General features: G+C 56.4%; 2 protein-coding genes and 1 pseudogene across 2 annotated transcripts; 1 reads left to right on the forward strand and 2 right to left on the reverse strand.

Annotated features, from left to right (window-relative positions):
- Positions 1-1,189: 1,189 nt before the first annotated feature.
- On the reverse strand, positions 1,190-94,892 carry LRP5 (LDL receptor related protein 5). The gene is made up of 23 exons (XM_075545254.1): positions 94,697-94,892; positions 55,085-55,481; positions 50,062-50,259; positions 48,114-48,310; positions 46,923-47,054; positions 34,606-35,002; positions 34,304-34,475; positions 30,681-30,897; positions 28,577-28,866; positions 26,321-26,547; positions 25,197-25,381; positions 23,325-23,648; positions 21,593-21,792; positions 13,922-14,130; positions 13,217-13,407; positions 12,458-12,667; positions 10,889-11,014; positions 9,811-10,047; positions 7,510-7,620; positions 5,800-6,036; positions 4,264-4,403; positions 3,378-3,475; positions 1,190-1,654 (listed from the first exon to the last, which is right to left on the reverse strand). The coding sequence occupies exons 1-23, from the start codon at positions 94,785-94,787 to the stop codon at positions 1,393-1,395; spliced, it is 4,848 nt and encodes a 1,615-aa protein (XP_075401369.1). The 5' UTR covers positions 94,788-94,892; the 3' UTR covers positions 1,190-1,392.
- A 20,111-nt stretch (positions 94,893-115,003) lies between these two features.
- On the forward strand, positions 115,004-123,165 carry C4H11orf24 (chromosome 4 C11orf24 homolog). Its single transcript, XM_075545255.1, has 4 exons — positions 115,004-115,160; positions 118,817-118,995; positions 120,010-120,180; positions 121,745-123,165. Exons 3-4 carry the CDS (start codon positions 120,072-120,074, stop codon positions 122,821-122,823), a joined length of 1,188 nt encoding a protein of 395 aa, XP_075401370.1. The 5' UTR covers positions 115,004-115,160; positions 118,817-118,995; positions 120,010-120,071; the 3' UTR covers positions 122,824-123,165.
- A 1,105-nt stretch (positions 123,166-124,270) lies between these two features.
- LOC142445565 (interferon-induced transmembrane protein 3 pseudogene) lies at positions 124,271-124,920 on the reverse strand (annotated as a pseudogene).
- Between the last annotated feature and the right edge of the window lie 16,834 nt (positions 124,921-141,754).

A 141,754-nucleotide genomic window follows, 5' to 3' on the forward strand; every position in this document is an offset into this window, starting at 1 on the left:
CAGGTGGGAGCTGGGGCGCTGGCCAGAAGGAAGTTGCAGGATGTGGGGCGGGGAGCCCTGACTCAACCCTCCGGTCTATTCTGGGGCGAGGGCCCCTCCCCAAGTCACAGGAAGCCGTTGGAAACTCTGTATGGGGCTCCTGCCCTCACTGCTCCGCTGGCTGAACTCTGGCCAGAGGGCAAGGCTGGATCTTCATTGTCTCTGGATTGCAGCGCCCCCACCTCCCCCCACAGCCCAGCAGAGCAGGGAAGTTAACTGCCACAGGTCTGTCTGCCCCAGCACATCCCATTCTCTGCCCCAGCTGGGGAGTCACTCATTAGGGCCCCCACCCACGCCTGCTGCCTTGAGAGGGGGCCTGAACTAGGCCATGACAACCCTCGCCGCCCCCAGCACCCAGCCTGAGTGGGGTGGGCTCAATGCTTTCACTGAAGCCCCCCTGATGTTGCATGTTGAGGTTCTTGTGACACACACCCAGCACCCAGGACAAGTCCGCTGCCCCCCACCCGAGTCTGCTGTGACAGCCTCGTCCCTGGTATATGGGGTGACCACAGGCCAGCCCAACGTCAGTCACACCACTGCTTGCTAATTACCTGTCTCCTCGCCACTCGGGAGGCCCAGAGGAGACATCAGGCCATAGCTGTCTGCTGCAACACCACCCACACACGGCCAGAGCTCGGGGGAGGCTGGCTGGCTGAGTGACAGCCAGGCCATGAAGCCCACCAGCAGACATGGGTAAAGGGGCGGGGGACGTCGGGGACTGGGGATTCCCTCCCTAACTGGAGCTTAGCTTGCCGGGTGACCCCACCCAAGGAGGCCGAGTCCAGGTGGTGGGACCAGGAGACACCGCCAATCCCCAGAGCAATCTCCACAGACAGCAGCTTGGGGAGACACACAGGGCAGCCGGTGGCGGAAGCTGCCTGGGCAGGCTGGTCACTCACCAGGCACAGGGAAAGAAGTTCAAAAGGGGACTAGGAATTCCAAGAGGGGGGCAGCCCAACAAAGAGGCGGCTGTGGGCCCTGCAGGAAGCCAGCCTGTCCTGAGCCCCTCCCTTCTGCCCATCCTGGGGGCGAGGGCAGGTCCACGCCCCAGAGGGCAGTCCCTCACGCAAGGGTAGACACCGCCCTACTGCTCCACCCCAAGTGCACAGCACACAGGAAGGGACAGCAGTTCCGTTTTAAAAAAAAATTAAATTTATAAATATTTTCTTCACTGTACAAAGTTCGCCCCGCCCACCCCGTCACGGTTCACATTTCTTGCTGCTTGTTTTGTTTGTATGTTCTGTTGGAACCCCCAACTATATTTATTTCTGAAGTCATAAAATATATATTTTCTTCTTTGCTCATATTTAAAACTATGTACAGGGGCGAGGCGCAGAGGGCAGCCGGCTGAGGTCAGGAGGAATCTGTGCAGGGGGAGGGCGGGGGCGGGAACAGGTGGAAGTAGCTCCTCTCCGTGGCGGGCGATGGCGGGCAGCTGTCTTCCGCGGACAGGTACTGGCTGTGGGGCGTGGGCGGGGGCGGGTAGGGGTCAGAGTCCGAGTTCAGGTCCAGGTAGTACTTGCCGGCCTTCCAGCGGCTGGCGCTGTAGTCGCTGTCACACAAGTCGGTGCTGCAGGGTGTGGTTGGGGGCGCCACGCCTCGGATGATGTAAGGCCTGCAGGGGACAGAGGAAGAGAGGGTTCTCATAGCACCGCAGTAGAGGCCTGGGCTTGTCATACCCATGGGCATCTACGGCCATTGGCATGCCCATGCCCAACCCACCGGACTGCCTGCTCTAAGCCCAGGGCCCGGCAGGGCCCTTCCCTGCAGTCAAGGTCACCCCTTGGTGAATGAAACCCTACAGACTGCCTGTCAGGGCTGAAGCTGGGCTGGGTGACCTGGGCCCCTGAGGCCCACTCAGTGCTTCAGGTTCCTGGAAGGTGAGCTAATGAGTCCAAAGGTCGTGCTATCAAGCCAGAGAAACCTTCGATCCACACAACATCAAAATGGGAAGCTATTGTTTCTCAACAGAGCCCCACCTAGGTCCCCACTTGGCCGAAGGCGGTGTTTCCTCCCCCTAATAGCCCTTCTCCTGGTGGTGTCGTGGTTAGGAGTCGGGCAGCTGAGTGTAGAGTCAGCAGTTCAAAGCCACCAGCCAACCCTCAGGAGAAAGATGGGGCTTTCTATGCTGGTCAAGAGTTACCATCTCGGGAACCCACAAGAATTCTACAGAAGTAGAACTCTACGCCGTTCAACTCTGTCCTGAAGATTCTGAGTTCCTTGGTTGACAAGACAGACAACCCCCCTGCCTGGTCGACTCAGGGCGGAACTAGCCCCATGGGTTTCTGAGACTGCCGCTCTTGACGGGCCTAGAAAGTCCCATCTTTGATGGAAGCCACGTGAAAAAGGCAGTTTGCCCCCGCCCCGCAGGACTTCAATCTTGTTTCTTTTCACTACCCTGAGTTTGGGGAACAAAAGTCTAAAAGGGCCAGGTCATTGCTGGGGGTGAACAGGGGTGGGCTCTCCCAGCGGCAGTGCGCAGGGCAGCCCTCGCAGCCCGTGAGGGGCCAGCAGAGCCTCAGTGGGGCTCCCTCGGCCTTTTCCTCAGCCGTGCAAGTTTCCATTTCCCTCTGACGGCTCCTCGTCTGCGCTCACCATCCTCCTGTGTGCTTTGGGAACAGCGTTCAAGACGCCCCTTTTGAGATGACCCCCTCCCTCTGCTTGGGTTGACCTGGCCCAGCAGACTTTCGCAGAAGCCACTGGTGTGACTGGGCCCTCTTTTGACGCCTCCCCTCAGGAAATTGAGACAGGCGGTTCCTCAGGGAGGGAGGAAGACGGGGCTTTCTACTCCCAGTGAGGGTCCCAGTCTCAGAAACCCACAGGGCAGTTCTACCCTGTCCGGCAGGTCGCCGTGGACTCGGAGGCAGTGAGTTTGGCCCTGGGTTTGTCCCCGAGAGCACCGGTCTGCAGCAGGGTCAGGTGACAACACTTTTGTTGGCAATAAGGGCGTGTTCACAGGAGGCCCGGGAGTGAGGCCCTTTGGCCCCCAAGGCCTGAAGAATTCTGGAGGGAGGGAAAGGAGCTACACCCAGGAATTCTGTCCCCGGATAACCCGCCAACTAAGGGGATGGCAGTGGCAAGCAGTGCGGTGGCTTGAGGAGGCCTCCGTGGCCTGCTTCAAGGCCCATGACTCCACGCCCACTCCACTGTACAAGGACCACATGAGAGACCTCCGGCCCCTTCAGCTCGCCGGGGGGGGAGGAAAGGCAGGCGTGGTTGGGGCAGAGCCAGCAGAGTGCACAGCTCCCTCCACCCCCAGCCTCGGGGGAGCCCCTCGGTTATCCCGCCTGTGAAATGGGTCTGTCTGCTTGTCTGAGGGTCACGGGGCGGGCTCTTACCTGTACGGTCTGGCAGAGGCAGGAATGTTGGAGGAGTAGAACATGTCCACGTTGTATAAGGAGGGGTCCGTGGCAGGGGATGGCGGTGGGTTCAGGATCTGTGGGGGGCAAAGAAGGGGTCACCCAGGGCTCCCTGGGAGCAGCACGCCTTCCCCCTGGGATTCTCCCAGACCAGCCTGTTATTGTGAATTCCGTGCTCGGCTGCTCCCATAAAGAGTTACAGTCCTGGAAACCCACGGGGCCAGTTCTGCCCTGTTCTGTAGCGTCACGGTGAGTCGGCAGACTCGATGACACTGACGGTTTGAGCATGCCTGTCATGGGCGGAGCCCTGGGTGAAGGTGGCCCCAGGGCTGGCTGGCACACAGTAGGCCCATGTGTCGCTGGTGGGCACCCCAAGAGTAAGCTCGCCCCAGGCTGTTCCCAGAAGCCCTGTCCAGATAGGCCTGCACTTAGAGGCAGCCCGCCCCCCATGGGGGACCTCGGGACGTGCTCAGCAAGAAAAGGGCTGTCAGGAAGCCAAAGGGCCCAGACAAGTAGCATGGAGTGAGGGCCCATCTGTGGGCAAGCCCTGCCCTCTCTAGGCACAGAAGGAACCAAGGACCCCTGGGGCAGGCGCCAGGGGAGTGAGCACACACATGACACTGAGAGTGGGGTGTGTGTGTGTGTGTGTGTGTGTGTGTGTGTGTGTGATGGTCAGAAGCCCTGAGGTCACAGAAACCCCAGCCTGTGTGTGGGGTATGTCTGTGCGTGGTATGTAATATGTGTGTGTGTGGTATATAGTATGTGTGGCATGTGTGTATAAGAATGACAGAGACCCTGGGGTCACAGAGCCCCAGGACCGGCCAGTGCGGGGCCCCAGGAGCGGGCGGGTCTGGGCAGCACTCACGGGTGGGTAGAGCGTGGCCTTGGTGCTGGACGAGCTGCTGGATGAGGCCCCGGTGACGTGGTTCCGGTCATAGAGGGGGACCCCGGCCCGGCCCCCCATCAGGCTGACGGAGCTCATCATGGACTTGCTGCAGGAGATGCCTGTGGAGAACAAGAGGGGGCGGGTCAGGGCCTCCAGAATGTCCTGTGTGAACCTCGGCCCTGAGGGCCCACGATGCCGCCCTGCAGGTCTTTCTGGCCACCTCCGGTGCCAGCTCCCTGTTTTGATCTGCAAACCCGGCTGTGCAAGCAGTGCCCCCAGTGGACACTGTGAGAACTGCAGGAGGGTCTGAGCAGAGTCCCTGGGAGCAGATGGGCCACGCATTCTTGAGGGTTCGGGTGTGACCACTGCCACGACGGAGCACCAAGTTCCCCGCTGGCCCCCACTTCTGCCAGGAGACACAGGGCATGGGTGCACATGGATGTGAAGGTCTGCGTGAGGCTGGTTTTAAGGAAGGGCTGTAAGGGAGGAAGAAGCTGGGCCCTGAAGGTGCTAGGTGGCCCTGGCCTCACTGTGACCCTCGGGGGCTTCTACCTTGAGGCCCCACCTTGTCAGAGAGGCTGTGAGTGTGATGTGACAGGGCCCTAGGGGCCAGTCCCTGAGGACCAGGGTGTGGAGAGACTACCTGCTCGGCCATGGGCAGCAATGGGCTCTGAGGGAGCCCAGCCGACACCCGGTCATTCCAAGAGGGCTTGAGGATGGAGGGCAACTCAGCACTTGAGAGCGTGCTGATTCATAAGCAACGCCCGTGGAGGCAGCAGCCCCAAGTCAAACGGCGGAGTATGGTGGGCCAATCTGCAAGACAGGCCTCATCAAAGTGCTTACTACTTGGGGGGCTCGGGTGCGCCTGACCCGAGCCCCGATCCTGTCGACCACCTGGCATGCACATGAAAGCTGGATCAGGAACAGGGAAGACCACAGAAGCATCGATGCACCTGAACCACGGAATCGGCGGAGATTATTGAACGCACCACCGACTGCCAGGAGAACGAACCAAGCCATGTTGGGGCCAGTAGGGGCAATTGCTGCTTAGAAGTCAGGCTGCTGAGACTTCCTCTCACGTACCTAATCGGGGTGGGCTATGAGTGCGCACTACCTGGAGAAGGACACCGCGCTGAGTAGAGGTGAGGGGCCGTGAACAAGAGGAAGACCCTCGGCCAGATGGATGGACAGAGTGGCTGTCACAATGGGCTCAAACGTCACAAAGATTATAAGGCTGGGGCAGGACGGGGCGGCATTTCCTCCTGTTGCATGGGGGTGCCCCCTACCAATGGGGGGACCACCACTATGGGGCACGAGGCTATCCAGTCACCCCTCCAATACCGCAGGTGGGCAGTGGTTGTGCAGGACCACGTAGAAAGTGATTCTGATGACAAGTGGAAAGCCCGAGTGCGGGGATCGATTAGTGATGCCTGCCACCTACTGGGGGAGGGGGACGGGGGTGCACCCTGCATCTCCCACCAGTTCAGCCCACGCCCGCCCATCCTGGCTCCTCACCTGTGAAGGGGCCGTGCTGAGCGCCCCCGGGGGCTATGAAGTTGAGGGGCACGTGGGGGGCCCCGCTGACGTACTCGTGCGGGAAGGGCCCGTTGGCCCCCGCATAGCGCTGGCACACCACACGCTGGCACACGAAATAGACGCCGCCCATGACGAAGAGCGAAAGGACGATGCCGATGACGGGACCGATGGCGCTGCTATGGGCCGGGACGTCGTCCCCGGGCGGCCTGGTGATTTCTGCCAAGGATGGCAGAGGAGACAATGACGGGAGAGGGAGTGGTGGGAAGGCTTCCAGGGGAGGGGCAGCGTGGGCACCGAATGGAGAGTGCCCTAGGCGAGGATGTGGGTCGGGGGCTCCTCCTGCCCAGGCCCCAGTGCCCACAGCTGGAGAGTGGGCGGGAGGAGGGAGAGATGGCACTAACCCCAATACCCCTGACCTGCTGCTCCCACTTCCTAACCCACCTCACCCCACCCCACTGCCCAGATAACTCTCACTGACACCAGGCTCCCACTTTCCCCAGGGACCACGGGGGGAGCGCTGGGGGGGCATGCATCTGCTGGGTTCTTCCATCATGTAACTCTGAGGCAGCTTGGGGGCTGAATCCTGGCTTCAGGTAGGGGCAGGTGCTGGGGTCCCCAAGCTCATTCATCAGGGATGCCACCATGTGAGGGGCTGGGAGGGACAGTGGGGGCATCTAGGGACTCGTAGGCTTCCCATCCTAGCCATCACAGAAGATTAGGAGTCCTGAGTGGCCCAAGGAGAGTGACCAGGTGGGGGGGTGGGACATGACCCTCGTCCCCTCCCGCCGACTGGCAGCCCAGAGAGAAAGCCTGGACTTCAGGTGACAGACCAGCTGTGGGTGAACATCAACCCAGACCCAAGGTACCAAGGGCAGACCCCCTCCACTGTCATCTGGGCTCGACCCTGAGGTAACTGGCCAGGGGGACATGGTGTAAAAGCACCCGGGGCCCTTGGGATGCCACTTACTTCTCCCGTCCCCCAGTTGTCCCTCCCGAGGTCAGAACTCTTAGCCAGGCCTCTTGGGAGTGAGTGGCCACATCACCACCCACGCCTCCACATTTCCACTTCCTTTCGGAATCTAAGAGCCACCGCCTCCTGGGAGCCTTCCCTGATGCTCTGGGCTGGGCCTAGCAGCCCAGACGGTAGAGGCTGTGGAGGGTGAGGTGGCCTGCATGCTACACTGTTTGTGTGTGTGTGTGTATGTATGTGTGTGTGTGTCTACAAGTAAGTCTATGTTTCTGTGTCCATTACACGTGTGTGTCTGTGCGTGCATGCACGTACCTGTGTATGTGGGTGTGACTATTCTTCTGTGTGCATGTATGTGAATCGGTGTCTGTAGTCCATGTATGTCTACGCATGTGTGTGGATGCACATGTGTCTGTGTCTAAGTGTGACTATATTAATCTGTGTGTGCGTGTCAGTCTGTATGTGCCTGTCTTTGTTCCACGTGTGTACGTGTCTGCTAGGCTGGAGCTGCAGGCTCGATGCTGCTGCTGCCGCCGCCACGGTACCAGGAAGAGCAGGCCGTTCGGCGTTCAGACGTGCCCAGTGGCCTCTGTTCCTGAGCCCTGTGCCCTGAGCTGGAAACACTCAGGCTGGGCTCTCACGCACCCACTCCCCCCCCCCTTCCATTTCCTGCCAGCGCTGCCCGAGGGCCTCCCAGCCTCCCCGGCCCGCAGCCCGCTCACCACACAGGAGCTCATCGGAGCCGTCCATGCAGTCGGGGAAGTTGTCGCATTGCTGCTTGATCAGCACACACTGGCCGCTGGCACACCGGAACTGGCTCGGCAGGCAGATGGCTGCAACGGAGGCCGCAGGCTCAGAGGGGACCCCCATGGAGAGAGGTGGTCCCAGGCATGGGTGGGTCCCCTCGTGGAGGCCAGACCCACCACACCCTGAGCCACAGCCTCCACCCCCTCTGAGTGGTGAGTGAACTGGAGAAGCTGCTGTAGCTTCTCAGCGGTAGCCACGTCCATGGTCCATAGCCGCCCTCTCGTGCCACGAATGACCTCAGTGCACAGGGCCCAGGTGGCATGTCGGAAACAGCCCCCACAACCAGGGGTGCTGGGGAAGGGCCATAATCCGGGCCCGCAAAGGGCTCAGTGGCAGTCCCGGGGCCAAAGGGCCAGTAAGCAGGGCAGGAAAGCAGTCAGCAGACCAATTATGAATAGACTCAGGGGCAGGCGCCAATCCCACAACCTGTCCCCTCCATGTTCCTGTGGGCATTTGGAGGGTCCACTGCCTGGGGCCTAGAAGAAAACCCTGCCCGGCAGAGTGGGCTTGCGACCTGCAAACAACTCCCTACACAGCCGCTATTCCAGGGTCAGCCTGCCAGAAACCAGCCAGGGTCTGGGCTATCATGTGGCCAGTTTCTCTAAGATTCTCGCCCTCCTGAGTCCAGACCATTCTCATATCCACTGCCCAGAGGACATCCAAGTGGACGGACACTGCACCTGTGACCACAGGCTCAGACCCGAGACCAGTTGGGAGGAGGGCGCGGGACTGGGCGGGTTTTGTTCTGCTGTGCATCGGCTGAGTCCAACGGACTGGATGGCCCGCCCCTCCAGACAGCGCTTTTCCTGTCTGCTCACCAACAGCACGGAGGGTGGGCCTGACTGCGAAAGACAACTCGGTAAGTACCTGATGGCTTCCCACAGGTGGGGGGGCCACCTGACCTGCCTGCCTGACCACGCTGGTGTGGCAGCAGTGCACGCTTGGCCCCTAATGGAAAGCTTGTCTGCTGGACTCAGCCTCAGGGAGAACGGCCTGAGGGTCTGCTCCCATGAGGCCTCAGTGCCATCAAGTCAATGCCGACTCACTGCCCCTGGGGGTGTCCCAGACTGTAACTCCATGTGGTCCTTACACAATACGGTGTCAAACTGAGGATTCCGAGTGTAGGGGTGGAGTCTAGCCTGTCAATCAGGAGATAGCCAATGAGGCCTCTGTGTGGGCGTGGCCTTCTCCTGAGGATTCTGGGAACTCCAGTAGTTCCTCCTCGGAGGGGGGAGACTCTCTACTGACAAGGCTGACTCCCTGCAAGACATCCCTGAGGAGAAGCCACATGGACCTACCCTGATGCAGTTATAACCCTGGACCTGGAGAAGCCATGTGGAGACCCCAGCCAGTGCTGAGATGCTTACAGCACCACTGGATCCTCAAGACTTCCCACCCACTGGCGTCGTTGCATGTGTTTCGTGAGCTTGAGGAGGACTTTATAGATTGGTATCGGACATATGTTCTAATATTGGACTTAACCTTATAATGCCTGAATTTTTAAATTCAGGAAAAATTTTTTTGTTCTTATGCTTTACTTTCATAGTTATATATATATTAATATATACATCTTAATTAAATGTTACAAAAACGGCACACTCGGCTTTATAGGGTTAATGAGTTGGTCTGGACTGGGCTGGGCGGTTTTCTCAATATTCAATTGCTCTCTTCCTTATACACTATGCATGTCTATGGGTTTGTTTCTCTGGTCTACCCACACTGACACACTCCCTAAACCCAGACCAAACTCACTGCCACTGAGTCATGCCAACGCACAATGACCCCACACGACAGGGTGGAACTGCCCAAGATTGAGACTCTTTACAGGAATAGAAAGCCCAACCCTCGCTGTCACTGAGTTGATTCTGATTCACAGCGGCCCTACAGGGCAGGGTAGAACTGCCTCTGTGGATTTCGGCGGCTGCAACTCTTTGTGGGTACAGAAAGCCTCCTCGCCCTCCTGTGGAGCGACTGGTAATTTCAAACTGCTGACCTTGTCGTGAGCAGCCCAGAGCATGACCACTGCTGTCACCAGGGCTCCCATGGAAAACGACTGCCTAGGAAACCCTCTGAGGACAGTTCTGCTCGGTCACGCAGGCCCTGCTAAGGGTCGCAAGAGCATCCGACGACAATGGTGACAAAGGTTCCCAGAGCTCCGGCTGGACCCCAGCTCTGCAGGCTGGAGCGGGCGGGCAGCCAGCTGGCAGAGTGCTCACCGTCGCAGTCGGCCTCATCTGAGCGGTCCTGGCAGTCGGCCTCGCCGTCACAGCGCAGACGCAGGTCCACGCACTGGCCGCGCTCGCAGGGGAACTGGGAGGCCGAGCACACAGGGCAGGCTTCCTCATCGCTCTGGTCCTCGCACTCGGGGAAGCCGTCACAGCGCCAGGCCGCAGGGATACAGTCGATCTCGCCCGTGGCACAAGCAAACTGGTCAGGGGAGCAGGTGGGGGGCTCTGGGCGGGGACAGAGAACAGTGTTACCCCTGCCCACCTGGTCAGAGGGCACCTGGCAAGGGGAGCACGCACGAGCTGGGGCTTTGGGGTGCCAAGTGCGCCCTGGCTGCTGTCCCGTCGCTAGCTCAGCATGCAACAGAGGCAGAAGGCTAACACGTTCAGGCCACTAGAAGAGGCCACCTTTCTTTTCTGAGTAGGAAAGCTGGCCCTGCCTGCCAAGAAGCCAGGGGCCTCATCCCTGGTCTCTGCCTCTACGTCACCACAAGGGCGCTGGACAAAGGGACCCAGATCTGTCCCTCCCAGCTGAGCTGGACTGCCCAGACATCACCCACAACCGCTCATCTGTACGTGGGTGAGTGCTACTGCCCCCCAGTGTGGGGTGGGTATCAGAACACAAGTTCGGCACCCACTATGTGCTTGTGGTGGCTGCTGGCTTGGATGGGTGGGAGGGCCCATGTGGAGACGGAGGATATAGTCCTAATGTCCTTCAGTTGGAGGTCAAAAGGGAGTGGGGCAGGGGGAGGGCAGGGCAGGGCAGGGAGGGGGAATTAGACCCAGAAAATGACAAGGGGTCAAAGAAACCTCAAGAGATCTTTTAAAAGCTCTCTTAAATAAATGAAAACGGAGGCAACTCCTCAAAGCTTGTGAGGTGCAGCAAAAGCAGTGCACAGAGGTAAATTCATAGCATTTGATGCCACGCGAGGAAAGAAAGGAGGGCAAGCAAAGAGACGTCTGCATTGGAGAGCTGATGCCACAGAGGTCTGTGCTGAAGAGAGACCTCAGGCAGAGCACCAGTTCCTTGTCCCCCCATCGCCCCACCAGAAGGGCGGCTCACACCTACCGCCACACGTGAGGAGGTTCTGCAGGAGCACGAGGTGGACGGGACAAGAGCAGCGCGGCGTGCCGTCACCCTTGGCGATGCAGATGTGTGAGCAGCCACCATTGTCCCGGGCACATGGGTGGGCTGCTGTTGGAGTGTGGGGGGACACACAAAAGAGGGACTCAGGCTCTAGCTTCTACTGCAGGCATGGGGGATGAGGGCCAGACAAGAGCTCGTGGGAACCGGCACTTCCCATGTGCCAGGCAGGCACAGTCGACCCCTTGGCCTCTTCCCACGGCAGACAGCGGAAGGGTGTTTGCACCCACACTCCCACGTTACGGAAGAGCACACACAGCGAACGAACGTGTCGCGCTTCAAACACCAGCCCACCACGCCCACCCAAAGCCGGCCTCTCTTGCAGTGGTGGTGGTGGTAAGTGCGGGCCAGTCAATCTGACGCATAGTGACCGTGTACAACACTGCCCGGTCCTGCGCCATGGGCACTGGGAGGTTCGGTGGTGGCCGTTCTGTTGGCCAGCTATCCTGGAATCTAGGCCTTTGCTGAGGCCGGCATCAGGGGCCAGGGAAAGGTGGGTGTCTCCGGCTGTCCAGCAGCCCCCATGAGCCAGGGGAGAGACAGAGACAGAGAGACAGGGACAGAGAGGGAGAGAGTGCCCGCAGAGGGCCCAGCCATGGAGGCCCCTGACCGAGCCCCAAGTTGCCGGCTCAGGATGTTGGTCAGCAGCCTATACACCAGGATGTCCGCCCTCCCCTCCCCTCCCCCACCAGCCCATCCCCAGAGCTGGGAAGTGCCTGCAGCTGTCCCCTGGCACAATGAAGGGGTCAGCAACTGTAATTAAGGGCGGCAGATGCTGAGCTCACCCCCGGAGATGACCCTCAGGTTCACTACGTCCCCTCACTGGCGCCTCCACAGCAGAGAACCGTCAGAGAGGTTGGTGTGGGGAGAGGCGGGGCCTGGGGGTGACCTGGGCGTCAACAGTGCCCTGGCCTGAAGTCTTATGGCAGTCCACAACTGAATGCCTGTGGGACCCACTGGTCACCCTACTGACTTGGGCTCCTACAGCCCCAGTGGACCCAAACCTGAGACCTGGGAAGCATGTCCCAGCAGCCAAGGGCAAAGCCATTGGTCCCGCTGCACCAGACGGGCAGTAGCCACCCAGATCATTAAGGGTAGCTGAGCACCTCCCTGAAGCACACTGCCCAGCCGTGTGTGTGTGAAAGTGAGAGAGAGAGACGGTCACACAGCCACAGCCGCTGAGCCTGCCTCCCACCTGAGGTCAGATGGGCCATGGTTCTGTCAAGCCTGCCAGGCTTCCAGCCAGACTGCACGAGGGCAGGGCTGCATGTTGAGCAGCACCCTAGCCTGCCCTGCCCCTACCCCCCCCCACCCTTCTACCTAATGGATCCTGACTCCACCCCATGGCCCCGCCCAGTCCTCCCACCCCGAGCACACAGAGGCTCTCCCCGCCTCTCATGTCCCCCATCCTACCCAGCCTGCTTGTCTACCCTCCCCTGCCCACCCCGCCCACACGCATTCACAGACAGCCCATCCCCTCGCCGGCCCACGTACAGAACTCCTCCACGCTGACTTCCTCAGCGGCGTGCAGGCTGGTGAGGTGGGTGATGCGGCCCTGCACGCGCGTCCGCTGCTCGCCGCTGGTCTTGTCCACGCGCTCAATCATCTGCTGCTGCCGGTCGGCCCAGTAGAGGTGGCCTCCGAGCACGGCCAGCCCCACAGGCTGCACAATGTGGGCGTCTGCCAGGGTGAGGCGGTTGGCGCCTGTGGGGACAACAGCCCAGGCTGCTGGTGACTGACCAACAGTGCTGGACCCCTGGCTGGTCCAGGGGCAGGGAGGTCAGAGCGAGGGAAGCTGGGTGGGCATGGAGACACATTCTCCAGAAGCAGGCAACTCTGCAGACAACCTTCTACCTGGGTCAGCTCTCCGTGAGGCCAGTGGCCGTGAGGGCAACAGAGGGGCCATGAGATCCAACGCTGACCAGCCACTGCACCTCTCGCCTCCCCTACTGTGGAGAATCCACGGGGACCCCATGCCCTTTGGGGCAGAGTGGCCATCAGCATGGGCCTCACAGGCCGAGTCCAGCTGGGAGTCCTGCTCTGGTCCCTGTGCTGTGCAGCCTGGGGCAGCTTGCTCACCCTCTCTGAACTTCAGCTATATTCCTGCCACGTGCACATGCTCAGGAAACCCCAGGCACCCATGGGGTTAGGGTCACAGCATGGGGAGGGCCACTACGGACTGGGGGACTATCAGCGTGGCTAAGCGGGTTGGGCGCTGTGGGCAGGGAGCCCCGGGGTGGGGAGAGCAGGCACCTGACAAGTCACAGCTCTCAATGCGCTTCAGGTCAGCATCCACCCAGAAGAGCTTGCCCAGCGCGTTGTCCACCACGAGGGCCACGGGCCGGATGAGGCCGGTGGTAAAGAGCACCTCGCGCTCCGTGCCGTCCAGGGCGGCGCGCTCGATCTTGGCCGTGTGCTCCTGCAGGTTGGTGAAGTACAGGTACCTGTGGGCAGGACAGGGTGGGGCGCTGAGCAGGCCTGGGGACCCACAGACGCTCAGGCTGGCCCCAGGCTGAGTGGCCCCGCCCCCTTGAAGCTGCTCAGCTGCAGGTGCTCATTCGGCTCTGGGGCGGCCACATTAAATACCAAGTGCTTCCACCTGGCAAACAGGAGCCCTGGCGGGATCGTGGTCATGCACTGGGCTACAATCCACACCAGCAGCTGCTCTGCGGGACAAGAAGAGACCTACTCTGGGACCTCACAGGGCAGCTCTACCCTGTCCTATTATGGTCATTATGACTCACAGTGGGTTTAGTTTTGGGTTTGAGGGTCACTGATGTATGGCACCCACCGCTGGCTTTCTGTCAAGCTTATCCTGGGGGCTCCAGTTCCTATGGTGGCTGGTTTCTGTTCTGACTGTGGGTGGAATGCTGGGGCATTGGCCGAGGGGGGTCACACTGGGCAGCAGGTGCACTTGAACGCCCGCTGGGGTGCAGGTGGTCCCCCCATGCCTCCTACCCCCGCTCTGAGTTGACGACGATGGCCCGGGGCCTGTCCCGGTCCCCTCGGAGCACCACGCCCATGGCCTCCCCGCTCAGCCGGTGGACGTTGATGGTGTTGGTGGCCTCGCACGTCCAGAACAGCGTGCGGCTGTAGGCATCGATGCTGAGGTCGTGGGGCTGCCGGTCCGGGTTCTGGCCCTGGCCGGGAGCCGTCAGAATGGAGGGCTGAAAGACAGGGGCGACGCCCAGCTCGGCCGTCAGAAGCTGCGCTACCGAGGCGGCGAAGACCAAAACACCGAGAACAGCAAGGGAAGCAGGCGAGGGCCTGGAGACCCAGCGCCCTTGGGCGCTGCTGGTGGAGATGCCACGTGGAGCGGCCGCCACGGGGACGGCTGGGCGGCAGTTCCTTCAAAAGGTGAAGAGGCCATTACCACGTGGCTCACCTTTGCTTCGGGCTTTCAGCATTTGGAAATACTTCAAAGCTACGCATAAGGTTGGGCGCTGAATAAAGGAAGGGTGCAGACCTGGTGCGTTGGAATGGTGGTGCTGGGAAGAATACTGAAAGGACCACGGACTGCGGAGCGGGACAAACCGATCCGTCTTGGAAGCAGCACAGCCAGAGGGTCCTTAGCGGGAAGGATGACCTGACTCGTCTTGCATACTTTGGACATGGGGTCAGGAGAGACCAGCCCCTGGAGAAGGGCAGCAGGTTTGGTGAGGTGGAGGGCGGGGAGAGTGGGGCGGAAGGACACTGGATGGGGGCGTAGGAACGTTGGTGAGGATGGCGCACGGCCGGGCGGCTTTTCGATCTGTCGTGTGCCCGGGTTGCGACAGGTCGGCTGACTCGATGGCACTGAAGGACAACAACGTGTGGCCCACCAGTTCCACTCCTGGGCCACTGGCCAAGGGGCAGCAAGCAGGCACAGGGCAGACAGCTCAGTGTGCACGGAAGCACGGCTCCCAACAGCCACGAGGGGGAGACAAACCACACGCCCCTCTCGGGTGATCCCACAAACCCACGGGCTGTGTGCTCACGTGGCCGGTCCTCCGCTGTGGAGACACACGCGCGCAGGCGCCACGGAGGGGCGTGTAGAAAGCGTCACACTGACAGTGACAAGGCATCCCTAAGGGAGGCAGCACGACGCAGCCCCACCTACATGGACTATCTCCAATAGGCAAGTGCAGGGACAAAAATAGATTGGTGGGTGCCACGAGCTGTGGGAGGGGGATATGCCACCTCCCCTCCCAATTCTCTAGATCTCAGTCCTGCCTCCAACCCATCACCGCCTGAGCTCCACACCTGGGGATGCGCGAGCCGGCAGCCTGTCCTCTGACCAGCACACCTGGGGATGCGCGAGCCGGCAGCCTGTCCTCTGACCAGCAAAGCTCAGGCTCGTCAGTCGCTGCATACTGGGAGTCCAGAGCAGCAGCCTGATGTCTGAGCCCCGGATCGGGACGTGCCGGTCTCTAGCACTGCGTGAGCTCTTCCTTCTACAGACACACAGCCTTCCTGGTCTGCTCCCCCAGAGAGCCCTGCTGAGACATCACGCTCCTCACACGAACCTGAGCCTTCAGGTCCCACTGGCCAGAGTCCTCCTGACCCGGCACGCAGCCCCCAGTTGTTCTGTCTTCTTGGTTGGCCCTTGTGGCTCACATCAGCCCCATGGTCACAGCCACCCCCTGCCCCCCAGCTTGTGTCCTCTTTCTGGACTTCCCGGGCCCCTAGTTTTGCATCAAAGACCCTTTGATCTTTCTTGCTTTCTGGTGTTCACCTTTAGAATGAATCTGAAACTGCAGGGCAAAGAGGTGTGGAGACGAGGTGTCATGCCAGGGGCAGGTGAGGGGCAGGGACGGCCTGGGAACAGCAGCTCTCGCTGCCCGCCTCCCTCCCTGCATTCCTGGGCCACTCGGGATGTGTGCCCATGGGGTCCAGCACGGCCTCTGCGGTCTGCACGTGCTCTGCGAAGTCCCTGCACCCGTGTTCTGTGGGGGCTACACACACTCCAGGGGATCTCTGGGTGTCCTGTGGGGTTCCCCACCTCGTCCTGCAAGGCCTCAGCACACACATCCTACAAAAGGCTCCACCACGCAGAGACCGAGAATCACCAGAAAGGATCACGTGACTGCAGAGGACCCGTGTAAACTGGGAGACCCCCATGCTATGGAGGGACGTGATGGCCGGACACGGGTTCTAACATGCCAGCAACTTGAGAGCAGGGATCCTCTGGGGCAGAAGGTTGACGTCAGACAGAGTCCGTGAGATGGCAACCAGGCAACCCTGGACCACCAGCCTCTGGAACAAGGCTTGAAAGGCTCTCCACCCCTAATCAATCAATCAACCTTTGTGGCAGTCACCTAATCTGGTGTCAATTTGAGGATTCTGAGCGTAGGGGTAGAGTCTAGGCTGTCAATCTGGAGATAACCAATGAGGCCTCTATGTGGGCATGGCCTTCTGCTGAGAATTCTGGGAAATCTGGTACTTCCTCCCTGGAGGCAGGAGAGACACTCTGCTCGCACCCTGGGAGACAGAGGAGCTGATAAGACACATGGAGCCACCCTGATGCAGCCCTGGGTGCTGGAGAAGCCATGTAGAGACCCCTGCCAGCGCTGAGATGTTTCCAATGCCACTGGATCCAAAGACTTTCTACCCACTGGCCTGTGATCTTCTGCACATGGCATCATTGCATGTTTGATGAGTCTGAGGAGGAATTTATAGATTGATTTCGGACATGTGGGCTAATATCGGACTTAAGGACTTGATCTGGTCTGGGATGTTTCTCAATATCTAATTGCTCTTGTATATAAACCTCTTTCTTATACACATATATATGTCCATGGATTTGTTTCTCTAGTCTACCCAGACTAACACAACCTATCCGCCTATTATCTATGACTCTGTTTCACGCTCTCTCTCTCTCTCACACACACACAACTACTACACATAAATGATTGCATGTGGTTCTTCTTGCCAACATCTGTAACTTCCGCCAAGTGACGGGTTGCACCTGCGAATAACTGTAAACAGGATTCCCTGGGATGCCATCCCGCCGGGTGTAGAAGGAGCCCTCTGTGAAGCAGGAGGGGCACCGCACTACTACCAGCGAGTGCCAGGAGCAGAGCCCGGAGTCCATGCCCGGAACAAAAGCGTGGGCATCCCAGTCCACAGAGCCAACAAACTTGAGTGTTTGGGGGGCTGGGAGGCTGTCCTGTGGAATGGGGTGCCTCTGGGCACTTAATTTGCTGACCCACAGAAGTGGAGCTGAGTGGCTTCGGCCTAAGGCTTAATGGGTGCCTCTGGACACGAACTCAGGGAGCAGGGCTTGCTGGCCCATGGAGCTTGGGCTGAGTGCTTTCAGGTGGAGGCTCCCCAGAGTGGTATGCCCTTTGGGCATCTACTAGTAGTCCCGAAAGCACTTTGTAATGTGTTCTGATGAATAAATAACTTCACTCTGAGCATTTCTCACGCACATCCCATTCTGCTCACCTCTTTAATAAACCCTTCAGCTGTGACTATTACCTGAGTCCTGTGCAGCCACTGCAAGGGGTACTTGAACCTAGAAATAGAAGTAGAGCCTTCTAGACAGTCTCTCTCTCTCTCTCTCTCTCTCTCTCTCTCTCTCTCTCTCTCTCTCTCTCTCTCTCGTCCAGCCCCGGGCAACTGGAAGACAGTGCAGCTGAGGCTAGACTCTGACTGCAGGTGGACAGGGACCAGCCACGATGAAGGTGGCTCTGAGAGCTTGTACCTTTCTTCTCTGCGCTCCTGATCCCTTCACAGGTGACAACATCCACTCCCAAGACTTGGGGCCACAGCTCCAACAGGACTGGCTCGCTGCTGTCCCCAAAGCTCCGGGGACCACAGCCCAGGGCAGCGAGCCTCCTTCGGCCCTGGCTGACTCAGGCTCGGTGGGGGTGGGAGGGCAGTCTGTGGGACCCCAGGCATCAGAACCACCATTTCAGAAATGGGCCCAGAGGAAGCACAGCCACACTACGGCCCCAGGCCGAAAGAGTGAGGAGGGAGGGAGGGAGGGAGGGAGGGAGACGCTTGCTGGCTGTCCAGTCTCACAAGGACCAAGCCCAGCGTTAGCATGAGCGAGATGCCCGGGTGCGGACGCAAAGCTCTTCCCAGGATCCTGCGGTCTCTCCGCTGCTAGCCCGTCAGAGGCTGGCTCGGGGAGAAGAGGTGAGCATGGCAAGAATCTGGCTGGAGTCCGAACAGAAAAAAAGGTGGAGGGGTGTTTTGGCACCTACTCCACATACTCTGCCCTCCCTCCAACCCCCCAGCCCAGCACAAAGGAGGGGGATGGGGAGAAAACAACACGTTTCCTTATCTATGAAGAGACCAGAGATCCTGGAGCAATGAAAGGTCCGGGGCAGAAAGACAGGATGTTCACACAACCCTCCCCATGACACGGGATAGACCTGAGTTTGGGGTCTGAGACAAGAGCCGAGCATGGCAGAATGCACATTCCTGAAAGGCAGAGGGGCACTAGGGACGCTCCAGATGCAAGTCAATCGTAGAAGAACCCTCCAGAGAGCCAGCCCACTGTGGCAAAGTCCACTGTTACCAGGACACACACACTCTGCTTCGTCTTCCTGCTCACAAGCCACATGGAGCTATGCTGATGGAGCCAGAGCCCTGGAGCTGGAGGAGCCACGTGGAGACCCACACCAGCGCTGAGATGCTTTCACCAACCACTGGGTCCACAAGACCTCCCGCCCATTGGCCTGTGATCTTCCTGCATTCGGCATCATTGCCTGTGTTGTGTGAGTCTGAAGAAGAATTTATAGACTGGTAGCGGGCATATGGGCTAATATTGGACTTATGTTCTTGATCTGAACTGGGCTGGGGTGTTTTCTTACTACATGGCTACTCTTTGATATAACATTCTCTCTTATACACATGAGCGTCTCCAGATGTGTTTCCCTCGTTGGCCCGGATTGACACAGCGAGGATGGTGCGCGATCAAGGGGAGTGTCCTACTGGACACAAGGCTGCTAGGAGCTGGGAGTCAATGGCACCTGAGGACGACAAGGAGCCGAGAGGGAAGGCTTGATGCCTTGGCACTACGCTGCTGATGAAGCCCGGTGCGTGCACCGTGGGCAGCCAGAGGACCCAACAAACCACTCCTGGAAGGGGTGGGGGCAGGTTGTTCCTCAGAGGGAGGAGTCTCACCTGCTCTGGACATGCCACCAGGAGGGGCCATCCCTGGAGAAGGCCAGCACGCCAGGCCAGGGGAAAAGAGTTCGGTGAATCGACACGGAGGCCGCAGCCACGGGCTCAGACCCAGCAACCACTGTGAGGATGGCACAGGGCGGGGCAGCGGTCCACTGGTCTGCACGTGGTGGCCCTGTGCGCGGGAACCAACCCAATGGCTTCCAAGGACAGCGCCGCTGCAGCATTCCGGGGCAGAACTGCAGCTTTAGGGACCCGTACCGTTAGGTAGTCCAGCGAAGGCCTGGGGCGTCCGTGACGCATGCCCAGAGGGCCGAGCTACGGGAACACAGGAGTGGCACCCTGCACATGCCCAGCGGTTCAGGTTTCCCGCCAGGTATGCGTGGGTGGGTGCTGAACCTGGATTGGCCTATCTGGGCCAGGTGAATTCAATTCAGCCAGTGGGGTCGACCCCAGGGTCTGTCCACCACGCCTCCCGGCGGGATAATTGAAAAGGCAGGAGCCCGGAGTGGACCGCAGGCTGCACGTTCGGGGGGAGCCCCGCGGGTGCCTGTGGAAACCCGGAACTTCTTCTACTGCTCACAAAACTCACTTGGATCACAAACCAGGCTTCGGCGTGAATTCTTTCTCGCGCGGAGGCTAGGACCGAGGCACATCTCTCCCTGAGAGATCTAGCAGTACCACCGTGGGTGGTAACAGAGCGAACCGTGTAACTTCGTGGGGCATAGAAGCCACCAGACTGACCAATGTCCACTGTCCCCATGGGGGGAGGGGGGCATGACCACAACTCCAACGGTCACTCCCGTCTCTATATATCACCACGGTCTGCCGGTTTCTTACCACTCAGGGGCGTACCCCGAAATTACATGACAGGAGCCCAGACCTGTGCTTACCCAATACTGGGTCCCGTTGGCACTATCCTCCCCGCAAGAAAAGGGTCCAGACACACCAGTGCCCCCCAGGATCATCCAAACAGCACCCCTGCAGCTACATTCACAACAGCTAAAAGGCGGGGGGGGGGGTACAACCCCAGAGCCCGCCCCCAGGTGAACGGATGAACACACAGTCAAGCGTAATGACGACCGCCGCACAATCCTCACTATCCCGTCACGAAGGGCAGGAAGTCCTGCTCCGAGCACACGGGGGAGCCGGGAAGACACCAGGCTGGGAGGAGGGGGGCGGCACACAAGCACCAGCCTTTATGCTGTCCCAAGGAGTGGTGCCCCGGGGGCACAGTGGGTCAGGCCACCCGCCACCCTTTGGGAGAAACACAGGCTGTCTGCTTCTGCGAGAAAGGACCGTCAGGAAATGGGCGCGTCCACTCCAGCCTGCAGGCCACTCTGCGTCGGCCTCGAAGGAGCAAGCAAGGCGGTATTTGTATGCTCTGCTTTCTCGTGAAATGCTAGCCGCTAGGAGCCCGGGGGTGCAGTGGCCGTGCATGGCACGGCGAACAGTTCAAAGCTACCAGCCGCTCCGTGGGAGGAAGAGGGGCTTTCTACTCCGTCAGAAACCTACAGGGGTGGGTCTACCCTGTCCTGCAAGGCCATCATGAGCCAGCTCAAGTGCACCGCAGTGAGTTTGTTTGGGTTTGGTTTCTGAGAACAGCCCAAGCAGGCCAGTGGCGGAGTGGTTTACACATTGAGCTTCGAACCCCAAGGTGAGCGGTTCGAAAGCGCCAGCCGCTCCTAAAGAGAAAGACGAGATTTTCTACTCCGGTAAAGAGCGACAGTCTCTGACCCTCACAGGGGCAGTTCCACCCTGTCCTGTGGGGTTAGTGAGCCAGCATCAACTCGATGGCAGGGAGAGTTTGAGCCAGTGCCCGCGACCAAAGTTGAGAAGCGATTGCCGGGGGCGGGAGGGTGAGGGGATGGAAATGACTGCTGAGTTCCCGTTCGCCTCAGACAAGGCAAAAACTCTTTGCCACGGAGTCCATTCCGACTGCCCCGGGGACCCCCGCAGGACACAGGCGATGTCCCACGGCTGCCATCTCCCCAGACAGTGCCACGTTCTTCCTGGGGAGTTCACATCGCTGACCATTTGCTTGGCAGTGGTGCACCCAAACCACTGTGCCACCAGGCCTCGGAGCAGCTGTTCGGGGTGAGGAAAGCTTCCGGAATGGGGCAGCAGTGACGACCCCACAGAGCAGGTCACCCACGTGACCCTCAACAATTCACCCTTGTTTTGCGTCCCCTCGTCCATCCCCGCCCCACCCCCTCGGTGGACCTTCCCTCATCCCAGCCCCTCCGTGTTCTGTTCCCGCACCTCCTTCCCTAAGATGGGGAACTTTTCCTCCGACGAGGGGGTGTCAGGGAGTCCGAGGGGGACCCCCTTCATCCTCTAGTTCCATTGTTGCACAAGCTTTGTGAAGACCCCCAGTGTGTCTTACCACCATCATCTTTCTTAGTAGCCAACGAGGGGAGTGAGGAGGTAGCTTGGAGACTGCCAGGGTGCAGCGGCCCTCACAGAGCCCCCACCCCCATCCCGAGAGAGCCCAGTCCGTGTTGGAGTTCTGACCTGGGTCCCGTCGTCCTTGGCTCGCTTGATGTTCTGCCGCCCGTCCACCCAGTACAGGAACTTGTCCAGTGGGTCGTAGTCAACGGCCTTGACGTTCCTCAGCCCGTGCAGGGGCAGGATGAGGTCGGGGCTGTGAGGGTCATCGGGGATGACCCGGCTGATGGCGCATTTTTGGCTGAACAGTAAGAAAGCTGTGGGTGCTGGCGGGAGACAGGCAGACGGGGGGCTGGGTATCAGCACAGGGGACTGGAGTGAGAGCCAGTGGGGCGTGGACGGGGTCCCCTGCCCCCCAATCCGTGTTGGGAGTCCTGACCCCATGGCCATGACCCTCTTTGGAAACAGGATTTCCCGAGGGTGTGAATGAGGCGGCCATCAGCTCTGAGGGTGATGGGTAGAATGGCACCCGCAGTGATGACAAGACAAGACAAGCAGAAAGGTGGATGGTCCGTGGACACCACCAAGAACTGAGGCACTCTGCCGGGACCACCGAAGCCGGGACAAGACCCTCCCTGGAGGTGTAGGACGAGCTTTCCCCCCAGGCCGGTGCCCGGGAGCCAGACTGCACCGTCCTCAGCCAGCGAGTCCGTCGTGGAAGAAGTACGGGCAGAGCGCCTTAGAGGCAAGGCTGTTGAGACGTGGTCTCATGAGCTTTGCACGTGTTGTCAGGCCCTGGAGAAGGACGGCAGGCTTGGTAAAACAGAGGCCGTGAAAAAGAGGAAGCCCTTGGCAAGATGGGGGGGGGGGCACAGTGGCTGCGGCCCTGAGCATAGGGCAATGGTGAGGATGGCGGGGGACCCGGGGCTTTGTTCTAGTCTGGGTCGCTAAGGGCACCTACCAGCAGCCATGAGCCAGTAGAGGTTCCCTCTTTATAGCGCCCTCTGGAAGCACCCGTCCCTGTAGCCAACCCCTGGCCCTCTGTAAGCCAGGGCGTCCCCAAGCACTGGAGGGGTCACAGCCTCTCGGGGTGGGCCCCCCAGAGTCTTACACTCCACATGAGATATGACCATCGGCTGAATGCTGTGCGGGGCCCATGTGCGACGGTGATGTCGGCACCTGTGATTTTAGGCCAGGAACGTGACAGGTGGGAGCTCAGACCCACACACGCTCATGACACTCGCTGCTGGGGGTGGGGGTGGGGCGTGGGGACAGGACAGGACAGTCTATGGTGCCACAGGCTTGAAGGAACCATGTCACCAGAAGGGACAGCCCGGGCTGAGGAGGAAACGAGCCCAGTGAAGAATGCACCAGACTTGTGCGAGAACCTCCAATTTTGAGTGAATGCTCACTCCTGGGACACCCTAAGGCAGTGCTGCCGCAACCCTTTCACACATGTGGTGGTGACCCCGTATGTGTGTGTATCGGCATGTGGGGGGGCCCACCTGGAGACGGATAGGGAGGGTGTCTGGGTTCCTAAGACCGTAGGAAATATGGTCTTAGACGACCCCTGTGAAAGGGTCATTTGGCCCCCAAAGGGGTCACGACCTACAGGTGGAGAACCGCTGTCCTGAGGTATCCACCTGATCGCCTCTGGGACTCAAAGACCCCCTAAGGATCCAGCAGTTCTGGGCACGACCACCTAATTGGGTGTCAATGGAACAACAGGCTCTGCACCCAACCGGGGGCCCCCAGCTGGCGTCAGAGTGCACCACCTGGCCAACTGCCCATTACCTAGCCCAGCGACCTCAGCCTGGCAGCCGCCCACAGCCCTCCCCCGCTGGCTCAGGGCACGTACGGCTGCAGTTGCGCCCGCTGGGGTCCAGGGCGTAGTGCGAGGTGCAGCCACAGCGGTGTCCGCCGGGCACGGCGAGGCAGAGCTGCCCACACTGCCCGTTGTTCTGTGTGCAGCCGTTGAGCCCGTTCTGGCGCGAGGAGTGGAAGACCAGGATGTCCATCACGAAGTCCAGGTGGCCCTGGATGAGCGTGCGGTTCCGCCCGCTGGTCTTGTCGGCCCGCTCGATGCTGTGCAGGTTCCAGTCGGTCCAGTAGATGTAGTCGCTGTACTGGGTCAGGCCGAAGGGGTGGGGGAGGTCGTCGGCGATCACCACACGCTCCTGACCTGGAGGTGGGGTGTGGGCATAACACGCGGCTCAGGTTTGGGGTCAGCGGCCTGGGAGCCCCACGGGGCAGCGCTGCCCCGTCCTACCGGGGGGGCCGTGGGTTGGGATCAACGCAGTGGCAGTGGGTCTGGTTGTTAACCTCGGATGAAGCCAACAACGCCACAGGCACCAGAGGTGACGCCAAGGTGCATGAGCTGTCACTCGGCTCAGTGACGAGTCCATGCTGCCGCGTGACCCCCATGTACGGAGTTTCAGACATCGGGGCAGTGGTGACCTCTGAGCTGGCTGCAGGGCGCCCGAGGCGCCTTCCAGGGCACTGGAGGTGTCTATAGCTCAACGACTAAGCCACCTGATCAGGGTGACACGCACGGACATGCGTGCGGATGGGAGACTCACGCACGCCTTTGCGGAGGGATCTCCTACTGTGGACTCACTGCCAAGGAGCCCCTGGCGACTCATGAGTCACTGTGAGTCTCCATGGGCTCGGCGGCAGTGAGTTCACAGCGACCCGATGGGATAGGGCGGAACTGTGGGTTTCATGACACGGTAACTCTTTACGGGAATAGAAAGCTTCTGCTTTCTCCCGAGGAGCAGCTGGTGGTTTTGAACTGCTGACCTTGAGGGGAGCAACCCAGCGTGTAACAAGTACTCCACTGGGGCCCTCGCATATGGTCTACCCTTGAGTAACTGTTAAAGCTAGCCTTTTAAAAGTAGAGAGCAATGCAATCATGGGTGGGGGGTGGGGGAGGAGGGCGGCAAGGGAAGGGAGGTAGAGTGATGGACTAGAGTTGGGGGGGCGACCTCTGGTGCTCGGGCTGTGTCCTCAGTGCCACTGAGTGGACTCCAGCTCACAGTGACCCTGCAGGGGAAAGTAGAACAGTCCCTGGGGTGGGTGGGTGGGGTCTGAAACTGTAACTCTTTATGGGAGTAGAAAGCCTCCTCTTTCTCCCTTGGAGCAGCTGGTGGTTTTGAACTGCTGACCTTGGGGTTAGCAGCTCACCATGTAACCACTATGCCACCCAGGCTCCTGTGGGTTGGGTGAGGCTGAAGAAACCTCTCACCAAAGTGTGTCAGCTCCCGCCGGCTCGGTCGGGGTGGGTTCATGAGATGCTGGACCAGCATGGGCTCGATGATGCTATGACCCTTGGAGGACCATGGATCCCCCACCTCTAGAGACTGATGAGAGAGGCTGGTCCTTAAGAGGAGAGATAAACCAAGGACCAGGGAAGTATAAGCCCTTGGGGGGGGGGTGTCATGGGGGGCTGATGAGTAGTTTAAACTGCTGACGACAACTCTGACAATATCTGACACAGAAAAACCCCCATGTGATCGAAAACACTAAAATGATTCGTATTAAAAAAATAAATTAAAATAGAGAATAAGAAAAGAGCTGTACAGTAAGCTTTTCTTCACGAAGGATATTTTCAAATGATGCTACTTTAAAGGGGCAAGTCCTGAGCAGCACTGAGCGGTGGCAGCACCTCCCCCCCCACCCCCCCACCCCCCCACCCCCAGCTCTGAGCGCTGGGGCCCCGCCAGTGCCTCACCCAGCATGTCAGAGGCCTCGATCATGTTCGTGTCCAGGTCGGTCCAGTAGAGGCGCTGGTCAGCATAATCAATGGTCAGGTCGTTGGCGCGGCCGACCTTGTCCACCAGCGTCATGCAGCTGGTGCCGTCCATGAAGGCCCGCACAATCCTGGGCTTGCCGCCCCACTCGGTCCAGTAGAGGTAGCTGCAGCAGAGCCGGGGGCCCATGAAGACCGACAGCACCCCACAAACCTGGGCACCCTCTGCCCCGGACCCCAGCAAGGGGCCTGCCTGCTCCCAGACCTGCTCACTACCTCCTGGCCATTCCGACTCCAGAGGCCAGACGGGCCAGAAGAGAGCAACTCCCCACCCCCACACTCACCCCCACGCCCACCTCCCGCCCTGGGTTTCTGAGACTGTCTGTCGATCTGGACTGCAGCAGAAAGCCCCCTCTTTCTCTTACGGAGACGCTGCCCTTGTGGTTACCAGCTCAATGCTTCCCAGAGCCCCGTGGGGTACCTGGGACTCCTCCAAGGGGAGGACAATCCTTTGTTATGTGAGGGCCCCTCCTCATTGGTTAGGCTAAAGACGTGTGTCACGATGGGGAGGCTGGGCCGGCCGGAAAGACCCTGCACCAGCTCATGGGAGAGACGCGCTTCAGCAACAAGGGCATTCAGTCCACAAACCAAGTCACACGATGCGGACCGGGGAGCACCTCTGCACCCCAGACTCTGGGGTGGCGATCGTCAGCAGGCCGGCCCGGAGGTACTGGCAGCCCTGGACTCCACGGGGAGTGAGTGGGCAGCAGTGGCTGACCCCTGCAGGGTCCGGTCTGCCGCCTCTGGCTAGACAAGCAGAGCTGGCTGCCTCACTCTCATCCTTCACAGAATGGAAGGTGGGCGGCCTCTGTACAGCGGGCAAGTTTCCAGGGTCATTCTTCTGACCGCGTGCACCCCCTTCACGTTCCTGCATCCCACACGGGGCACAAGAGTCCTAACTGTCTCATCCTGCCATTGCCTGCCTCAGAGACCCCAGGGAGACCACCCACGGGCACCCAGATGCACCAGGAAACCAGTGACCTGCTTGAAGGCATGGTGCCTGCGTCGCCCAGCCTGCAATCCTCCTATCTCCCCGGGCTCCTTACCCTTGGGTGGGGTCCAAGGCCAGGGACCTGGGGTTGTCCAGGTCCCTCCAGACGAGCACCTGCCGGAACTGCCCGTCCAGCCGGGCCACTTCAATCCGGTTGGTGCCAGTGTCTGCCCAGTACAGGTTCTTGCCCATCCAGTCGACAGCCATGCCCTCCGGGTAGTCGAGGCCAAACTCGATTACGTGCTCCACGGAGCTGCCGTTCATGAAGGCTCGGCTGATGGTCTGGGAGAAGGTGGGAAGGAAGGCCCCCCTCACATCAGGCACTGCCGTCCGAGATGCCTGGCCCACCTCGGGCAACCACTGACCACACCTGGGGCTAGACAGTCAACAGCCCGGAGGCGGAAAACCTGCATTTGAATGTCAGCCAAGAACTGCCTTTCAGCAAGCCACCTGGGGGACGTCCGTCTCAGGAGCTCTCCACACACCTAGACCCCTAAACTCCTGCAGCAGGGCCTCGGGGACCCGGTGAAAACACAAAAGCCGGTGTGCCCATGGGGCTGTTGGGGCTGGGGCGATAGGTTTGAGGGGAAGCAGCAGGGGGTAACTGCAGCGAGGGTCTCACGCCGGATAAGACACACGCCCCAAAGCTCACGGCGGCGGTTTGGAGACTTGGCACCTTAACAACAGCTGTGCAATGACGTGGGGTAAGGGCCCTGGGGCATGCTGGGAGACGCGCTGGGCTGCTCACCGCAAGGCCAGCAGTTTGAAACCACCAGCTGCTCCTTGGGAGATGGATGAGCTTTCTACTCCCACAGCCAGTGTCACAGTCTAGGAGACCCACACGGGCACTGCTGCCCTGTCCTGTGGGGCTGGTCGCTGTGAGTCGCCATCAACTAGATGGCAGTGAGTGGGGTTTGGTTTTACATGGAGAAAAAAATGACCACAAGGACACAAGGTTCTGTGAAGGACAGGGTGTGTCTTTCCCAACACTGTCAGGAAACAGGGTAGAACACATACGGACTCACACCCACACAGACAGATACAACCACACACACAGATACATACATACACACACAGAGACAAACAGACGGACACACAGACATACACACACAAATACAAACACACACACACACAAGCAGAAAGACACACACAGATACACACACAGATGCATACACAGATGCATATACACAAATACACACATAGACATATACACACACACAGACACACACCCATAGACACAGACACACCCAGGCAGACAGGTACACTCACACACACACACAGACGTGCACACACACTGAATGTTCAGAGGAGCTGTGGGAAGTTCTTACTCCTTCTTCTTTCCTGAACATTCCCCATTTTCCACCTGGATCCTGTTGCTGTGGGGTGCCCTGGCACGTATCCTGACCACAGTGGCCCCGTGCCCGTGATGGCGGAGGAGCACTGCCCCTCCGGTGTCTCAGGCAGTCACCCATGCAGGAGCAGAGCACCCAGTCTTTCTTCCACAGCACCGAGAGGGGTTGAACCACTGACCTTAACCTGAGCAGCAGAAGGCTCCAGTGCTGCAGCACCAGGGTGCCAACCAAGCCAGAACCCAGACTCACTGCGGGCACCAATGCTGACGCGTGTCCCCTACAGGGCAGAGACCTGCCCCCTGTGAGTTTCTGAGACTAACTGCAGGAGCGGCTCCTGGGTTCAAACTGCCGACCCTGCGGTTAGCAGCTCAGCGCGTCACCACTGTGGACTTTTCTCAAGGCGCCTCAGTGACGACTTGTAAATCACTTTTAGAATCAAAGGAGACACATGACTGGGCTAGAGGGTTCTGTCCCCAATGAATCCAGCTGTCCCACGGAGGCAGCTGCAGGGGACACAGGAAGGACAGGCCTGCCCGTGAGCCACAGCCCGGCAGGCCTGGGGTCCTTGGGCTGTGCTCCCCTGCAATGTACAGGTAACCGACCGTTTGACGACTGGGAAGCTGGGGGCCGACCGGACCATCGTCCCAACAGTGCATGTTCACCCGTGCCTCTGAATCCTGCTACTGCACCCTGCAAAGACTCCAGGCGGGAGGTGTCGCCCTAACTGCAGGAAGCACCCGGAAACCAGGCCCCTTGTGTGATCTGCTTTCTCGCAGGGGTTGGGAACTCAGGGTGCAACGCCTCTGAGACCGGTCAGTCGGTCTGCCGGGAGAGCTAGGGCTGGAGAAAGGCCGAGACAGCAGCCCTTGTCTAGTCTAACGGGGTGAGCCTGTGCGCGTGCGTGCATGCGTGTGTACCTGCTTGCGTGGGTGCCAGAGAGGCCCGGCGCAGCAGCGTACCTTCAGGCTGACGTCTGTCCAGTAGATGTGGTTGCTGGACACGTCGAAGTCCAGCGCAGAGGCCTCCTTGACGCCGGTGAGCGGGATGGCCACGTCGTTGTTGGTGGTCTCCAGGGAGATGCGGTGGATGGCCGCTCGGCTGGTGAAGACCAGGAAGGCCTCGGGCACGATGCACGTCTTCATGTCGCCCAGCAGCTCCAGGCCGATGGGGCAGCCGCATTTGGTGGCCCGGGGCGTGAAGAAGCACAGGTGGCTGCAGCCCCCGTTCCTGTCCGCACACGGGTTGGTTCCTGGAGGCAGACACGCAGGCTGTGACAGCCACCCACCCAGCAGAGCGAGGAGGCTCTCTGCCAGCTGAGGACCTTGGGTGGGAGGAGGAGGAGGAAGCCCCAGGCTCTGGGCAGGGGGAGGAACCAGTAATCACAATGGGCTCGGGCTGGTGTGGGCCAGGAGTGGCCTTTGTCTTACTCACACCATTTAAACACAGTGTCTCTCTCTCTCTCTCTCTCTCTCTCTTACACACACACACACACACACACACACACACACACACACACTCTTCTTCAGGCGGGACAATTAAAGCACAGAGAGGTGGCCAACGCCACGTGGTTAAAAAGCAGCTCAGAGACTGGTAAAAGCCATCAGAGGTGCCGTGCACGTTGCTCTCTCCCCACCGGGCTGAAAGGAGAGCACAGGACCAAAGATGTGTGGAAACACACGGACTGCAGTGATCCAGAGACCGCCCAAATCCCAGCCTCCACGACCCTGAGACCTGAAGAACTAGCTGGTGCCCAGCTACCAACCACCGACCCCTCTGGGAAGGCTCATGTGAGAAAGTTCTGGAAAGAGCAGAAAGAAAATAGGGAATGAAACACAGAGTCATACCAGACATGCTGGTTGGAGAGACTGGTGGAAACCCTAGACTCTGGCTCTTAGGCCCCGACCCCCCTTCAAGCCTAGAAATACTCACCCCGTGGCTCGGCTGACGGCCTGTAAGGTGAGCAATCACACCGGGAGTGACCCGTCTCAGAGCCACCCACCCCATGAGACCAAAGGGCAGTGTCTGCCCAGTGACAAAGCTCAGAGGACAGAAAGGTCCGGAGAGCGAATGAATGGAAACAGGACATGTAGGGAGGAAGCAGGCCGTGGGCTGGTTCAGCGACGCGGAGCGGAGAACCAATTTGCTCTCTACCAAACTGTGGTAGTGACATCATCTGGTGTCAATTTGAGGATTCACAGTGAAGGGGTGGAGTCTAGCCTGTCAATCAGAATATAGCCAATGAGCCCTCTGTGTGGGCATGGTCTTCTGAGGATTCTGGGAAATCCTGTATTTCCTCCTTGGAGGTGGATGGCACTTTCTCTCTTGGCTCTCTCTGAGAGACGCTCTACTGAGAAGACATGGCGCTACACTGATAGACCCCGTGCCCTGGGAGCTGAAGGAGCCATGTGGAGACCTCTGCCAGTCCACAAGACTTCCCACCCACTGGTATGTGACCTGGCTGCATTCGGCGTCATGGGTCATTGCATGTGTTTCGTGAGTCTGAAAAGGACTTTATAGATTGGCATCAAACATATGGGCTAATATGGGACTTATGGACTTGATCTGGACTGGGCTGGGCTGTTTTCTCAATGCTCCATTGCTCTTGTATATAAAGCTCTTTCTTATACACATATGTGTATTTACGAATTTGTTTCTCTAGTCTACCCGGAATAACACACAAACCAAAAACCAATCTCCCTGCCATCGAGTCGATGCCAGCTCACAGCACCCCTACAGGACAGGGTAGAACTTCCCCTGTGGGTTTACAAGACTGTGACTCTTTATGGGAGTAGAAAGTCTCCTCTTTCTCCCTTGGAGAGGCTGGTGGCTTCCAACTGCTCACCTTGGAGCAAGCGGTCTAATGCCTAAGTCTCCACACCACCAGGACTCTGCAGGTAACAACAGGAAGTCAATCTCCCTGGTCAGTATCCCATCCCGCTCCATCTTCCCTGAACCAGAGACTGTTACTGACGCCTGTCTCTTTCTCCCTTCCTACTCCATCCACAGAGTAAGGGGGACGCGTCTGTCCCAGGGCTGGCCCAACAGGGCTGTCCATGGGCTCACCGATGACCTTGGCCACGCTCACGGCCTTCAGTCCCATGAGGTCGGGCAGCTGGTCGACGATGACGTCACGGCTGGCCTTGATCTTGTGCACCCGCTCGATGCTCCGCCTCTGCCAGTCAGTCCAGTAGATGAAGTCCCCCAGCAGGGTGAACCCAAAGATGTGCGGGAGCTTGTCCTCCAGCAGCGTCCGCCTCTTCGTCCCATCCATGTTGACCATCTGTGAGTGCAGACACAGACCCGGATGAGCTGTGCACCTGGCCAGGTGCCAAGGGCTCACGGGAGAAAGGAGAGCTTCACTATGACACTTGTCACCTGGGCTGACCCAGCAGTGACAGGGCCTCTCTGTGGCCTCCCCTCCCTGCAGGCACTGTGCTTAGGCAAAGAGGCCAGGCAAACAGGCATGCTCTCCTTCGGCATCACCGAGTGACTAGCCTTGGCTGCCTGGAGTACCAGTGTCTAGGCCCAGGGCTGGGCTCTGCAGAAAGGCTCTCTAGGATCGATTAGCAATGCCTGCCCTGGGTACAGTGGGGGCAGTCCAGGAGGGTATTCACATCACAGCGGGAGGTTGTAGAACCAGGGCCAAATTTTTCCACCTCCTTAGAGGCACATCTTACTTAGCAAGGAGCAGGTAGGGGAGTCTAAGGGTGGGGTGGGGCGCAGTGGTTACGCACGGTGCTGTGAACTAAAAGGTTGGCTTGCTCAAAGCCCCCGGCAGGTGCCCCTCTGCTCTCCTGAAGATTACAGCACAGAAAACCCCGTGGGGGCAGTTCCTACGAGTCAGACTCACCTCAAGGGCGCCCGACAGCGAGCACCAGGTGAACTCAGAGGGTACTTTTTATGATGATCTTTTTATAAAACATTCTCTGGGGTGCGCGACCCAGTCAGCTCTATGACTTCTCATTTTGCCCTGTGATTCAAAATGGCACGCGTACTCTCAGTAAAGAGCTTGGCTCTCTCATTACGCTGACCCTGCCGCGCTGGGTGGCCCTGAGACCGGCCGCCGCGTTTCCCGCGCGGCTTTTCTGTTTTCACGGTCCTGAAAGCCAACTTGCACTCAACGGTCTTGGCGGCTCTCTTCTGAAATCGCTGCTGCTGCTGCTGGTCAGTCGATGCCGACTCACAGCGACCCCACAGCACAGGGCAGGGCAGGGCAGCCCTGTGGGATTCCGAGACTGTAACTCTTTACAGGAGTAGAAAGCCCCGTCTTTCTCCCAGTGAGCAGCTGGTGGTTTCAAACTGCCGACCTTTCTGTTAGTAGCGTAATAATGCGTAATCACAACACCAGAGCTTCTGAAATTAGGAAGGGAAAGCGTCTCTCTTTCACTCTGACATGTTCCAAATGGCCCAGGAAATAGAGCAGGATGACAGACAGGCACGCATCCCACACAGATTGGGATGAGAGATGCCAGTATTTTGTCACAGGTAAGACAGCTCGCATTTTAGAAATAAAAGTCACGGAGTCTCCTCTCACAGGTGAAACAGCTGCCTGGATTACTCTTAATTATTATTAATACCTTTTTAAAGCCCTTAAGCGGCTTATAAAAGACCAGGACACCAAAAACCAAACCACAGTCGAGTCAATTCTGACTCAGAGTGCCCTGTAGGACAAGGGAGGATGGCCCCATCAGATTCCCAAGGCTGGAAATTCTCACAGAGGTGCCCTGGTGGCAGAGTGGTTACACACTGGGCTGCTAACCACAAGGTCAGCAGTTCGAAAGATGCGGCTTTCCACTCCCATCAAGAGTTGCCGTCTTGGGAATCCATAGGGGCAGCTCTACCCTATGAGTCAGAATGGACTTGATGGCAGTGATTTTTGTTTCTTTTTTTTTCTTTCTTCTGAATGATATAAAATGATGTAAAGGCCACACACTACTCTCAGTGACAAAGAGCAGTGATGACATGCTTGGGGCAATCCGACAAATGCAGACTCAGCCTGGGAAGGCCGACTATGTCTCCCAGCATGAGCTGGGGTGGTCTATCACATCTCCACTTCTGAAATCCCCCAAGATGCACCGGAGCAGCCCTGCTGACTGACCCCTGTGGGGGTAAGCTGCTAACCACAGGTCTGCGGTTTGAGCCCACCAGCCGCTCCGAGAGAGAAAGGAGAGGCCGTCTGCCCCCATAAGGAGTGATCATCTCGGAAACCGCACGGAGCAATTCTACTCTGGCTGATAGGGTCACCGTGAGTCGGTTTGGAGGGTGAGGCTTAGAAAGACGGCAGAAATCGGGCAGAGTCCACGTCTCTTGCACCAGCTTCCCCTGAAGTTGCCACCGGACAGTTAGATCATTTCATGTCAACTTGAAGATGTGCAGGGGTGGTAGTCAACCTATCGACCAGGTCATGGCCTGATGGTGCCTCCTTGTGGGCGTGGCCTTCTCATAAGGAGGGTCCTGGGAACACCAAACTCCCTCCCTCCCTCCTTCGCTCTTGCTGTCAGCATTCACCTTGCTGCTGGCAGACCCTGGTTGCAGTGAGCCCCACAATGCTACCACCGCCAGCTATCCACATGACTTTGTGCCCACCGGCCAGTGCTCTTCCTGCATCCTGCATGTGCTGCGTGCGTCTGGGGAGGGACTGAGGGACTAGTATGGGACTTAGGGGCTTGAGTTGTTCTGGGCTGGGATGAGTTCTTGACATACGGTTACATCTTGATAGAAAGCTCTTTCTTACACATCTATGAGTGTCACTGGGTTAGTTTCTCTAGTCCACCTGGCTTCACACAGGTGTCACTGAGTCATCTCCAATCCAGAGCAACCCCAGGCACGACAGAACGAAACACTGCCCGGTCCTGCACCAGCCTCACCTTGTTCCTCTATCTGAGCCCATGGCTGCAGCCACCATGCCCATCCACTTCGTCAAGGGACTTCCTCTTTTCCGCCGCCCCTCCACTCTACCAAGCATGACGTCCTTCTCCAGGGACTGGTCTCTCCTGAAAACATGCCCAAAGTTCATGAGACTGAGTCTCGCCATCCTTGCTTCTAAGGTGCCTTCTGCTGCATTTCTTCCAAGACAGAGTTGTTGGTTCTGCTGGCTTTCAATATTCTTCTCCCACGCGATCACGCGAATGCACCGATTCTTCTGCTGTCTTCCTTTATTTGATGTCCGACTGTCACATGCTTATGAGGGTAAGTGAGAGCACCATGATCTGGGTCAGGGCGCCGTAGTCCTCAAGGTAACCTCCCTGCTTTCTAAAGAGGTGGTGTGCAGATTTACCCACAGTACGTGACATAAGCCCAGCACACTGTCCATACCAGGAACGAGCTGGTTTGGGCACTGCACGACACATGGACATCATGCTCGGTCAAGTAGAGGGGCAGCAACAAAGGAAGACCCTCCGTGGCTGCAGACAGGGGCGCAACCTAAGAAAGACTGTGAAGACGGTGCAGGACCGGGCAGTGCTCCGTGCTATTGTACATGGACGGGGTCGCTATGAGTTGGGACAGACTTGCCGGCCCCTGACAACATGTTAGCATCGGCTGTCACTCCAGATAGGCCCCCCAGTGCCTCGCCTGGCAGGAACCCCCCATCTTACAGGCCCCATCTGGAGACTGACGGGGCCCCATACCTGCATACATGACCAGGCTGCATACCCCTGGGCAGGACCTGGTCTTGGATGACTCACCTCGATCTTGTCTGTCTTGGCGTCGCCCCAGTACAGCCTGCCCTCCTGCAGGTCCAGGGCCAGGCCATTGGGCCACCCCAGGGAGGTGTTCACCAGGACACGCCGCTCCTGCCCATCCAGGTGGGCGCACTCGATTTTGGGGTTCTCGCCCCAGTCCGTCCAGTACATGAGGCTGGGGAGGAAGCAGAGGTTGAGGCTGGGCGCTGGGTTCTCATGCTCTGTGTATTCCCAGCAAGGAGCCACGCCACGCCCCCACCCTTACCCCATCAGGGGTGCAGCTCTGGCCCCGCCCCCCACCTTACCCCATCATGGGGTGCACGACGATGGCACGTGGCTCGTCCAGGTCCTCGGACACCAGGATCTTGCGGGAGGTGCCGTTGAGGCGCGTCACCTCGATGCGATCAGTGCCTGTGTCAGTCCAGTAGAGGTTGCGAGCCACCCAGTCGACCGCAATGCCATCGGGATCATTGATCTCAGTGTTGATCAGCGTCTGGGCACCCAAGCCGTCCAGATCGGCGCGGCGGATGGCCCGCACCTCGTCGTCCGTCCAGTAGACGTGGCCCTCCAGGGGGTCGTAGTCGATGGCAATGGCATGCCGGATGTCGTCCACACGCAGCACGATGTCCGTGAAGTCGGGCGTGTCCAGCGAGATCCTCCGCAGGTCTGTCCTCCGGGCCAGCAGCAGCATCTGCTCCGCCCCTGGGGACATGAGGCCCGGGTCAGAGGCCAAGCAGGGGCACTAGTGATAAGACCTCGCTCGGTGACATCCAGAGCCCCTGCCACACAGCCACCTGCTCATCTTTGAGGCGCTGTGAGGACCACGATGCAGCACCTGCCCCCCTTTTACAGAGGAGGCACGAAGGAGTGATGAAGCACAGAGAGGCTATGCAGCCACATGAAGCTCTCCAGCTGCCTGCAGAGTCCCCTCCAGGACACAAGTCGGCCCAAACACAGGTCTCATCCAATTCAGGGTCCAGGCCCATTCTCTTGGCCAAACCTCCTCATGACCCCCCAAAAGCCTTTTCCTACACTCAGGGCTTCGAAACCAGCTCGAACAGCAAGACTGGAACAGATCCAGAGCTTTATGATTGGGGTGAAGCCGAATGCTAACAGAACAGGAAAAATCAAGGCCAAAGGGGGACTGGGAAGAGCCAGCCGTTGAGAGGCTGGTTCAGGAGCCAGGGCTGTGACTGAGGCCATCTTTGAGCTGGTCACTCATGTTTCTGACTGTTGTTCAAGAGATCTCGTTGCTATGTAACACGCACACACACACAGTCCAGGGAGACTAAGCTTCGAGCAGGGTTTTGCCCTGAGTTTTCCCTGATCCGGTCAGCATCTTAGTTCATGTACATTTTACAAATTCATACCTGTAACAGGAAGGAACTTGCTTGAGGCTTTGCTTAGACTAGTTCACTTTGTGGCCTGAGCCCAGACACCGTAAGTCCTCTGAAGCCCTCTCTCCCCTTCCTCCTGTCCCCACAAGGCCACCCTATTAGGTCACTGGACTAGGGACACAGGAGGGGGCGTCCCCAGTGCCTGCATGGGGCCAGAACAGAGGGGATGCAGGGATCGGGCACACTAATTGGACACCTGTGGGAAAATTCAGGACTAGGCATGTGCCCTCCCCAGATGCCCCTGAAACCATGCCCAGACACATCAAGGATGCAGTCGGAAGCTTGGAAGATTCTGGAATAAAGCAGAGTCTCCTCCTCCTCTAGCTGAGGAGGTCAGGGCTCACCAGCCACAGCTGTCCCACCCATGTGGCATCCCCATGGAGGGCCATCTGTAGGGTCCACAGCAGGCGGGCAGCCCACCAGCCACCGCCTGACTCCATGTAGCTGCTGACTGAGGTGCTTCAAGTGTCTGCATTGTGATGTGGCAGGGAGACTTGGGGGTGGGGATGGGGCTTCCTGGTCAGTTGTGCTGCAGATTCCCTCTGACCCCAAGTTTGGCATCAGCCACAGCTACAGGCCAAGTGGGGACCCCATTGGCAGTTACTCTGCCACACCTCCTGGCTACCTCCAATAGCATCTCAGCATCCAGAGCCAGTGTAGGGTTAGGGGAGGAGGGGTTGCAGGACCAGGGCAAGAAAAAAACCCGCCCACTCTCCAGGATCTGCCCTGGAGGGTACTCACTCGGCTGTTACCAGAAAGCCAGGGGTTCGAGCCCACCAGCCAACCCACACATGTACCCCCTGCCACGGAGTGGACTCTGCTGCTTAGCGGCCCCTGGGAAGGGAAGCCTCCGGGCCAGTTTGTGTCGGCCCTGCAGGGTGCGAGCACTCTTGATGACTGTGTGGGTCTTTCCTTTCGTTCCACCTGCTCGATTTATCAGCGGGCCTCGGGTGTTGGGTCCCCTTCCCTGACACTGCCTCCTACGGCTTCCTGGGGACTAGATGTAGCTCCTCTGTCCCCCAGAGTGGAGGGGCTTGCCAGAGCATAGGAGGTCAAGGTCAGAGGCCATTTCCTATGCTCTGGGCCACACGTCAGCTGGATAACAAGCCCGGAGCAAGCAGGCCTCCTTCATACCCCATCCCAGCCAAGCCGAGCTCTCGGCTAAAGGGTGGTCTCCTGCACTGGGTGCCTGCTTCCCACCGGGTCCAGCGCAGCATTAGAAAGACAGGACAGTTGCAAGTCCTGAAATGCATACCCGATTCCTCCACTAGAGGGCGCATATGCACAGCAACCTTGGCATGAACCCAGGGCTTGGGTGGGGAGACAGAGGCAGACAGGTGGACAAAGTAGGAGCCAACCCCACTGCATGGAAAGCCCTATGACCCAGGTTCAGAGCAGCCGAGAATTGGGTTTCAAGGTTCTCTCCCTCCGAATATCCTCCCTTAAAGTCCTGTTGACCTTCCTTCTGCCGGGGTTGAGTCCCTCCACAACCTCCATACCATCTACCCCTCTACCGCACTGCCCTGTCCGGCAAGTTCCAGGGCGAGTCTGGTACATGGCCTCCCTTCTCTGCAGCCCCCAGCACAAGGCCACACCTGGGGCAGACAGTGGAGACAGGGCGAGAATCTAAGGCAGAAACCGCCTGGCTCTCTCTTGCTGCTGGGTGACCTCAGGCAGGACCTGGGTCTCTCTGGACCCGTTTATTCCTCTGTAGGAGATGGTCATCTGGACCTGATGGAGCTTGGGGCCCCGGCTAGCTCTAACACCAAGGGACTATTAACTGTCCCCAGGAGCCCTCCTTCCCTCGGGAAGTCACCAGCCCAAATCCACCAATCATTCCAGAGGCTTCTAGATTCCCAGCTGAGAGCCGGGGGGGTGGGGGCAGCCGCACTGTGTATCAACCTCCACAGGGGCTCAGACACTATTTCCTCCCTAACTCAGCCAACAATGCCAGTCCCTGAGAAGGTCCCCATGAGGCCTGGTCCCAAGGTCCTCAGAGTATGCACCTAGGTCTCCCGATCTTCACTCAGCCCCCTAAAGGCCTAGACACATCATCGAGCCGGCTCAGGAGGAGCTGGAGGCCCAGAGGGGTAAAGTGTCCGGCTCAGGGGTACACAGCCGCCAGGGGGAATAAGAAACCAACCTCTGTGGATAACTTGACCCCTAGAAGCGCGAGTCTCCCCTGACACCCAGCTGCTTCAGCCCCTCCCCTCCACCCGTCTCCCTGTGGCCACCCACTTTCAGGGCCGCCCTACACCAGATGCTGGGTGGAGGGGTGGCCCACACAGAATCTGACGTTTGGGGTCATGGGCAGAGGCCATCAGTGACCTAATGACCACTCTCTATCATGGGTACCCTGAAGGAAAGACGAAGGGGACATATAGATTGGGGGTGGGGTGGGAGGGGGCTGGAGTCTGGTCTCCGGCTCCGAGAACCTATGGGACTCCTGTGCTGTCACCAAGGCAGGACTCTGGCCTGGTCGTACACAAGCCCGGTGCCTCAGGAGACGAGTAAACACGCCTGGCTCTCCCATAGCCAGGCCCTCTGGAAGTCATCACAAACCTTTCCCAACAGGTGGGCACCAGTTCCCTAGACTAAGGCTGAGTCAGCGATTACTCAGACTGATAACTCAATGCCATCGAGTTGATGCCAACTCACGGTGACCCTAAAGGGCAAGGTAGAACTGCCCTGTGAGCTTCCGAGACTCTAACTCTTTACAGGACTGGAAAACCCCACCTTTCTTCTAAGGGTGGCTGGTGTCTACAATCTGCCGACCTTAGGGTTAACAGCCCAACTCGAAACCACTGCACCACCAGGGCACCTGAGGTGGACATTAACCCCTGGGGAAATTGTCTGTGGGCGCTAGCCGACCCCATGGGGGGCCTTGGACATCTCCGGGGCTGCAGGGCTCCACAGGGTTTTATTTCAGCTTCTTGGAGAAAGACTCATTGCCCAGGACTTAGGACTGCCCCACCTGCTGCTGCCCAGATCTGGGACCCCACAAAGACCCTGTGTACCACAAGGTTAGGGGCAGCCCTGGGGCAGTGGGGCCAGGCCTCCTCAGCCTGGGACCAGGGGTTTGTTTAAACACATGGAACTAAACTGTTTGAAAGAGAAGAGCTTGGCCAGAGGGTGTCCTTTCAGGTTGTTCAAACACCTTGGCTGCCCAGCGCAACGCTGCCTGTCGTTAAAGAAGCAAAACTGTCCGGACGAAGGGCACAGTCCCGGGGAGCCCTACCCGGCAGCTCCAGACCATCCTTGCTCCTGGGGCAGCACACACAAATCGAGGGGGCTGCCTTCCCAGTAGAGGCGAAGGGCAGCCTCTCATTGTATCCAATGTGTGGCCTCCCTGTCATCATCTACCCAGACCTGGTTGCACATGCCATCCCCACACCAGGGCTGGCACCAGACCTGGCATGTTCCGTGTGACACCAGCACAGATGCCGAGGGAAGGTTCTAGAAGGACCGGACTGGAGAGCACCGGGGCCAGCCTGCAACTAGGTAGACAGGGCTAGGGCCCACCTGTGGATGCCCACTGGGTCTGCCCAAGGGGTCAAGGCTGGGCATGGGGCACAGCTCCTGTACAGGGCTCTGGGGCTGCCCTGAGTCCACTGTGTCCTCAGGGACATCTCATCCTAATGTCACACAGGGCCACAGCCAGGAAGACACAGTGCCAGCCTCAAACAAGAGGAAAAAAACAAGCCAAACTCACTGCCATCAAGTCGATACTGACCCGCAGCAACCTTACAGGACAGAGCAGCATGGCCCCTGGGTTCCAGAGGCTGTCACTCTTTATGGGAGTAGAAAGCCTTGTCTTCCTCCCACAGAGCAGCTGGTGGTTTTGAACCGCTGACCTTGTGGTGAGCAGCCCAGCGTGTAACCCATCCCACCACCAGGGTTCCTTTAAACACAAGGGGGCTTGGAACTTTCATGGGAGAAATGAACCCAGAGCTCCTGGATTTTCCCATGTCCTTCAGCACCGCGGTGGTCTGAGCACCTCCTGGGGTGACTCAGAAGAAAGGCCTGGAGATCTACCTCGAGACTCGGAAAGCCCCACAGAGCACAGCTCTAGTCTGAATTGTCACCACAGCAACCCACAGCAGCCAGAGCCCCAGCAGGGCAGGCTTGGGGTGCCTTCGAGCTAACCGGTGGATGGTAGGCCTCACAACATCCCCTGGTCCAGCTGCAGTTCCAAGCTCCAGCCAGCCCAGAGGCTCCCAAGACAGTGCTTCATCCAACAGCTCCCTTATCCCAAGACGCTGGCATTCCACCCGTCTCCCTGATGTCATCAAGCTTGACTGGAAGCTCTGGGGCTCCTTCCAGTGCCCCCCTCTGGCAGCCTTCATAGGGGGCAGAGCTGAGCCAGACCCCCTACCCGGCTAGGGGCTGCAGAGCAGGCCAGTTGGTGTGCACACAGCCATAAGACATGCAGGAGCTTGGCGAACTTCTCCATTGCCGCCTGGGATCAGCAGCTGGGCAAACCCTGCGGCCACAACTTGATATGCTGGCCGGGGAAGCCAAGCTGAGTGACCACAGGGTCACAGGCACAAAGGGGCCAGATCCGGTGCTGGCTCTGGTCACAGCTGTCCCCGGCATGGCCGGCTTCGGCCTTCGTCAGCACGGGGGCATTTGGAAGCAGCTGGCCAGCAGGTGCTGCACCCCGGTGAAGTCGACGAGAGGGTGCCACTTCTCCGGAAGGAGGCCTAGGCAGCCCAAGTGGCCTGAGCAAGTGACCCATGAGTCTTCCTTTCCCAAGTTCTGGCCACCACATGGCTGTAGCGACCACCTAGCCCGGCAGCAACCACAGCTGTGGACTTGACAACCCCATAGCGAGCACAGCAGCATCAGTCACCCTGATCCTTGGCCTTTTGTTTTCCCAGACTGATTTTTCAAATGGAGTTCACCAGGCCTTTCTTCCTCAGCATGCTGACTGGCTGACTGGGTTCAGTGGCCCACCTTTAGGTGAGCTGGCCATAGGCAAATGGCATGCACAGCCCAGATACCTCCATGCGTATCCCAGTCTCCCGCGCTGACCGTGGCGACCCCGGAAGTAGACCACTAGGCCTTTCTTCTGGACACTTCCGGGCAAATGTGAACTTGAAGCTTTTCGGGGATCAGTCCAGCACTGCCCAGAGACTCCCTACCCCTAGTCCCACACCCCAAAGGGCCCTGGACAACTGACTCCTCACTAACAGGCTATGGTCAGTAGTCCCATTTCCCCCAAGGGGTCTGGAACCTCTTGGCCTCTCTGCATGTACGTACGTACAGAGGCAGGTTGGACCCCCAACTCAGTGGGCAGACATTACCTTGGCACCTTCTACCAAAAAACACCTGCCCCCCGAGTCTACTTACAAACAAACACTATTTGAGCTGAACTGGAAAGGCCAGTCCCTGGAGAAGGACATCAGGCTCGGCAGTGAACAAGGGAAGGGCCTCCAGGAGACGGACTGCCCCATGGCTGCAGCCATGGGCTTCAGCCAGGAACGATGGTGAGGGGGCGCGGGGCCGGGCAGTGTTTTGTTCTGTTGTGCACAGGGTCACAGTGGGTCGGAACCAACTCGATGGCACCTGCCGACATGGCCACACAGCTCACAGAATGCCACCAGGTCCCTGTAGGGTGCGGGGCAGGGAGCTGTGGAAGGGGTGTATTTAAGTAACACCGTGAAGGAAGAGGAGCTGGGTTTCTGTTCCCCGGGGGAAAAAAAATGACCACAATCACAGAAGCCCCTCGTTTTCCTGCCTGGCCCTGCAGGATCCAAACTCACGGTCCGAGGCGGGCACAGTAGCTGCCAGCTGTTTGTAAAGCCCCCGCCACTCCCAGCCTGGTGGCAGATCAGGCCCAAGTCCCTGTTAAGTGGAAAGACAGCCAGGCTCCCAACAAACACCCCTTATACCCGACCCACCCCCCCCCAACCTCCCGCACAGCCGCCTGGGCTAATCCACCCAACAGACAGAGAAGCCCCCAGCTGTCAGGCTGCTGTCAGACCCCAACACGGGGCCCCTCTGTTCCCCTAGCCGCCCTGCCCCCACTGGCTGCTGGGCCAGACAATCACCCAGACCACGCCTGCCACCAGCCCTGCTGCTGGCTCAGGGCCCCCTCTGCAGAGGACCGAGGGGGGTTGGAGGGGCCTGGACCCCAGCCTGACCAGCCCTCAAGAGATGAAGCCGTGGAAAAGCCATCATTCGGTACCCACAGAGCAGAAAGCATGTGCCCGGTGTGGGCCCCCGCCCCCCAACCAGGAGGGCTGCCTGCCCAACGTGGGCAGCAGAAGCCCTGACAACAGGGGCACGTTCTGGAAGGGGCTGGTGGCAACACGGGCCTCCCTGCGAAGGCCTGTCCTGCGGCGCTGACTCCCAAATAAGGCCCCGCTGCGGCGGCTGTTTCAGTTCATTCCACATAATTGGAAAAACATGGGCTAATCAGAGCCAGCTGCGCGCCACTGGGCGGGGGATGGAGGAGGCCAGTCTCCCCCACCCCCTATCTTTGTTCACACGGAAGCCTGGGAGGCTGGGGCTGGGTGGATCTGTTGGGGTAGGGGGTGCCCTTCGGGGGCAGAATCATAGTCAGCAGCCCCCGACAAAACTCGGCGTGAGGGGCTGTTCGTGGGGGACACTGTACCCCACAACCAACAGCGCTGCCCCCCCCCCAGCATGGGCTGAAAGACAGAGGTTTGGAGAGGGATCCCAAAAACTAGAGAGGGTGCCTGTCTCAGTCTCACCCCCACCTGTGAGCTGCTGTCACACACTCCACGGGGTCGGGGTGCCTTCACTGAGCACGGATCCACAGTCCGGGGACTCCGAAGCCGGCCGGCCCCCATCTGGCCCGGCTCCCGCGGTCCGGAGAACCCCAAAGCGTGGCAGAGGGCAGCTGTGACTCGGGGGCCGGGCTCACCACGGCCCCCCCATTATTAGGAATTGTTTGCCAGCTCTTTCTTCCGAGATATCAGGGGATGTGCTGAACCTCCAGCCTCGACCCGGGCGTTTCTGGGACACGCGGAGATGCGGCAGAATGAGGCCACGCCCCCTGCCTCAAGGGAGACACGCCACCCACCCCACCCCGGACCTCCCATCATCACCTGCTCCCCACGCCGCTCCTTTGTTCCGAAGCGGGGAGCCCACGTTCACCTGCCGCTCCCGGAACATCAGCATCAGAGCCCGGAGTGAGAGAGCCTAGGGTCTGCGGCTACAAATGAGAAATTTCTGGAAACTCCTGGCGTCACCCAACTGAGCTGCTCTCGGCCTCCCCAGAGCCTGCACCCTTCCCCTCTGCCCCTTCACTCGGGGATTTTGGCTGGATGGGTCAGGGGCCAAGGTCTGGAGGACCCACGAGACACAGGGTTAATGTGACAGCCAGGCCCAGTTCCTAGACGCGGGACACTCCTCACTCCAACCCAACACCAGCCTTTGTTTGTCCCTCCAAGCATACAGCTACCCTCCCCTCCACTGCTGCCACCACCTCCTTGCCGCTATGCCTAACCAGGCTGGGTGCCCACTCTCCTGGCATGAAACCGATGCCCACTTGGCTCCAACCCCAAGTTCTCACTCAAGTTCAGCTTGTACCCGAGAACAGTCAGGTCTTCCTCTGCTTGCAGCTCAGCCTGGCCATCCCCAGCAGCTCCCTGGTGCAGGGAAGGAAACGGATGGATGCCCAGAGAGGCTGAGACAAAGCCCGAAGAGCACACAGCTAGTGATCATGCCTTGTACACGGGCTCTGGAATTGGAGAGCAACGTATGCACGAGATGACCTACCCACTAGGCCTCCCAGGCCACCTACACCGGGCTCCTCCCCAGTGCCTCCCTTCCAAAAGGCCTGGACACCCCAGCACTGCCTCTCGTCCTTCTCCACAACCTTTCCAACCCTGGGACGGCCCCTCAGGGACTGTCCCACACCCAAGAAAAAGCTCCAAGGACCCCCCCCCCAAGCAAATAGCCGGCCTCGATGATGCCCACCATGCTGGCAGCCCCTTGTGGGCACTGCCCCCTCAATCCAGTTCTGATGCCCCTCTCGCCCAGTTTACTGGGACCATGAAACTCCAGCACTGACTGCCCCCTGCCGGCCACTTTGCTTAGCCATCACCAGCCGCCATCTCCGGCAGTTTGCACCATCAGTGCCACCACAGCTGGTAAATGCCATGCCCCCACATGCCCAGGGGGTCACCAGGTGATATTGGCCATAGACGCTCATGGCCTAGAGGGAAGCCAGTGGCCTGCTCAGGTGAAGGATGCCAACCTCCAATGTAGTAAGTAACCCTGGTTATGCAATGGGCCCTGCGCTGCTGGGCTGTGAACTGCAGAGCTGGGTGGCTGAACCCAGCAGCCGGTCCATGGGAGAGAAATGAGGAAGTCTGCCCCGTAGAGCTGTACAGCCTCGACACGCATGGGCAGCTCTATTCTGAGCAGGAGGGTCACTAGCAGGTGGAGTCAACTTGATGGCAGTTGGTTTTCTTAACCTGCACCTACGCACCTTGGAAAGCCTGGTAGCACAGTGGGTTACACGTGGGGCTTTAAACTGCAAGACCAGTGGTTCAAACCCACCAGCTGCTCCACTAGAGAGACCTCAGACTTTCTGCTCCAGGAAAGGGGCACAAGCTCAGAAATCCATAAGCTGTCCTGCAGGGTGACTAAGTCAGAATCAATTCGATGGCAGTGGGTTTGGCTTTTTTAACCCTCGCAGGTCCCTGGTGGCGTCGTGGTTCCGAGCTGGCTGCTAACAGCAAGAGCAGACGCTCCGAAGGAGAACGATGGGACGTCCTAGTCCTGTGAAGAGTGACGGTCTCAGGAACCCCCGGGGCAGTCCTGTGGGACCTACAGTGTCCTACAATGGAGTCCTGGGAGCAAGTGGTGAAGAGTTGGACTGCTCACTGCACGGTCAGCAGTTCAAACCCGCCCAGCCGCCCCACAGGAGAAAGGGGAGGCCACCTGCTCCTATCAAGGCTGCACCCCTGGGAACCTGGGGGACAGCTGTTCTCTGTCCTATGGAGTTGCTAAGAGTCAGAATCACCTTGCCGGCAGTGGGTGCGTTTGCATGACATCTTGTGACAAGGGATTAAAGCCAGAGGGCAGGTGTGACGCTCCCTAAACGTCCCGGTATGGTCCCTTCTTCAGTGAAGGCTGAAGTGCTCGCCATTGCCTCACGCACAGCACACCCCCTCGCCAACTCGCCCGTGAAGGGTCTGTGGGGTACGTGTGTGCCTCCAAACAGACCCGCGGGAGGGAGCATCCACTTCCCACGGGTCTGGACTGAGAGAGGCAGAGACAAAACTCAGAACCCCGTCCATCAACAGTCCTTTGAAGAGAGGGGCCAGCAGCTGGGGGATACCAAGAGGCCATTAGCAGCCCCCACTCAGCCAGCTAAGGACCCATGTAGGGCAGCAGGCCTGGGACCCCTGGGTGGGATCGGGGTAGGGTAAAAGGTCGGGGGCAGAGACCACCTAGTAGAGTCTCTAAGGAAAGGCCGACCTTCCCCTGAAAAAAATCAGCCACTGAACACACAGTGGGGCCCCCTCTACTGGCGCACACCAGATCGCCACGGGTCGGAACCAACACCAGGGCAGCAAGTTGGGTTCTTTGTGGGAGCCGCCAAGAGGCCAAGTTGGGAACCTGTCTTGTAACAAAAGAAAAGGGGGAGGGATTAACTCTAGAAGGGTCCCATTCTCATGCAAAGCAAGGCTCCAGGTCCTGTCCTTCGGTCTCTTCTGGGAGCTTGTTCCTCCTTTTGACACACAGCACCCCCTCCCCACTGCACCCCTTCCCTGTCAGGGCATCTGGAGGAGAGCAGAGAGGTGGAAGCCATGTGGAAATCCCCCAGCCTCGCCCCCACCCCATCATCCACAGTGGGGGCCCCAGCACAGCCTGGCCCGGCCCACACTTCCACTCAAGCCAGGCCTCTCCAACGAAAACAAAAACGTTTTTCTTCTGCAAGCTTGGCATGCTCCACTGCGAGGGGTTTGTGAAAGTGTCCTTCCCGGCTGGGCGGGGGAAGCGGGGGAGGGGTGTGTGTGTGTGTTGGGGGGGGGGTGTAGGCAGATCCTCCAAGGCCAGGGAGGATGGTGGGAAATCTGAGGAGCTGCGTTGTCAGCACCTATCGCCCAGCAGCTCTGGCCTGGAAACGCTTCCGGCCGGAAGGGCAGGGCTGGCTGCTAAGCCACCGGTTAAGGCCCGTAGGTGAGGCTGGGGGGCCAGCAACACTGGGACCAGAGGCCGGCAAGCGCCCCAAGCTAGGCTGCACAGGGGAATGCTGCAACCCCCAGCCCCTGGACAAGCAGCCCCTTGGACAAGCTCTGAAGCCCCCGGGCCCTCTCTGCTGCACCCCAGCACACTCAACATGTGCCCAAGGAACTTGATTCTCTGGCTTAACCAAAGGCGGACCAGCCCAGAGCTCCAATTACAGTGCCTGCACTACGGACCAGGCTCGCCACCTTTTCGGAGTTGTTCTGTCCCTGAACCTACCCTGCCTGCCCCCTTCGCTTCCTGTCTAGCCTTTTAAGTTGCCTCTGTCCGCTTGGGCCTGACAAGGCAGGGGCAAACGTCCTTAGCTGTTCAGCTAGACGGCTGTTTGTCTTTAAGAACGCTTCCGGAGAGAGTTTTGGTGTAAGGGCCAAAGAACCTCTTGGGGCAATTATTTCACAGGACTTCCTCCAGCCTCTATGGCTCCAGAGATTCTGGATTCCATGAGAACTAGGCATTCTGTTCTGGAACCCTGTCCCCCCTTCCTTCTCCCGGACTATTTTTTTTTCTGGATTTTTCTATAGCATCTTGGATTGACCTAATTCACTATCCTCATCCTGGTTTATAATGTTACTAATCTGTGTGCCTGCCTACTTCCTGTCTGACACCTGTCACCAAGTAGAACACGCGTGTCCCAGGAGGACCTCAGGGCCCAGTAAGGCAGAAGAGGGAATGCACACATTAGGGGTAGTGGGGTTGCGGGGTCACGTCTTGTTTCACTGGGTTCACTGTCCTTCGCAACCCAAAAGGGTTCCGTTTCCGTGTTCACACCAGCAGAAACTGACATTGCGATCCCCACTAGCTGGGCAGCATGCGACTCTATCAGTCGTCATGAAAACAGTGTAGGCAGGGAACCTGACTCTTCAAGGAGGTTGACTCAGAACCCAGCTCATGCTGCCACATGAGGATAACTGCCACCCAGACTATCCGGCGAAAGCCACCACTGGAGGTTCTCGCCCAGCACCTGCCCGCCCCCCTGCTCACCTGTGGCACCTTACCTGCCTTGCATGTCTTGCCGTTGTCCTGGAGCTGCACCCCGGTGGGGCAGGCGCACGTGTAGAAAGGCTCCAGGGGGGACAGCAGACAGAGGTGGGAGCAGCCGCCGTTGTCCTCCTCACACGGTGTGGGGTCTGGGGAAGCCAAGGCAGGGTGATGGAAGGTTCCAGAACGGCTGACTGTCTCCAAGGGAGGCCACCTCCCACCCCCCACATGCCCTCCCCACTTATCATCAGGACCCTTTCCTGTGGTTCCCTCCCCCCATCATGGCCAGCCACCCTCCTCCCAGGCCTTCAGGCCTGCTGGGTGCTCTCTAGTTTCTCTGCGCACACTGTGACCATACCCACCACCCACGAGACCCAGCCATGCCTTCACTGTGTTCCCAGCAGCATCTTCCTGCACTGCCCCTCCCCAAAAAATCCTTCAGCATGAAAGCCCTCCCTTTCCTGAAGAAAGACCCCTCCATCCAAGGGCATTGACCCAGACCTAGCCCAGGGCTCCCACAGCAGGACACACGGCCAGGTCAACAGGCTGGCGGGCTCCTTGAGTCAGGGGCCCTGGGCGTTTAGCCATGTGGCTTCAGTGGCACCGGCTCAGACGTGCCTGGGGTGTGGGGTTGAGCTTCCCCCTGAGCCCCCACCCCAATTGTTTCTGGCACCCCACTCTGTCTGGGGCAAACGCGGGGCTGGAAAGCAAAGCCCCTCTGTCATCCAGGCGTTGACGCTGACTCTGGGCAAAGCAGAGCCAGGCTCCCCAGGATTTAGGGCAGGCGCCCTGGTGGCGGAGTGGTTACGTGCCGGGCTGCTCACCACCAGGGCTGAAGTTCAAAAACACCAGCATCCCGTAAACAGAGTCTCAGAAACTCTAGCCTGCCCTGCAGGGTCGCGACGAGTCCATACTAACTGAAGGCAGTGAGTTAGGCTTTTGTCTTCTCCCGTGCACTTTATAGGTGCCAGCACGACTTTTACAAGCGCGGGGAAAATGAAACACTCACGGGCCCCACGCGGACCCGCTATTATTTCAGGGGACTGGCACCAGACCTGCCATATTGCCCAAGTCAGCATGTGCATCATTGCTGGTGGGCCTTGCATGGGAGGGGGGAAATCCATTGCTAGGTCTGAAGACAGCCCCCCTTGAGCTCTGCACACCCTGACTCCAGCGAGAGTCCCTCCTGGCGGCCAGCGGGCACTCACAGTGGGGCTGGCGCTCCGAGCTGAGCACCTGGATGTCCATGGGCGAGTAGAGGGAGTTCAGGATCTCTCTGCGCTTCTCGCCCGTCTTCTTGTTGCAGGAGTGGATGGAGCGGGTCTGCCAGTCCGTCCAGAACAGCGTGTCCCCAGAGAGTGTCAGCGCAAAGGGGTGCGTCAAGCTGCCCTCCACCACCTTCTGCCTGTGGGGGCACCAAGAGGAGCCGCTGTCAGAGCCCTGCCTGACCCCCTGGGCACCAGAGCCTGTGTCCCACTGCTGGTCCAGCTACACCCAACCACACAAGAGCACCAGGAATGGGTCCAGCCAGCCCAGGGAGGGTGTCCCTGGAGCCACACCCCCACAGATGTTGCCCTGAAATCTCTACCAAGGTGTGTGGTGCCCCTGTCAAAGGCAGCGGCAGGGAGAGCCCCCCCAAGTCATGCGCAAAGGGCAGTGGGGCCATCGGTCGATTCTGTGCCTGTCCAACCTGTCAAAAGAACAGCGGCACCTGGCAAAGTGAGACGGCGAGGAGAAGGGGCAGGGCAGACACACCCAGGGGCAGGTAGCCAGTTCCCGGTACTAGTCCCCCTCCTGTTCATTCACAACCCAGTGCAAGTGGGGCTGGCGTGTACTCCACTGTTGCCGACTGCGTGTCCTCCACGCAGAAGCAGCTCTGCTTTTCCTGGTAGTGACCGTGCCCAGCTGGAGAAAGACAAGGCTATCTGCTCGCAGAGACATTCAGCCTTGGAAGCCACGGGGCAGCGGTTCTCTGTCCTGGGGACGTGCTCGATGCCAGTGCATGAGCAGTAAGGACGGTGCCCAGCTGAGGAAACCTGTTTTTGTGCAGTCTGAGGACACTAAGATAAGGTGGGGGGGCCCACTGAGGGCGAGGGAGACCCTCTGTGAGATATAGGCTTCCAACCACTGCCACGATCGGCTCATGAACGCAGGTGAACGCGAGGGCCATGAAAGACCACATAGGTTTTGTCCTGTCAGCACGAGTCAGTCAACTCAGCAGTTGTCTGTCTACCCATCCATCCATTCACCTAGATGTGAATCGTCATCTAGCCATTCGTCCATCTACCATCTATACTTCTACCCACGCATCCATCATCCATCCATCCATCCTCTATCTAGCCATCCACCCACCTCCATGAATCATCCATCCATCCATCCATCAATCCATCCACCTCCATGAATCATCCATCCATCATCTATCTACCTATCCATCTATCCATCCACCCAATCACCCATCCATCATCTATCCATCCATCCACCCACCTATGCATCATCATGCAGCCAACCATCCATCCAATCTCTATCTAGCCATCCACCCACCTTCACAAATCATCTATCCATCAATCATCTATCCAGCCATTCATCCATCCATCCACTCCCCACCCATCATCCTCCATTTAGCCATATACTCATTATCTCTTTATCCACTCACCCGTCATCCATCCATCCACATCTATGCAACCATCTATATCTATCCACACATCTATGTATGCATCTAGCATATGTATCCATTCATCTACCCATCCATCTATCATCTATCCATTCATGATCTATTTATTCATCTAACCATCTACCTATCATCCATTCACCCACTTTCCATCATCCATCACCCAACATCTACTTATTTTTACATCTATCCATGTATATCATCTGTCGATCTAGCCAGCCAGCACCTAGCCACCAGCACCTCTCTGGAGTGAACACTCAGAAACCCGCAGGTGCCCGAGTGGGGAGTGAGACACCGCGTGTGGGCCCAAGGTCTCAAAAAGTCTGAATTCTAGTGCACACCAGGCCCCAAGGGTCTCAGAGAAGGGACACTAGGAAGGGACTGTGGGATGGCCGGCTCAGACTGGCTGAGGTCTTGGAGGGTGGGTACAGGGGTGCAAGGTAGCCGGAAGGTGCCCCCCCCACCAACCACCTGGGGCCAGAACTCACCGGAAGGAGCCGTCGAGGTTGGCCCGGTGGATGAAGCTCAGCTTGGCGTCGGCCCAGTACAGCTTGTGCTCATCCAGATCGATGGTCAGCCCGTTGGGCCAGTAAATGTCGGAGTCCACAATGACTCTCCGGGTACTGCCGTCCATGCCTGCCCGCTCGATCCGGGGCATCTCACCCCAGTCGGTCCAGTACATGTACCTGGGGGGGAGGGGAGAGAAGAAATTCACAAACCTGCTTCCCCACAGGTGGACGGGACCAGGACACTGAATCAGCCCACAGAATCAGCCCACAGCCTCACCCCAGGGGAGGACCAATGAATAGGAGCTGGAGGACAGCTTCAGCAGTCGAGTGATACCCCCATGCTGAAACAGTGTTGGGCACTTCAAGCAGGCTCTTGGTCAGCCCGTTCTCACTCCACAGTACAAGGAAGCTTCAAAAGTTCATTTGGGGGGTCTGGGGGAGGGGGGAGAATAATGGAATTTAAGAGAATGGGGGCTGTCCATCAGATTTGCGGAGCCTCCTCAGACCCCCCAGCTCTTTACTGAATACCAATATCGGTCTTTTTTCTTTCTCCCTTGAAATGATTGACTATTTCCTAGGGCAGTTTGAGGTTTACAAAAACATGGGGCAGAGGGCAGAGTGTGCGGTCCGTGCCTGTGGCCCACAGGTGGTTTCTCCTGTAACTCACACGCAGCCTTCCTGGGACCCATTTGTTGCCATGAAGGGCCCAACACGGATACTTTATTACTAACCAAAGCCCAGTCAAGACAGGGGCCCCAGTATTACCACAGAGTCCCAGCAGCGTTAGCGCCTCTTCGGACTTCAACGAGCCCTGGGGGCACAGGGTTAAGTGCTTGAATTCTAACCAAAAGGTCAGCAATTTGAGCCCACCAAAGTTCGCACAGGAGCAGGATGAGGCTGACGGCTTCAATAAAGATGGGCGGGCTTGGAAACCCCGTGGGGAGGGGGCAGTTCTACTCTGTCCTGGAGGGCCTGGCACGTGCGTGATGTCAGGGATGCCCTACAAGCCAACAAGGCTTGGGAGGCGGGCGCAGGACCAGGCAGTGTTTGGTTCTGTTGTACCGAGCTCGGGTCACTCGGCGTCGGAACCTAACCACAGCACACGCAATCATCTTGCTGCCCCGAGTGCCCTGGGCTTCACCCCCTCATCTCAGAGCCCCTGGCGGCGGGTTTGCCGTGCCAGCGCCTAGCCACCCTACAGGACAGGGTAGAACTGCCCCTGTGAGTTTGGGACGGGGAACGGCTGGTCGTTTCAACCCGTGGACCCTGGGGTAAGTAAGCAGCCCAATGCGTAGCCACAATGCCGCCGGGGCTGCCCGCCACCCCTAGCGTTGGGCATGCCTGCCGCACGATGCCTCCTGACAAGCACTGAAGACGAAGGTGCCCCTGAGCCAAGTCATGGCGTGGCCACTGGCCTCCTCTCCCCATGAATGTTGGTGAACCAGGAAGGCCGGAGAAGAATGGGTGGCCACAGAATTCTGGTGTCGGCGACGAAGAGGGAAAGGACCGTGGGCTGGCAGGAAAACCTTAGAAGCGATGATGGTGAGGTTTTGTCTCACGTAATTTGGACCCACGGTCAAGAGAGCCCAGTCCTTGGAAAAGGGCCTCCTCGTGCTCGGTTTAGCGGCGGGCCAGCGGCGGACGAGAGGAAGGCCCTCAGGGAGGCAGACTGACAGGGCGGCCGCAACAATGAGCTCAAATACAGTAACAGTTGTGAAGCGGGTGCAGCGTTTCATGTTGTGAGTCAGACCTGCGCCCAACAACCACATGGTGGTGCCCCTTCTTCGTGCTTCAATGGGGGTGCAGCACCCCGTCCATTTAGGACTCTTTGGGTTGTGGCTGGTTTTTGCAAATGGAAATCAGGAAGAACCTGCTGCTGTCGAGTCAATCGGGACTCACAGTGACCCTCCAGGACAGAGAACTGCCCCTCCAGAGGGTCTCCAAGACCGGGTTCCTTACGGAAGCAGGCGGCCACTTTCGGAGCATCTGGTGGGTTTGAACTGCCAAACTTTCGGTTCACAATCGAGTGTTTAACCACTATGCCACCAAGGTTCCTTGAAACCCTAAGAGGAGCTAAAGTCCTGAGCACAGGGCGTCGTGGCCGTGAGGGTGACAGCAGCTGCCCCGGGCGGCAGGGCTGTGGGTGGCATGCTTTTGTTTAGGCAGGCCCTCCAGGTTTTAACAAGGAGAGCGGCCTCTGAGGGCCATGAGAAATGTCCACTTCCTAGAAGAAGCTGTCTGCTTTGATCCGCTGCCAGCCAGCCACGACCTCATGAGCAGGGCAGCAGGCTGCAGCTCGGGCATCTGGCAGGTAGGCTGGACCTGCCTCTGATGTCCGGTGACTAGCCAGCTCTCCAGGCCTCAGCTGGAGGCTGGGGACAAACACTGGGTTCTCCTTGCAGCTCCATTCAAGGGTGCGACAGCCCTGTTTTCTGCAGTAAAGGGTGGGGGGTGCCCTGCTATTCTCTGGAGGGCTGCCCCGCCCCGCCACCATAGTCTCACTGCCATCACACAGAAAGGGAGACTGAGGCTGACTTGCCCAGGCCATCATGACTCATGGCCACCTGGGAGCAGAGCAGGGGCAGCTGGTCAGGACCAGGGTGCTCTGAGTGTTCCCCATCAGGCCTCGGACCACCAAGGCTGCCCACACTCAGCAGAGGCCTTGGGGGTGGGCTCGGTGGTCCTCCAGCGGCCAATCAGAAGGACCAGGAGATCGAGCGTCCATGAGCTGCACCTGGCCTTCCAATAGCTCCCTGCGGCCAGTGGAGAGGCCGGAACCCGGGGGCCCGGGCCCCCGTCTCCTCTCAGAGCATAACTTGCATTCCTCCCTGGAGTTTCACTGCCTCCCTTAAACGGGCGGTTGCAAGCTGGCCCGGGGCAGCAGCCAGCTGGCGGGGACGGGTTCCCCAGCACAGTGTGAGTCTGAGCCATGGGCCTGGCCCCTACCACCGGGGTGGGGGTGGGAGACCCACTTCTGGGGAAGAGCTGCACCGTGGGCATCTGTAGGGAGCTGACTGTGACCCTGATTATTCCAGGAAAGGGACATTCAGCACGTCAAGCAGGCCTGCGCCTGACTCTGGCTTTCACTGGTCCCCGAGGAGCAACTGCAGCCAGGACTCAGGGCCAGGGGTCCTCACCACACCGACCCTGCTCACCTGTCTCCCTCCCGCCCGACGCCATCAGCACTTGCGTGTCCCAGGGTGATGTGCACTCCCAGCAAGAAAGCCGGGTGCCAAGCGTCTGCTTTGGGTCAATGTTTTGGGTGTCTTGCTTCTATGGGACACACACATACATCACACGCACGTCTCTCTCTCTCTCTCTCTCTCTCTCTCTCTGTGTCTCTCTCTCTCTCACACACACACCACCACCACCACCACCACCACCACCACCCCCTCCCTCACTGTGGGATACAGAAAGGTTAGGTAGGTAGAGACAGGGACGGGGTTGACCCTCTCCGTGTCTAAAGACCCTTACAGTTACTACAGAGAGTCAGAGCCAACCCGCCCACCCCTTAGCCAGCCATAAAGACTAACTGGGCATGCTACAAATTCAAGCCCCAGCCAGGTAGGCGGTACACCTGGGAGGGCCCAAACTAGGCCAGGTGGGCTTAATTCAGCCAATGGGGTCAACCAGTACGGTTGACCATGCCTCCCAGCAGAAGGCCCTAAAGGCTGGAACCTGGAGACCCACTGCCCTTTTTCGGCTGCTGCTCTGCGTTCTGCTCCGCTGGGCCGCGGCAGTCTCTGGTCCCCGTGTGTGGGTGCACAGTCCCTCGAGGGGGCCTGTGTTCAGTGACTGTAAAACCTGAAATTACTTTTGTCCTTTGTAAAACCCACTTCAGTGTCTCTCATGCAAAGCCAAGAACCGAGGTATTTCCCACCTGAGAAACCTAAGACGCTGCTTACTAACACTTGGTCAAGGACTGTATACTTGGAGGTCAACTGCTTAGAGGTTATCTCTCTGAGGGTATCAGCCATCTAGACCAATCAGACCCTACGGTCTGCCCGTCCTAGGTGGGGCCCACTCCCTGCTGATAAGGAGAGCGGATTGTTCCCCTGAAGGAGAGCCCAGAGACAAGGTCAAGCTAACTCACAGAGGACCAAGGTTAGGCTGCCATCTTGAATCTAGAGTCTGTCCATCTTGTCACAGGTACCCCCCTAGGGTAAGGTGACCAGACGTCCCGATTTTTAACAATTTGTGCCGTGTCCCATGGCGTTTTAAAAAGTCCCAATTTTTTGAAAGAATGCATGACAATGCATACGGTTTTCGGCTGCCATGTGGCATTTTTACCAGGATATGAATTTTATCAATGGTGTCCCGCTTTACCAGTGTTAAAATCTGGTCACCTTACCCTAGTGTCCCCTTCCTATTGCATGTACAGCCCCTAGCTCGGCCCCCTCGTTGCATGTATGCCTACTGTACAAACCCTCCCTGTTACCTGTAATTAGGGGGCTTGCACACCCCCGAAGTGTATATAAGCCTTGGTTGGAAATAGATTCTCTCTCTGCACGGACCTGGCTGCTGAGATCATGGACATCTGGGAGGTGAGCAATGACATGCCTTATCTTGTCTGTTGTCTCTTTAATTTTACCCCTCAATTACACAACCGCCCCTTGGACCCATTCGTGGGGGCTGGTACCCCCATGGCATCCACACACCCATCACACATGCCTACCACACACACACACACACACACACACACACACACATACACACACACACACACACTAGCAGGCCATCCCCTTCGGGGTCTCGGCCACGGGAACATCTTAAAGGACACACTGACAACAGCTAGTGGAAAGGTGAGGGTGCAGCATGTTGGACTGGACACCTGGGAAGGGCTAATGAGGGAGAACTCTGGACCCCGGGCACCTGGGAGAGGCGAGTGCACCTTAAGACAGCTACGTCTTTGCTGTGACATCAATCGAGGCCCCTGAAATGGAAAGGTGTGTGTGGGGGGAATTCCTGGCCCCCAAACTCCCTGCCAAGGGTGCTGGCTTACCCATGGGCGGGGTCCAGGGCGATGGCCCGGGGCTGGTCCAGATCCTGCCAAAAGAGCACCTTGCGTGACGTCCCGTTGAGGTCGGCCACCTCGACGCGGTTGGCCTCTGAGTCCGTCCAGTAGAGCTTCTTCCCCACCCAGTCGCAGGCCAGGCCGTCGGGTGAGACCAGGCCCGAGATGACCACCGTCTGCATGGCGGCCCCCGTCTGGTTCAGCAAGGTCTTCTTGATCGCCTCGTCACTCACGTCTGTCCAGTACACGGTGCCCTTGGAGAACTGGAAGTCCACGGCGGCCGCGTCTTCCAGCCCACTGACCACGATGCTCGACTCCAGCTTGACACCACCAGCGTCCACTAGCCGCACGTCCCGACGGTTGGCAAACAGCAGGAACGGCGAGGCTACGGGGACAGAGGGCACCGTGAGAACCTCTGGCCAGGCCACCACACTGGTCACCACATCCACCTCGTCCCTCCACTCTGGATCTTCCCATCGGAGGCTCCGGCGGAGTGGCCGCTGCTCTGCAGAGAGGACCCATCGCCTTCCTGTCTCGGACCCATGACAGCTGTGGCTCAGGCCACTTCAATGAGGACACCAAGGGCCTCCCTGGCCATACTGTCCAGCAGCCCAAAAGTAACCACACCACCACCAGGGTTACCGTAAACACCATCACCACGGCCCCCGGTAAAGACGTCCGTCCAGAGAACCCTCTGCAGGGCCAGCTTCACTCATATAACACATGATCAGCCAGGAATCTAAACCAACCCAAAGCAGTGGATTTGGCTTGGGGAGGGGAGGGCCCTGGGAAAGGACACTGCTGTGGACCGAGTGGATTCTGACTCACTGCGGCTGTCTACAGCAGTGGTTCTCAACCTTCCTAATGCCGCGACCCGTTCATACAGTGCCTCTCGTGGTGGCGACCCCCAACCATAAGATTATTTTCCTTGCTACTTCATCACTGTCATTTTGCTACTATTATGAATCGGGTGACCCTGTGAAAGGATCGTTTGACCCCCACCAAAGGGGTCATGACCCACAGGTTGAGAACCACTGCTCTATAGGGTTTCCCAGGCTTTGCAAATCTCATTGGGCCCAGGCAGCCTCGTTTCACTCCCTTGGAGAGGCTGGTGGGTTTGAAGCGCTGACGCTGAAGTTCACTATCTAATGCTTACTCAGCAGTATCGGCAGGATGCTGCAGCCTGCGAGAGGACCCCCAGGGAGCCTGCCCCCTGACCCAGGGGAGCCTTGGACCTGCAAGGAGCGCTCCCAGAAAAAGGTCTCAGCTCTGGGCTCCACTCTGCTCACAGACAATGCTGCACACCCCAGAACATCACCTTCACATGGGGGCCCAGACAGCCAGCCCCACACCCCAGCTCACCCAGATGGATCCTGGGAAATGGAAGTCAAAACAAGCTCATCCCGAGCACCCAAAACAGCACCCCTGGAAGCTCTGCTCAGGTCCACGGGGGGGTGGGGGGGGGATGGTTTGCAGCTTCCATGCAGGCACCAGGGGGAGCGTGGGAGGCAGGACACAGAGGCTGGCACCCAGGGGCACAGGTGGCCCCTCATCACTCCTTCTCGCACCCTCTCTGTGCCAGGCTGCCTGCTTGAGCGGAACAGAAGCGGTGCTACAAACCAGAATGGGTGTAGCAACAAGACGTCGAGTGGGGCATGGGGCAACCTCTGATGGGCCTGGGCTTCACTTTGGGGTGAGGCAGAAGTTCTGGAAGGAGCCAGGAGGGACGTGACGCCGACCCACCGAACACTTCACAATGGCTCACAGGGTTGAACTTTGGGTCGAAACGAATAAAAAAATTCTGTTAAAAAACTCCTAACAATGGGATGTTATCATCACTATACCTGGCCACAGCAAAAGGCCATTTGTCCCCCAGCAGCTGACCACTCTTTGTTGCCCATGCCCCACGCACATAACCCACCCGGTCCCCCAAGCACCAGGCTCATGGTCATCAGTACCCCATTTTACAGAAGGGGAAGATGAAGTCTGGAGAGGGAGTGCCAGGGTGCCCAAGATCCAGTGCTCAGAGCAGACCCATCCTTATTGGGGGCGCAGGGGGGTGCTGCTGCTCTCAAGCTCCCCACTGACCTCTCCTCCAGCCCCCTGACCACTAAGACAGGTTCGTCACACAGCGTGAGGGGTCTGCAAAGAGTGTGAGGAAAACACAAAATGAAAAGAGACCAACTGGGCCAGGCACCTCTGCCTGCAACGAGGCTGGCCACTTAACCCTCGCTCAAGCCACTGGGGATTTAGCCATGCCAATGTCGCCTTTTAAAAAACGCGAATTAACTAAAGAAAACCAGGTGTCCCTTACAAGTTTCTTCTAAGGTCAGGAAACAAGGAAATCACCAGGAGCCAAGTCAGAATGGCAAAGTGAAGGCCCAATGAATCCCATCAAAACGCTCCCCCAGTCACCCGCGTGGGATGGGAGGAGTGAGCAGGAGCCTGGACGTGGTGGAGAGGGCTCTCTGGGGAGCGTTTCCCAGGCGCATTACCAATCATCTCAAAACACTCTCCTGAGAAGCAGGTGTTACTGTTCTTCGGCCTTCCAGAAAGTCAACAAGCAAAGGTCTCGAGCACCCCAAAAGACTATTGCCATTACCTTTGCTCTTGACCTTTGCCCTCTTGCTTTGGGCCATTTCCACCTCTCGGCAGCCATGGCTTTGCTTGGGCCGGGTGGTCAGGCTCATCCTGAGGGAGCCACGTTTCATCTCCTGCGACCATTCTTCCAAGAAACGCATCAGGATCTTGGTCCCATTGGGTTGAAATTCCCATAGAAAGGACTGCTCTTGTCCGAAGATGACCCGGGCACCATCATTCTGACAACCCACTGGGCAAAAAGAGAGCTCAACTTTAATTCTGCAGTCAGAGTTGTGAAAGCTGAGCCCATGGAGATGTCCCCGGACCGGAGCCATGGCATTTCCAACCCCCTCTTACGCATGTGATAGTTGGACAGTGATCAGGGAGACCATAGAAGAATTGATGCCTTTGAGTTAGGGTGCTGGCGGCAGATAGCAAAAGTCCCTTGGACAGGTGGAAGAGCAAACAAGTCGGTCTGGGCAGAAGCACAGCCAGAGTCTCCTCAGAGGCCAGGCTGGGGAGACTTCATTTCGCGTCCTTTGGATGTGTTGTCGAGAGAGACCAGTCCCTGAGAAAGGACACCGTGCTTGGTGCGGGTGAAATAGAAGGATGCAGGGGCTGCAAGAGGGGGCTCAGCCATAACAATGGTGAACAAGGTCCAGGACCAGGGGGTGTTTTGTTCTGTTGTGCATGAGGTCGCTATGGGTCAGAACCAGAACTGGACGACTTTAGTGGGAGGGTGTTGGTAGTTCCTTCTGCTACTGCACATTGGATCTCTTCCATCAGAAATCAATCAGGCTGCTGCATTTCAAGCTACAGGTGTCGTATTAGTATCTTATCATTTGATCTCCCTGTTGACCTATTTTAAATTGGTTGTTTTTAACAGTTCCTGCTTTCTTATTTTAAAGTACTTCATCTTTCCCTTTAAAAGCCCGCTCACTCACACTGTTGGTCCGTAAAACATCCCTTGCCATAGGAGGTGATAGCTACAAAATACATCCCAATTTCCGCTCCATTCCCGGCTGCAGGAATAGCAATGGGGTCCTTAGGGTACTCGCCTTTCCAACACGAATGCCGAAAACCAAAAGGGGTCAGGCAAGCGGGGCCTGGGGCATGCGACCCTGGATGAAAGGGGGGCTGGACCGAGGGTTTACAGCATGGCCCTCTCTCCATCCAGCAGAGAGATACCCCTGTCAGACCTATGACCACCTGTAGGTTTTTTGGGTTGGTTGGTTGTGTTTATCCATACAATACAGGCAGGATGGGCAATCCTATGGAGACACCACTGGACCAATGGTCATGGGAGGTGAGCGGGGAGCCAACGATGACAGGCACAGGGGTACAGTAAGTGTCCTAAAATCGACGGCACGGAGGGCGTAACCTCTCTGATCACAGAGGGGTCACCGAGGGGCTTGGCCAGGGCAGCCTGCCCAGGCCGGCCAAGAGTTGGGTATGGGCACCAATCGCATTGTATCAGAGGCCTGCTTTCTCTTTCTCTTTGACTCTTGTTTGGAAGTGTTGTTCTGTATGTGAACTCCAGGACAGGTGACGGGCAGCATGGCTCCCGGGGGGGGGGGGGGGGGATGGGGAGATGAAAACAAACAGTCCAAGGAAGAAGAGAATGTTCCAGAATTGGTCATGGTGATGCTTGCCCAACTCTTCTTCACGGGATCGAACTCTTGACACACAATGTGTGAATCAGACGCCGATCCAAAATGTCAAAGGGAAAAACTGATGTGGACGACCTGCTCCGGGGGGGTGGGGTGTCACTGTGACATCCTTTCTTCTCTTTGTAAGCGGCTGACTTGGGGGGGGGTCTCTTGTATGCTTTTCATAAAGTACCAATGATGTCCTTCATCCACCCAGGCTTCACCAGACACTAGACGGCGGCTCTTTGTTCCACGTGAACGGGGCTCCCATCCCCGGCAGGAGCACTTTGCAAACTGATGCCTTATCTTTGTTCCTAGGGCCTACGGTGGATCCTGTTCAGACAGGTTACAACAGGTGAGTGTGGGCTGATTTCGGTGCAAAAAAAAAAAAGAGAGAGCGAGCTAAAATCCATGCATAGTTGTGTTTTTTTTTTCCCTTCCTAGGATGCCTTTTCCACCAACGTTTCCAAGTCCCCTGGTACTCGTCCGTGTGCGCCTGACTTATCTGACTCTGCGGGAGGCCCCCGTGCATGCCGAGGCCGGGCTCCGGGCCTCTCCGAGGCTGGCATAGCACCTGGCTGGGTGGCATTGTGTTGAGGCAGTCACCTGTTCACGGACACCTGGGCCACTTCCATCTTCTGCCGAGATTGAGAATGGCGCTGCTGCGAACGTCAGCGTGCTGGTATCTGTCTGTACTTGTTGCTTCTCGTTCTCCTGAAAACCCAACCAGTAGTGGGATTGCTGGATCCTACTCACGGGGCGGCTAACTGCAAGGTCCGCAGTTCAACACCAACAATGGTCTTAAACATGATGCTGAGGATGGGCACACACCAGGAGGCGGTTAGGTGGGTTGTGCATGAGGTCGCTATGGGTCAGCACGTGCCCACACCCTGCTCTCGGCAGTGCCCAGGGGCCCAGTCCCAGTTAAACTCGGCAGGGAGCAGGCCCACCAGCGGTGAGCTTACCTGCAGCCCCTCTGGGTACTGGTGAGAGCAGGGAGCAAGTTCCCATCAACACAGGCATCCAAACCAAGGTGTTGCCTACAGGGGAGTGGCAGGTTCACCCACCAGGCCTCTGGTCGTCCACGGTTAGAGCACTGGACAGCTCACTGAAGTGTGGATGGTCTGAGTCTACCTAGACAGTCCAAACCAGCCCGAGAACCCTGTGGGCATGGCCTGTGCTGGCAGGAACAGGGTCGCAGGAGGCAGTGCTAGACCACTGGCTTGGAAGCTGTAGGGGCCGTGAATCCGGACCCCACCCCCCACCGGCACCCCGAGCCAGGGCCCTGGAGGTCCTCGCACAGCACTGAGGTGTCACATGGAGGGCTGGCGGGAAGGCCTGTCTTAGGGGAGCATAAGGAAGGAGGCTGGGAACCAGGACCCCCAACCCCCTACCACCATCAACATCCCAAGGGAGGGCCCAGAAACCTGCCCCCAAGAAGTGAGGGGCCGCCGAGGGGGCATGGCTAGGAAGCTACTTGGGCCAGAGAAGGAAGGGAGGCTGGGAGCCAGGTCTCCCCCTCTGCACCCCCATCGGCACCCGAGCCAGGGCCCAGGAGCCCTGCCCCACAACAGTGAAGGGTGACAGAAGGGGCTGGCCAGGGCAGCCTGCCCGGGCTGTGCAAGAAGAGGGAGGCTGGGTGCGAGCACAGCTCCAGGAAGGTGCCCCGGGCACAAACCCCACACTGGCTCTCTGGCTCGGTTCTTCCCCCAAACTGGAAAGACGACCTTTCAGGCGGTGCCTCCTTCAAAGGCCGGAGGTGGGGGAGCCCTTTAATTTCCTGTGCTTTTCCCAAACCGAGCCTAGCTCAGCTCAGCTCTGCTCGGCCAGCAGCCCAGAGTAGCCTGGGGGCAGCGGGCAGGTTTCCGACAGGAGGCTGGACGGGTCGGCGCCGGCAGGGCTGGTGCGCGGCCCTGGCATCCAGAAACCACCACGCGCCTGCCTCGCTGCTGAGTCCCCAGAGGAACCCACACCAAGCCGCCTGTCACCTGGATTCAAAGGGGACCCAGGGCTGTGGAGGAGCCTGCCTCTGCCTGACGGCTTCCCCGCCCTGCCTGGTACAGACTACACCTACGCCCCCACTCCATGGCCCCATAGCAGCCAGAGCTGGACCCCAGGCTGGCCCGGGGCTCCTGCCCTCCCCAGAGAGAAGCAGCAGAGGACGGAACAGCTGGGGCGGGGCGGGGGGTGGGGTAATGGATGGTAGTGGGGACAGAAAGAAGGTAGAAAGGAGGATAACCAGACTTCAAACTCTCTTCCAGGGGGTCGATGCCCACTCATTGGGAACCCTGTAAGACAGGGTGGAACTGCCCCTGTGGGGTCCCAAGACTGCAATGGTTTATGGGAGTAGGAAGCCCCGTCGTTCTCCCTCTGAGGGACTGGTGGTTTCAAACCGCCGACCTTGCGGTCCGCAGCCCCACTCGTAACCACCAGAGGAGTGAGGACTGGCAGCCGCGGAGAGGTCTCCAGAGAAGACGGGGAGAAAGAGCTGCCACTGAGTCTAGAAATGGAGATTGACGACGGGTGTCCAATGTGAGAACGAAATCTCACCAAACGCCGCCCCCGCCAACCCCGCGGAAATGGCGGAACCGATCAAGGCCCTGTTACACACATGTCAGCACAGTTAAAGACTAGAGAAGCTTTTTCAAAAGAGCCTGTCCGGCCAGGAGGCCAGCTGCCAAGACGGAACGGTTTGATCAAAGAATCTGTACAAGGGGTCTGATCAAAAGGGCGGGAATGTGGAACAGAAAAGAAAATTCTCACGGACTCTAGACCCTTTGCAGCCTGAGAGGGTGGCTGAATCCCTGAAATGCGTGCCCTGAAATCACCTCTAAATCTTAAGCCAAAACTGTTCTCAGAAGCCGTCTGAACAGCCAACAGTCAGTCATTCAGCTCACTGGTCGCTTAAGACCCACCTGGCACTGGAGAACCTGGGGGCCGGGAGTCGATCATAGGGCAGAACAAACTGGGAAGGTGAGTCAGGTCATTGGTGCCACTGAATCGCACAGCCTCGTGTCAGGCTGGCTGTGCCTAGGAGGCCAGAGTTCAAACCCACTACTAGCTGCTCCTTGGGAGAAAGAAGAGGCAGCTAATTTGCAATTTCTGAAGCCCCAAGGAGCAGTCCTGCCCTGTCCTTGAGGGTCACTCTGAATCGGGCTTTGCTGTGGTAATTACACAATTTAATAAAGGAAGGGAGGGGTGGAGTCTAGCCTGTCCATCAGGTCACAGCCTGATGATCCCTCCCTGTGGGCGTGGCCTTCTCCTGAGGATCCTGGTAAAGTCCTCTCTCTTGATTCTGCCAACAGAAGAGGCAGAGGTGGGCCATGCTCTCTGCTTCACCTTCCTGTTGACAAGCCACACGGCACCAGCCTGATGGCAGCCAGGGCCCTGGAGATGCATCCACCGCCACTGGATCCACAGGACTTTCCGCACAACGGACTGTGATCTTCCTACATTCAGCATCAGTGCATGTGCTGCGTGGGTCTGAAGAGGAATTTATAGACTACTATCAGACATATGGGCTAATATTGAACTTATGGACTTGATCTGGACTGGGATGTTATACTGATACATAATTACTTCTTAAAAGAATCATTTTCTTGGGGGCTCTTGCAGCTCTTTTCTTTTTTTTTGCTTTGCTTTTTTTTCTTACAGCTCTTGTAAGAATCCATACACCAATTGTATCAAGCATATTTGTACATATGTTGCCATCATCATTTTCTAAACATTGACTTTCTATTTGAGCCCTTGGTACCAGCTCCTTTTTTTCCCTCCCTCCCCCACTTCCACCCTCATGAACCCTTGATAAATTATTATTGTTTTCATGTCTTACACCAACCACTGTCTCCCTTCATCCACATTTCTGTTGTTCATCCACCTGGGGTGGGGAGTTAGGCATTGATCATTGTGATCAATTCCCCCTTCTTCCTCCTCCCCACCAACTTTTCTCCTATTCTCTTGGTATCACTACTCCCATTTCTATTTCTGAGGGGTTTATCTGACCTGGATTCCATGTGTCATGAGCTCTTATCTGTACCAGTCTAGCCAGACCTGGAAGGCAGGAACGGGGTCATGACTGTGGGGTGAGGAAGCCTCAAGGAACCAGAGGAATGTTCTGTATTTCATCAGTGCTAAACTGCGCCCTGGTTGACTCATCCCTTCCTTGTGACCCTTCTGTGAGGGGATGTCTTATTACCTACAGATGGGTCTTGGGTCTCCACTCCAGCACTCCCCCTCATTCACAATGATATGATTTTTTGTTCTGGGTCTTTGATCCTATTGACACCTCATGATCACACAGGCTGACACATAGCTGCTAGATGGCTGCTTATTTAACTTCAAGACTTTAAGACCCCAGACGCTCTATCTTTTGATAGCCTGGCACCATCTGCTTTCTTCACGATACTTGCTTACACACCCATTTTGTTTTCAGGATCATGTGGGAAGGGTGAGCATCACGGAATGCCAGATTGGTAGAACAAAGTGTTCTTGCATTGAGGGAGGGCTTGAGCTGAAGCCCAAAGTCCATCCACTTCCTCAATATATTGCCATATAAATAAATAGATGTACATAGGCCAATTTTATGAATTAATGTATTTACATAAGTGCACCCTTTGGGTTTTTTTTTTAATCCTGGATTTCTTTTCTCTTTTTTAAACATTTTATTATGGACTCATACAACTCTTATCTCAACCCGCACACTTTGTTTTATGAATTAATATGCTTGCATAAATGCACACCCATGTTTACACCTCTATCCATTGCTTTGCTTCCTAGATCTTTCCTCTGTTTCCTTTTATCTTCCTCCTACCCCACCATTCCGCTCGCCCTCGTTCTGCCTCTTAGTCATTCCTCTCAGCTAGACTGCTGTTGCTCCAACACCCCCGGGATCTCTCCGTCCTCCTCGTTGTTGATTTTAATTCCCTAGTTTGTTCCCGTCTGTGGTTTTGTTTGCCCGCCGCTTTCCCCACCTCCCGCTCCCCACAGGCCCTTCCAGAACCGTTGCTCCCATTGCCTTCTCCGGGGGCTTACTTCCCGTGCCTATCTGATACAGGCAGGCAAACCAACAGTAGCAGAGACAACGCCGAAACAAAACAAAATAGTGAATAAAAAGAATTTTTAAAAGAAGGAAAAGAAAAAACTAGCAAAGAAAGAAAAAGCAGCTAATTCCAGGTCTGTGCCCTGAACTTTATGACTATCTCCCCACCGGTCCTGGGGGGTTCCAGGAACTGCCCTTCCTAGCCTGAGGTCTATTTTTGGGGCTCCTCAGGGGTTTTGTGGCTTTGCTTTGCTCCCATTGCTGATCTGTTATGTTCCCTTCCTGGCTCACCCCACTGTGGGGGTGGTCAGACCGGACTCACTCCCCGGGTAATTACTTCTTGATATAAAGTTCTCTCTTACACATGTATGAGTGTCAACCCGCTAGTCAACCCGGTTCAACACAACGTTTTACAACAAGGTATGCATATGGGGGTAGAGGTGGCCGAGCAGGTGTGGGTCAGCAGGCAGCACATAGGACTGGGCACTGCTGAGTGCTGGCACTCAGACCCACCCTACCAGGGAAAATGGCATTGAGTACTAAGCATCCCCAAGGAGAATCCCGAGCCGGCTGAAGCCAGGGAGCAGGGGCAGCCCCAGGTGCTGGGACCGGGGCTGCAACGATCCAGGAAGCACTGGGCAGAGACCATGGGCGGGCAGGGCCATGAGCACAGAGAGGGAAGGGCGGCCCCACGTGCTCCACAACATGGGCACCAACATGTGCAAGGGGCCTGTGGGAAATCACTCGGGGCAGAGTTGGCAAGGATGTCGCCACAGCAGTTCTGCATGCTCCTTTTGGCCAGGTCAGGTGCCTAGGGCCGGACCCTCTTTTCAAAACCTCCCTGCAGGTCGGAAGTCACACCTGCATATTCCACCCAGGCCAGGAGCCTTTGGTTCCTTGGCCTCAGCTCTCTGGCACTGATATGCAGGTATCTGGGGAGAAGAAGGGAGGGAGGAGCAGCAGGAGATATAAGCAGGGGGTGAGCTTGGGGGTGGGGGTCGGGGGAGGGCAGGGAGAGCAGAGCCCTCTGCTAGGGTCCCAGGGAGTTGGCACTGACTAGATGACATGCAATACCCCATGCTCCCTTCAAGGTCTGTCTGTGGGCATTCAGGACATGCTATGGTGGCATGCGCATCAGGAGCCCCAGGGACACAGGAGTTAAGTGTCCCACTGCTGACCAGAGGTGGGCAATTCAGAACACCCCCCCCCCCAAGTGCTCTGTGAGTCCGGGTAGATGAGAGAAACAAATTCATAGACCCTACTATGTGGACAAAAGCAAGCTTTCCATCAAAGAGTCGTATATTCAGAAAACATGCCAGCCCATCCAGATCAAGTCCATAAGTCAGAAGATCAGCCGCTCCCCAGAAGCCAGAGTGTGAGGCAGAGCAGTGGACTTCCGGGCCCTCGGAGCAAGGGAAGCTGCATGCGTGTTGGGGCATGGGGTGCCTCTGGGCACTTAACTTGGGGGCTGTGTCTGCTGCCTCACAAAGCTGGGGCTGTAATACTTTTGTGTATTTAAAAGTGATCCTGGAAGAACTCTGTAACATGTCCTGATCGAACAACTGTACTCTGAGCATCTCTGGCCTGCACTGCCACCCGCGAAGCGTGAAGGCTGTGAGTTGTGTGTGTGTGTGTGTGAGTGTGCGTGGTGTGTGTGTGGTATGTGTGTATGTGGTGTGTGAGTGTGTGTGGTGTGTGTGTGGTGTATGTGTGTGTGTGGTGTGTGTGGTGTATGTGTGTGTGGGTGTGGTGTGTGGGGGTGGTATGTGTGGTGTATGTGTGTGGTGTGTGTGGTGTGTGTGTGTGGTGTGTGTGGTGTGGTGTGTGTGGGTGGTGTGTGTGGTGTGTGGTGTGTGTGTGGTGTGTGTGTGGGGGGTGTTTGGGGGTGGTATGTGTGTGGTGTGTGTGTGTGTGGTGTGAGTGTGTGGTGTGAGTGTGTGGTGTGAGTGTGTGTGTAGTGTGAGTGTGTGGTGTGAGTGTGTGTGTGTGTGGTGTGGGGGGGGTGTGGGGGTGGTATGTGTGTGGTGTGTGTGTGGGGGGGTGTGGTGTGTGGTATGTGTGTGGTGTGTGTGTGGTGTATGTGTGAGTGTGTGTGGTGTGTATGGTGTGTGTGATATGTGGTGTCTGTGGTGTGTGTGTGTGTGTGGTGTGTATGGTGTGTGTGATATGTGGTGTTTGTGGTGTGTGTGGTGTGTGTGTGTGGTGTGTGTGTGTTTGTAAGAGAGATATGAAGCTAACTGTGAAACTATGCTTCAGGACATGTTGCAAAGGTGCTCGGAGGGGTCAGGAGTCCATGCAGCACACAGATGCGGGGCCGCTAGCCGCGCTCTGACACTCTGACACCCAGGGCAAGGTACCCACCCTCTCTGACCTCAGCGCCCTGCCTGCGAGGTGGGGTGACAACGGCACATACCGGTCGGACACCGTGAGGCTCGTGGATGTCGTCAGTGCCCCGAGTCGACCTCACTGCACGGTGGCCCCAGGTGACACAGGGTTTCCTCAGCCACGCTCTCTATGGGAACAGATTGCCAGGCCTTTGTCCCTTGGAACTGCTGGGTGGGTCGAAGCCACCCCCGCCTCGGTGGGCAGGGGAGTGCTTCCCTGCGGCGCTACCAGGGCTTGGAGAATAACGCCCTGCCTCTGAGCCCCCTCACCGCAGGGCTGCCCCAGGCAGTCTCTCACGGACGCCCAGGCTCGGCTTCTCTCCCTGGAGCAGCTGGCGGGTGTGACCCCCTGACCTTTGGGTTAGCAGCTGAGCGCTTCACCACCGCATCACTAAGGCTCCTTCTTTGAGGGTGACAGGACACAGTCCCCAAAATGGCGTGGCCATTTGGGACCTGATCCCATGGCCAATGGGCCGATTCCGACTCGTGTGCACACCACGTGTAACAGGGCAGAGCTGCGTCCACTGGCTGCTCTCTTTAGGGAAGCAGACTGCCAGGCCTTTCTTCCTCAGCACTGCAGGGAAGTGCCAACCTCTAGGTTCGGAACCGCCTGCAGACCCGCTCTGCGATGTGGTAGAAGCAAGACCTGGTGATGGGACAGGAAGCACCCATGGACCTTAAGCAGGTGTCACCGTGGGGCGCATCAGAGGAAAATGTGCTCTGCAGGGTGATTCAGAGGCTGAAATCCTCGGAGCCAGTCACTGGGCCTTGCTTCCGAGGTGTCTCTGGGTGGATTCGAACCATCAGCCTTTCAGCTTGCAGTTGTACTTAACACTCTGCACCACCAGCCTCAAGACCCTCTCCACACACGATGGCTGCGGTGCAGGTGGGGCTGGGGCTAGATGGGGAGCTGGCTAATCCATGAGCTGCCTCCTTCAGCGGGCTCTGGGCCACCTGCGACCCCAGGGTCCAGGTTCAAGCCCCGCTGGCTTCCAGCTGTGACGCAGGGCCAGGCCATCACCTCCCTGAGCCTCAGTTTCCTCATCCATAAAGTGGGAATGAGATCTGCCCCCTCTCCACCCCAAACCGGCCACAGGGCACTCACCTGAGGCCCTGGGTTCCCCCAGCTCCGTGCGGCACAGAGCCACCGCGAGGGGAAAGGAACAGCTCGGGCAGGTGGACAGAGCGGGCAGGAGGTGAGCCAGGCAGGCTTCCTGGAGGAGGTGACCCCAGACCTGGTAATACTTGAGCTGCTTCCTCACCTTCCTCAAACCTCTCGGGGTGTTCCAGAGCCCCTGGGGGTCCCCGCTGCCTGAGGGACATGCAGACAGATGAGCCCACTGTGTTTCTAGAGTGGGCTTAAGGCGACCGCTCCCAGAGGCACCCAGCATTCGGTGTCAGGGAATGCCAGCCCTGCCTAACTCCTGCCGTGGGCACCAGACCTTGTTATTAATCCCCAGCTGCTACCACAGCCGAATCAGGAGTTTGAAACCCCAGAGCCAACAATCCCACTTGAACCCGTGTAAGCATAGCCAATATTTATATATAGAATTCATAACAGATGTCCAGGCTTCCATTCCGATAGCCTATATTTTACACTGTTTACATGGTTACACTAAACACAACCCAATTCAAGTAACCCAACCCTTTGCTACTGTACCAAAAAAAGCAGTGTTTTCAGTCTACGCCTTATTTATATTCACCAAGCATTACATTGGGCCTCCCAGCGCTCACGGGCCAGGGCGGCCCGGATGCCAGCGACTGAATCCCCACTGCACAAGATGAACCATGACCCCGCGACCCTGCGTCTATGGCATGGCCCACCTGCGGGGAACTGAGAGTCTAGCTGGGCAGGACACGCACACGCGAGCACACATGCACACATGCAATCTAAGACAAGGAAGATCATTGCAGTGAGTGGCCAGAGGTGGGCCAGAGGGCTCCCTGGAGGAGGTGAGATAGGAGCGTGGAAGGATGAACCAGCGTGACTTAAAAAATGCCCGGCATACTCGGCTACTCAGGTCTGACACCAAGAGGTCAGGGCAGCTCAGGATGTCACAGGCCACTGTCTGGTGCCCACCTGGGCTCTGGACACTCCCACGCTTGGGTGTTTCACCTCTCGAACCTCCACACACACATCCCTGGCGCCAGGGTTCTGCCGGGCCCCCTCTACCAGGTGCTCCTGGGGCTGCGTCAGGGCATCCTGTCCAGCCCAGGGCCAGCGTCTCACTGTCTGTGAGACAGCCTCAACACCTACTAGAACAGTGCCCTCAGACTCAGCTCCTTCAAGAAGGCCCAGCCATCCCCGCCCACTGCCCCCGCCCCATCGACTCATTTTGGAATCAGGTTTCCACTTTCCACAAAAACCTCTGTGGGGGTCTCTTCATGGGATTTCACTTAAAATCCTGCACTTTCTTCTGCCACATATATACTACAGCTTTTACAGTGCCAAACTCACACACACCACCACCTCCACCACCACCGCCACCAGCACCACCACCTCCACCAGAAGTGTCAGCACTCTGAATCACGGTACAGATGCATGAACCACAGAGTGCACTGTGGGAGTGTCAGTCGCAAAAGCTTGGCTTCAGCAGCTCCTTCAATGACGGAGCAGTCCCATCCCTGCAAGCTACTAAAAAGAATGACTTCCCCCGACAGGTGTGAGCCTCCATTCAGGATCTTGTTTTAAATGCTGGTGATTACAGCATGGCCATGAGGTGCAGTGAATTCTTAAATGAGACTCTTCCAGACAAAGCCTCTAACTCCCCAACAAACCCCCTCTGCCTGCAGGGGTCTGAGAAGCAGGTGGGGGAGACACCACGAGGATTCACCTGTGAGTCATTACAAGCAGGAGTCCCTGGATTGCCTGCCCGCTGCATATAAAACTGGGCTCTGAAGAGCAGGGAGAGGGTCTTATGAGCAGCAGAACCAGGAGCCAGGGCACACGTCCAGTGATGCTCTTCCCGACCACGGAGAAGGAAAGCAGGGTGCTTTTGTGCAGGAGGCTGGCTTGTGGGGTGGGGAGGTGAGGTGGGGGCATTTGACTGAAGAAGTTGGACTTGCTGACCCACCAAAATGACAGAGTGCTTCGGGCTGAGGCTTCCTGGAGTGTGGGTGCCTCTGGGCACTTAATTCAAGGAGTTGGGTTTGCCCACCCACGGAGCGTGAGCTGAATGCCTTCCAGTTGAGTCTTACAGCAGTGGGCTGCTTCTCTGGGGTGTTTATTAGCAGCCTCGAAACTGCAACGAGTCCTGGTAAACAACCCCCTTGAACATTACAACTTGCTAACTTCCTTAATAAACCCTTTTAATCAAATTTTATCTGGGAGTTTCCATGTAGCCATCAAAACGGATATAAGAACCCAGAGGTAAATCACAGAACATGAATGAAGGCACTACAAAGACCAAAGAAGAAGAAAAATTGATGCCTTTCAGGATGGTATTGATCCTTCATTGAGAACTGTCCCTGGCTGGCCTCCCGCCCTGCCCTTCCCTGCCTCTGCGCTGGGACCTGCCTGTGCTCAGAGGAGCTCTGGTTCCTTTTGGGGGGAGTGATATTTAGAAGCCAAGATCTAGAGATTGGGAGCGCTCACTGCTCGTGGGGTGTCACTGCTCCCAGACTTTCTCAGCACACAGAGCCCTGGAATACGGGCTCTGGCCCACGGGCTTACATACACAAATAGGTAGAAAAATGGTTGAGGTTTCCAGCAGAGTGGTGTGCCTCTTTGGACATTTATTAGCAGACCTGAAACTTTGTAATGTGCCCTGGTTGTAAGACGTTTACCAGGACATGGTACACCGTCTCAGGACTGCCAATACATACCCAAAGGGGCATACCACTCTGCTGCAGGCCTCAATGATTTCTATACCCATTTGTGTCTATATGGAGCCAGAAAACCATGCTCACTGCCATGCAGTCAATTCTGGCTCACAGCATCCCCGAGATGACATATGGTGTGTACATGCAGGCACCCCCCATTGTGCGGTCCGTCACCCAAGTGTGCTTTATAGATACAGGTGTTTGTTACTGTTCTGCTTACACATGAAAGGTCGGGGCCAATAAAGACTTTCAGCCCAGAGGGAACGAACTTCAAAGATTGGCACGAGGTGGAGGAGGGGAGACAAGGCAGTGGGGCCACACGGTGGAGGGGTGCTGACCTGGTGAAATGGAAGCGGGTGGCCCCCCAGGAGGGAGAAGAGAAGTGGAGGGGCAGGTGAAGGGTGAACAGCGTTGGGAGATGCAATGAGTCGTTTAAACTGTCGAATGCAACTCTGATGACCTGAAATAAAAGCCCCGCCTCATTTACAATCAAACAGCTGTTAAAAAATAAAACAGAAGTGCTTCGAGCAAGTCCGTGAGCGCCACTGCACCGAGGGCATGGTCAAGCTCAGCCTCTGCTGGAGCGCGCCCACTTGAGGAGCAAGATGCAGGCAAGCCTCGTACTGAGCTTCCCCGAATGGCACCGTCCTGTGTCTTCACACACGCAAGACTGGCAGTGGCCCTGCTCTGAGCCTGTCTGTGGGCGCCATTTCCCCCCACATGGTGCACCCACGCCACGCCTGTGTCACATTTTGGTCGTGCCCACACTAGCTCCAACTTTTTCACCAGGCTTCATAGACAACCCGACGGCAAAACTGAGCCCACGGCCAACAGGGCGATTCTGACGCAGGGCCACTCAGGGTCGGGGTTTCTGAGACTGGCCATCTGTACAGAAGTAGGCAGCCTCATCTTCCTCCCATGGGGCGGCTGGTAAGTTTTGAACGGCTGGATCCGTGGCCCTCCTTGAGACTACTCCCCATTCTCAAACTTGCTGCCATCAAGGCAGTACTGAGGCTGTAACTCTTCACAGGAATAGAAAGCCAAGTCTTTCTTCCATGGAGCAGCTGATGGTTTTGAACTGCTGACCATGTGGTTAGCGGCCCAACAGGCTACCAACCATTGCACCTGAGGGCTCCTTCTTTAGATTACAAAAAATACCCACCCCCAAACCAAACTCACAACCATCAAGTCGATGCCAACTCACAGGGACCTTCCAGGACAGGGTAGAACTGCTCCTGTGGGTTTCCAAGTCTTTACAGGAGTACAAAGCCTCGTCTTTTTCCTGTGGAGCTGCTAGTGGTTTTGAACTGCTGATCTACTGGCTAGCAGACCAAGGGGTGAAACCACTAAGCCTTCAATGGCTCCTTCTTTAGGCCACACCTAAACCAGACTCACGGCCACCGAGTCCATGCTGTCTCACAGCGCCCCCCTGTGGGTTTCAAAGGCCATCACTGTTGACAGGAATAGAAAGCCCAGTCTTTCTCCCTCGGAGCTGCTGCTGGTTTCGAACTGCCGACCCTGCAGGTTGCCACGGCATATAGATCTCTAACTACTCTACCGAGGGCCATGACATGACCATGCTAGCAAAACCCCAGGGTTTCTAAAGCAACATACATTCCAACTCTTGGGGAAGCTCAGCCAGCTCACAACGGGGATCTGGCATCTCTGCGCCCATGGCCAACCAACACCCCATTCTGCCACCTCAGCACCCATCAAGTGCCTCTTCTGACCCCAACCTGGCCCCAGGTGCCAAGCTCCACCAGGCTCCTTCCACCAAGTGGGGCCCAGATGGCAGCTTGGAGACCCCAACCCCTCTTTCCTCCATCTGCACACATCCAGCTGTGTGGACCCCAGCACCCCACTTCCTCTCTCTTCAGTCACCCCAGTCTCTGCTGCCCCCCCACCCTCTTCTCTCTCATCCTCACCCAATGTGGGCACACTCCACACCCATACATGCACACTTTCACACACACATGCATACCCCCATACAAGCACGCTCATGCATATCCACACTCACACACAATATACATGCATGCACGTGAAAGCATATGTCCACACTCACACACATGCATACTTAATGTGCACTCACATGTATCCACTCATGCACACCCCCATTCACACACTCACATGTAGGCACACAGGCATACTCACCTAGGTTCCTACACTCATGCACACGTGTGTACACGCACACATTTGCTCTTCACCCACATTCAAACACATCGGCACTCACTGCACTCTCACAGTATGCACGCACTCACATTCACACACATACTTACCCACGTGTACTCATACTCACACATGCACGCTCACACTCACACACGTACATGCTCCCATGTATGCACATGCAGGCTGTGGTTGTTACTTAATCTGGTGCCAATTTGAGATGATTAAGAGTGAAGGGGTGGAGTTTAGCTTGTCAATCAAGTCGCAACTTGATGGCTTCATTTGGAGGCACAGAGGAAATAGATAGCTGACTGGAGGCCAGACACACACAGACACTCCCTGTGAGAACATTCATGTCGACAGGCCACATGGAGACACACTGATGGAGCCAGAGCCCTGGAGCTGGAGGAGCCACGTGGAGACCCACGCCAGCACTGAGATGCTTCCACCGCCACTGGATCCACAAGACTTTCCACCCACTGGCCTGTGATCTTCCTGCATTCAGCATCATTGCATGGCTCTGTGAGTGTAAAGAGGAATTTATGGAATAGATGGGCTAATATTGGACTTACAGACTTGATCTTGACTGGGCTGGGATGTTTCTCAATACACAATTGCTCTTGTATATAAAACTCTCTCTTACACATATCTGAGAGTCTCTCCCTAGATTTGTTTCTCTAGTCAACCCAGACTAGCACACAGGTACACTCACATCCACACACGTGCAATTTGCATGGCTAGTCACAAGTGTACATACTCACACTCACATACACTCACACAAACATGCACTTACACATGTGCACACTCCCATATACTAGAGGCACTTCCCAAAGTTCATGGAAATTGGATTACAAAACAATGGAGTTTTCCCACAAACTCCTTGGAGCTTCATATATGCATTCGCATGGACACTCAAGGCACATTCATACTCACGTGAACGCACATCCACACGTGTGTCTATAGCATAAACACATGTGCACGCTCCTACATGCACTCACACACTCATGCACATTCACACCCACATATGCAGACACTCATGTACAAGCTCATACACACACACACACACTTACCTTCTCTCATGCACAGCCTGTGGTCATAAGTAGGTGCACACATATTCACACACATGCAGAACCAGACATGTGCACCCTGGGAGGAGCACACTCCCAAGGGCCCACAGGCAGGCGGGCATGAACCCTGAGGCCCACATTCCCCAGCGCATGGCCCACCCCTCAAAGACATGGAGTGAGTGGAGGAAGCCAGCAGGGGCCAGCGGGCGGGGTAGGGCAGGAAATGCAAACTCATTTCCAAAGGACAAAAAGCCAATGTTTGCGGGGTTAGAGAGTGGGTGCTAGTTTCAGACAACTTAAGAGGGTGAGGATGGCCACAGGATCAGCCTCACAAGACACACACACACACACACACACACACACACACACACACACACATTTGAGGCTGCAGCCACCTACAGATCTGCTGACATGCAGTACCCACGATTGGTGGGCTTCCCTCTGTGGGGACCTCCCACCCAGCAGGTGCGATGTTCACAAAGCAGAGTCATTCCATCCCAGGACACCCACTAGGGATGACCTGCAGAATGTCATTGAGCCCCCAAGTCCCAGTGACACCCCTCAGCTCCCCTACAGAGACCCTCGGTTTAGCACCAGGAGTCAGAAGGTGCCCAGAGGGGCTGGGGGGGTGAGGAGGAAGCCAGCCCCTTCTGCAGGCCCGCTGGGCACCCACCACCCTCTCTGCCCCACCCCCACTCTACCTGTCCTATAGGGTCCCTATAGGAATGGGCAGGAAGGCAGTGGGTTTACTCTACCAAACACCCAAAACACACTGCCACACGTCTATTCCAGCTCATGGAGACGACAGAGATGAGGGCTCTTCAGCTGCAGATCTTTACAGGAACAGATCCTGGGGCAGCCCGTGGGTTTGAACCGCCGACCTTAGGGTAAGCCCAATGCCTAACCTCGAGAGCCAGCAGGACTACTCTTAATAGATGACACCCACTGGGAGGTCACAGGGACCCATACGGGGTTTCCAAGGTGGTCTCTACAGGAGCCTCGTCTTCCTCCTGCTGAGTGGCCGGTGGGTTTGCACCCCCAATCTTGTGGCTGCCCCCCCATGCCTATTCCTCTGCGCCACCAGGGTTCCTTTTAACAGGCAGGTGTTAACGCCACCTTTCTACGCAGGGCAGACCCCACGCACTGTGCAGCTCAGTTTTGCGTGATCCTGACCTGGGCGGACGTGCATGCACCCGCTTTGCCAAAGTTTGCTTTTACCCCACTTTGCTCGTAGGGGACCGGCGTCGTCCCTGCGTCCACGATGTCAATGGACACGGGTGAAAAGCGGGGGCAGCCCTTGGAGAGGCAGCAGCAGCTGGGGCGACGGGGGATGAGGATGATCTTGCGCTCAGGTCATCCAGGCTCTGCGCTCTGTCCTGTCCATCTGGGCTTTGTCCGGACGCAGCTTGGCAGGGGGGTATTTGGGAGAGTCTGGAGACCCTCAAATGTTTACCTGCCCAAAATACAAGTTATGCGCCAGAGACCGTCACCATGGCTGCGTGGGTGCAGGTGGGGGTTGGGGAGCGCGGACATGGAGATGGGGGGCCAGGGTGGAAAGGAAGTCAGCACCGAGGGGCCCAGGCTGCGTGCAATCGGATGGGAAACACGGCCATCGTGCCAGTGACAAAGTGACAAAACACACGCAGACCCATTCACCTCCGCTCGTCGCTCCCTGCTCTCTTTTTTTGTTGTTGTTTTTTTTTTGTTTTAAACGTTTTATTAGGGGCTCATACAACTCTTATCACAGTCCAGCTCCCTGCTCTCTTACACACGGACCCCACCCCCTCCAAGACCACCCTTAAAACCGTGCACGTCAGCGGCTCTGCGGCCCCCCAGAGATGAGGCTGAGGGCCCCGACATTTGCTTTATATCTGCTTAAGTGCGTGCTCGCTAATTAGGAGGTTTAAGGCAGAGCCCAAGAAAATATGTATTTCAGAGACCTGGCAGAAACCAGTCTGGTACTAACATTCTTATTTTCTACAAAATATAGCATTCTGATTACAGGTCACTGTCGGTCCAGGGCTGCCGCCTGCCAAGCTCCCGGGAGCTGCCCAAAGCCACTGCGAGGGGCGAGAGAGGGGCCTGAGGATGGGGTGCAGGACCCAGAGCTAAAGGGGAACCTGAGGCAGCCTCTTTCCAGGGCAAGAACGGTCCTTGCGAGTTTCTAAGACTAATTCTTTTTTTTCTTTTTTTTTCCCCAAGACTAACTCTTTACGAAGCAGAAAGCCTCATCTTTCTCCCCCAGCCTGGCTGGTGGTTTTGAACTGCTGACCTTGGGGTGAACAGCCTAACTCATAACCACTGCACCACCAGGTCCTTCAAAAATCCCCCAGCACCACCTCAACCGGGGGTCCAGGTGTGCACTGGAGGTGGGAGGAGCGGTCCTGCTAGGTTCTGTCTTCTCTAGCCTCGGTCCCCTCACTGTCGGGGGCAGCACCAGGCTTACCTGAACGGACTGGAGGCTCTTCAGTCCATTTCAAAGCTTACTGCTGTGGGGACAATTCTCACTCACTCACAGAGAACCTGTAAGCCAAAGCAGATCTGCCCCTTTGGGCTTCCAAGACTGTGGGTCTTTACGGAAGCAGCCAGCCTCATTTTTCTCCTGTAGAGCCGCTGGTGATTTTGAACTGCTGACCTTGTGGTTAGCAGCCCGGCAGGTAGCCCCACACCACCACCGGGGGGCTCCTTAACCAGTTTAAAAAAACACTTTGCTCATTCAAATAGTCATTAAGAGGTAGGCACCAGCACCAGACTTCAAATCTGCCAATTACCTGCAAAATGCTCCCAGCCTCAGTTTCCTCTTCAGTAAAATGGGAATGGGGTGGCACTGGAAGGGTTAAGAGAGTAGGTGAGGTGTACTCTCAGAGCCTGCAGGCGAGGTATAAACCAGAAGGAAACGTTAGCTCTTTCCCTCCTTCCCTCCGTGGGGTCTATGTTGTTGTGTTGTGAGGTGCTCTAAGTCTTTATAAAAGAGGAAGGATCCTGTGTATGTTTGTATGTGAGTGTGTCTGTTTGAGTGTGCATGTGTGCGTGTGAATTCACCATTAAGTGAGTGTGTGCCTACCTATGTGTGAATACGTGTGTATGTGTGTGATGTGTTTATGTTCGCGTGTGTGTCTGAGTGTGAATATATATTTGTGTGTAATTATGCATTTGAACCTGGAATTATGTTTAAGTACATATGTGTGAATACATGTGTGTGTAGTGTGAATGTGTGCGGTGTGTTTATGTTTGCATGTGAGTGTGACTATATATTTGTGTGTGATTATGCATTTGTTCATGGAATTATGTTTAAGTGCATATGTGTGAATACATGTGTGTGTGGTGTGAATGTGTGCGGTGTGTTTATGTTTGTAAGACTGAGTGGACAGATACGAGTGTATATACATCTGAGTGTACATACGTCCACTCAGCTGCTGTGAGCGAGGAGCAGCTGGCTGCAGGGACCAGGTGGCCCAGTCCCAGGGACACGCCACAGAGCTCTCGAGCACTGGGAGTCCTGGAGCTGGCCAGCCCAGCTGTGGGTGTGGCACTGCCTCCCAGCCTGGCACAGCCTGGGGTTTCCGAGGCGGGAGAAGGTGGCTAGCGGCCCAGCCCGCACTTCCCCATGCGGTCACAGAGGGCTATTGTTCTGCTCAGGAAACCCAAGCCCCAAGCTCACTCTCTCTCTCCCACTCGCTGACTAGGACGGACCAACGGAGGGACACACTCTGGACCGAGCAGTCAAGGCAGCACATCTCAAACAGAAACACCTTTGTCCCGACATCTCTGAGCGCCGAGGACGAAGCAGAAACACCATCCCTCTTATCAGGGCATGCCAACTCTGCCATCTCTCTGCCAAGGGGGCCCTGTGGCCAGACCCACAGCCTGGTGCCAGCTGACCACCTCTGTCCCTTCAATTCCCATGGACCAACAGAGCCTACCAAGACGAGGAAGTGGGCCACGAGCTCCCCCCACGCCCGTCCCATCCCCCTCCGGGGACCCCTTGCTTCTAGCCCTAGTCTCTAGGTCTCTGAGGGGGCTCTTGGGATTCTTTCTTTGAGGAGCCCCAGCTCTAAGTTATTAATCTGCCCCCCAAAGTCCAGCACCAAGGACCAACAGGTACCTTCTTGAGAATGAATCGAAGCCTCATGACCTGAGGCTTAAGACACAGATAACAACTCATTACAATCGAGTTGATTCTGACTCACAGCGACCCACCAGGACAGGACAGAACTACCCCCGTGGGTTTCTGAGACGGACTCTTTAAGGGAGTAGAAAGCCTCATTTCCACCCGCCCCCCTGCCAGTGGGTTCGAACTACTGACGTCATAGTTAGCAGCCCAACGCATAACCACTATTCCACCAGGGCTCCTAACCACAAGATGCGTGGTTCAAAGCTACAGCCACTCCCTGGGAGAAAGCTGAGGCTGTCTGCTCCCATACAGATCGAGAGACTCAGGACCCACAGGGGCCGCTCTGCCCTGTCCTACAGGGTCGCCATGAGTTTGTGTTTGGTGTTTCTGAGTCTAATCTGCTGTTCTCCGAACTCAAAGTCCTCGGGTGTCAGTGTCAGCACAATAAAGGAAACCCCACTGCCAAGCAGGGGGTGGTAGCGTTCTGGTTCTGACATGCCATAGGGCCAGGTGGCGGGTGGACATAGCTCAATCCATAACAGGTGGCAGGGCACAAAAGAAAAGGGGTGGGGAGATGGCCACATGAAGACAGAGTGATGCAGCCACAAGCCCAGGAGGGCTGAGGGCCACCAGACATGGACGGTAGGTGAGGAAGGATGGTCCCCTCGGGTCTGTCAAGGATGTGCAGCTCTGGGCACTCGGAGATGGACTCAGGGCTCCTGTGTGGCCAGGGCGAATCACCACTGATCCTGAGTCAGATGTGCTGCCCCCGACTCGGCCTGACAGCTCACTGCTCCTGCTAGTGCCACGCTGACCCACGGCAGGAGTCACCTGGGTTCCTGGGGAAAGATAGGTGTGGAGTCCCAGCAGGCTGGAGGGGAAAGGGTGATAGGCTCCAATTGGGGGCTGCGTCTTGCCTGCAGCACCACTCAATGACGCCCCTGGTCCTCCTGCAGGCCAGCAGTCCAGGGGGCAGGACTCACCAAGGAAAGAGGCCAGATCACACAGGAGACCCACCAGCATGGACCCTGGGGCCCGGAGTGGAGGGAGTGGGTGGGAAGAGTGAGGGCAGACTGGAAGGGGGTGCTGGTCAGTGGAGGGGAGCCCCCACGTGTGGGAGTGAGCTCCCTCAGTAATGCAGGGGTCTGCTCACCAACAGGCTGCTGGGGAAAAGCCAGAGAAGAAGAGGGAGCAGGGGTCCCCAAGAACTTCCTAGGAGGTAGGGAAGCCGAGACATGCTGCCAACACCTGCCAGGAGCTGCCACCGCAGAGCACGCCTCACCCCCCTCTCTGCTCCCCCAGGCCCCAGGTTAGCCCCCATGGGTGGGGTAGCTGCAAGAATGTTACTGACCTGGGACCGATGCAAGTTCAGGGTTCTGACCCAGGGTGCTACACAGCACCTAACGTGACTGGAAGCTGCACCTGACCCCCATCTGACAGTGTACCTAACCTACACACCTGTCCCCCTACTTGACCCTGTACCTGACTCTCCACCTAAAACCTCACCTGGGGCTGCACCTGACCCTACCACTTAGTCCAGTGGTTCTCAACCCTTTAATACAGTTCCTCATGTGATGGTGACCCCCTTTACCATAAAATTACTTTCATTGCTACTTTATAACTGCCATCTTGCTATTGTAAAAAGGTCATTCAACCCCCAAAGGGGTCTTGACCCACACGCTGAGAACCGCTGAACTAGTCCCTCACCTGACCTTGTACCTGACACTCCACCTGAAGCCTCACCTGCTCACCTGAACCTCCATGTGACACCCACTCCCCCCCCGCCAGTGAATTAAGGACCCATGGCTTGGGGCAGAGATGGCCCCAGAACACCCTTTCAGCTGGAGTCAGGGTTGCTGGGGGCCACTTCCCTGAGAAAACGGTCAAGGAAGGACAGGCACCATGCTGGAACACGCGGCCCTGCCTGCCCAGCATACCCTGGGTGGGGGGACACGGTCGCCACCCTCCCCTTGCAGGTGGGAACACCTGGGGTGGGGGTGCAAATGGGTAGCAGGCTCAGCTGATGGAGTCTAGCCCCGCCCCCAGGTGGCTAGGAAGAAAGGTCTGGCACTTTACTTCTAAAGTCAGCCATTGGGGACCTCGGGGAGCCCCCTGGGACTGCCACAAGGGGAGGCAACTGCTTTCCTCTTTAAACAAACAAACAAACCCCTGCCTGGAGTCCTTTCTGACTTACAGAGGCCTCCCCGCCCCCCAAGCCCAGAGCTGAACTGCTCCATGCAATTTCTGAGACAGTCAGTCTTCGTAGGAGCAGACAGCCTCATCTTTCTCCCAAGGAGCGGCTGGAGGGTTTGAACCGCTGACTTTGAGGTGGGAAAACTGAGGCCAGAGACATCCGAGCTGGAAAGCAGTGGAGCAGAGTGGGGCCAGAAACAGGAGAGGTGGTCAGGAAGGGAGGGAGGGAGCCTGAGTGAGCCCCCAGGGGACAGCACCCACCCCTGGCCCCGGGCTCCTCTGCAAGCTCTAGCAACCGTTCAAGGCAGACCCAGGGGCAGGCGGCCAGCGGGGATGGATGCTGGGGACCACGAGGGTGCCGAGGAAGCTGCCTCCACTGAGACACCAGGTCACACGCACCACGCCAAAGACCTTCCCAGGGTGCCTGCTCGGACTCAAGCTGGCCTGAGGCACCAAGGGAGGCAGGGTGACCAAGAACACCATCCTCAAGCCCATCAGGAGGGAGACACGTGACCGAACGCGGTCCCTCTCTGCTCAAGGGCCTCATTGACCACACATCGGAGCGCATCCCTGATGCCTTTTCCCACCTGCCGCCTTTGCTTCCGGAAGGACCAGTCCTGGGAGAAGCAGCGGGTCAGTGAAAAAGAGGAAGGGCCACGGGCATGTACATATGTAAACAAATTTATATATAACGAGAGGGGAATAGAACTATGTTCTCATATCTATATGTTAAACATTAAGGTAGCAGATGGACATTGGGCCTCAACTCAAGTACTCCCTCAACACAAGAACACTTTGTTGTAACAATTCGGCATTCTGCGATGCTCACCTTCCTGACAGGATCGCTGAAGGCAAAACAGGTGCATAAACAAATGTGGTGAAGAAAGCTGATGGTGCCCGGCTATCAAAAGATATGGCATCTGGGGTCTTAAATGCTTGAAGATAAACAAGTGGCCATCTAGCTGAGAAGCAACAAAGCTCACATGGAAGAAGCACACCAGCCTGTGGGATCATGAGGTGTCAATGGGATCAGGTATCAGGCATCCAAGACCCAGAGCAAATTCATACCCAATGTGAATTGTGTGTGTGTGTGTGTGTGTGTGTGTGTGTGTGTGTGTGTCATGGAATGGAAACCCAAAGTCCATCTGTAGACAAAGCGATGAGCCAGTCAGGGTGCAGTATAACACCGATGAAACACGCAACTTTCTTCTAGCTCTTTGGTGCTTCCTTCCCCCCACTATCATGACCTCAATTCTACCTTACAAATTGGATTAGACCAGAGCATGTACACTGCTACAGATAAGAGCCAGCAACACAGGGAATCCAGGATAGATAAACCCCTCAGGGCCAACAATGAGAGTAAAGATGCCTGGAGGATTAGGGGAGGGTTGGAGGAGAAAGGGGTAAACGATCACAAGGATCAACGTGTAACCTCCCAGGGGGACGAGTAATGGGAAAGTGGGTGAGGGGTGACAGAGGACAATGTACAGATATGAAAATATAATCTATAGCTTATTAATGGTTCATGAGGAAGGGCGGGAGGAGAAGGGAATGGGGAGAAATGGGGAGCCGATATCAGGGGCTCAAGTGGAAAGAGAATGCTTTGAAAATGATGATGGCGGCACACGTGCAAATGTGCTTGACACACCGAGTGAATGTATGGATTGGGATAAGAGATGTAAAAGCCCCCAATACAAGTATTAGATTTTAAAAAAAAGAAAGAAAGAAAATGAGGAAGGCCCTCGACAAGACGAATGGACACAGTGGCCGCAGCCATGGGCTCAGACCTAAGAACTGTGAGGCTGGGGCCAGGCTGGGCTACTGCTGCTGTGCCAGGGTCGCCGAGACTCAGGACTTGGTGGCACCCCCCCAACCACTGCTGGTGGAGGTGGGTGGAGCCCGGGAAAAACACTTTTCCCTCTAAGTTCTCTTGTGAGAAACAAGACCCCCAAAGCTCCGGCCGCCCAGAAGCGGCTGGAAGCCCCATGATTCCAGTTGCCATCAAGAGTAGATCAGCTCTACGGGGGTTTTAAATGCCTGACCCTTCCCAAGAAGACAGGCAGGCCTTTCTTCTGAGGCACCCCTGGGTTGGCGCCAGCCTCCCACCCTACAGGGAGCAGCTGAGCGGATCAGCCAGGGGCAAAATCAGAATCGTGATCAAGGTAAAGTCTTCACCCCCCTGACCCCAGAAGGAAGTAGGAGGGGGCGTCCTGTTGGGGCTCCTACTCAGCTACATTTCATTCTGGCAGGATGGGGAAAGGGACAGGCCCTAGCACCTGCAGAAAAAGCTCAGGGGATCACAGAATCCAGGCCTCTCAGAGCTGGTGCAAGGCCAGGAAGCTTCCAGAAGCTAGCAGCCACCTACTCAGCACACCTGACTGGATCCTGGGTCAGCTCTCTCTTGACCCCAGGTCAGTTCTTCCCCACCAGGGCCCCGCAGCTCAAGGGTCCTGGAGCGGGCAAGGGTTTTTTTTTGGTATGCAAATTTTTTTTTTATCCCCAAACCAAACCATTCATTTGACTGGATATTCCTGAAAACTGACTGAAAGGATGGAAGAAATCCAGATGATTGTTTCAGTGAAATAATGCTAACAGCTAGACAAGAAATACTAATGTGTTTGCCTTCACATCATTGTAAAGCACTCAACCAAGGAAAAAAGCATTATTATAATTTATTATGCAACAATATTCCAAGTGTTTGCATGCATTATCTCGAATCTTCTCATAAATCCTCTAAGGTTCATATTGTTTCTATTGTACAGGTATAAAAACTGGTAGAGATATGTGTACGAAGGATTATAACCCTTATGAATAACTTACAAGTAAAAACAATACCCCTAAAGTTTGCAGGTTTGAATTTACAGTTAACTTTATGTAAATGTCATATAGGCAAATCGGTTTTGAATTTTCTTTTTTTTTTAAACAATTTATTAGGGGCTCATACAACTCTTATCACAGTCCATACATATACATACATCAATTGTATAAAGCACATCTGTACATTCTTTGCCCTGCGGGCAAGGGTTTTAGAGCAACTTTCAACCTTGCAATAGGTCAGAGACCTTACACACACACACACACACACACACACACACACACACACACCCTACACCCCCCAGTCACCCCACCCCCCCGCACTGAGCTACAGTGAGACCCTGTTCCTGGCGGGCAACAGAATTCCGGGGATTTCCTGCCCTTGTCTCCGACCAATAGCAGGAGGGGTCACCATGCAAGAATTTCTGTAAAAAGCTGAAATTCTTTCAAAACGGCAGGAACCATTTTTTCAGACCTAAACTGGGTGAGAAAGGATGCCCCTGCTTTGACGTTGAGCAGCTCCCCCCACGTGGCACCCTCAGAAGCCCAGAGAGGGTTAACTAGAAACACACAAGTCCCCAGACAGCTGTCCCACAGTCCTGAGTCACATGCGTCTGGAGCATGTGAGGCCTGGCAGCCTGGGCGGCCACACAGGCAGGGACCACCCGGGTCAGGGAACGGGCCCACTCCAAGCCCACGGCCCACCCTGGGGACACAGAGGCCCACATCCCAGCCCTCCAGATCCAAGGTGCCCAGGAGGGGATGTGTTTGGGGGCGGCTCTGTCCATAGACCAGGACAGAAGCAGCCCTGGCTCCTGGGATTTCATCTGGTAACAAGAGGCAATGGGCAGCTGGTCACCTGCTTCCCAGCACAGTGGTTCTCTTCCATCTGACAGGGGCTCCATGAACCCGACCCATCTCAATGGAAGTGGTTTAACTTCTTTTCTGCTTTTGTTTTGAACCAGAGGCTGGGGACAGGGGAGGCCACGGTGGGACCTGGAGGCCCAGCCTGTGTTCTCAGAGAAGCGGGGCAAACTCAGGCAAGACCAGCCCTCCGGTGCTGAGGCAGTGCCCAGACAGCTTGCGTCCATCAGCCAACAAAATGTGGATCTCTACTCCCCCGGACAGAGAGGCGGAGTCCAGAGCACACCCTGGACACTCGATGGGCAGTGAAAGAAGGCAGCCACCAAGGGACAGAGTCTGTGTGATCTGATTCTTCATTCTCTAGTGTTGCTGTCATACCAAAAGGGGGTAGCTTTAACAAACAGGGATTTATTTTCTCACAGATTAGGAGTCTGGAAGCCTGCATCCAGGGCTCTAGCTTTAGAGAAAGGCTTTCGGTGTCACCTTCTGCTTTCCCTTGGTGCTTTAGCGGGTTTCTTCCCCCACCCGACCCCACCTCCAAACTCTGCTCCTGTGTTTAATCTACCTCCTTTCCCAAAAGATGGATCCAAAGCACACCCTACACAGATCCTGCCTCATTAACATAGCAAAGACACCCCTTTCCAAGTGGACGACAACCACAGGCAGCTAAACACCCCCCCCACCACCAAATCCACCACCAGCAAGTCTTCCGCCTCATAGTATCCCTGTCCCGTCAGTCTCTACAGGTCAGACAGCCTCGTCTTTCTCCAGAGCAGCGGCTGGTGAGTTTGAACCAGCGACCTTGAGGTTAACAATCCGATGCCTACCCTAAAGGGCTGCTCAAACTCACTGACATGGAGTTGATTCCGAATCATCGTTTCCAGGACGGTCACCCTTTACGGGAGCAGAAAGCATCATTGATCTCCTGGTGGTTTCGAACTGCTGACCGTGTGGGGAGCACCACAAGACGCAACCACTGTGCCACCAGGGCTGTGAAAATTGTAGTCAACTTGAGAGAAACTCACAATAGCAATTAGAAAATGCCCATGCCGAGTTTGGGGGACGAAAGAGTAAGGATAGTGGGTGGGAGATCTGGGGGTACAGCCCCAAGCCCCAGACGCAGGAGGCTGGTGAGACGCTAAGGAATCTGGGCTCCAGGCTCTTCTGCCAAGTTGATTCCGACTCAGAACGACCCTGTCGGACAGCAGAACTGCTCCCATGGGTTTTCTGAGGTTGCAAATCTTGACTCCCTCGTGTTTCTTCTGGGGGTGGGGGGGCAGGCGAGTTCGAACCGCAGACCTTTCATTGAGAGGAGATGGTTCTTCTCACCTCCACAGCACCAAACAACAACGGGCTACGTGTCACCCCGAGAATGCAGGCCACAGACGATGTCTGGCCCCTCTAAATGAAAAATGACTCGCCACTCTTGAGCTGATTCCGACTCAGGGTGACCCCAAGGCGCAGAGCAGAACTGCCCCATGGGGGTTTCTAAGGCTGCGACTTTATGGGAACAGAGAGCCCGAGTCCCTAAACTCTTTTTCCTGGGAGTGACCATGCTGGGCAGCAGTGTCCTTGTGTGTGCGTCTTGGAGATGCAGGCTCTGGTGGGGGTGCCCTAGGCATGGACGCCTCTGTTACACAGCAGTGCAGGGAGCACAGTGGGGGCACGGCGAGGCAGAATCAGGAGCCACGAAGGCCAAGGTGGGGTCTGCCCCTTGAAGAGACAGGGCCAGGACCCCTTGAGACACGGAGAAGGCATCGCCCTGACATCAGAAACCGCCATGTCAGGGGCAACCCTGTCCTCAAGGTCCTCTCTGGCTGTGGGCACAAAGGGTGGTTCCGGACTTGGCGAAGAGGCAGGGCGGCTTGTCAGACCAGACCAGAAGCAGGGACGGGTGAATGTCACCTTGGGGTCGCATGGGATGCCCGGCGGGCAGGCAGGCAGGCCAGAAGCTTCTGATTCTAGATTTTGGAGAAGCAGTACAGGCAGAGAAAGGTCAGCACACAGTGCCAAGTCAATAAAGGGGAGGAGGTTCTAGAAGGTTCTCCTCCACTCTCTTCCTGGGGCCAATATGTGAAGCTACAAAGCCCGAGCTCAGGCGCTGGGGGCGGCAGGGAGTGGGAGCAGGATCAGGCACCCCAGGATTCCCCACCTGCAGGAAGAGTGCAGGACAGGGAATGGAGAGCTTTGAGAGGGGAGTCAGAGGCTCCGTGAGGGGAGGGCATGCACCCAACCCCATATGGCCTTCCTCCCACTTTACGGAAGCAAGTTCCCACTCAGGAACATTCAGAGACCCCTCCCGTACAAAAGCCAGCCGGAGACCGCCTCGCTGCAGAACCCCCTGGTGAGGGACGGGCTCCACAGGGAGGACCCTAGGTGATATGTCCCCGCCAGCAAGCATGTCCAGAGCATTGGGCAAGGTGTGTCCCAGCATCCCCACCTGGGCCCACAGAAGAAACACAGCCACCTTGTCCTTTTCTGGGGTGAACTAGAAAACGGGGTGATACTAGAAACAGTCCTTACACCTGGCTTCGGGGTCACGCTGAAAAGAGGCTGCCCCACAGGTCCTGGAGAGACAGCAAGGACCCCGTTGGACAGTCCGACACAAAGTCTCCCCAAGGCATTGCCCCGCGCCACGGAGACACCTCCCGGCATCTCGACAGGGTGACCCATGTCTGCCACCGGGAGTGCGCGGCGGAGCCCACTTTGATCAGACAGCCGCTGGCACCTGTCGCGTTGAGCGTTGGTTTCTGTCCCGGGATCAGGAGATCAAAGGCTAGAGCCCGGCGGGCTGAGTCTAAAGTTCACCACAAGCCAGGAGAGTCAACACAGCCCTGGAAGTGGCTGGCAAGGGAGGGGGAGGGGGGCTGGCAGGAGTGACCTCCAGACAGCAGCGGGGGGCCCCCAGAGGTTCATGTAACTGGCTGCTGACTGTGGTCACTGCCATCACGGGCTGCTGTCAACCTGGCAAGCCCACGCGTGTCACAGGAGAACCACGGGGTTTTCTCGGCTACGGTCCATACAGACGCCAGGCCTTTCTTCTGCAGTGCTGTGGGGGAAGTGGGATTCCAAGGAGAACTGCCACAGGAATGTGAATTCTTTAATGAGGCTCTTCCAGCTATTGTCTCTGTAACTCCCACCAAACACCCTGTCTGGTGTAGGTCTGGGTCGGAGAGGGTGTGAGACGGCACTGATAAGATTCAGCAGTGAGTGGCCATGAAGAGGGTATAAAACGAGCCCTCTCAGAAGCAGGAGGGTGTGAATCTCACTACCAGTAAGAGAGAAGAACCAGGGCGGAGCGCGTCATGTGGACCCCAGACCCCTGCGAGCTGAACCTCCTTGATCCAGGAATCCACTGTGACCCCAGAGAAGTGGCAGGGGAGCCACAAGCAGCAGACTGAAGAGCCAGAGTGGGGAGAGGTCCAGAGGAGGGGGGTGGTCTGTAAAGCAGAGTATCTCTGGGTAGGAGGCCGGCTTGTAGAGTGGGATACCTCCAGGCACTTTACTGAGGGGAGCTAGGTTTGCTGGCCAGGGGAGCTTAAGTGCTTTCAGACTGAGGCGTGTAGCCAAGGGGCATGGCCTTTGGACATTTATTGACAGCCCAAACTTTGTAACAGAGGCAGAACCAAGGCCAAGAGGCCGTGTACCTGAGAGGACAAAGACCAGAGCGAGGCTTGCCTGTGGACACAGCGATCACCTCTTGATGTGACCTGTTTGTTTTCTTAATAAACCAGTACTGGTGCTTACTGTTCTGAGCCCTGTGGCTGTTACAATGAATTATCCAGCTCAACAGAGCTGGGGGGGGGGGGTTAATATGAGAATTGTCAGAAGGTTGCAGGGTGGGTGGCCAAGACCTCAGTCTCACAGGGATTGGCCCTGGGTGATGATGCTGACGTGGATTTTGATTTTCCTTCCCCCCTAGTGAAGCCAGAGGAGGTCCCACAACAGCCCACACATCTTTTTTTTAAAACAGTTGGTGTCAGAAGTGGGATTCGCCACAATGGCTCTAAGCTCATTGGTAGCACAGGGCTTAAGAGAGGGAATGAAGGGTGGTGGGAAGGAAAATGGTTCATTCTTGGGCGGTTACTCCAATTATCATTACTGTGGGGGCTGAGAGGAATGTTAAGAAATGGTATGCTTCAGCTGCGAGGGGCAAAGGCCGGTCTGGTTAAGCAATGGATGCTTGGCAGGGGGTCAGCGGCTACTGTGCTCACCCTGCCGGAGGCCCAAGGCTGTATGCACATTAACAGCCAGTGGTGCAGGAGAGGAGATTAAACATGGGGATTTTTACAAAGGTTACGGGTGATATGGTTTATCTGACCACACTATGGATAATGGAGGTTTCTCCTATCTGGTATTGTAAAATAGGCCCACATGTATGATGGAGATTGAAACAGTTATCATGAAGGCTTCATCTCCCCTCACCCGCCGCAGCTCTTGAGTTTGACCCCCACCTTGTCTTGGCAACCCAGTGCACTGCAGAGTTGGGCCATGGAAGAAAGGCCTGGCCGTCTACTTTAGAAAAATCAGCCACCTGAGACACCTAAGCAGCCCCGGGGCCAGGCGTGGGGACCACTCAATGGCCAGTAGTCTGGGCCTTTTCCTTTACTGCTCACCCACCTGGCCTTTCCGTTTACTGAAGACTTTATGCGTTACTGGTCGATGGCCAGCGGAGCTGAGAGAGCAGTCCTTGTTAATCCCATTTCATACATGATCTCAAGAATCAGGTGGGTTCGTGCAAGAAGCACACCAGCCTGTGTGATTGCAAGGTGTTGAGGGGATCAGGTATCAGGAATCAGAGACCCAGAACAAAACAAAAAAAATCATATCGATAACATGAATGAGGGGGAGGGCAGAGTGGAGACTGAAAGCCCATGGGTAGACAATTGGACATCCCCTGTCAGAAGGGTCACAAGGAAGAGACAAGCCAGTCAGGGTGCAGTATACCACTGAAGACACACACAACTTTCCTCTAGTTCTTTAATGCTTCCTCCACCCCCCTTGTCCCCACTATGACCCCTAATTGACCTTACAAATCTGGCTAGACCAGAGGATGTACACTAGTACAGATAAGAGCTCACAATCCAGGGAATCCAGGACAGACAAACCCCTCAGGACCAATACTGAGAGTAGTGATACTAGGAGGGTAAGGGAAGAGGGTGGGAGGAGTAAGGGGGAACTGATCACAATGACTGACATAAACCCCCCTCCCAGGGGGACAAACAACAAAAAAAATTGGTGAAGGGAGACAGTGATTTATAAAAAATAATTTATAAGTTACCAAGACTTCATGAGAGAGGGAGGGAGGGAGGGAAGGAGAGAGGGAAAAAAATGAGGAGCTGCTACCAAGTAGAAAGAAAATGTTTTGAAAATGATGATGGCAACATATGTACAGATCTGCTTGATACAATGGATATATGTATGGACTGTGGTAAGAGCTGTAAGAGCCCCAATAAAATGATGTATTTAAAAGAATCGGTGGGTTATGTAATTGGTTAGTCATAGGTCTGAATTGGACCCCAGTCCTCTGAAGCCTGGAGATCCTGTGGCCAAGGTCAGGAACACATGCAAATGGCGGATGGGAGAGCAGGGCAGGGTGTTGGGAATCCTGGCTGGGCAAAACGGTCACCACTGGCCCACGAGCAGAGCCCGTGGACACCCTGGAGTCCCCACGGTCAACTGCAGAGCAGCAGCATAAGCCGAGTACTGCATGGATGTTTCAGGTCCCTGGCGCTCGTGCAAGTGGTGCCGACGCCCTGCCGTCAACTTCGAATGTGCAGCAACACAGTGGGAAAATCCGCCATCCTGTGAGGACGACCGAAACTGGGCCCACAGGCACAGAGCGTGAGTGCACGCTGTCGGAGCAGTGCCGATTTCCACCTGCTCCACACCAGGCAGCCCCGATCTTACAGGGCGTCTATGTTCCAAAGCTATGGTCCGGATTACGGAGGAAAGATGGACGTCGAGGATGTCATCCCGCTCGGTCCACGATCAATACTCCTGGAAGCAGCAGGAGGTCAAAGGGTGCATGGCATTGGGTAAACCTGCTGCAAGAGACCTCTTGGAAGTGTTGATGGGCGAGGAGGCTACCTGGAGGACGCCTGACCCACGCCACGGCGCTTTCCATCACCTCACAGGCAGGTGAAAGGTGGACACTGAATAAGGAAGACCGACGAAGAATCGATACCCGTGATTGTGCTGACGAAGAATATCGGAAATAGGAAGGCCTGCCGGAAGGACCAACAGTCTGTCCGGGAAGAAGCACGGTCAAATGGCTCCTTAGAGGCAAGGACGGTGACACTTCATCTCAAGCACTTTGGACAACTGTCCAGAAAGACCCATCCCTGGAGAAAGACATCCCGCTTGGTAAAGTGGAGGGGCAGCGAAAAAGAGGAAGGCCCTGGATAAGACGGATGGGCATGGTGGCTACCCCGATGGGCGCCAACGTCATGGTGAGGGCGGCCCAGGGCCCAGGCAGGGTCTCCTTCTGTTGTATCAGAATCGATCAAGGGCATCTCAAAACTCAGACACACAAAAGTCACGTCCAGCAAGTCGATTCCGACTCCTCGCGGCCCTGCAGGAAACCTGCGGGGTTCCCAAGACGGTCCATCGCTACGGGAACAGAAAGCCCCCCCTTTCTCCACGAGAGCGGCTGGTGAATGCGGACCGGCTCACCAGCGGTCAGCAGCGCATTCGTAACCGAAGACGCTGCCACGGCAGTAGCTGCAGATACTCTGCAGATGACCATGTCCAGGTCAGGAGGCTTGGGTCTCCACTGAGGTGCCTCAGAAGATAGGCCTGGTGACAAACCAGCCCCAGAAAAGCCCCAGGGAACCCCTTGGGCTCCAATGCATGTTGGGGAGCTGGTCGGGGAGACAGTAATAGGTGGGTCCTCAGTGGACAGATCCCAACTTCAACCTAACCACCAGGGGAACAAGCAGATGCTCCACCAGATCCACCCACCGCCCAGCCACCCCCTGGGGTTTGCCAGGTGACCGGGCCCTTGCTCCCTCGGGGCAACTAGTGGGTTTGAACCACCGAGTTCATGGTGAGCACCCACGGGTTGAAGTCTGGCAACACTGTGGCTCTTTAAAAGCAGATGCTTGCCAACACGTAGGCCCCACTGATGACAGGGCCAGACACGGGGACAGGCAGGGCCAGCTCACACAGACGACCTGTCCACCACTCCTTTGCACCCTCACGCCTGTCCCAGAGAGCAGCCCACCTCCCACCAGGCCTCAGGGGGTCCCAAGCACCCGGGAAATAAGACAGAGTGGACCCAGGGCTGCTCCACAGGGCCAAGGCAGCCAGCCAGGCGATGGGGGTGACCCAGTGCTGCTCACAGACACAGAGCCAGGCACATGGGGGGGGGCATGTGGCCACCATGGGGAAAACACTGTAAAAGGAAAGCTGGACATCTCAGCAGGACATCCCCCCAGTTTTTCCTCACAGTGAATTCACTGAACCCCAACCTGCTACGTGGCCCCCGCCATTCCCACTCTCCAGAAGAGGGTCTGAGGGTGTGAGGAAACAAGCTCGCTCCGGGGCTGATGGGAGACAGAGCAGAGGCCAGGTTTGAGGCAGCTGCCAGGAGCCCGGGGTTCCCTGATGGCCTCTTCATTAGAACTGGTGCCGGGCCGAGCTGTTGTGGGGGATCTGCTGAGGACACTAGGTGCCCAGCTCGCCTTTTGGCTGAGACAGAGAGGACCAACCAGCAGCCTATCAAAATGTCCCCCGTCTCCCTCCCATGCTTCTTAAGTCTGCCCTTCCAGCCACCTCGGGCCCTCAGTGCCCCGTGGGGCTGTCCTCCTTCTCTCTGCTGGAGCGAGCAGGGACTCAGCCTCACTGCTCCTACATCCCACCCCCACCCCCCCACAACATAGTGTACAGCCAGGAGGCCAGACAGGGTGGACTCACTGGTCCGTGGCTGGAAGCACTCTCCTGCCCATTTCACACAAGAGAAAATGAAAACGCAGAAAGGTAGGAGTCAGTTGCCCCCAGTGGCAGGGATGAGAGACCCCAGGCACTACGGCTCTGGCCACACTGCCACCCCCTCCCCGAGTGCTGCAGGACCGTTTGTGGAATGAACACATGAACTAGAAAGCCAAGGTCGCAGCAGAAGGACAATCTCTGCTGCAGCGTCACATCTTCTATGGTTGGCAGCCAGAGAGATCAAAGACCCTGCACTTACACAGCAGTCCCTGGCCTGGAGTGGGCGGGGTGGGGGCCTTGCCTGGGGTGGGCAGGGGTGGGGGCTGCTAAGGGCTCCCACACAGCCTCCAGGGAGAGAAGGCCAGAGAATGAAACAGAGGTAGATCAGGTACATCACAGACCCAATTCCGGACAGTGACAGAGTGGGCTACTAACCATAAGGTCATGAGGCTGGCTGCTCCCACAAAGACTGAGAGCCTCACAAACCCACAGGGTCAGTTCTACCCTGTCCTAGGGGCTCATCGGCACCTACTCGATAGCAACGAGTCTGGTTTAGAACGCTTACTGAGCACTAACTAGCTCGGGGACACAACCAAGTTTGTCCGACCCCAAAGCCCAGCAGACGTGCTGAAATTCTCCCCCCCTCTCCAGCCACCTCCCCGCAAGTGTGCATAGTCAGGGACATGCCTGAGCCAGGACACAGTGTGACTGAAACGAAATGGGTTCTGAGCAGGATATGGACCACCAGATGAGCCCCCCAGGGGCTGGCTGGATCAGAAGAAGAGGAGCCCATATGGCCAGAAATTTTTAAAATGAGGGATATTTGGAGGGGGCCCCCAGGTAGGCCCCCACAAACTAGAACTCTTATTGTCATGGATGCTGACTCATAGCAACCATGTAGGACAGAGGAGAGATGCCCACAGGAGGTCTAAGGTTGGCATCTTGGAGGCCAGAAGGCCACCACTTGCTCCCCCAGGTGGGTTTGAACTACAGACTTAGCAGTTGTGTGTTCAGCAACTGTGCCACCAGCCCAGGACTTAACACAGCCTTGCATGAACAGAACCCAGTCACCAGGGCCGGCAAGTGGCCAGACATTTGCCTGGGAAGGGCCACCAAGAGGGGTGGGAGTGGGAGTACCTGGCCAGGCAGGTGGGGCCAGAGAAGGGAGACTGGGGAGTAGGGGGTGGGGGTGTCTGAGCCCGGCAGGCCCCTCCCAGCACCTGGTGCCAGAACAAAGGCATTTCCAAGGCTCGCAGCTTCCAATCGCAACAGGAAGCAATCGGGAAAAATAATTCACTTTGCGGGCTTCACCCAGGAAGGACGGTGTACTCAGAACTCCAGAGACCTGGGATGACAACTTGGACCGACCTTAGCACTCCCAGCCGAGGGAGGGCCGCTGTCCAGGCCACCGCCGCCGCCTCCAGCTTCCTTTCACTGTGGGGCTCGCGGGCGTCCTAAGCCCCTCCCGTGCACAAGCCTCACTGAGTTCCAACCATCCACCCCATTTTTGTCTCGCACAAACTCAACTCCACAGCCGCTGGCTCTCTTTCCTAGGGGTAGGGTGGGGGAGGGGAGGGCCTGATCTCCCAACTTGCCAGGCAATGTCTCCCAGGCTGCCATGAGGTGAGGAGCATGGGCCACCCCCTTGGAAACCCCACCTTTAAAACAAACATCTTCCCCCAAACCCCTCTGGCCTGTGTGATCCAGGCATTTCCGGCAAGAGGCCTGCACTACGCCGATACCTCATTGTTTTGTCTACACCCTGTTTTACCAGCTCCAATTGGGAAAGTAATCACGCTCCCAGAGACACAAACTTGGGGGGGAGGGTGCAAACAGCACCCCTGGGAGGCCTGAGGAAGCCCCCCCCTACCCATCCACCCAGTGACACAAAGCTCAATGTCAGGGCCTAGGCTGGGAAGGCGACTGGTTCAGCCAGGCCAGGATCCTGGCTGCAGATACCCACCATGCAGCTATTCCTGGACAGCTAGGTGCCGCCTCTCCCTCACCCCCCTGCAACCCCAGTGGCCCAGACAAAAGGGCCCACACTCCCTCCCCTCCACACATACCACCACCAACAGGAGGGGGAGCCCCCACCTCAGGATGGGCTAGCCCAGCCACTCCGCAGGCCACACTCCAGAAAAAAACGAACCCAGCACGGCTGAAGAGGGCGGCTGGGGTGGGCAGATGGGCTCTGAAGCCACCTGGCAAGGCCCTGATTTGAAGAACGTGTGTGGCCTTGGACCAAGCTCAGGCGCGCGGAGTCAGCCCTGAGGACACACCAAAAGTTGGGCAGAAAGTTCCCGGGCCCCGGATCTACCAAAGGTGTGCACACGGACAAGGACTCTCCCTGCAACGCCACGCGCTGCCACCGCGACACCCGGCGCGGCTGCCAGGGCCCCCCGTGGAGCCAGCGGCCAGCCCGGCCAGGCGCCCCCGTTTGGAGCCCACCAGCCGCGGCCGGCCGGGCACCTGGCAGGTGGCGGTCCGTTTGGGAACCCAGCAGCGTCAACACAGGGCCGCCGTGCGGCCAGGGCGCCCCGTGCCTGCTCGCAGAACTTTCTAGCTGCAACTGTGAGGGGCTCTTGGGCTCGCAGGCCGGCAGCGCGGCCCTGGGCGAAGGGCTCGCCACCCAGAGATCCCGATCCCGGCGGGCCGGGCCTGCCCGCGGCTCCCAGCTCCCAGCTCCCTCGGCGCGACCCCGCGCGCACAGCGCGGGCGCCAAGCAGGTGAGGCCGCGCCCGCCGCACCTGGCGGGATGGCCCGGGCCGGGGCTGGCACCTCCAGAGGGCCGGCGCGGCCAGACAAAGGCCGGCGCGCGGCCCGGCGGCGGGGAGCGGAGACCGCCGCGCACCCCCAACTCGCCCCAACTTGCAAAGTGGAGGCTCCGCGGCGGCGCGCGCTCGGCCGCGGCCCGCCCTCCCCGGCGCGCGGCCATTGTCCCCCCCTCCCGCCCCCCGCTGTCCCCGGCCGGCGCCCCTACCCGTGGCGGGGCTCAGGCTGCAGCAGAGCGCCAGCAGCAGCAGCAGCGGCGACGGCGGGGGCCGCGGTGGCCGCGGCGGCGCCGGCTCCATGTTGTCCGGCGGCCGGACGCGCCCGCGCCGCTCACTCGGGCCCCATGGCGCGGCGGCTCCTCCGGCTCGGCCGCTCCCGCCTCCCTCGGCGCCGCGGGCGGGACGCGGGGGGCAGGGACCCAGCCGGGCGCGGGCGGAAGCGCGCCGCGTCCCCGCCCCCCGCCGGCCGCGCCCCCGGAGCCCGCCCCCCGGAGCCCGGCCGCGCCCCGCCCGCCCCGCTCGCCCCTACGGGGCTCGGACGCTGGCTTCACCCCACCAGGGCCCAGCGTCAGGTCTTCCACCTGTAGAGCTCAGAGGACCCCGCCTGTTGCAGGTGGGGAAACTGAGGCACGGCGTAGGGGCGAAGGGGGGGACTGCCCCGTGGGCACTCAGCGAGGCTGTGGCGAGCGAAAAGCCAGGGGTCTGTGCACCTTCCCGGACGGACGCCACCAGCCCTGAGCGACAGTCACACACACCACCAGCCCCAGATCCCGTCGGGGGGGGGGGGGGTGTCCCCCCGGGACACCTGTTCTCACTTCTGCGGGTGCCAGGCCAGTCGGGCAGGGACAAGATGGGCTGACATGGAGTGGCTGGGAGCTGCCTGGGCTGGGTTGGGGGAGGGGGCCTCTTGCTAGCCACCTTTATGCCCTCTGCGTTCATGAGCAGGACTGGGCTGTCCTAAATGTGTCTGGAGTCGGGACACAATCTTCCCTGCACGTTCAGACTTCAGAGATCCTGCCGGTCCTCTCCCCCACCATCACCCCCCAGCTCGGAGGCTGGGAAGCGGGCAACAGAGAGCAGCTCTGGAACCTCGTAGTGCCAAGGTTCAAATCTCCCTGCGGCTTTCCATATATAACAACCTTTCTGGGCTCCTTCAGAGGGCTGGGGAAGAATCTGTGTCTGCTTCCCATGTTACATGTTACACAGACAGACCCAAGGCTGGCTGAGACCCAGGGAGGGTGGGCTGCCGTGGGGAGAGGCAGGTAAGCAAGTGGGGAGCAGGCCGGCAGAGGAAACATGGGTGAAGGCCGGCAGGCTCTTTGGCCACTGGACCCCAGAGGAACCCCAATGCAGGCCTCTGGAAACCTGGGGTGGAGGAGGAGTGAACAAGAAGGAAAAGGGGGGGGTAAGTTTATCCGAGGAACCAGGGGATGCCTTTGTTGGGATCTAAACAATAAGAGGAGACCCTGGACGGGCCACAAGTACACACCGATGCTAACCGGAAGGCTACAGGGCCAAGTCCACCCAAGTGCCTCAGAAGAAAGGTCTGGCGACCTTGAAAACCCTGTGGGGCTGCTCAGCTCAACACACAGGGGCTTCCAGTGTCGGAAGTGACTCCACAGTCTGTCTGTCTCTCTCTGTCTCTCCTTCTGTCTCTCCTCTCTTTCTCCCAGGGCCCCAGCCCATCAGCCCACCATGTTGGCTCCATTGTTGAAGACAGAATGAGGCCCTGTCCCATCTCCCCACTCCATGGCCTCCACTGTTAGGGGCCGAGTCACCGATTTTGGGGCCCCACCCCTTTGGCCTGATCCCACAGCAGCCAGATGGTGCCAGCTAAAACTGGTGTCTCTCAGGTTACCTCCCTACTCTGCTCCAGGCCCTGTGACTGGCTCCCATCTCTGTCATCACGGAAGGCCCATGGTCTGATCACCCCCCTCCTCTCCCTTGCCTGTCCATGACCCAGGGGCCTTGGCCTTCATCCCTCCTCTTCTCTGCCCAGCACTCTCCCCCCAGCTGTCCTCCTTCAGCTCCCAATGGAAGCCGTCCCCAGCCCTGTCGAAATGCAGGCTGCACACACACATGCAAATCTCTCTGGGAAGAAGTAGGGCCAGTGCTCCTTAGAGGCAAGGATGGAGAGACGTCCTCTTACATACTTTGGATATGTTGTCAGGAGAGACCAGTCCCTGGAGAAGGAGGTAAAGAAAGGGACAAAAAAGAGGACGATCCTCAAAGAGATGGACTGAAACAGTGGCTGCATCCATGGGCAGAGGAACAATTTGGAGGATGGCACAGGACCGGGCAGTGCTGTGGGCAGAAACCCGCAAGCCTCAACACGTGCGCATACACACACATGTACAAGTGCACACCTGTTCACACCTGTGCGTTTAGACGTGCTCACACACAAGTGCATACTCGTGCTCACACATGCACTCATACATGTGCTTGCTTACACACATGCAAATGCAGCCACCACCGAGCATGCATACACTAGCCTCTGCTTGCCGGCACGCCCTCAGCCAGGCCCCTCCCTGGGCAGGTCACACGCACAGGCTACCCTGCCTCCGGGCCGGCTGTCTGTGGCCCTGGAGCGGTGGCCCCGGTGCTGTGGCTCTGCGGGAACAGGTGCTTGTGCCTTTCTCTGGGGGAGCCCGGGTGGCCCAGGGGTTAGAGCTCAGCTGCTGACCACGAGGCCAGCACTTCCATCCCACTGGCCACTCCGCAGGAGAAAGATGGGGCGTCCGCTTTTACAAGATGACAGCCTGGGAACCCTAAGGCAGTGTGCCTGTGCCCCGCATGGTCACTTGACAGCACTGAACATATGCGTGTGCGCACATGTGTGTACACGCGTGTGGGCACATGCCGAGACCAAGGCAGGTAGACAGCAGGTAAAGGCTCAGTAAATGCTGGTCCAATGGTCGAAACCAGTCATGAGGTCAGAGGATCCCTCTCGCTGTTGGGTGAGGACTGGGCGGTGCAGGGGAAGGGGTAGGGGGGTGGTGACAGGAGGTTCAGCAGGCAGACACTATGGCTGGGACCTGTGAGGATGGTAGGGGTTCAGAGGGGCTCGCAGGGTGAGGCAGGGCTCGTAGGTGGCAAAGATAAAGACCCGGGCTCCGGAAGTCTTTGGGAAACGCCGAGGGAAGTCTCCACAGTCGTGGGCTATGGGGATGAGGGGTGGCGGGGGGCCCATACTGACTCTGCAGAAAACCAAACCATCGCAGCGGAGTCCACTCCAACTGGGGACAGCCCTGGGTGTGTGCCAGCAGGACGATGCTCCATTGGGTTTCCAACACCTAACTTTTTGAAAGGTGACAGCCAGGCCCTTCTTCTGTGGTACCCCAAGTCCCCAGCTCTGCCAAGAGTCACCTTTTCCAGTAGTGGGTCCAGGCATAGAAGCAGGGATCTAAATCGGGGGTGGGGAACCCAAAGAAATGGAATGCCCTGCTCTCAGTAACACCAATATTCCAATGGGAAATAAAAGTGGGGTTCTTGATTCTCACGGAGGACTGGATTCTCTGAAAGAGAGGTTCCTGCAAAGACAGAACTGTTCACGCCCAGTGGTGGCACCATTGGGGGGGGGCAGGCCTCAGGTATCTAGGGCCCAGTCTTGGGGTACAAGTATAGAGGGGCCACCAGAGAACCAGGTGCCTGTAATTCCTGGCGTCACCCTCTGTGCCCATCAGGAGAAGGTCACAGCTCGCCTGGCTCGCGGGGAAAAGCCCAGAGCTGGCCACCTTTAGCCTGCAGAATGAGGAGCGAAGCCTGTTGGCACCGTTTTTAGACCCGTCAGCAGCACAACTCGCAACCAGAGAATGCACTAAGCTTCCACTTCCCCACAAGCCCCCCCTGCCCCGCTCAGAGCACAGCGGAACTGGAACTCTGCTCAGGCCTCTCCCGGTGTCCTGCCGAGTCTGGCTCCATTGCAAATCACTGGGGGGGCGGGAGCAGCTGGGGGACCCAGCACCTGTCCCTTCTCATCGTTTCCAGACACGGGGCTCAATTAGGGGCCTCCTCAGGCCCACAAGGGGCAACATCTCAGTCCCGTGACATGGTTGGGAAGGACTGGGGTGTCCCGCCCAAGCTGGAACAAGCCGACCCTGGGAAGTTATTCTGAGCACTTGCGTCCCGCCCACTCTCAGGCCTGCAAGCAGCCAGCAGCTAGATGAGGCCAAACCTCCGTGGTGGCTAGAAGGGGGACTGAGCTCTAAGGGAGCACTCAGGGCCTTCTGAGCTGGGAGCACCCTCCCCGGGGGGTAAGGGTGGCAGGGAGGCAGGGAGGGCTCCTGCCAGTGATATGATATCCAGTGTTTTAAATCCTGGGGTCACCAGAGAATCCAGAATCCCTAGACTTCGTTCTCTCTAACCATAACATAGGCAACAGATATCCTCGTTAGTGGATTAAAGGTTCTCTTTCTTACATCATACTTGAATGAAAACTAGACTCAAAAACGATCTACAAGATCTACATTGAGTGCCACCAGAACCAGTTAGTAGCGGAAGCGCTTTTCAAATGCTTTTCTCCCTTTCCTTTCATGAAGGAGCCCTGGTGGTGCAGTGGTTACATGTTGGGCTGCTAACCACAAGGTCAGCAGTTCAAAACCACCAGCCGCTCCTGGGGAGAAAGATGAGGCTTTCTACTCTAATAAAGATGGATAGTCATAAGAACTGTAAGAGCCCCCAATAAAATGATAAAATTAAATAAATAAAAAAGACTTATCTCAGAAACCCACAGGGGCAGGTCTTCCCTGCCCGACAGGATCGCTGTGAGCTGGCATCGACTCAATGGCAATGAATTTGATTTTGGGGTTTTTTTTTTGAGGATTTCCCTTTTATGACCACTTCATTCTCAAAAGCACAAAGACCAAAAAAGGTGCCGAGAGAGGGTCACCAGTCCGGAAAAAGCACAAAGACCAAAAAAGGTGCTGAGAGAGGGTCACGAGTCCGGATGGCCGCCTTATCATACTGTAAGTCAACATCAGGCCCCAGGATCTCAGAGGCCAACAGTGCCACCGGATCCTGTGGCTCTCTCAGGAGTTCCTTGTGGGCACCTCAGGTCTTTCTGGGTGCTGAGTCTGTCTGCCCAAACCCCCAGGATCACGTGCCTTCACCCACCCGCCAGGAAGGCAGCTCAGGCCAGGGCTGCCACCCATCAGCCTCCATGCCCACCAGTGGCTGCTGCCACCCTGGCCGCCCACCCCAGTCTAGGGGATTTAGTGCTGCTACCCTGGGTCTCCACAGATTCCGCACCCTCGACCTTGTATCCAGCCTACATTTCAAGGACAAGTGGCCTGACAGCGGGCTTCCAGAGAGACTTTATAACCCATGAGGAGCCCTGGTGGCAGAGTGGATTACGCAAGGTCAGCAGTTCACATCCGCCAGACGCTCCCAGAGAAAGCAAAGGAGGCTTTCAGCTCCTGTCAAGAGTTACATACAGCCTTAGGACACCATTCTGGCCCCATGCTAATGGCCTCTCTCACCTGGACGATGTGCCTGTGTCTTCGTGTTGTCTCGGTCTCTTGTAAAATCTACGTAAATGTTCTCCTTAAGTTATTATGTATTTTTAAAGAAATAGTTACAGCTCCGAGAACCCACAGGGGCAGTTCTACCCTGTCCTGGGAGTCAGAATTGACTTGATGGCAGTGTGTTGGGTTGGGTTTTATAGCCCCTGCCAACCCGGAAGGTCAGTGGTTCAAACCCACCAGGCACTCCACAGGAGAAAGACGAGGCTGTGGGCTCCTGTACAGATTGACAGCTTCGGAAACCCCCAGGACAGCTCTCTTCTGGCTTGAGGAGCCACTCTGCATGGGAACTGGCCTGACAGAAGTCGGCTCCTGGGGGGGATTGTGTTTTATGGTCCATAAGATAGCATCTGCCAAGCCCCAAGGTGAAGTCAGGAGGTTCCTGGCTGCCGCTGCCCAGCTGGGAGTCAAGGGGAGGCCTCCAAGGTCCTCTCCACTCCCCACACCTGCCAGGTGAGTGGGGGGGGCGCTGATTACTAGCCTCTGGGGGCCTCATCCTGAAAACTGGACAGTCCCAAACAACTTGAAGGATTGGGGGACCCAGGCTCCCTCAGTGGGGTCCTCATCAGCCTTCTGTGTGAAGCAAGCCCCCCCACTCCAAGCAGGAGATGAGCAGGGACTGAAGCAAGGTCAGACTCTGGCCACCCAGCAGTGAAACACCGAGTTACCCGGGTCTGGGGTCCTGAGGACCATCCGGGGGCGAGGTGCCTCCCAGCCTGGGCAAGGGCTCTGTGCTGTCCCTGGGTGGGTTCAAGACCTGAGAATCTGGGTCTGGAAGCGGGAGTAAGTAGGTATCTGGCTCTGGGCTGAAGAGCACAAGTCAGTGCCTGGTGTTGCTCTGCGCAAAGGCAGGCAGCAGGTCTGCCATGCCTCCCCGTCTTTCAAGGCCCTCCAGGACAGGTGTCTGTCAGCAGCAGCCCAAACGGGATTCAAACCCAGGCCTCTGGCTCAGGGCAGCCCTCTTCTCCCAGGCTCACCCTCTCCCTGCACTGACTCCCCTTGCCCCTCGGCCCTCACCCCTGCAGGGACTCCTCCTGTAACCTCAGGAAACCTGCTCCACTCCCCTGCCCCCCCCCCAAGGCTCCCCTTCTCAGCAGCACCACCACTACCTTCGCCCGCCTGCATCCTTCCTGCCCTGCCCTGTGCCCTGTCACCCACCCACCCCTGCTCCCTGGGCAGGGTCTGGCCGTTCATACCCCTGACTGCCCCTCCTGCTCACACTCCCCCGCCTCCCCCCAAGGCTCCCCTTCTCAGCACAGTCGCCATGATGGTCCTAGCTGTCTATCTGACCGAGATCCTCCCTCTCTACAAGTCCTCTGGGGCTCCCCAGTGTTCTGTCTGCCGCACTCCATCCTGCCACACCCAGAGCCGGCTCTCCTGCTGGCTCTGGGCCCTCACTGACCTCCAGACACAGGTCCTCTGGGGCCGGAGGAGGTCCCAGTCTCCAGGTCCCTAGTTCTGTCCCTTTGTGGGCTTCAGGATCACATTGACTGGGTCAGTCCAGAGGCCTCCGGTGGAGGCAGGACTGAGAGCAAAGGGCTCCTGCCGCCCAGGGAAGGCCTCCAGGAGTCCATGCCCTGGCCTAGACCTTCACCAGCTGGCAGCTGGGGGAGGGCATTGGTTGGGGTTCCAGCACGATGTGGAGTGAGTGCATGGGGCGGTGGCCCATGTCTGAGGACAGGACCAGCTTGATTGTGGAGATGGATGGGGGTAGAGGCAGGGAGGATTTAAAGCGGAGACTCAGACTGGAGGGTCTCCTGGATAAAGGGCTCTGCCCGCTGAGTTATTGGGCCATTGTCTCTCAAGGGCATTCGTTTGAGAGCTCAGACATGGGGGTTCACCCGCCCTTCCTTCCCGACAGCTGTGACAAGAAGCGAAGCCAAGGTGGGTGTTGGGGCCCCTTTCCCTTGGTGGTGCCTGATGGAACAGTCCCAGAGCGGCACAGCTGGGGACCCCAGGCCTGGGCGAGCCCCACAAAGGCCTCTCTCTTCCCATCAGGCTTAGATGCAGTAGCAACTCCCAGGGTTGAGCTGGGCGGGTGCGTGCTAGATCGGCATGGGAGGCCCAGACCTCAGATGTGCTGGGAGACCTGAGGTGTGTGTGCTCTGAGGGGGACCCCGGCAGAGATTGGACAAGCTGGGTGGGAGACCCCAATCACACTGGGAGGGGACCCTGGAATCACGAGGAGGGGCCCCCCAGAGACCTCAGACATGGTAGGTGGAAGATCCTTCTCAGACTCCAGCCCTGAATGGGTGCAGGACTTGAAGCAATCAACCTGGTGATTGGGTGCCTGTCCACAAGACCACCTCCTGCCCACTCCTACTCCACAAATACCCTCATTGCCACGCACCTGAAGATCAAAGTGGACAGAGGCGTTGAGGCCTTCAGGGGAGCTTCTCCAAGACAGGCCCCCAGGGCCTTGGATATGGGCCCTAATCTTGGTTTTCTCTGGGCAAGGAAGGGCCCAGACCACGGAGAGCTTCCCTGAACCCCTGGTCAAGGTCACCATGCCAGGAGAGTCCTCTCCAGCCCATTTTTTCTGCCCACAGGTGCTGGCAGAGACCCCCTGCTTGCTCGTGTAACTGTGGAGGAGCCCCCCCCCAAAAAAACCCAACCCCAAACCAGCCGGTTTAGCCCTGGCCCACAGCACCCCGAGGTGCAGAGCAGAACAGAGTGCTCCATGGAGCTTACAAGGTCACAGCCCTTCAAAAGCAGAAGTCCAGGCCTTTCTTCGAAGGCGACTGTAGATGGAGCTAAATCACCAGCCGGTGGCAAGTCGCCAAGTGGCTGCAATTTGTGCCATCAAATGCAGCTGCCGGCACCTTTGGGGCAGCGGCTCTCAACCTGTGGGTCACGACCCCTGAGGACGTCGAACGACCCTTTCACAGGGGTCGCCTGATGCATAACGGTAGCGACATTACAGATATGAAGTAGCAACAAATATAATTTTACGGTGGGGGTCGCCACCACATGAGGAACCGTCTTGCAGGTTGGCGGCATCGGGAAGGTTGAGAGCACTGCCCTTTGGGTCTTCCTTATTCAAAGGAGCAGAATCGGTGCGTTTGAATGGTGGTGTTGGAGAAGACTACGGGAAGTGCCACGGACTGCTAGAAGGACAAACCGATCTATCTCGGAAGAGGGAGGCTAGAGCGCTCCTGACAAGGATGGCGAGACTTCTTACCTTCTCGGGACATGTTGTCAGGAGAGACTGTTCCCTGGAGAAGGACTTTATCACGCGTGGTAAAGTGTCAGTGGACCCTCCAGGAGGTGGACAGTCATCAGTGGGCTCAGGCAGAGGAACAATGGTGAGGAGAGGGCAGGACCGGGCAGGGTTTCCGTCAAAGCCCACTCAACGGCACTTCAGGAAAGATCTTGTATACAGACGGGGAAACTGAGTCAGGAGAAGCGGCCCTACTGGTCTGAGGTCTCCCACCTAGCGAGCGATGGAGCCCCAGCCCCCTGTGCCCTGTCTCAGGGGCATGGGGCTGCTTCAGGCTCTCGTCGCAGTCAGCCACGCGGCCACAAGAGGGCAGCCGCCCACTGCCATGTCTGGCTCTTCCCTCCCACGAAGCCAGGGATCCAGCTCCACCTGGTCATACAAGGACCATGTGCAAGGTTGTACACGGGCCTGAGAGTCGCCACTGCCCACACCCGATACTGAGTAGATGCAGCTTGTGTGCCCACTGCTCAGAGGCCTCAGTGTGTGCCAGTGAGTGCCACGTTTGCTCGCTGGCTCGGCTGTGTTGGGGGTGACCGAAAATGATGAGGTTACCGTAGCTGTCGGCTCTGACTCACAGGGACCCCCTAGGACAGATCAGTCCCGGAGGGAAGTCAGCCAGAACGCTCCTTAGAGGCCAAGAGGGTGAGAGTTGGCCTCACGCACTTTGGACGTGTGATCAGGAGAGACCAGGCCCTGGAGAAGGACGTCATGGGTGATAAAGTGGAGGGGCAGCGATCAGGAGGAAGGCCCTGGACATGATGGATGGACACAGTGGCTGCAACCACCACGGGGTCGAACATAACGGCCACCATGAGGCTGACCGGGACCCTGGGGGCGTTTGGGTCTATTATACGTCAGGCCCCTCAGAGTCAGGCCCGAGTCAAGGGCCCCTCAGAGCAACAAGGGGGCAGAGCAGAGCTGCCCCATAGGCTTTCCCAGGAAGCCACCTTCACAGAAACAGTCACCTCGTTCTCCCGAAGAGCTGCGGAGGGATTCAAACCACTGACCTTTCAATTAGCAGCTGAGCGCTTAACCAGTGCACCACCGGGGTTCCTCAGGTAACAAGGTCTCACCACCCATGGACAGCGAGTCCATTCCGACCCATAGCGACCTTAGACTCACCGTTCTCTCCGGAGACTCGCAGTGGGTTTGGATTGCTCATCACAGGTCAGCCAGACTCAGACTGTAACCCGTTATTTTACTGACTGTGGTTAGGGGGAAAACCAACCACCTCGCAAAACGGACTTAGCCTCGGGTACTTTCCTGACTGCAGCCTCTATGGAATTCCGTGGAACTTGCTACCATGCTCCAAAGCACACAGGTGGAATGGGGATGGCGCATCAAGGGCCAGCCAGTGCCGAGCGCCTGCTCCGATGTACCTGTCCGTGATGAAGAGCTAGGTCCGGCTACCTAGTTAGTCAATAGAGACATCTGGAGTCTGGCCTAAGACCAAAAGAAGCACACTGCTCTGCTTGCTTACTTAACTTACTGGGTCTTGGCCAATGGCTATTTCTCGAGGTTACCTTGAATTAATGGAAAGCATCTATCCATGACTTGCCAGAGGGCAGCTCCCAAAGCCAAAGGTATAGACTCTCAATGTATTCTGGTTTCAGACAGGACACCACAAAGCCAAAACGCTCTATTGTGTACTGTTGTGGTCTCCTCGTTGGCACTAAACTCACTGCCACTGAGCGGATGCCAACTCCGGGCCACCTTGTGGGACAGGGCGGAACTGCCCCTGTGGGTTTCTGAGCCTGTCACTGATTACCAGAGTAGACAGCTTCGTCTCTCTACCTCGTTGGTACACCTAGATCCGAAGGGCTCTATCTTCCTCTGACTTGGAGTTGGTGAGCTGGCTGAGACACTCCAGAGGAAAAGACCTGCATCGCAGGTGCCGGCATCCCACCACACCTGATAACAAGGTGGTGGTGGTGGTCAGGTGTGATCAAGTCTCTGCCCCTCCACTTTACCAAGCAGGATGCCCTTCCCCAGGGACTGGTCTCTCCTGCTAACACATCCAAAGTACGTGAGACAAAGTCACGCCATCCTTGCCTCGACGGAGCACCCCGGCCCGAATTCTTCCAAGACAGACTTATACCAAGGACGTAGCAAATCTCAAATGTTTCTAAAGAGGTACAGAGAGGACTGAGCTGGGGTAGCAGGGTGCCTGGGGGCTGCTTCCTTCTCAACACGGATGCTTGGCTGCCGTCAGATCTGGGGAGCCATCTCAGCCCCAGGCTCCGTAGTGTGGGGTGCGGGCTCAGGGGAGGACCCCAGGACTTGGCAGACCCCAGTGGGGCCCTCAGTTACATCTTGGGTCATCGGGTCTAACTCTCTGGACAATCCTCTCTTGGATCTCCACTTCCGTTTCCTCAGCATCTTGCTTTCTGTGGCGAGGGAGCCCGCCCCAAAAGTTCTCGAGGTGTGTTATTTTTGCTTCCTCTTTAGAAGTCTGAGTTTCGGAAGAGATGCTTTAGGGCTTCAGGGACATCATCTCAGGCCTGTTTGCAGCCCCAGTCTCGTCCCTCAGGCGCCAGGTGCTCAGCCTGGTCTCATTCCTACCCACCCTCCCTGCCCCCACCCCCGGGAGGGTCACGCTCTGCCCATCCAAATGTCCAACTGCCCCTGGATCCTGCGGACATCAGGCTTTGGGGCTTCTGTAGTGGCCTCTGTGAGGTGGTGCTTAGCAATTCCATACCCCCACCCTGCCCTCTCCGGACTCCATGGTATTTTGTGCCCCTCAAATAGGTCTCAGAATTTTAACCCGTTTGCCTGTGGAAGGTGATTGCACACTGCCTGCCAACCCCTGAGAACCATAATCTATTCAAGCTGACCGACAGCACCGAGGGCCACCGTTGTGGGTGGCATAGTGGATACGTGGGCGTCAGCAGCTGCTCCTTAGCAGGAACACCAGGCTCTCTACTCCCGTAAGGATCCGCAATCCCACAAAACCAGGAACCAAACTCATTGCCATCGACAAGCCAGCTCATCGTGAGAGGACCGGGGAGAACTGCCTCGTGGTTTCCGAGCCCGTAACTGTTTATGGGAGGACTACGCTACCCGCTCTCCCTTCATCTCCTGCACTTTAGGTGTGTCCTCGGGAGACACCAGTCCCTGGGGAAGGACATCGTGCTTGGTAAAGAGGAGGGGAGGGGTGGAGAGGAGGACCGTCCACGCGATGGATGGACACAGCCATGGGCTCAAACCGAAGAACCGTTGTGAAGACGGTGCCGGCCTGGGTGGGCGGTGCGTCTTTCTGCTGTATATCAGGTCTCTGTGAGTTGAAACAGGATTGACAGCATCTAGCAGCCACTGCACTGGGCTGGCTCGCAATGTAGGGATTGTCTGTCACCCAGAAGCACTGTGGGCCCTTAAAAAAAATCATCTGCACAAAGAGACCCGCTGGACAACAACTCCCAAATCAGATAGAAGCCCCAGGGGGCAGTGAGCTGATGTCTCTGCGGGAGGAACAACTCCGAGAAGGAGGGAGGGACGGCAAAGGTTGGAGTGTGGAGGAGGGTCTGACCTGAGTCTCAGGCACTCAGTGCTAGGCTGATGCTGACGGTGACGGTCCCACCCCCACGCCCCACGCCGCCTTGCCCCGCCTCCCAAAGTCAAGGACTGTTTCTGCAATTCTACTGTCCCGACCCCCAGTGGCATTGTGATTACACGTTGGGTTGGGCTATGAAGTGAAAGATCAGCAGTTCAAAATCACCACCCGCTCCTCAGGAGAGAGACAGGCTCTGTACTCCCACAAAGAGTGACAGTCTCAGAAACTCATGGGGCAGTTCTAGGCCCTCCTGTAGGGTCCCTGTGAGTCATGTCGACTCAATGGCATTTAGTTTGGTTTGGGTTTATGGGGTTGCTACGAGTCAGAATTCATTCAATGGCAATGAGTTTGGACTAGTTTCTTTGAATCCCAGAGATTGAAGGGAACCTCACTGCCATCGAGAAGGGCCAGGGCCCCTGTGCTGGGAACATCCTAGACCCGTCCTAGAGCAGAGATGGCCTGCGACAGTGAGGCAGGGGTGGAAGGAGGCAGGACTGAAAGACCAACTCCAGGTGGCTCTCCAGAGTGAATCGGCTGCTCAGCGCTCTCCTGAATCCCAGGGAGCAATCACTCTTGCCCGAGCCTGGCTGCAGAGGCCAGTCCAGGAGTGAGGCTGCTTGCAGACACTGCCAAAAGGAAGCTTGGAGTCATCCTGACTGGAAGTGGTTCTGGTGGAAGAACTGTCTCCTGTCTTCTGAATTCCATCCTGTTACCTCAGCTCAATCCTGGTCCTGATATAGATAGAATGGCGCCATGTCTCTGAGTCTGGTCCACAGGATCTGAATGGCTCCGTGTCTCTGAGTCTGGTCCACAGGATCTGAGTGGCATGGTGTCTCTGAGTCTGGTCCACGGGATCTGAGTGGCAAGGTGTCTGAGTCTGGTCCATGGGATCTGAGTGTGGCACGGTGTCTCTGAGTTTGGTCCACAGGATCTGAGTGGCCCTGTGAGTCTGGTCCACGGGATCTGAGTGGCGCCGTGCCTGTGAGTCTGCTCCACGGGATCTGAGTGGCGCCGTGCCTGTGAGTCTGGTCCACGGGATCTGAGTGGCACTGTGTCTCTGAGTCTGGTGCATGAGTTCTGAGTCCAGCAGAGAGTGCTGGGGGAGGGACGGCTGGTGTTTGGACAGGTACAAAGGTTGGAGGGTGGAGGTGTGTCTGACCTGAGCTTCACAGGACTCTGCCCTGGACTGATGCTGATGGTGAATTCCACCCACTGTCTCTCCCCAGCCCACCGAAGTCGAGCATTATGTCTGAACATGACTGTGGTCCATGACAGGTCAGGAGCATCTCTCCAACAATGCATGCAAACAAACGTTCATCTCCTCGTCAGTGTCCTGCAAATTCTCACCATTTTAATGTCCCTCGGGTTGTGCTTAGGATTCCTGGTGGAGCGGTGAGGTAAGCAGCGGGCTGAGGCTTTCTGCTCCCATAAAGATTTCCAGTCTCAACATCAACTAAGTCCACAGGGGAAATGCACACCAACGGTGTGATCCAAAGATCATTAATAATCAAATCCAAACCTGAACAAGGGAATGGTATCAGAGCCTACATTGTGAACTCCCAGTTTGTGGAAGGTGATACATGACACTGGAAGCTCAAAATCCATCTGCAGGGTGAAGGTGGGACACACACTCTGCTTTGTCTTCCTCCGACAAGCCACATGGAGCCACACTGATGGAGCCAGAGCCTGGAGCTGGAGGAGCCACGTGGAGACCCACGCCAGCGCTGAGATGCTTCCACCACCACAGGCTCCCCGAGATGTTCTACGCACCAGCCTGTGATCCTCCTGCACTCGGCGTCATTGGATGTGTTGCACGAGTCTGAAGAGGAATTTATAGACTGATATCTGATATATGGATAATATTGGACTCATGGACTTGATCTGGACTGTGCTGGGATGTTTTCTTAATATACAATGACTCTGTGATAGAAAACTCTCCATCACACACCCATAAGTGTCTCTGGATTTGTTTCTCTAGCACACCCCAATTAACCCAGTAGCTCCATAGAGAAAGTAACTGGATTGATTACTGCCTGGGGGTCTGGCAGGAGAAGGGGTTAGGGGTGGGGGTGGGGAGCCAACAACAATGAGCAGGAGAAGAAAACGTTCTGAAATTGCTTGTGGTCATGATTGCACAACTCTTCTTCATGATTAAACCGTGAGATTGTATGATATAGGGCGTATTTACCCAAAAAAGCTATTTTTTTAAAATATGAAGAGATTTCCCTTGGAAAGTCTACGTTGGGTGGCTCCGAGGGGAGTGACAGGATGGCAGGCGCTTGTCTGGTTTGCTTTGCGAGCGCTGTCGCTGCTGTCGCTAGGCCCCGTCAAGTCAATTCCGACGCAGGGCTACTCTGTGACGGCAGACCGAAGCACGGCCTGGTCCTGCGCCGTCCACGCCATTCGCCTTACGTTGAGCCCCTGGTGAGAAGTCACCATGTCAGTCTGTCTGGTCCAGGGTCTTCATCACGTCCTTCTCCAGGGACTGGTCTCTCCTGACAACACGCCCAAAGGACATGAGATGAAGTCCCGACCGCCTTGCTTCCAAAAAGCATCCTGGCTGGACTACCCGCCAAGCAGATGTGTCTACTTTCCTGTTGGCAGTCTGTGATGGGTAGGTTTGCTGTGCCAACCTGACCAGTGGGAACATGTGGGATTCATCAGGTCACAGTTTGATTGGAGGGCAAAGAGATAAATGGCTCTGATGGCCCATCCCCCTCTCTCTTGATCTCTGGTGATCAGAGCGTGCTGGAGCGTGCTGCTGCTATAGCTAGTTCTCTGCCTCAACCTGTGAGCTACACCACCTATGGGCCAGGCCAACCCGTGGATCCTGTCGCTAGAACTCGAGGCTCCTTCAAGACCTGCTTCGCCACACTGCTGGTGGGTACATCGCTTGAGCCTGAGGCTGGTGGATCCTGTCACCTTGCCCTGCTTGTGTTGGATATCCCATCTGGGCCTGCTTCACAAAGCTCCTGAGCTCCTGACGGTTGGTGACCCTGCCTGCTGCCTGTGGGCAGACTGCTTGCCTTGCCTCAGGGAGGACTCTCCTACCTGATTCCTTGACCTTGTACCTGGCAGCCCACGTGAGTTCAAGGACTTCCAGTATATTAACTATTCCACGGAAGTGAGTCGAACTGAGTCCTCTGTACTGCTGTGTGGACTAATTAGCTGTTCTACTCCTTTGCACTCTGTAAACATATCTATATCCATCTATCTATCTATCCATCCATCCATCCATCCATCCATCCATCCATCTATCTATCTATCTATCTATCTATCTATCTATCTATCTATCTATCTATCTCTATCTCTCTATCTCTATCTAATCATCAGTGTCCTGGTTTCGTTTCTCTACAGAGCCCTGCCTAACACAGCCCATGGCATTGCCGATATTCCTCGCCGGCGCGTCATACAGACAGTCTTCCTTAGTCCATGTTCAAACTTGACGTGCAGAGGAGGCAGCTGAAGAGACCATGGCTCGGGTCAGTGGTAGCCGATGGGCCCAATGCCATGTGCTGCGGGTGATCGGCTGTGGACCCAAACAAGATGGGGAAGGCTGGACCACTTCCACCTTTTCTCTATCGATCATGCGGTCACTTCCTGGCTGCGTGGCTGAGGGTGAAGGGGAAGTGCTGGCTCCCTTCGGGCAGGGACCCCCTCCTTCTAGCAAAGCACAGCTCTGCCGGTCGGGCCAGCCAGGGTCTGTGAACAGGGTCACCGGGTCTTCCTCATCTTCTTCCCCTCAAGACGCCTGTTTGCTCCAGAGATTCACAGCCCGGGCCAGTGCGGCCAGAAACACTTCCGACTCGTGGTTTTCCACAAACTCCACATTCCGTTTGGGGGACCCCACGGCCCCCAGTTTAAGCAGCTTTGATTGAAAGCCCCCCAGAGATCTCCGTTCCAACCACACAGTCCTGCTCTTCCCTGATCGGTGATCACAATAGTTGAACCCCGTCCCCCCCCCACACACACACAGAGTCCATTCTGACCCAGTGTGACCTCAAGCGCAGGTGGGGAACCTCTTCCCTGCTGAGGGCTATATTTACACCATCACAGGCCATGTCGGTTTATTTAATCAGCCCACCCTAACATGATGGCGGCAATGGTGTCCTTTTGCTGAGGCGCGTGGATGAGCTGTTCTCGCAGGGTCTGCGGTATGAGGCCACCAACCACTTCTCTGGAGAAAGACGAGGCTTTCTACTCCCGAAAGAATGACCATCTCGGAGAAGCACAGGGCAGCTCGACCCTGTGGCACAGGGTCGCTCTGAGCAGGCATCCACTTGATGGCTGTAAGGTTTTTGTTTTGTTTTGTTTTTTTACTTTAAAAAATATATATTTTAATTTTTTTGCATTTTCTTTTTAAAATCATTTTATTGGGGGATCATACAACTCTTATCACAATCCATACACACATCAATTATGTAAAGCACATTTGTACATTCATTGCCCTCATCATTCTCAAAACACCCACTCTCCACTTAAGCCCCTGGCATCAGCTCCTCATTTCCCCCTCCCTCCCCGCTCTCTCTCCCTCATGATCATTTATAAATTATTATTTTGTCATATCTTCCACTGTCTGACGTCTCCCTTCGCCCACTTTGCTGTTGTCCATCCCCCAGGGAGGAAGTTATATGCAGATCCTTGTAATGGGTTCCCCCTCTCTACCCCACCCTCCATCCACCCTCCCAGCATCGCCACTCTCACCACCGGTCCTGAAGGGATCATCCGCCCTGGATTCCCTGTGTTTCCAGTTCCTGCTTGCAGTTCCTGCCTGCACCAGTGTACACCCCCTGGTTTAGCCAGATGTGTAAGGTAGAATTGGGATCATGATAGTGGGCGGTGGGGGAGGGGGGGAGCATTAAGGAACTAGAGGAAAGTTGTGTGTTTCATCGTTGCTACACTGCACCCTGTCTCCTCCCCGTGACTCTTCTGTAAGGGGATATCCAGTTGCCTACAGATGAGCTTTGAGTCCCCACTCCGGATGGCTGCAAAGTTTTGCGTGTTGGTTTTTGGGCACCGCACCCACAAGTCTTCAGTGGTGTGGAAGCAACCAGCAATCCAGACCGTCGTTTTCCAGGCAGTTCCGCTCCGGCAGCCCCGAGTGCCACTACAGAACACAGACACAGGATTGCACGGGAGTAACACGCTCTTCATCAGAGCAGGGCGGGGGCGGGGGGGGGGCGGAGGAGGGGGGGGCGGAGGGTGGGGTGGGGTGGGCGGGCAGAGCTTGGCCTGGCTGCCACTGGGAGCCCTTGGCAAGCAGGTGCCCTCTGCCGTATCTTGACCATTTCAGTGCTCTCATTCCCATTTTGCCCAAGGGGAAGTACAAACTGAGAGAGACACCGCCTTGATTCTCCCGTGCTGAGATTGAAACCACCAGCCGCTCCTTGGGAGAAAGAAGAGGCTTTGTACGTCTGTAAAGAGGGTAATCTTGGAAACTCACAGAGGTGGTTCTGTTCTGTCCCGCAGAGTCGCTACGAGTCAGAATAGATTTGAAAGTCTGTTTGTACAGAGGTTTTCTTAGACGGCAGCAGACAACCTCATCTTGCTCCTGCAGACGAGCCTTGCAGTCCCCAGCCTAATCCACGGGTCGCCAGGCTAAGAAAATCCTCTTTCCACATGGGATTATAAACACAGGTGTCCTTGGACTTTTTTAAGGGGCCTGGTGGTGCAGTAAGCCCCCTGTGACCTAGTGGGTGGCTAACTGCAAGGTCAGCAGTTTGAAATCACCAGCCGATCTCGGGGAGAAAGATGAAACCTTCCACAGTAAAGTGATACAGTAAAGATGAGGGTTTCTTCTGCACAGATGTACTACAGTCTCGGAACTCCACAGGAGCAGCCCCACTCTGTCCCTGCCCTGTTGCTGTGCATCAGAATTGCCTTGATGGCAGGGAGAGCTTGGGGTGACTGAAGCAGGGACAGCAAGTGGGTGGAAGGTGGGCGGTCTGAGCCCACAGGTGGCTCTGCTCCTTGGGAGAAAGCTGTGGCCATCTGGTTCTGAAAGGGTGACAGACTTGACAGCCCCTGTATCAGTTCTCTGTCCTACAGGCTCACAGTGGGTTGAGATGGACTCAATAACATTGTGTTGGGATCAGGGTTTAATAGGATTTACAGTTTCCCAAAAAGCCCGTCTCTGGAGGGATGGATAAATAAACTCTGGTACACACACACACACACACACACACACACACACACACACACACACACTGAAATAGTATGCACCTCTGAAAAATGATAAACTGTCCAACGTAGGTGAATTTGGAATACATCACGCTCAGCAAAGTTAGCCAATCTTATAAAGACAAATACTTCCGGACACTATTATTCTAAAATGGGGCGGGGGGGAACCCTAAGAAAAATGGCTTGCACACTAAAAGAAGCAGACTTGGAAGGGTAGGATGAGGGTGTACGGGAGAAGGGAGGAAGGATCAGAAAGGAAGAGAGGAGAAGAAAGGATTTCTGGGATACTGTTACTGCTCTGACTAGACAGGCTTTGCAACTATGTTTCGGATGTTTGTCCCTGTGTGCTTTGTGCTCCCCAAAAAGGCGGGTGGGGAGAGAAAAGGCAAGGAGAGAGAGGAAGTTCCCAGTCTTGAAAACCCTCTGGTTTCCTTGCTTGTCAGAAACGGCCTTCAATGCTTCTGCTTCAAAGAGCAGAACCAGGAGCCCCTGGGTTATTTTTGAGATACAATTCAGTTACTGTGGCAGAGGTTGATCACCCTCTCCCCCCCCCCCCCCCCACGCTGGGAGAGCTCACACAGAACCACAGCTGGCAGCCGGGGGTCTACTTCCTTTGTGAAAGAATGTGTTCAGTTTAGTCAAAGAAACCACACCAAACCCACTGTCACGAAGTCTATTCTGACTTGTCCTGACCTTACAGGCCACTGTAAGGCTGGCCCAGAATATTTCCAAGGCTGCTTTCTGTACGGATGGCACCCTGGTGGCACTGTCTGGTCAACACTGGACTGAACTGCAGGGTCAGCAGTTCAAACCCACCAGAGGATCCATAGGAGAAAGTCGAGGCTGCCTGCTGCTGTAAAAATTTCCAACCTCAGTTATTAATAACCATTAATTGTGATTTTCATGTATTTTAATTCAGTACATGGATTCGTTTGAAATCATAAAAAATCACTATTAAAGATGATTTGACATGTGTATTAAATTCCAATTAATAATAATTAATAAGTAAAATTTTAAATGAAAAAAAAAGATTTACAACCTCAGAAGCCCTTTGTGGGGCTGTTATGAGTTGGAAGTAACTCAATTGCAGTGGGTGTGATTTATAAAATCAGACTATGCATTTCAGAGGAGTCCTATTGGCTTAGTGGTTACACAGTGGATTGTGGTCCTCATGGTCATCAGTTCAAAGCCACCAGCAGCTCCTAGAGAGAAAGACTGACTTTCTACTCCCATCAACAGTTAAAGTCTCATGGACTCAATGGCAAAGACAGTCTTGGAAACTCATAGAGGCAGTTCCTCCCTGTCCCTCTAGGGTGGCTGTGACGACGTCGGATTCCCCTCCAAGAAAATGAGTTTGGGGTACAGCAGTGGGAAAGTGTGTAGCTAAGAGGTTGGGCAGTCTGAAAAGTGCTTCACGGAGAAAGATGTGACACTCTGCTCCGGCCAAGGCCTCCTGGGGGGAGCCCCCCAGAGCTCTGGGCTGCAAGGCCGTCTGGGCGGATCCATGCTGCTGGGAAACAGGCGGTAGGGCTTATTCCGTGGGACTTCCCCTCGCGTACTGGCTTTGGTATGGATGCGGGGCGTCCACGGGGCGCAGTCATGGAACCCGAGACTTGCAAGCCACTAAGGTCAAGCCCACCCCTCCGTCCATGTGCACGGCACTTGGTGGGCCTGTTTCCGTGTCTCCAGAGTGGGGTGCACAGGGACAAGGCCCCTCGTAACGCGGTCTCAGTACACCGGCCTTGGCAGGCAAGGGGCCACGGTCACTAAGGGGTACCGGCGCCTGCCCCCGGGCCGGACAACGGGACGTCCCCACAAGGGGCTTGGACGAACTGAGCGCAGCCAGCGTAACGAACCCAGCAACACCCACTTCCGCCAGAAGCTTGCCAAGAAGAGCTACTTCCGGCCGCGCGCCGGGTCCGGCCCAGAGGAGGGCGTGACCACAATAACCACGCCCTCTTAGCCACGCCCCTCGCCTCCGGCTCGAATCCGGCAGCACCAGACACCTCCAGAGCCCGGGACGGCCCCGCCCTCCAGTGACGTCACTTCCGGGCGGCCCGGGCGGGCCCGTGCAGGGGCCGCCACCCCGAATTGCCCTGGCTTCGGGCCGCGCCTCCCCGCTGCCGGCCACGTCCCCACGCCGGACCGCGCCGCTTTCCCGCCGTCCGAGGGCCGCCGGGCCACCGCAGGCCTGCCGCGCCCGGGTAAGCTGCTGTCAGGGCTCCCGGCGTGGGGCGGCAGGAGGGCAGTGGAGGACCGGTGATGGGGACTGGGGAGGCAGAACGGGGCTGGAGGAAGATGAATGGGAGAGACCCAGCCCGAGACGATGCGAGGCGGGGTGAGGAGGAGAGGGCAGCGATGAGGTCCCTGGGGTCCCTTGCTGGTACGCTGGACGGGGACCAGGAGAAGGGAGGACAGGACAGGCTGTTACAGTTTGGGAACACACCCTGTGGGCAAGAGCCAGAAGCGCTTCCCACGCGTCAGCAAGGCCAAGACTAGAGGGGGACCCAGGAAGCAAACACCCCCCCACTCCAAAGAGCTGGGCCCTTGGGAAGCCAGGCCTCCCCCCGGAGCCGGGTCCACCTGGCTGTCTACCTGCCCACTTCCATGTGAGAGTGTGCATGGCCCCACTAACGGTTCGCTTAGGCTGATGGTGAGCTGGGGCTCCTGAGTATGCAGTGATGGATAGCGACTCTATGAACATTAGAACCCCTGGCCGTCCCTGCGCCGTCCTCACTCAGCCCTGTCAGCCCTGAGCTCACTGTTACATCTCCTTGAGGGGTTTCCTCCTTTTCACTGACCCTCCAGCAAGCCGGCAGGAGGAGGAGGACACAAGGAAGTTTGCTGGCTGTGCCACCTACACCTTACACATCGGCCTTGTACCACTTGCAGCCAGCGCCTCTCTCTCCTCCCCGGAAACCAGCAAAGTATTTAAAGGACCCATTTTCCATTTATGGAGGGGGCCTGCCTTACAGGGGGGAGGAGTGTAAGATGGACCCAAATTACTGGGGCAGGGGGAGGAAAAAGCAAGATCCTTGTTCAGGATTTTGTTATGATACCCAGACACTCGCTACAATGATTTAAACAAGAGATACAGCCAAGACAATGCCCAGTAGTCCCGGTTGCCACGCAGACACGGCCTCTGGGCCTTGGGGCAGTGTCTGCTCCCAGGACACCGCACGCCCTGAGCCCCGATCCTTGGACTTCAGCTACCAAAGTTCAGCGGGTGATGTGTCACCATCAGGCTTCAGGTTTGCTCTGTATTTGCGTCTGTGATCCCCTCTCCTTGGCGAGTCTGGGGTCTCCAGCGTGGAGTGAGGATAAGAGGAAAATAAGCAGGGGACCCGTGGAGTCCCTTAGCAAGCTTGGAATTCTCTGTGCTGCGTCTTTGGAATTCATCTGTGCTAGAAAAAGAATCAGCCATTTGGAGTCTGATGGCATCATACTTGCAAACAAACAAGCAACTCAAGTCCCCGGCCATCGAGTGGATTGTGCCGACTCAGGAGGACCCCTTGTGTATCCGAGCAGTGTTTGTTCATAGCGTTTTCTTGGCTGTCATCTGGAGGCGGCAGATTTCCAGGCCTTTCTTCCAAGGCACCATGGGACAGCTTGAACAGCCCACCATTCGGTTAGTCATCGGGCACGTCCAACCCCTCACCTCCCAGGGATCTTCTTAGCTCGTGTACAGCTCCCTGCGTGCAGCAGACAGCTTCAGGAGACTGAGAAGTCAAGACGAGGTTGAGGACACAAGAAACAGGAGACAGTGGGGAGGTGTCTCAAGGCCACGGGCCAGAAAATGATTGGGAAGTTGACTTGTGGAGGGGCCTTTCTGGTGGGGTGTCACCCGCTGAGAGGGAAGCTCCTGTGGAGATCCTGTGAGGAGCTGAGCCCAGAAAGTGGGGAAGGGTCTCGTCCCAGCACCAGCCTCACCTCCCATCTTTCCATCAGTTCTGGTCCTTCACTTGCATATTCCTCTCCTGTCTGGGACCTCTTTCCCTTGCAGCCCCCCATCCCCCCTGTGGCGTTGCGCAGAGGAGAGTGGCTGGGGCCCACGGGCAGGCTGCTGATGGCTGGGCCATCCTTGGGGAAGAAAGCTCTTTCCAGTCTTACTTTGCGTTTGCTCCTAGCCAGTGACTGATAAGGACTCGTGCGGGCCTCCATACTTAGACCACCCTGGGCACGTAGAACAGGGACTTGGAAAGCTGAGGGAGGCTTCCTCATTGCAGGAGGGCCTTGCCATCCTCTCCAGGCGTCTCCTCCCTGTCCTGTGGGGTCCCTGTCCTGCAGACCGGGGGACAGCTGGAGCAGGGGGGGTCAGTGAGAACCTGGGGGAGGCTCGTGTCCTGGCTCATCCATGTCCCTGTGTCTGAGCAGTGGTGATCTGTACCCATGGGTGAGTGTGACTGCATGCACATACATGTAACTTCATGTGTGCATGACACTGTGTGTGGTTTTGTACTTGCTTATGGCTGTGTGTGCATGAAGGTGGCTGTCTGGACATGTGAGTGTGGCTGCATGCACATGTGTGGCTATGGACATGCATGCAAACAATGCAGATGAGCATGTGTGATAGTGGGTGGCATGTATGTGGACATTTGAGTATGATTGATCGTGCGTGTTGTATGCGTGCGTGTGTGTGGCTGCGAGTGACACTTGAGGGTGATGGATCGCACATGTATGTGATTGTGCACACAGGGCCTTACATGCCCGTGTGTGCGTGCTGTACGTTCATGTGTGTGCGATTGCATGTCTGGCCAGAAAAGGGTCCTCATCCTGGCTCCTGTCTGTGGAAGCTGTCTCCTGGACTCCCTCCAGAGCTGGGCTGGCTCCTGGAAAACCCTCCTGATTGGTAAATCACGTCGCTTCTTAATCACTGAACTCGCGGCTCCTCAATGGAATCCCGACGGTTTCCTCTCAGTCAAGCCTCTCAGGGCCGGCTCCCGAAAGTCAGGTGTGCTCCTAACAAGATCACAACTGCAGTGTGAAGTCACAGCGGGAGCTGCCTGTCGGTCACACCCTGGCATGGCTATGGTTCTTCCCATGCCCGGGACCACAGCCCGCCAACCAGGGCCCGTGGGCCATGCTGAGCTGGCTGGTGTGTGGCTGTGACACTGGAAGCTGTTTCCCTGGTGCTTCAAACACCCCTGGTGGACAGGTTTCAGCAGAGCCTCAAGACAGCCTGGTCATATCCTTCCAAACCCAGCCGTTGGGAAACCCCCCCAGGTCAGCACAGACTGATGCCTGGTCGTGTGCCCGCAAAGGAGCCCCTAGACCGACAGGCACTTACTTAGACCCTGGACTGGGGAGGCTGGTGCCCAGCCACCGCGTCCTCCCGCACAGTGACCCTGTAAGGGGTTTCTGAGACTCGATCTTGATGGCTGGAGGAGCCGGCCCCATTTTTCACCCGAGGTGTGGCTGGGGGTTTGAACCTGTGGTTAGCAGCCCCGCGCTGCTCCCCAGAGCCCCCTGCAGAGGGTGCAGGGCTGGCAGGGTTTCCTACCGCGGCCCAGAGGCTTGAAGGCAGCTGCATCGCTAGGCTACTAGGGGACCTGCTGCCACCCGGCCTCCTTCATGGTGCCCAGTACACGTCTCCTTGTGATGAGGGACACAACGTTGCCCCTAGTATCTCATGTCTGAGTAAGGCTGTCCTTCCCCTGGCCAGTCCAGCCCTTCACTCTGCCTGGCGGCCTCCTCGGGCAAGGGCAGCCGTGGGAACCCGGTCAGAAGTTGGTTTGGCCACTGGAAAGTGTGACACGCATGGTCACGTCCTGAATAAAGACCTGGCTGTCCCATGCCCTCCCCTCTGGCCTGCACGCCGTGCCTTTCCTCACGTGGTTGGGGCTCTTTTTTTGAATTGCAGGTATGCCTGACAGCGGCCTAGAGCGCCTGCCCTACAGATGCCACGAGGAATGCCAGGCGTGGGAGCAGCCCTGGGAGTGGCCACGCCACCCACAGAGCCAGACCTGACCAGGTGCCAAGCTCTCAACACTCAGGAGGACAGTGACCCAGCCCGGGGCACACCCTGAGCTGCTGTCTCTGGTGGGTGACGGGACGTGGGCTGGGCAGGGACAGTGTGCCTCAGAGGGGGGGGGAAGCAAGTGACCCCCAGGCCATTCACAGGGGAGGGCGGGGTGTGGGGGGGCTCCTGCAGCTGGCTTTGCCCCCTGCCCCCTGGCATGCCCGTGTCGCTCCCCACCCCAGGCCAGGGCTTCTTCATGTGGGCGCCACGTGGCGAGGGTCCACGGGCCCAGGAAGCTCCGGGCTGACCCACCCCACCCCACACACGTGGGGATTCTGAGGTGCTGTCATGGCAGTGGCCCCCTTCAGGCTTAGGAAGTGCTGGCACGCCCGCTCCACACCCAGGAGGCATAGCCGTGGGGTGGCCTGTGGGCTTCAGGTTGTGATGTGGCCCTCGGAGAAGCTGGACTTACCTAGCTGAGGCCTGGCCACCTTCGGGGCCCTCCCAGTGGCAGCCCACACCATGGCCCCCTCCCTTAGGACTGCCCACGGGCCTCCTCACTGGTCCCCGTGAGCGCCCACCCCTGCTACTGTCCACCCCCCTTGCTAAAGTCCCTCTGGCCTTGGCCCACCCTTGCTTAAGCCCTGGAGGGGCTCCAGCCCCCCCCTCCCCAGGGACCCCTGGAGAATCTGTTCTTTCTGAGAGGTCTTATGGCCTCTGGCCCTGCTGGCGTGGGCTCACGGCTGGCAGGGCTACTTACCAGACTTTGGCGACTGGGGCCTAGTCTAGAGCTCGTCCAGCCCTGCACCCCCTCTCCACTGCTCTGACAGAAGTCTGGGCTTGCTTGGCCTTGGGGGGACTTGCTGTGGAGGCTCCATGACATCACATATGACGGCTGCCTTGAACCTGTCCAGTGTGCGGCAGTGGACAGAGCACTGTCCCTCCCACCAGCCCCAGTCAGGCCCTTGGCTCCAGGTGCACACTGGCCATGTCCTCCTTCCCCGGAGAGATGCAGGCTGAGCCCGGGCCCCAAGTAGGTGGAGTGCTGCTCCCCCACCCCCCCAGGTCCTAACCCTCGTGCTCTCTGCCCACAGATCCCTCCACCAGGCAGGAGGTACTCGGAGCTGCCCAAAGAGCTGGAGGTGGTGTGCCCCGGATGGCCCAGCCTCGCTCCCAGCTTGCCCCCAAGATGCGGACAGCCCTTGTGCTCAGCTGGGTTTTCTGCCTGCACTTCCCTGAGATCCAAATGGTATCTACTTCTGCAGGTAAGTGACAAACTTGTCCACGGTGGCCCCGAGCTCTCTGGGCCCAGGAGAGAGAGGGCTCTGCGGCCCAGCCGGCAAGTCAGGCACCCCAGCCTTCCCTGGGTGCTGGCCTGGGCAGAGGCGCCAGACCCAGCCTCCATGGAGCCTCGGGAACCCTCGGCAGGCCAGGCACCTGGGCCCTCGGAGGTCCACCGTGTACTCTCCACCCCTCACACATCAGATGGGTTCATGGGGCCCCAGTTCTGGACCAGCTGTGTCGGCCTCTGGGGTTCCTACAGCGAACCTTGTTGTTGTTGAGGTTTTTATTTTTTCATTTAGCAAACCCTTTTGTCAAGCCAAGGGCCCCCCTTCCCGACCAGCAGACACTGTGCTGTGGTTGCTTTGACCTGCTTCGCCCACCTGGGCGTGTGCTCTGTAGGTTTGCACAGCATGGGTATCACCTGGAGTGAGAGGCTCCGAGCCCTGCTGGCCAAGTGGTTACACATTGGGGTGTGCACCGTGAAGAGTTACAGTCTGGGAAACCCTGTCCCTTAGCCATCGGAGGCCACGAAGGCTGCGTGCACGCCTCCCTCTGGCTGAGGGCTGCCTGTGGGAGCCGGTCGTCTCTGCGGTCCAGCACGGCTGTGGTAGGAACAGGGGGAGCGCCAACACACAGACATTATCTTCCCACAAGGCCACACGTTGAAATTCGGGCCCTGGCTCTCTCTGGGGGACAGTCCTTGTCTCTTGCCAGCGCCTGCTGCGTGGCTCTGGAGACAGAGCCCTGTGGTTCTCACTGGTCCTTAGTCCTGAGCGCGCCCGCCCCCCGCAGCTTCACCCCAACTCTTGGTCTCATGAGCACAGCCCAGGAGCCTTCTGGGCAGGTGGGAGGCTGTGGACTCTTCTCAATCCCGAGCTGCAGCAGAATGGCTCTCCAGGCCACGTGAGGCTGTCATCCTATTCGAGGGGATGGGGGGTGGGGATGGGGAGTTTGAGGCGGGGGGGCAGCTCCCCAGGCCTTTCTCCCCAGGGATGTCCTCTTAGCTGAGGTGCATTTAAGCCCAGTGCTGCCAGGGCGCCTGCCCACCCCTGCTCGGCAGTAGAGGGGTTCGGATTTCCCACACACATTTCAGGGGCACAACTGAAGGCTCCCTGACAATGTAGCTCTTAAACACTGGGGGGCTCAGGCTCCAGGAAGGGTAAGGGAGTTTCCACATCAGGATGAAGGGCTGCGTCCAGCCAGAGGCACCTCCAGAGGGAGCAGAGATGGCCCTTTCCCCACCCACCGACCCCCACACGACCGCAGGGCTGCCCCTGAGACAGACAGACAGACACACACACACACACACACACACACACACACACTACTGCAGGGCTGCCCCTGACATGCACGTACACCAGACCAAGGACTGCCTCTGGGACACACACACATACATGACTTCCCCCAACACACACACACGCACGCACGCACGCACACACGCGCGCGCGCAGGGTGTGGGACTGGCCCCGGGAGCTGGGACTTCCCTCTCTGGGCCGTGGCCTCTGGATCCTGACCTCAGACATCTCTTTGTGCTTTGACTTGAAGGCCTCCCAGCCGCGAACCAGACCTGGCCTCACCCACGCAGCAACAGCACCCCCCCGGGAACCACTGCTGGGTTTGAGAACAAGACGTCTGCACCAGTGGCCCTGGCGACAACCTCCCCGGTTTCCCTGACCAGCTCGGCTCTGGCATCTGACGCCAACCTGACCACAGCAAAGATCAGGGGCAGGACAGAGGTGGACGGGGCAGCAAGCAAGCCCCAGCCCACCAAACTTGCAGACTCCAGTGCCCCCCTAGGGCCCACATCGTCTGTCCCCATGTCGCTCTCACGGACGCTGCCCACTGTGGCCACCCAGCACCCAGCTGCCAGCATGCCCCGCACACAAGTACCAGGGACAACCACCGGGGCACCACCAGCCCTGAGTGCTGCCGCTGTGGCCACGGCCACACCTGGTCCAAGCCATCCAGTCCCCACACTCAGCCCTCCCCGGCCCCCTGCGGGTCACTCTGCGACAGACCTCCCCCCGGCCACGAGCCCACAGCCTCCCAACACAACCACGCAAGGTCCCACTACCCAGACATCCACGGGCCCACCTGTGGCAAACCCAACAAGCAGGCCCCCGTCCACCATCCTCTCAGACACAGTCCCTGAGCCCACCACGGTCCCCTCTGTGCCCACGACAGCGGCAGCCACCTCCAAAGCCCAAACAGAGGCGTCCACCGCCAGCACAGCACCTGCGCCTCAGGGCAGCCCAACCCCCAAGGCAGAGGCCACCTCCCCCACTGCACAGATGCTGCCAGACCTCACACCATCCACCCGGGCGGCCCTGGGGCAAGTCACCCCCCAGCACCCAGAGCGGGTGGGGACAGAAGCCATGCCGAGCACTGCTCCTGCTGACTGTGGAGACGCCAGCTGGCCGGCCGGAGCCCCAGGCCTGCTGGTCACTGCTGCCCCCCTGGCCCCGTCCCTGAGCTTCCTCCTGGCGGTGCTGCTCCTAGGCGTGACCCTGTTTGTCACCGTCCTGGTTCTGTTCGCCCTGCAGGCCTACGAGAGCTACCAAAAGAAGGACTACACGCAGGTGGATTATCTGATCAACGGGATGTACGCAGACTCTGAGATGTGAGACTGCCCCGCACCCACCTGCTGTGCCAACCCCACTCCACCCGGCCCGGCCCTCCCACTGCCTCTGAGACCAAACCAAGTGCTTCCAGATCTTCTTCCGGTGCCACTCAAGAGCCATACCAGATGCTTCGGTACATGTAGTCGCCGTGCAGGTCACCCCACCGTCACCTATGAGCTGCGCCTCTTCTCATGTTTATTTTTGTAAATGATCACACGGGCGGTGCAGGCCGCAGCCAACATCAGCCTGCTGCCCTGGGCAGGCGGGCGGGCAGGTGGCCCGCTTGGTCCTAAGCGTGGCAGGTCCTGGCCGGAATTAAAGCAGTGACGCTTCCCGACGGGACAATCTCTCTCCCTTCGTACCTCTCTGAACTGCGTGGTGGGTCTGTGTTTGTAGACGTATTTCTGCAACGTGAGGCTCCGGGGGAGGGAGGTCTCCTTGTCTGGCTCAAACCTCCCTTGGGTACCCAGGAAGTCGGGGAGGGGGTCTCTAACGCCACCTGGAGACGGTCCTTCTGTCTAAGCATGCAAGTACTAATCGGGCACTGTAGCCACAGGTGAGTGCACCTGTCACAGTCACGGTGAGTCCGCTCAGCCAGCCCATCTCGTTGAAGCCCCACTACTGCCTTCAGAGGCTGGAGCCACTGTCTCGGTTATCAGAGGGCCTGAGACCAGGCCCCAGTCTGCCCCAGAGCTGGGAGCAGGGCCAGTCATGGATGCCAGGCCTGTGAGCCCAGAGCCCACTCGGAGCCATCCCAGGTGACGGTCATCAGGGCCACTCTGCTACAGGCAGAGTCCAGGGCGACCCAGACAACTCGATCGCTGACCAGCATAAAGGTGAGGAGTCCCAAGCCGCCCAGAGGCACCCTGGAAGAAGGGCTTGGTGACCTGGCTGAGAGATCATAGCCTGAGAGTCCAACGGGACAGCTTTGCCCTGCGCTCAGGGCTCACCTTGAGTCAGAGTGGACACAGCGGCAGTGCCCCCCGCCCAAGCATTTAAGGCATGTCACTCATTTTGCCTGCCTCAGCTCTAGGGAGGTTCTGGTGGCACCGTGGTTAAAGCAATCGGCTGAACCAAAATGCCGACAGTTGAAATCCATCAGCTGCTCCGAGGGAGAAAGCTATGCCAGTGTGCTTCCGTCAGCATTTCCACCCTCGAGACAGGGAAGGGCCTTAGTCAACCTGGTGTTTATCTGCACACCTAACAAATGAGCCCCAAGACACCTAACCCCAACATTAACTGAACTGGAAAGCAGAATCGACCTACTGAACAACAGAGACTTGAACATGCCGTTTCTGATGATGGAAAGAGCCAGGAAAACATCCAGCCAAGACGCAGAAGACCTGAAGAACACAATCAGCTGGACTCCACACAACTAGATAGAACCCCACTGCGTGCTCTTTTCCCACACGCACGGGTCGTTCTCAGAAGATACCCTAGTAAGGTCGCTTCAAAGCAGGCCTGGAGAAAAAGCGGAAGAGTACAAAGCCTCTTGGTTCACAAAAAAAACACCCCGCTGCCATCAATTCTATGCTGACATCAGCCCTCTTACAGAGTGGAACTGCTCCCATGAGCTTCCAGATTGTGATTCTTTTTACACACCGGGGTGCGTACTGAGCTTGCTGATAGATGGAGATACATGTGCAAATGACTATGTACAGGAGCTGGGGCGGCAGGCCAGGGGTCAGGGGCCAGGTGGTCCAGCAGGGCAGGATGGGAGGATCCAGGACAGCATGGTGCGGTGGCTAGTGGCCTTGCTGGTCCATGTGTGACAGGGCTTGGAAGCTCATCACTGGTGAGAAGAATGACGGAGATGAGGGTTCCCAGCAGGCCAAGGACCGTAGAGATGTTCAGGCACTTGGCAGTGGACGCATGGCTCTGGGTCCCATTCATATTTCCCACCATCTTCCAGTCCCTAGACTTCACGGCGCAGGCCATGTAGCCCAGGCAGCAGAGGTTGAGGAAGAGCGTGTTGAAGAGGGACCAGACGATGTCGTCAGGCCTGTGGGGTTCACTCTGGATGTTGATCACGGTGGACTCCATGGGGGCAGGCTGGCATGGGGTCCGCAGCCCACCCATCTTGAGCTCCTCCTCAGCCATCTCCTGGGTGTGAGGACACAGAGATCTGCCGAATCCAGATTGTAATTCTTAACAAGAGTAGAAATCCCACCTCTCTCCTGAGGAGCAGCTGGTAGTTTTGAACTGCTGTCCCTGCAGTTAGCAGCCCAACTAGTAACTACTGTACCATCAAGGTTCCTTCCTTGGATCACAAGACTGAAACTAGAAATGAATACAGAACAAGGAAAAGCACATGGACACTGAATAACAACCTGCTTAAAAAGTAGGTAATAGAAGACATGTATAATTACAGATTTCATAGAATCAAATACGAATGAAGACACAACATAATCAAAATACTTGGAACACAGCAAACGAAGTACTCGGAAGTCAATTCATAGCGATACATGCGCACATCAAAAAAAAGGTAAAAAATGTGCACATCAAACAAAGAAAACTAAAATCAATTTCAATAATTAAGAGAAAGCAGGGGGTAAAAAAGTCAGGAGACAGGGAATAATAGAAAGTAAAGGTAATGGAAAAGGCAGCAGCAATCATCAAGGCCAGAGGTTGGTTCGTTAAGAGGAGGAATACAACAGCAACTGGCAAATACAACCAAGGAAGAAACGGAACAGTTACTGTAAAACACGCCAGACAACGACAAATCCTGGCCCAGGTGGCTTCACTGGAGGATTCTCCCATCCCGAGAAGAACTAACAGCAGTGGTACTCCAACTCTTCCTGGACATGGGAAAAAGAAAAAGAATGGAACACTTCTGGATTCGATGGAAAAAGTAAAATCTTGTTACAAAGACAGCAATCAACCAAACCCAAACTCCTGCCATTGAATCAATTCAGATTCATAGAGACCCGACAGGAAAGCCTAGAGACGCCCGGTCTTGGGCTCCTGTGCGTTTCCCAGACTCAGTCTTCACGGGAGGCAGACTGCCTCATCTTGCCCCCTCAAAGTGGCTGGTGGCTTCAAACCACCAACCTTTGGTTAGGAAGCGAATGCTCAATCCACTGTGCTAACAGGGCTCCTGTGTTGTTGTTAGGTGCCATCAAGTCAGTTCTGACCCATAGTGACTGCACAACAGAACGGAACATAGCACGGTCCCGCCCCACCCTCACAGTTGTTCCTTTGCCTGAGCCCGTTGTTAAAGCCCTGTGTCCGTCCATCTCACTGAGGCCTTCCTCTCTCTCACTGCCTCTCTACTGCACCAGCATGATCCCCGTCTCCAGGGGCTGGTCCCCCTGACAATATGCTCAAAGGACTCCTGTACACACCACACATACACAAAAGTATAGGCCATATATGGTAGGTAGGGTTCTCTAGAGAAACAAAACCCCAACACTTATGAATATATATACATATATATATATACACTTATGACTATATATATGAGTAGAGTTATACAGCACCAAGGAATATAACAGCTGATTAGTCCGCACAGCAGTACAGAGGGCTCAGTTCAACTCACTTCCATGGAACAGTTAGTATACTGGAAGATTTGCTGGGTCCAAGGTCAAGGAAGCAGACAGCTGAGTTTCCTAGAGCAATGCAGACAGTCCGGCCACAGGCAGCAAAGAGCAGGGCGGGTCACCAGCAGCAGCTCGGGAGCTTAGTGAAGCAGGCCCAGATGGGATATGGAATCCAAGCACTGTAAGCCGACAGGATCCAGCAGCCTCGGGCTCAAGCAGTGTATGCGCCAGCAGCGTGGCGAAGCAGATCCTGAAGGAACCACAAGCTCTAGAGACAGGATCCATGGGTCGGCTGTCCCATAGGTAGTGTAGCTCACAAGTTGAGGCAGAGAACTAGCTAAAGCAGCTGTATGTTGGTCCAGTCACCAGAGAGAGGCAGGCCTTGCCCTGACCCTTTTATCTCTTTTCCCTCCAATCATACTGTGACCTTATTAATCATACGTGTTCCTATTGGCCAGGTTGGCACAATAAGCCAACCTACCACACCATAGTTTCCCAAACTTATTTAGCCTACAGCTCATAGTACAAATATAGGCAGGATAAAGCATAGGTATTCACTTATACAGCTTTCCTGGAGTGTCCCAGCACCCTGCAGGGGAGTGGTATTATCCATTTTAGGAAACATTATAATATAGACCAATACCCCTGATGGACATAAGAACAAACATTCTCAACAAAATCTTAGCCAGTAGAACCCAGCATCATATTAAAAAAATAAAAATCATGACGGAGGAAATGACATGAAGACCATGTCTGACCTATGGCTTCACTTTGGGGAAGGAGATTCCAATTGGATATAATTCCTATGGGGCAGAGACTGGACATCCTTCTTTACCCGACTCTGACCCATCCCTCCCATGGCACTAACTTGTAATGGCCACACACAACTCATAATTATGGGGGTTTATTAGGGAAATCACCCAAACAATCTAATCCTTTCATGTTAATGCCTTCTACGCCTCATTTGCCTGACCCCACCCAGTCATTTCGTGGGAGTTACAAAGAACATGGCTGGAAGAACAGCCCCAAGCAATCCCACTTCACTGCAGCGACCAACTAAGATTCATGCCAGGCATGCAAGGATGGTTGAACCTTAGAAAAACAACTTGATCTACTACCTAAGTTAAAACAAGCAAACAACTCTCGGCAAAATGAGACTACGATGGAAGTTCCTCAACTTAATTAAAAGTGCGCACACAAAAGCCAACAGCCAACATCGTTCTCAAGAGAGACGCTGAAAGCATTCCCCTTGCAAATGAGAACCAGACAAGAATGCACTTTACCACCATCCCTGCCCAGCACTGTGTTGGGAATCTAAATCAGAGCAGTAGGCAAGAAAGGGAAATAAAGCCCTTCCAAATTGGTAGGAAAGCATTAAAACCCACGGCTGTCAAGTCACTTTTAATGCTTGGCAACCCTATATAGGGTCTGAGGCGACTAGTTTATGGGAGCAGATAGGCCTCCTCTCTCTCCTGTGGAGTGGCTGGTGGTTTTGAACTGTTGACCACGTGATTAGCCGTCTAAGACTTACTTGACAGTGCCCCCAGGGCTCCTAAGGAAGAAGTACAACTGCTCCTATGGGCAGATGGTGTGATGCTCAGCTCATTTCCTGCCAGCAAGTTGATGCCGACTCATTACAACCCTATGAAACAGCGTAGAACTGCTCCTGAGGGTTTCCAAGACTGTACCTCTTTATGGGAGTACAAAGCCTCATCTTTCTCCCAAGGTACGGAGCTGATGGTTTTGAACTGTTGACCTTGCAGATTGCAAGGTTACCCAACACGTAACCACTCTGCCACCAAGGCAGAAGAGTCTCAAGAGACGCTACAAGAAAGCGACTGGGGCTTAAAGGAGGGTTTGCCAAAAGGCACAAGATCAACATAGGAAAACCAGTCAGATTTCTCTCCGCCAACAAAGAGGGCTCTGGAAAGGAAGACCATTGACAGTAGCGACCACGAAGAGGAAGAGGAAGTGCATAGGAATAAACCTAACCAGAGATACCGAAGATGTACGCAAAGCCAAAATAGAACTGCAGAACACGCCGACATGCAACCAAGAGAGAAGTGTGGACATGGAAGAACACACCACATTCACGGATAGATGACAACATGGTAAAAATGCCACCACTCCCCAAAGCGGTCTGCAGATGTAACACAATTCTGACCTGGATCATGATTCTTCTTTGAAGACATGGAAGGACGAATTAACAACTTTACATGGAATGGAAAGAGACCCTGGATAAGCACAGTGCTACTGAGGAAGAGCAAAGCGGACGCTCTCACACGCCCCAACCTCAGAACCGACAGCCGCGTTAGTCAGCGCAGCTGGTACTGGTACAAGGACAAACAGACCAATGGAGCAGATCTGAGAACCTAGTACAGTGTCCATCTACTTATGTACAGCTGCTCCTCTATTTTTTCCTTATTAAATAATTTTATTGGAGGCTCTTACAGCTCACATCACAATCCACACACCCATCCATTGCATCAAGCACATTTGTTGCCATCATCATTGTCAAAACATTTTCTTTCTACTTGAGCCTTGGTATCAGCTCCTCATTTTCCCTTCCCCATGAACCCTTGAAATTGTTATTTTCTTATCTTACATCGTCCGCAGCAGTCTCTCTTCACCCACTTCTTTCTTGTTCATCCCTCTTGGAGGGGTTATATGTAGATCCTTGTGATTGATTCCCCCTCCCCCACACCTTCTCCTTTCCCTCCTGGTATCTATTCTCATTACTAGTCTTGAGGGATTTACCTATCCTGCATTTCCTGTGTTGTGGACTCTTATCTGTAGCAGCGTACATGCTCTAGTATAGTCAGATTTGTAAGGTCATATTGGGGTCATGTTAGTCAGAGGTTGGGGGAAGGAAGCTTTGAAGAACTAGAGGAAAGGTGTATGTTTTATTGGTGCTGCACTGCACCCTGACTGGCCCATCTCTTCCTTGTGACCCTTCTGTAAGGGAATGTCCAATTGACTACCAATGGGCTTTGCAGCTGATTCTCAACGAGGTGCCAAAATCCATTATATTGGAGAGTCTCTTTAACAAATGGTGCTAGCAAAACTAGGCATCATTTGCAGAAAAATAAAACAGGGCCCATACCTCACATCGTATACAAAAACTAACTCAAGGTGGATCAAAGGCCATGTGTCAAACCTAAGATTACAAAGATCATCCAAGAAAAAAAAATAGAGGCAAATCTAGGGACCCTAATTTGTGGCATAAATACTGAATCGGGGGGGGGGAGGGTAAAAAGGAGGAGCTGATCCCAAGAGCTCCATGGAAATAAATGTCTAGAGAGGAACGATGGGATGTATGTGCGAATATGTCGGACACAATTGGTGCATGGTTTGTAACAAGAGTTGTGAAAGCCTCCAATAAAATGGGGATAAAGCATTCTATTAACAGAATTTGCCATGAACTCAGCGTTGATTAAAATAATAAAACCCTTACAAAGGTAACCCATAAACTTCAATAAAATAAACTTGTTGGGGCAGGGAATGTATGGATGTGCTTTATACAATTGATGCATGTATATGTATGGATTGTGGTAAGAGTTGTTTGAGTCCCTAATAAAATGTAAAAGAAGAAAAGAGAAAAAAATTATTAGGGCAAAGACTGTACAGATGTGCTTTATACAATTGATGTATGTATATGTATGAACTGTGAAAAGAATTGTATCAGCCCCAATAAATTGTTAAAATAAAAACAAAAACAAAAAAAACCGTTTAACAAAAAAAAAAATTAAAAGCTAAAAAAATAAAAAATAAACTTGTTACAGATGCCAATAAATGAACGTCTTTTAAGAAATCCTGAATCAAACGTAACTAAACATGCACAGACAACTGAAGATAAACGATATGACTAGGACCTCCTGAAAATCAACCACTTTGATCAAAGGGCTTCTCCAAAAAAATAAAAAAAGAGAAACTTCAAATTAGGCTTGGCACCACATCAGACTTGACCGGAAAACACTCCTATAGGCCAACAAACAGTCCTTGAACTAAAAAGGAAAAAAGGAAAACAATTCTGGCAGTGACATATCCAACCAATCTCTAAAATGTAGAGAAACAACCAACACATCGTCAACAAGACAACCAATCCAATTAAAACGTGGCTAAATAGACACTTCACCCAAGAAGGCAGTCAGGTGACCAAGAAACAGACGAAGATGTGGATCATTAGCAGTTAAACAAAAGAAAAAAAACATTCACTGCCATGGATCGAAGCTATTCCGACTCATCACGACCCTACAGGACAGGATAGAACCGCCCTGTGTGTTTCCGGGACCAAATCATTATGGGAGTAGAAAGCCGTATCTCTCCCACAGAGCAGCTGGTGGATTTGAACTAAATTTGCCTAATATGTAAGCCACTACGTCACCAGGCTTATAACTTATAACAGGCTTACAAAGGAAAAGGCAGTAGCCAATACAGCGCGGTCACCCCATCATGAGCCAAGGCCAGGGAAGTCCCTGGAAGGTGCATGTATGAGTCTGGGTTGACTAGAGAAACAAATCCATAGAAACACACAAGAAAGAGGTTCATATACAAGAGCAATTGAATATTGAGAAACATCCCAGCCTTGTTCAGATTATGTCCGTAAGTCTGATATTAGCCCATATGCCTGATACCAATCTATAAAGTCCTCTTCAGACTCACAAAACACATGCAATGACACTGGATGCAGGACGATCACAGGCCGGTGGGTAGAAAGTCTTGTGGATCCAGTGGTGCTGTAAGCATCTCAGCACTGGCAGGGGTCTCCACATGGCTTCTCCAGTACCCCGGGCACGGGATCTATCAGTGTAGTGTCATGTGTCTCATCAATAGAGTGTCTCTCAGGGAGTTGAGCATTTCAGTAGAGTCTCCAAGGAAGTGAGCCGAGAGAGAGAGACTCTCAACTCCAAGGAGGAAATACAGGAATTCCCAGAATCCTCAGGAGAAGGCCATGCCCACACAGAGGTCTCATCAGCTATCTCCAGATTGACAGGCTAGACTCCACCCCTACACTCTGAATCCTCAAATCGACACCAGAGTATGTAACTGTCACAGTGCGCAGGAGTCAAAGGTAACCAGAGGTGTACAGTTACAAGGGGGTGGGGGGAGCTTCCAAACGTGTGTGGGAAGGTCCCTGAGGCTGTGGAGCCCCCTCGCACACACATACCCCTGCAGTGATGCCGACAGCAAGCATGCATGGGAGCTGAACGGGCACGGGAAGGCAAACAGAGGGCACCGCCCACTGTACAAAGCCAGGCTGGCGGAGGACGTCTCCTATATCTGTACTTGAATTTGTGCAGAGTAGTGGGGCACACGGGAGCACAGCTATGGAAGCTTCATCGCCATCTCCGAACACTGCAAGGGAACGAGTCACGGGTCTGGGAGACACAGGACCATCGCCTTGGGAGGCCAACTGGCACAAGGGATGGAAGAGAGCCGGCGGGGCACAGGTATCAGAAAGAAACAGGCTTTCTTGGGAGGTGTGGTCTGCTGGGCTTCTCCAGGGTGGAGGAAGACGGGAGAAGCAGGGAAGCCCCTGCCTGAGGGTGGTATGAGTAGGCAGACCTCGGGGTGGGGTTCTTTGTCCACCTGTCCCTGGTGGGCTGGGCGTCTGGTGACTGCAGTTGGGAGAACATTAGGTATTGCCCTGATTGGCACGTTTGAATGAGGCGGGAGTGACGTGACTTATGATAGCTCACTGGCGTTTTTTTGGTGTGTGAGGGGAGGTGGGGGTGGAGAGAATCCGTGAGCAAGACACAAGGGAAGGGAACAGTTGTCACGGCCAGTGCCCCAGCCGACCTTGACAAGGAGCAAGGAGGTCTTGAAAGCTTGCAAACAGCCATCTAAGATGCAGCTGTCGGCTTCTCCTCGTTGGGAGCAGAGAAGATTGCGGAAAACCGAAGCTCACGGAAAACCGAAGCTCGCGGAAAACCGAAGCTCACGGTAACGATTGGTCTGAAGGATAATGGGCAACGCAACCCCAGGCCCACTCCCCTGAGACCAGGAGAACTGGATGGTGCCCAGCTCCCACAGCCCAGCGCTCTGATTGGGACCACATGAAGTCCTGGTGGGAGAGGGAGGGAAATGCAGAACAAATGTAAACGGGTGACAAAGACCAGGCCTGGGACAGATGGAGACTGCTGGAACCCCAGGGCGGCAGCCCTTCAAACCTGGACAGGAACACACTCCTGGAAACGGCCTCCCGTTGAGCAGACAGGCCTCTTCCATGAACAGTCACGCTCAGGAGGAAGGCGGGCCTTAAAACGAGGAACCAATGGAGACCCAAGGGGCAGTGTGTGCTTCAGCGCCAACCACGCTCAGAGGGTGAGAAGGGGCAGGATAGAGGATGAATGCAAATGGGGAGCCCTCCTCAGGAAGCAGGGATGCCCCGAAAGTGCTATGTTGAAGGGGCCACAACCCAGATCAAGAAACAAAATGCGTGTAAATTGGTAAGTGGAAAACATTAACTTTTCCAGGTTTTACCCAAATCCCAATTCAAAAAAATCAAAACAAAGGCAGCCGTGGAAACGCTGCGGGGCAGTTCGAGCTGTCCTCAAGGGTTGTGGTGAATCAGAATGGGCTCAAAGGCAGCGGGGCTGGTTTGGTTGCTTCTCCATCTTGGAATCCCATCTTCCAAATGGGACAGTTGGGGGCCAGAAGGGCACTGAAGTGGGTTCTGGAGTCCAGCTCTCTTGGCTTAGTTGTCTGCCTGGGCTGAGCTGGACCCCCGGCAGTTCTTTGCCCACCTGCTCTGGCAGGCCAGATGGCTGGTGAAGCCACCTTCCAGTCCAGGCTGGTGGAGGTGGACGTAGAGGAATGGAGCCAGCCTGAGAGGGAGGGGAGAGAGAGAGAGAGAGAGAGAGAGAGAGAGAGAGAGAGAGAGAGAGAGAGAGAGAGAGAGAGAGGAGAGGAGAGGAGAGGAGAGGAGAGGAGAGGAGAGGAGAGGAGAGGAGAGGAGAGGAGAGGAGAGGAGAGGAGAGGAGAGGAGAGGAGAGGAGAGGAGAGAGGGAGAGAGAGAGAGAGAGAGAGAGCATGCTTTGACCTTTGTTCTCAAGGGCTCTGAGCACAGAAGGGGAGAGACCATTTATGCTCTGTGCTCCAGTTTCTCTGGCATGGGCAACTCCAAGCTAGGCCTGGCTGCATGTCCAGTGTCTCTTACAGAGATCCTGCCTCTTCCAAAAAGATTTAAACAGCTTGTGTGAGTCTGGGTACTTTAAAGAAACAAATCCACAAAAACTCATGCATAAGAGAGAGTTTTATATAAAGGTTAAGTGCACATCAAGAAAACATCCCAACCCAGTGCTGCCCAAGCCCACAAGTCCAACATTAACCCATATGTCCAACACCAATCCACAAAGTCCTCCTCCATCTCACAAAACACACACAGTGACACCGACTGCAGGAGGAAAGCCAAGTCCAAGTCAGTGAAAGTGTAAACATTTCAGCGCTGGTAGGGGTCTCCACATGGCTGCTCCAGCACCCAGGGCTGCATCGGTGTAAATCCATATGGCTTCTTCTCTTGCAGGAAGTGACCCTTACCAGCTGAAGCAGGGAACAGGCTAAGGCAGCTACACCCTGGTCTGACCATCAGAAAGCAAGAGACCCGAGCACTAGAAAGGTGAGGATCATGGAGCCATTTATCTCCTGGCCCTTCAATTAACCCCACATGTTTATCAGCCAGGTTGGCACAATAAATGATCTCACAGCCGTAATAAAAGCAGAGGTTCACTGAACCCCGAACCCCTGAGAACATTCACCCTCCCTGGGTGGAAACAATGAGGAGAAGGAGGCCCCTGGACAAGATGGAGGGACACAACAGCTGCAACACCGTCAGTTTATCAGTTAGCTAGCTTAGGGACAGAGCCCATGCCTGCAAAGGCCCCCTAGAGGAAGTTGGAAAGAAATCAGGCAACCATTAGACACCTATGAAGACCCCAAACTGAGCATGCTCCTACTCAAGCCCCAGAGCCAGGTGGGAGGCACACCTGGGTGGCCCAAACTAGGCCCAGGTTCGTGACATCGCCCAGGTGGGCCTAACTCAGTTAATGGGGTCGACCAATACCATCAACCGGGCCTTTCCCCAGTCAGGGAGCATGCTCTGGGATGCTCTTACCCTGCCCCTACTCAGAGTGGGCTCCCTGCCCTGCGCAGGCACACAGGCTCCGGCTCCAGGCCTGCTGGGATCCACAGCCTCGGGGCCCACATGCTCTTAGCCTCTAGGGTTCTTGGGTTTCTGACCTCCCGGGATTCCCCCCAGTTCCGCACCCATGGGTGCTCTTTTCCCTTTGTTCGGGCCCTGCTGTGAATCCCATAGAGACTGTAAAACCTGAAACTTTCCCTGTTCTTCATAAAAACTCACTTGGAAAAAAAATTTTAAATAGAAACCAAAACACACTTGGATTACAAAATGGGCCTCGGTGTGATTTCTTTCATCATTGGAAGCCAAGAGCCGAGGTCGCACCCATTCAAGAAACCTAACAGGTTCACGCAGAACAACTGCTGTGCGGCTGGTGCCAGGCCAGGCAGTGTGTCCTTCTGGTGTGCACGGGGTCAGAGCGAGTCTGGACCACTCACTGGCGCCTGGCGACGATGGATGGAGAGTTAGCCGTGGTTGGCGGGCAGTCAGAGTGTGCACGTGGGGCCCCCACCCTGTTCTTTCTTGCTCCATCCTAACTTCCTTGATCTTTTCTTCTTGCTGTTGAGGATGACTTCCCCTCACCCTACCCCACCCCACACCCCGCCCCTCCCCTGGCCCTTCCCTCAGCCTGCTGAGTCGTGTTCTCCACCCTCTGCACTTCTGCGCCCTTTGTCCTTCCCTCTGCCAGGCTCCAAACTCCAAACTCACTGCCACCCAGTCGATGCTGACTCACAGCGACCCTACAGGGCAGGGTAGAACTGCCCCTGTGGCTTTCAGAGACTGATACTCTTAACAGAAGTAGAAAGAAAGCCTGTCTGTCACCCTCAGAGCAGCTAGTGGTTTCAAACTACTGACCTTGTACTAAGCAGAGTAACATGTGACCACTTACCTAGCAACTTTCCAAACACTCCCTCCTGCCTCCAGCTCTGCTCCCTGACCTGCCTAGCGTCTTTCCACCCTGCAGCCAGGGCCCCCTCAACACCCACACCTGGACATATTTCTGCCTGCTGGAAGCCCCCATCCCGGTAGCTCCTCCCCACCAGGTTCCACCAGTCCTAGCTAACCTGAACACCCATGGCAGAGGGGCCTGTGGGGTCCTTAAGCGCAGGCCTGTCCACATTTGGGGGCTGGAGGTCTGAGCCTGGGTCCCTGGATGCCCCCCCGCCTTGGAGGGCACCAGCCGGGTAGTTTTGCTCCACCACCACCCCTGAATCTGACTGGCAGTCAGTTGTGGAACCTCCTGGCACAGGTGGCACAGAATGGTCCGTACCCAGGGGTCAGTGGCCCAACATCACCAGCCGCTCCTGGGAAAATGGCGGGGGCTCTCTGCCTGCTCCCGGGAAGATCTCCAGCCCCAGAACCCCAACGGAGCCAACAGCTCTGTGGTCAGAACCAGTGAGTTTGGGTTTTATTGTCTGCCAATCTCCCCTTGTCAGGCGTTGGGGAGAAAGAGAACAGGTGGGTCCCAGAGAACCAGGTGTGGGCATGGGGTTCCACAGTGAGTAGGTGAGTGCTTTGTGCAGACACCTGGTCATGGTGCAGGGTTAGGACGGCTCCCTGGCAGAGGCCACCTCAATTCAAGCCTCCTTTTTCAGGAAGGTTTGCTCCTGAGTGTATGTATGTGTGTGGGGGGTGTCCCAGAGGACATCCCAACCCCTGACCCCCTATGGTGGTTGGATGGAGACCAGCCAAGGTCAGGGCTTAGCCCCTGAAACAGGAGCTCTCCACAATAAGCAAACTGAAGCACAGAAGGAAATGCGAGGGCAGGATCCACACCAAGTCTGTCCTTCTGTCTGTCTGCAAATGTTTGCCCAGTGGCGCAAGCGCCTTTTTCCAAACCACAGTCCAGCCCGGCGGCGCAGACCAAGTCCCAGCGCGCCCTCTGGCGACCAGGGCCCCTCCGGCCGCGTCCCTCCGGTGCTGGCCCCAGCGCAGGGCACCCAACCCGCCGCTGCCTGGGGCTGTGCCCTGCGCCCCGCAGCTCAGCATCCGCATCGGCATTGGCCTTGGAAGCTCCTCCCAGCTCGCCCCCACCCGCTCAGGTCCGGTCGAGGTTACCGGCGGGCGCGCACAGCCTCTCCTTTCTGGCGGTGGGTTTGAGTCGCGCACCTGGCAGGTAGAAGGGCACCGCCTAACCCACTGCATCCCCGAGCCTGCTTCAGATGGCCCTCCCCCAGACCTGGGGGGCTCTGGGACCCGGGTCCAGGGAGTGAAGAGTAACTCAACAAAGAGGGAGCCGGTTGGGCAGTGCCAGAACACATGTTCGAACCACGGTGCTGTTTCACTGCGCAAAACGAGGCGGTTCCGAAGGAGCTCCACGTGTCAGAGCTTGGCTAGAACTACGTCTTCCATGTCCATGCGCGTGACAAAGATGGGCCGGCAGTCTGCTTCCCGGGAGATGTTACAGGGAACAGTTGTACTCTGTCCTGCAGGGTCCCTGGGACTGGCAGTCAACTGGTGGTGGGTATGGCTTTGGGGTTGGGGGTGCATTACATACCTTCCCCGGCCGGTGGCGTGGGTTATGAGCTTGGGTTGCACCGGGAAGGTCAAAGCACCCCCTGGAGATCAAAACCACCAGCTGCTCGGGGGTGGGGGGATGGGGGGTGGAGAGAAAACTTTCTACTCCTGTAAAGTTGCCATGCCAGGAACCCAAAGGGCAGTTCGACCCCATCCTATAGGGTCACTCTGGGTCGACATTGACCTGATGGCAGTGACATGTCAGTGAGCTCTATGGGGGTGGGGGCTCGGGCAGACAAGAAGTCGACTATGTCTTCATTTGAAACCCCCTGCCATCGAGTCGATTTTGACACACTGACCCCACAGAACAGGGTGGAACTGCCCCTATGGATTTCTGAGACTGTGACTCTATGGGAGTAGAAAGCCCTGTCTTTCGACCTTAGAGCAGCTGGTGGTTTCAAACTTCTGACCTTGCAGTTAGCAGCCCAACATGTAACCATTACACCACCTTTGAAAGGGGTGAGAGAAATTAAAGAAGGACAAAAAAGTTTATCAAGCCTGATGTCGGCTAATGGCCTCCGAGTCCCTGCTGGGTACCAGCTGGCCAGCTGGTGGTGGTGGTTACAGTGCTCAAGTGCAAATGGGAAGGCTGGAGGTTCAAAACCCCCAGCGGCAACTTGGGAGAAAGATGAAGCTAACTGTCTGCTTCGATGATCCCAGCCTTGTATTGACCCTGTCCCGTAGGGTCACTATGATTCGGAACGGACTTATTGTTACACAGTCACAAGCATCTCACGCAGAAAATCCTGGTGGCTCAGTGGTTCAAGCACTCGGCAGCTGACACAATGGTGGGTGGTTCGAACCCGCCAGCTGCCCCGTAGTGAAGTGGGCGTCTGAGTCAATGAAGGACACCCTTGGAAACCCTGCGGGGTATCAGTGCTCTGTCCTGTAGGGTCCACTCAAGGGGACTCAGTTCAGTGGGGGACCTTGTTCCCGGCTCGGAGTGCCTTGTAGCTGTTTTCAAATGATCTCCGATCCTGGTCTTCCTGCTCTCCCACTGCCACCCACAGGCCACCCTCAACGAAACAGATGATGGTATTTTTAAAACCTGACTCAGCCTGAGTCCCCTACTTAAAAAAATAAAAAAGCTAAAATATCCAGAAGTGACTCGTGCGGAGGCCCAGGGAAAACAGAGACCTCCGAGAGCAGGGGTGTGTGTGTAGAGGAGGCGGGGCAGAGGGGCTGGCGGGGAGCAGGGAGGCCCCAGGAGAGTTTGTTGTTCTTCGGAAATTCCGGTGACATATAATCCGCTTGCCACCCAAGCCCTTCCGTCAAAGTGTACCCTTCTTGTTTGCAGCATCCCCAGTCAGTTTAGGATGTCTTCATGCCTCCAAAATGAAGCTGCATTCTCGTTAGTGATCACTCCCCACTGCTCACTGCTCACCGTGCCCAGCTCTACCAGAGACTCAGTAATGGGCTCATTGCTGCTGACCTGACTCCGATTCATGGGAGACCTTGTGTTGTACAAAGTACAACTGCCCCACAGGGTTTTCTTTAAGCAAAAAAACACAACAGTTTGTTGGGATATAATCCACATATCATATGATTCAATAGTTCAATCATATTTAAAAAGAACTGTACAATCATCACAATTTTAGAACAATTTATTCTTTCTTGTAGTCACTGTTATTCATTTCCCATTGCCCCCAACATTCCCTGCCATACCTCCAAGAGACGACTCATCCACTTACGCTCCCTATAGATTTACCCGTGCTGGGTTTCACATACAGAGAAACACACCAAAAGAAAACAACAACAGCAGTAACACAGAGAAAAACCTCATTAGAAAGGAAAGCAGAAAGGGGGGAAGGGAGACTCCGGATAGGGCAAGATATGACAAAATAACGATGCATAAATTACCAAGGGCACATGAGGGAGGGGGGAAAGGGGAGGGAGGGAAAAAAAAGAGGACCTGATGCAAGGGGCTTAAGTGGAGAGCAAATGCTTTGAGAGTGATTGGGGCAGGGAATGTATGGATGTGCTTTATACAATTGATGTATGTATATGTATGGATGGTGATAAGAGTTGTATGAGTCCCTAATAAAATGTAAAAAAAGAAAAGAGGAGAAAAAAATGATTAGGGCAAAGACTGTACAGATGTGCTTTATACAATTGATGTATGTATATGTATGAACTGTGATAAGAATTATATGAGCCCCAATAAATTGTTAAAAAAAAAAAAAGAAAATGCTTTGAAAACAATGATGGCAACACATGTATAAAGGTGCTTGACACAATGCATGGATGTATGGATTGTGATAAGAGTTGTACGAACCCTCAATAAAATGATTAAAAAAAGAAAGGAAAGCAGAAAATATTCAAAAGTGGAACAAATTTAAGAAGGGAGACCCGATGGTAAGGTGTGCGATTTTAACGTGACCGCATCTGCGATGATCCGCTTTCCGATCCACTCTGCAGAATAGCAGGGCTAGTCCCATCCCTGCTGTGTGGTCAGAGGGGCTTCACCAGGTGTATTTCCCCCTCTCTTCCCTTCTCTTCTTTTTTAATGGAAACAACTTTAAAGTGGATCAAAGGGGAGATCAAATGGCAAGTTGTTATGTTTTAGTTTAACGACATCTGCCTAACTGACTTTCCAGTGCTCTCCGGCTGGTAGCAAGACTGCTATGGCCGGAGGGGCTTCACCGGTTCACCGGAGGCTTAATCCATGTGTGGACCCTGCATGGCCGTCCACTGTCATCTAGGGCTTTCTGCAAACCATGTGATCACAATTTAGGCTCTGATACCATTCCCCCTTTAGGATTTGGATCTTATTATGTATAATCCTTGGGTCACACAGGCTGGTGTGCTTCTTCCACGTGGACTTAGCTGATGCCCCACATAGATGGCTGCTTGTTTGAAGACAAGCCTTTGAGACCTGAGGTGCTATTCTTTCTGATAGCCGGGCACCATCTAATTCCTTCACATTTTTCTATAGCACTTGAATCTCCATTGATCTCTTCACGAGCGAGCATCAAGCAGAGCCAGGCCCTAAGAACTAATTATACAAAGATTGGGCCTAGAATTAAATGCAAGCCCCAAATTCCATGGTGTCTCCTCCGTTATAGCCTTAGCAAAAGCTGTTCACCCAACCTTCCATTAGGCCCTCTTCTGTGACACAGCTGAGTGTGTTTGAACCGTCACATTTGAAGTCAGCAGAGCGACTGACCAGCAGCAGAAGGCCCTTGACAAGATGGATCAATACAGTGGCTGCAACAATGGTCTCAGCGCTAAGAACAATGGCACCAGACCGGGCAGTATTTTGTTCTGTTGTACATTGGTCCGCTGTGAGTTAACACCAGCCCGACGGTCCAGCATAAGCCACCAGGATCTTATCCCCAGTCGCTTGTTGTCAGGCAGGTGTTTTCATTTCAGTGAGCTCTGTTTCATCCTCTGCTTCCCATGGATTCCTGCTGCTGCTGTCAGGTGCCACGAGTTGATTCTGACTCACAACGCCCTTGTGTACCAGAGAACAAAACACCGGCCAGTCCGGCTCTGTCCTCACACTTGTTCCTATGTTCAGGCCCACGGTGGCGGCCGCTGTGTCAGTCCGTCTCATCAAGGACCTCCTCCTCCTGCATCCAGTGTTAAAACACCAGAGTCTTAGGTTCCATTGTTGAAAGCATCTTAATAGGATTTGGATGAGCAAATTGATTTCTCATTCAGGAATTTCTTTTCTGTTATTTTCCTCATTCAGGAATGTCTCCCCTTTCTTTTTAAAAATCATTTTATTGGGGCTCGTACAACTCATATCACAATCCATCCATCCATTGCGTCGAGCACATTTGTTGGCATCAACATTCTAAAAACGCTTGCTTTCTGCTTGAGCCCTTGGTATCAGCTCCTCAATCTTTCCTCTCTTTCTTTCTCCCCACCCGCCCTTTTCCCATGGCCTTAGTTGCACCCCCCCCCCCAGTGTCATAACACCCTTCTTGCCTCCTCCTTGGGTTCCCTGCTTCCGTTCAGTTTCTTTCCTTCTCCTTCCCGCCTCTGCTTTTGGGCAAGTGCTGCTCTTTCCGTCCAGAGTGGTTGACTGCGCTGAAGAGCAAGCTCATCACAGGTGTAATTCATCAGACACTGAAAGGCCTGCTGATTGGCTGAAAGGTGGTCTCTGGGGGTGGGTTCAGTTCCAAGTTTGAAGGGTGTCTCAGGGGGGAAGGCGATCAGGCCAGGAAGCTTGGTCTCTTTTGTGATTTGGCAGTTCATTCTGTGCTCTTTTCCCACCCTGTCGGATTCTTTACTTTCTTTCCAGAGGTAGGAAACTCCCTGATACTTTGAACTCTTTATCTCTAGGGACCTTTACCCCTAGTTCAAGCACCCACACCTACACCCTCTTCTGTGCCAGGAACTTCTCTACCCCTGGGATTTGCACAACTCAGACAGGCCCCTCATCACACGCTCTCAGTGGGGAGTGATGTTGCCCACCGGGGATGTGTCTGGAGCCCGTGCTGGCTCTCACAATTGGGGGCGTTCCAGGAGTATCTATGGGTGGAGGCCTGGGATGTCCGAACTTCCTTCATTGCTTACAAATCCCTAGGAAGGACAGTCCACGGGTGTCCTGAGGAGACCCTTCTGGAAGGTCTATGAAGGAGTCCAAGCAGTCAAAGGGGTGAGCTGTGGTGAAGGCGGAGTTGCATTCCCTTCGGGAAAGGAAGGCTTGCCATCCAGCTGTGGGGAATGCTGTTGGCACTGGCCTCAGCTGAATTCAGCACCCCATGCTAAGACATGCTCCCTGCCCCAGGGG

This window comes from Tenrec ecaudatus, chromosome 4, assembly GCF_050624435.1.
Source record: "Tenrec ecaudatus isolate mTenEca1 chromosome 4, mTenEca1.hap1, whole genome shotgun sequence".
NCBI lineage: Eukaryota > Metazoa > Chordata > Mammalia > Afrosoricida > Tenrecidae > Tenrec > Tenrec ecaudatus.

Bases quoted from the DNA above. Each gene is read 5' to 3' on its own strand.
- LRP5 (XM_075545254.1), bottom strand. From the start codon at position 94,787: ATGGAGCCGGCGCCGCCGCGGCCACCGCGGCCCCCGCCGTCGCCGCTG. The intron at 35,003-46,922 runs GTAAGGTGCCAC...TCATGTCCCCAG, and splicing joins CGGCAAGACATGCAAGGCAG to GGGCGGAGCAGATGCTGCTG. The intron at 4,404-5,799 runs GTGAGGAGCCAG...TGTTCTCCACAG, and splicing joins TCAGCACGGCCCCTTCACAG to GCATCTCCTGCAGCAAGTCC.
- C4H11orf24 (XM_075545255.1), top strand. From the start codon at position 120,072: ATGGCCCAGCCTCGCTCCCAGCTTGCCCCCAAGATGCGGACAGCCCTT. The intron at 120,181-121,744 runs GTAAGTGACAAA...TTTGACTTGAAG, and splicing joins AATGGTATCTACTTCTGCAG to GCCTCCCAGCCGCGAACCAG.